The following is a 114218-nucleotide window of genomic DNA, read 5'->3' as shown; positions in this document are numbered from 1 at the left end:
AGAGCGAGAGACAAAATTTTCGTTAAAATCTTTCAATTTATGGTAATATAAAGACTGTATAATGTAGAATAATCGTAAAGATCTTTTGCATTAACTATAAAATTGCAAAATTAGAATAGGCACATACCGGGTGATCGTAATCTGATTAAAGTACCTCTATTCAATGCTGTCTGACTCTAAAAAACATGGCGAACCTGTGACTTGCCAGATAACTTAAATTAACCCACAAAAAAAAAACGCAACTAATACGTAGAAAAACTTTAAATTAGCTGAAAGAGAAAAATTTATATCTTCAAAACTACAAATTGTTTCAAATACTGTATATTTAAGATTCGTTTGATGGAAGAACACGGGCGATCTTCAACGTAGGTGTTTGATGGGAGTAATTTTTAATGTAACTAGCCCCAATTTAGGTGTTAAACATGTTTATTTTTTTATTAATTAATTAACAGTTTATTATTAATAATATAAATATTTCTTAAATATTTATATTTAACTTAAGTATTGATATAATTATGTAAATTATAGTATTGAAGGAGCCACTAAACTAGCGCCATCTCTGGAATATTTTTTAAAGTAACGAGAAAACTTAAAAAACATTAAATCAAAGTTTAAAAAATTCATTTATATTGTTTTATTTATATAAAATTTACTGGAATTTTTAAGCTATTATAAATGTAGCATTTTTAATAATTTATTTATTACGCATTTTGTATAGAAATTCTTTTTATTTATAACCAACAGATGGCAATAAGTGTGTACTTTAATCAGAGTCGATAGATTAAGATGTAATGCTACGAAAGTGGCGTAATAGATGGGTACGTTCGTTAAGTCAAACGAGTTAAACGAGAATGACGTCATCGTTATTCTTGTTTCGTTAGACTTTTCGAACGATTCGTTATAACTAAATGGCTGTTTCTAAAATCGAAGATATGAATGTTGCTAGTGCAGCCTTATCCAAAATATTTTTCTTAGGTTGCTTCGGATGGACAGTTATTTCAATCATTTCACCTTTTAATTCACAATTTAAACACTCGAGTAGATCTAGAAACATCGATATCGTCGGGTGCCATTTTCTTAACGAAGTAAACTAACTCTTTCCTCCGTGAGCTTCGTTAGAGTTTCGTTCGATACGTCATCACCGCGGAGCTTGCGCACTGAGCGAGACTACTACTTTTCGAACGATTCGTTACTAACGCGTTTAACTCGTTCGACTTAACGAACGTACCCGATATTTCTGCCACTCCGAGCGCTGCAATCGTTTCTCGGCGAAAGTTTGGCTCAAGGATTCTAAAACGAAAGGATTCCTTAATCCTTTGGCTTTACCATGGTGAGTTTGGCCAGGCCTATAGTGGGCCTGGCCAAACTCACCATGGTAAAGCCAAAGGTTTGATAAAGCAATTCTCCTCTGGCGGAGTGCTATTGTGTTTCTTTACGGAATCCTATCAAACCAATGGATGGCAAAATCCGTGGGCAAACCCATGATGTCCGAACCATGATGGGTATGTGTTAGAACACAGTTCATAAATAAATACAACAGCTTGATCACATAAACCTTTATGTGGCACACAAAATACTGTATAAGGAAAAAAGAAGGTGAACAACAAAACGAAGCTAACTTGAAAATCCGCAAAAGACCTGTGCAAGAACAGCAGATCATTTATAGATGTTTGATTAATTCTGTATACGACTTCTTAACAGCATGAAAAGAACTTATGATGCTGGACATATCACATTTGCAAAACCCGTGATAATTGAGGATCAAGTTAAATTGTTCGAACTAATTTATACGAAAATTTCCAAGCTCACCGGTCAGATTGGTAATTTTATCGCTTCGGTCATCTGCCAAAAATTATAAATGTAGCAAAGGTTCCTTGGCTGTTAATTCAATTTCTAACCCTCGTCTCAATCATTTACAATAATACTAAAATGATATAGATTAGTAGATCCAGATGCGGGGCCTCATTAATGGTCGTATCCGGTTATTCCTTTTTAGGGATACCATTTGACTGCCCATTTTTGTTCTATAACTGTAACTACATAATATCAATGAAGAAATTGGGCCGGGTCTATTAAATTAAGCTGAGTTAAAGGAGGGGCCCCGAAGAGGAGACTCGTGCAGCGCAAAATATCAAGTAAATCACCTGTAAAGTAGTTTTTACTTTTTGTACAAAATGCGTGATGTCAAAATACTTAAGTATCGTTGACACGTGCTGAATGCCTGTTGCGTGACATTTCAATGCCTGTAGGCATAACGTCTAACTCAATATAAACTATGTCATTCTGATTTATGCTTTCCAGTTTAAGAAAATGATAGTAATATACAATTTAATTTATGCATTTATTCTTATAATAATAGTATATAAACCTCGATATAACGTATCTTTCTTAAAACATAGTTTATATTGAGTTATGATAGTTTTCGATAGAATAATTAAAGTTATTTTTTAAGTTATTCTGTACGGAAAATTAATTTTAATTAATTTTTTAAAATTAGAATTTAAGCCATTAACCCTCTTCGGGTTTTTATGTGTTAAATTTTGGAGGAAAATTAAATTAAAATTCTGTTAACCTTTGTTTAAACTTGTGGGCTATAACAATCAAGGCCTCTGGAACATCGAGAGAGGCCTGGATATCTCAAATGCCTTGATTTACTTTTGTAAAAAGTAAAGGTACCCCTTTTGCACACAACAAATCCAAATAAACCTGTGAACAACGGACAGAAACGTAAAAAATGGCCGTTGTTTAAAGGTGGCCGTCATTAGAGGTTCGACTGTATTTTTGACGCTTCCCCTGTACGCGCCAAATAACCCCCTTAGTCCTTCCATGAAAAAACCTGATAACAATCGAATAAATTTCATGGTGTGTCCTTTCAAAATATCTCGAATCTTAAACGAAACTAAAAAGAAGGATGCAAAAACGAAACCAATTCGTCATCCTCTTACACGTCATCACATTTTTTTTGTAATTTTTGGATCGTGGCCATATCCGTAAAGGTAAATTCCTATAAATCTTACAATATAAAATGTCGGCGATTACGTAATAATGTGAGAATTTAGTTTTTAAGTGTTGTTTATAGTTCTTTGATCCGTAGTTAATAAGAGGATTTTATCGATCACTTTCGAGATGAATGAACTTGACGCGCCATTTTAGGTGCTCGAACTCTCAGTTTTATTTACCGAGTTTGCTTTCTAAGGATGAAATTATATAAATTCGAAAAATTTCTGGTAAATTTAATTGAATTTTTGGTTGATAAAATTTATTTTGGCACTACTTTACATGAAAAACGATACAATTCAGCAAGTAATTGCTTTTCCCCTTTTACTAAATACAGCCTTTTTTCAAATTCTTTCCGCCCTGTGGGCACTAAGAGGACCTTTTCAACAAGCCCATTATGGATTCGGTGAGGCCTACAATGGAAGGCCGGATGTTAAGAGACGGGGACCGACGTATCCGGAGCGAATACCTCCCTCCGAAAATTTCCTGGAAATTTCCACCCGTCCGGATTCGAACTTGGTCCCCAGAGCGATAGACCTTTGGCCCACTAAACAGAGTTTTTGTTGTAGAAAATGTGACTAAATTTCTGTTAAATATCCGCCTCTGCTGATAAAATTTGTAGTACTTTTGCTTCATTAACGCGGGACATCATGCTTTAGGTTCTATATTATAATTATGCCCGTTACAGAAGGATCTGTGTTGCAATGTGTCGACCAGAAAGGATGAAAGATGGAGGACACTCTACACTGATCAACTTCATATTGATCCTTTTCTTTATCATTTAAATAGAAGTTATGGGTAGCACCCCTTCATTCGCTCATACCCATATTGATCTAAACGTAGTTTGAATCCATAATACCCACGGAAACCTCGTACCCGCAGGATAGAATAGTCTAAAATTTAAATAGCTAAATAAAAATGCATAGCTTTCTGGAATTTCTAGATTATATATTTATAGAAATGTACATGTATACGAAGTTAAACTTTCATGAAATCATTGAATGATTTCTTGGCATCTATAAGCGCTGGCCTTGAATTTTGTCCATTGCGGGTGAGTTTAGCCTCAATAAATCTGTCAGGATAGGTAAAGAAGGAGGAACAATTGTCGTGGGCAAGCTGGTCACGTGGAATTTTTCGGGTTCTCTTCACGTTTTTAACGCCTAAATAGGGGCCAGTTTCCCATAGAAAGACCTCCCCCTCGACAGATGGCCCACGTGTGGCGTTGCCATAAGTAAATAAATCTTTATAATGTACAGTACTGTACCTTTATATGAAAAATTTTGTGATATTATATAACTTTAAAAAATAATAATAATATCAATTAAAATAATTCTTCTATAATCAGTTGAAAGTGACTCATCAACATACTTTGGATTTTTCCTCTTGATGTTACCTCACAGGTAAAATTTCCTGAAAGAACAACGGCTTTTGTTTTTAAATTTGAACTTTTTCCGTCTTTCGAGACCTAGAAGGGCCTTTTACTATGCCAATGATGGTCGGCGAAGCTCACAATAAGTGAGGCCGAGCGGTGGAAGAAAGGCCTTATGTGCACGAATCGATATCAACAAAAACTTACGATTTACACAAGAGAAATATCATCGGGATTATTTTAATCCTTCTCCACCTTTTCCCTCCGCCAAATAATGGCACATGTAAAAATGTGAGGCCCTAAGCTACAGCTTTTTTTTTAGCTTATGTGGAAATACGTTGAAAGTCCTCACGTTTTAATCACCTCGGCCCTAATAAGCAATCACAATTAAGTATATTTAAGTATAGGACGTTTGGTGGGCCTCCAAAGTTTATATTGTCGAGAAGCCTCCGAGATTTGTCAAACATCATGCTTAGTTTACATCGAATGCCCTTTTTTTTATCCTCTCTGATGTTCAGATATAAAATTCATTTTGAATATTTTCTAAATCACAAAAATCCTAATTAAAATTTATTATAATAACACAGATTAAACTGTTTCTATTCACACAAGGCTCATCAATAGGTGGGTGGATAAACACTGGTAGTTGGTCGCGACTTCATCCCTCACCAACGTGGAGTTTACTCAGTATTCTTTACGTGTCTAACACCTAAATAGAGGCCTGTTCCCATAGATCTATATGTGTCTAACACTTAAATAGGGCCCAGTTCTCATATATCCTCACGTGCGTAAAAAAAGTTCATTATAGACTTGCATAGGCCCACATAAGCAGCCAGAAGAGGTAGAGAACCTGACATACAGTGTAGTTTTAAGCACTTTTAAGGCCCTGGACTAATTTTTTACAGGCATTATAAGGTACAGAACGAAAATACTAATACTAAACAGTAGGATAAGGCCTCTAAGAAAGCGAGGCCCCTTACTATAACCAGGTATGCTCGAGCGTTAATGAGGCAAACCATTCGTGAAAATTTCTGAATTTATCAAAATTCGAATCCAAATCCTCCGGAGGGGCATGCCGATGAATTTAGTGCCTCGGCAATATAATTTGCTCGATTTGAATGGGATTTTTCATACGAGCGAGGCCCTAATAATGCACGGATTAGCTTTTAACACCTGTAATTTCAACGACTTTGATGAATTTTTATAAAATTTAAATATTTTTTTTTGTTTTTTTTATGTAGAATTCAACTGTTCGAATTATTTTTTTTTAAATTTGTATTAAGATTTATAATTGGTGTTATAAAATAATAATAAATCATATTTTTATTAACTGCCAGCAGATGGCAGTAGATGTAATCATTTATAATAATTACTCTTAATCTCTTTAAAAAGAATTTCCTGTAAATTTAAATGTTTATTTTTATTCATTAATTAAATTTCTTAAGGTCCGATAATTAAGTTATGAATAATAATTACAATATACGAGACAATAAACTTCATTTTTAATCATCTTTATATAAATGGGAAAATTTAATTATTGCTGCCATCTGAACGAAATTTGAACTTTGTCTTATTGAATTTTATTACTTTTTGTAATTAAAAGTTATAGTTTACACTTTTGCATTTTATTCAATAAAAAAAAATATTAGGAATATTTTTCTAAAATAAAATCTGCTGTATGCTTTCCTTTTATTTTTATTAAATGAGAAAGTTTTGATGTTTATGATTCAGTGCCGAGGGTATAAAAATAAAATATCGAGTGAGAATTGTGATGCTCTAATAAATATCTTACGGCATGTTAATTAATCTTTTTTCGAGATACAACATATTAGTTTTAATAATATTTTAACTATAATTCTATAAAAATTATTTTTAAATTGCGACAGTCGCCATTTTAGTTTAGAGCTAGTAGCGCTTTTCTCTCTGGGGAATCCGGGTTCGAGTTTGGGTCTACTCGGGAATTTGTACCAACGTGTTGATTGGATTATATCGGGCCTCGTGTCTCACTATATGGGTGACTTAGTAGACAGGATTACCATAACTGAGTGGCGCGTTATAGCTTCATGGGGCTCATGTAGTGTTTTGAGAAAATTTTCATACGAAAGATTGGTTTGGGGCAGTCTATTGGTGGAAACTTCAGGCAATTGCCCTGTTTGCCGTAGGATAACACGCCACTACCATAACTAAATCATAAAAGAGAGCGAACACAAAAATATATGAATTTCCAAACTTGTTTTTTGTTTTATCTTTTTTTGAAAATTCGCAAGAACAAAAATTTTACACTAAAAAAAGACGACATAACCGAGGATAAAGGACGTCCTACACGAAATGCCATAAGATTGTTTGTTTATTTAGTTATGGCAACAGCAACACTTGGACGATGCTTTCCGGGAGGTCTTTTAATGGAAACTTGCCCCTATTTAGACGTTACAGACGTGAATTAAACCCGAAAAACTCCACGTGGCCAGCCCGTCCGAACGAGGCGTGAACCCACGACCGAACGCCCAGTGTTCAGGGTACGAAGACCGCTTGTCCACTGGTGAGCCTGAGGCCATAAGCATTCCTTCCTCGAGAAAAGGGTGCTAGTAAGCAAAAAAAATTAAAGTTAAAAAATAAATAAATAAAACTAAACGATTTTTAGCGCACGATGATATGCGGACGAAATTTTATTATTAAAATTTATTCAAAATTCTTAATTTAAACACAAGAAACTAGGTCACTCATTAGTCATTTCTGAGTGAAAACAGTAGAATAAATTCACGTAGTGTTTATAATTTTGAATTAATTACGTACTAAATATTTTAAAATTTCATTAATTATAAGCGAATTTATAAAGAAAGAAATTCAGAAATAATTTTTTTTTTCAAACTTTTTTTAATGAATGAATGAGTGATCGGTCTTTCGTGATGAACCATTAAAGCTTATTAATTTCAAGCCTTAGTTGTTCGTTACACCGAATTTATACTCCAATAATATTTAGTAATGTACCATACATTCTATGCCAATAATAATAATAACGTTTAGTATGCGGAGTAATTTGCACGAAAGGATTTTGCGATAACGAACTTATTTATTTCTAGAACGTAATTGCAATTCAATGAGTAACGTTAACCGAACTTCCGCCATGTTGTATTCGGACGCGACGACAGCGATTTTGTATAGAACTTATCTCAACAGCATTCTACCAATATATTTTCCGATTCCGTCAACAATTTTACAATTTCGTCAACAAGGTTACAATTTTATTATATTTTAAACTATAATATGACAGTATTACAATCTGAAAACATGATAAATTCCTACTTTTGCTATGCGATTGTGCGCGTCGCGTCGTGTCGCTCGAGCAGATCAATAGATTTTAAGCGTAAACTTGTATTTTATTGCGCAATTACACATTCGCCAGATTAATTTCGTCATTGAAATAATACAGAAATTCTATAAACGGTTAATTATTTCCTAATAAAAATAAAAAACAGCCTCGAGATGATCGTGTGCCAAATACATTATACTCAGATGATGAGTGCACGACCCGATATTCTAATGACGTCAAAATTGCTATCGCCGCCATCTTGTTTGCTTGGCAATAGATTATGAAATTCACTTTTCCTGCCTGTTTCGTCTTAGAAGTTGAATAAATAAATACTATAATCAAACATTCTATCTTAACGAGATGTTTATCAAGATTTTAATCATATATTTTCGTGCTAAACTGTGACTACGAACGCTTTTATATCAGCGATCCGATTTATACTTCAATATTCGAAATAAATCATTTTTAAAACGTAAATTTCGCTTTTTTAATAAGCGAATTACTCATTCGTTTATTAATAACAACTATTATTCCAGTTAAACTTATTTATTTTTAGCCATTCAATCTTTTCTTTGCTATGGCGATGCGACCAACCGGGACAACCAAAAATGGCAGAAAAAAAAACAGCGTTAAAGCTTAACGCTTTCAATGAAGTTATTTAAATAGTTTCTAAATTTTTCATTTCTTTTCTTTGTATTATTTTCGTGTGAAAATAAAAATTGTTGTAATCGGATAGCATGCATAATCGCGCGTGGTTTTCTTTAATCGACCATATAGTGTAACGGTATTATTTAACTCATAATATTTGCTCAAGAACTCTTATTTATATAATTATTTTGATATTATATGAGTTATTATTTATATATATATATAAATTTTTAGATTATATAATGAATAAATTGCCCGGATCTAAAAACATTCTTTTTACAAAGGCGTCCAAATTAAAGCCCGCGTTATCATAATTTTTTTTAATTAATAATTTTATTCTTGTTCGAATAGAAATTAATTATTTTAAAAATATTTCTTGTGGTTTTTGTATATGAATTTTTCATTATTCCTTACATGCAGAAATATAATAAAAATCCTCTTCCTCCTAATTAATAAAACATTCTGCTGGCAACGTTCACAAAAAAAAAAAAAAAAAAAATTGACAATGACGTCAAACGCTGTTTGTAGTGACGTCGGAACGTGATTTATTTTTATGACTTTTACAAACGGCCGTTTCTACTTATTCTATTTCGAAATTATTTTTACCAAAATATAAATTAAATTTTTGAAATAAATCTTCAGTGCATATAATAATAATAAAACAATTTTTTTTATACAACAGTTAAAAAAAATTCTATTCGCGGAATAACCACAGCATACAATGGCGCATCCATGCGATAATATATATAAAATTAATTAATATATCATAAAATTTACGTTGTTTAGAGTATTCATATAACAATAACAATACTCTAAACCCTAATCACGTTGATCTTATTTTTTAACGAACCAAAAGGCGGAATTAGCCTGCACTTCCGGATGATTCGGATTCGAGTCCGGTTCCACTCTGTAATTTTTAGGGATATGTTGTGTGTAACCTATTCCTCCACTTGTCTATTTTATTTGTGGGCCTGGATGACCCCGTGAAGGGCACGGGAAAAGGCCTCTTTGGTGTTGGCGAGTTGAAGAGTTAAAATTGAAAAAACTGGCTTTTCTAGTGAGAACTTTGATAATTGCTTGCAGGCGAATAAAAATTCTCTATAATTCCAAGAAATTTAGGTTTTTAAAGATTGAATTCGCTACCACGATTAAAGAATTAATCTTTTTCAAGGTTAAAGCTTTATTATAGAATTTAAGCTATTTTCCTGCAGTAATATCGGTGCCTTGCGTTGCCATATTGTGTAATGTCCTCCATTTATTAATCCATGAATAAAATTGTGTTTCGGTTTAAATGTAATCTTTTGAAAGGAATTTTAAAGAGAATTGATTTTATTTGCTTTTATAATTCATAAATGGAATTTCAATTTGAAAAGTCATTGTCATGTTTCAACATAACAATGACTTTTCTTCGAATTTATCATTATTGAAAAATAAGAATTCAATTATTATCTTGTAATATAAAGTTATTTTATGCAGGTTACATTATTATCATCTGTTTAGCAATACCATTTAGGTATAAGCAACGTAGACTAAGATATCGTGCTTTAAGGAGATAAGCACAAATATCCACTTGTGAAAGGTTGGCCGAATTCCTTCGTTTTAACTCCTAAATAGGGGCGAGTTTCCCATAGTCAAGCCGAGAGGCACACTATTGGTAGATTGCCTTATTCAATCAATCCAAATCCCGAAAAATTTTTCACGGGCGGTCTGACTCAAATACACCTAGCTCCTTCCCTCACCGCCCTATGGGTCTAACCTAAGGTGACCAGACGTCCCGAATTGTGCGGGACTGTCCCGGATTTGGGTTGTTAGTCCCGCATTGAACACTGTCCCGGAAAGTGTCCCGCATTTGGTCATGTACACAACATGACCAAATGCGGGACACTTTCAACATGTTCGCAAGTTGTCAAAAGCACAAAGTTGTTTTCTTTTACTACTAGTAGCCCGGGACGTCCCCTAGTGGGCGTTCTAGCAGCAACGGTGTCATTCCGTTGTATAAATAATAAATTCATATCAATAATTCAATAATAAATTCCTATTGCAATAATAATATACTGAATTTATTATTAATTTAAATAATATCTAGGGGCGCCCCTAGTGGCCGTTCTAGGCATAACATGGCAGATATACAAACAGCGCCATAAATTGTGAAAAAAAAACAATTTTTTTTTTCCTATAAAGAGTTATTTTTAAGTTTATTTATGCATTTATGTATTTATACATTTTTCTACTAAATTATTTATTAATGAATTAGTTATTACTATTATATATATGTATGTTGGAGGTCCACCTCATTGTTAGCTCCCACAACACAGAAGCGTCCCGCATTTCAACCTAACATATTTGGTCACTTTAGTCTAACCAAACCCATAGTTAACATTTTAAAAAGTTCTGTTAGAGTCAACAGGGCGGAGAGCAGGAAAAAATTCAGTAATAACTACGATTTTAGATTTTGTAAGACATTAAATATGCACTTTAAATTCTATAAACTTATATAAAAGGACATTGCGCGACTTAAAACCGCCATTATAAGGAAAAGAACGTTGTTGCATTCCATTATAAAGCAAGCGAACGATATAATCATCTTTAACCATAATTTCAAATTTTTCGGAAACTTTAAGGAAGATAAAAGTTCGGAATAAATTTGTACTGATTTTATAGTGCACAATTCATATAGAACTATGGAAAAATCGCTGGGTCTTTATCTACGTTCGTTAACACATTGCAAATTAATTTACGTACGGTTTTGTTCTTTTGTCTTAATTAGTTCCTAGAAAATCATCGTAACCCGAACTGTCGTAAATCGAATTCTAATTTCCTTTCATAAATTTTGAATTATACAATACCGCGTAGAAATAGCCAATAAAATGACGCGATATAATTATATAGTGCCATTACGAATATTCTTCTTTCGTGCAAACTTTTGTCACGTGTCACGTGCCTCTTCTGAGCACAATGACATAAAGTTCAGTGGAATGTTTAAAGCAGTTTGCTTTTAACAATAAACGTCGCCATTGTATTATACTACTGAAATTAATAGAATTTAAATGACTAAGAATGTAGCTATTAGTGATAGTATCCATAGTGAGATGTCACCTCCAACTTATCAGAAAACATTTTATACACAAAGACCTTAATAAATAAGATAAATATTCGAGTGCCAATTCTAGAAAAAAGAAAATGGTTATCGTTGTCAATTTTAAGCAGGAGAAAATACTGTTCTATTTTTTATAGTATCTGATTATCTATAATGTTACAATAGGTACTGTACAAGCTGATAAATAAATGAATTCGTTTCATCCGAAACGGTGTGTCATTGGCTTGTGTACTTATCTAGACGCACTCTAGAAGGCCGGATGGCCGAGCGGTCAAGGTGGCAGCCTACCGCTCTGGGGGACCCGGGTTCGAATCCCGACGGGTCAAAAAATCCCCAGGAATTTTTCGGGGGATGGTCCGTCTGGTTATGTCGGGCCCCATCCCTCACCACCCGGTCGCCCCATTGTGGGCCTGGCCAAACCCATAATGGCTTGCAAAAGAGGCCCTCTTAGTGCCCACAGGGCGGAAAGAGTTAAAAAATAATAATAATAAAATAAGACGCACTCTAGATGATCAGGGTAATCGAAATCCCGAGAATATAGCGGGTATTTTTATCTTTGTTAGTAAAAATAACACTAATTTACACGGGACAGCATGTGTTCTCCGTGCCAGGGGAAAAATTCCCGGCTCCTCCCCTCTCAGCGGCTGTATATATGATTATAAAAATCCTACTACAGAAGACGACAATCATATCGTATTTCTCGGGTAATCAGATTCTAGAACAGTGTTTTCTCCCGATTGATTAGTTATCTATTTACAAAATTTGATGAATCTCTACAATAAGTTTGTGCTGTAAGTGTTCCACTCTTGTATTATAAATTCACAATAATCTTTAGAGATGGGCGCTAGTTAATTATTCTAAATATAGTTTAAACACGTAGTTAACTAGTTGTTTCAACTACCCTAACCAGTTTTCCTTCTATTTCATTGTTGCCTTGCAATAATTTATTGTATTAAGCAGAACGAACATGTCTCGAATTTTATGAAGATCCATTCGACTTTTATCAGTCAACAATTTTTGACTCGTTTTTGAGGCAATTGTAGTTTGAAAATTTTACATTGTCGATAAATCAAACTAGCCACTCGATAAATCAAATTCAAACTAGCCAATTAAGTTTCGCCACGTACACGTGAAAAAAATAAAAATACGTGTACTGTACTAACATAGCCTAACAAGTTTGTTTTGCCCGGTGCGTTCGTAAAGTCGCCCCGTAGTGGGCTGGGAAACGGAAGCAACTTTCAGAAACAAAGTAATGATGTCACAGGTAGACCGTGTGTCCAAGCAATTAGCGTTATTACGTCACCACTCGTCCAGGCCATACCGACGTGTTGATTTTACCATCGCACTGTACTGTACTTGCATCGAGTTATTACTTATTCTAATTGTAAGCTGATGGAGATTGGAACTTAAAATCCCATTTCTCGGGCACCAGTGTAAGCTTGCCGACTTTTAGGTGATCACTTAATCCCGCATCGGGACGAACCGAAGGGATGTTCGCATGTGGGCGTGGCGGAAGAGACTAATGATGACAAGTGTCTTACAAAGTTAAAAGTCGTTTATTTTGTAGCAATTATGCCGATTGATATCGCCTTTGTTCCCGAGTGAAAACCGAGGCGTAATCGGGTCACGAGAAAGGTCCGATTCGAGGTGTCTATTCAAAACCTTTTAGTCGACTATGCCCGGAGATTGTTGATCGAAACGAGATTTGCGCTTAAAATTTAGCCCGTTGTTTGTGATTTCTGTCATTTTGGAACTTTAACGATCATACGCGAAGTTTTTCTATCCATCAAATCTTTCCCCTTTTCCGAAATTGTTTTTCCTAGATCGACTGTTTATGAGTGCTCGAGTCAGATTTCTACCTTTCGGTTTCACATTAACAAATCATTAACTCGTGTTGGACTCGTTGTTTGTCTAAACAACGCGGCACAAAATGTAAAGGGTTTTTCCTCTTTATCTTATATAATCTATCGTTATAATTTAAAAACAAAAATTCTGCGATTTCGGACCTCACGATTTCTTTAAATGGTTGACAGCAATAATGTTATTTTGAGAGCGTTACATGACTACCAGAGTGTAAGGAATAATTTTTACAACACACTGTGACTTGCTGCCAACTTTCTTGTACAAAAGAGGAGGACTGCACAGACACCGTTTATGTCCTCCATTATACATAGTAGTTATATTTAACCAACTGTAAATTGTTTTAAAAAATCTCTCCTATGTTAAAAATTAGGCAAAAATTTGAAAAGTTCATCTGATTTCTAATGTGTGACCTGGAGCCTATCCTAAAATTTCTAATGTTAAGTCTACAGTATACTTCAATGTATAGCTTTGGCCTTGAAGTGTTTACAGATGATAACTGACTCTATTATCTATTTTATTTAAACATTAAGAATGTTATATTGTAATAAAATGGAACATTTCAAGTATATTTAGGAGGAACTTCTTACTGAAATTCTCATTGCCACTTGTTGATTATATATAAACTAAGTTAAATTAAAATTATAAAATATTTTTTGTGTGGTTGAAATTTATCCTCTACTGAATATAGAAAAATCTTTAATATGAAATCACAATAAAAAAAAAATTCTTTTTAATAAGCACATAAAACATTTTACAATATACATAATACTGTACACAGAATATGAATCACCTAATTCAGATATTTTCTTTTTATTTTTTGTTAAAAAAAAATTTACAAAAGTTCCACTGATTATGACAATTTTTTTCTCCTTTAAAACAGATTTTGTTGGCATAGATGGCAAAAGTAATTCTTCCAAGATTTAACTGGGATTAAAATGGTTTTTTTTAAAGAATAACAAGATTGAAGAATAGAAATTTTACTGTTATTTTTCATTATAAATCTTAATAATAACCATATATATACATCACAACATCTATTGCTTTTAAACACCAATTTTATATATATATATATATTTTTCTCATTGAGTTATGGCACGTATAGTAAAATGGAATTTTATTAAAATCTACTTTTTAAAAATATTTCTTTTTTGATATTTTTGTTTCTGCAGAAACTATGCCATATTTTCTTTTATAAACACAACTTATAAATGCCTTAACTTACTTTGCATATTGTATTTAAATAGAAGTTTAACATACATTTATTTAATTTCTTTTTTCTGGATTAAATCTATACCTTGTTAATTTTTATTTTTGTTATCAAACAGATCTTGTTTAAAATTACGTACATGAAGAGTTTTTATAAAATATCACATGGGAATATGTATTGGATGCGGCGGCGACAACATCCGCGGGTATATCTTTGTTTCGGATTTCCCGCTCCGGAAAAGGTAACGAAACTCGTGGTGAAATACTGCTTATTCATTTATATAGTTAAGGCAAACTTGTTTTTACGCCTGGCTCTTTCAGAATAATAAAATAATTGAAATTCCGTCACTTCCTATAAAATAAAACCCCGACACAATAGTGTTTAAATGTGGGAAGTTGCCGTCAGCCTGGCAACTAAATCCTTCATTTTATCCACAAAATGACATGAATATGTTTAATTGTAAAATATACATCAATAAAATTTTAATACAAATTCAAAATAACTTTTGGTTATCGGATCATCTTGAAGTCTGAAGATGTTAAGAGGATCCAATTTTCTTTCTATGACCTTTTATTTAACTTATATTATACTTTGTACCACATAATATGAAAAAATAGTTCATGTTTAATATGCAGAGTGCTTTTTTGAAAATTACATATAATTTTTATTGTTGTTGAGCTTTAAAAATTCTTAAATTTATGTATTCTTCAATTATAAAATGTTTCAAACACCACAAACTTGACGTCTGCTGCAGATGTTATGTTCAATTTTTATGGAAAGATTAAATGAATATATTGTACGTGGTACACATTTTCATTTTAATTTAAAACTGAATTATGCGCTAATTACTAAATAACAAGGCATCTATCTGTACAAATAATCTTAAATTTGGATACTTAAAAATATTTACAAATTAATAGAAGTAAAAGATTTAAGAGGAAGATGTATAAATTGTAATTAAATAAAAACATCACAGGAATATGGAACAATTTCTTTTTTTTTTCCGACTGTAATTTGGTTTATGTATTTTTTTTTTTTTTTTGACTACTTGTTAATGAGAATGATTAATTCTTACTTTTAAAATACTTTATGACATCGTATTACATTTGTTGGTTCAAAAATAATGTCGTGCCCGAAGGCTGCTGCACAGGCTGATCGTGATACTTTTGGGATTTTATCCAAGATGCGTCGTCTTGGACGGGAAAGAGCTCCGTGTCTGTGTCTTCGTTCCAGTGAAGGGAAGAGATGGGTGAATTGCTAGAGACCGCAGTCGAAGAACATGCTGGATTGATCAGTATGTTATCTACTATAGCTACAGAATGATTGATAGAAAAAGGTGAATTGTTTGCGGCATTTCTGCCCTGAGCCGACGGAGACGAAGACGACGACGAAGTCGAATGATAAATTGGCACTCTGATGAGATCTCTCTCCCCTATTGCTCTGGATTGGCTTCGTGGTTCCAGAATATCTAAGTTATAAACACTCTCTCTGCTACCAGAAAACTTTAAAGAAACAAACAAAAATATAATTATTATAAATTTAGGAAATTAAATTATACATTAAATTTTATGTTATCTACATTCTAATCTTTCTTAAATATCTGTTTAATTAGATCATTAAAATGCAATAAAGCAAAGTTAAAGACCACTTATCTCTATTAATACATTTAAAGGTTAACGAACTGTTAATGTACTATACAGTCTTCTAAATTATATTTAAAATAAACAGTTACAGTTAACCAAAATGAGCCTAATAAAACCAAATGAAGTTTGTTTGGCTTTGTGCTTAAAAATCTTAATAAAGTATCCAATGAACACTATGTAAAAGAATAGTTATTTTATATATATTTTTTGTTCAATATAAAAATACTGATCTGAAGTTTAAAGAAAATTAACTTATATTTCTATAGAAATAATGTGTAAAAATTTACTTACCAGTAAGCCAAAATATTTTAAAATGTCCATTTTACACATCGGACAAGAACGTTGCTCCAGGAGCCATGGATCAATACACAATTTATGAAAAGTATGGCTGAAAAATAAGACGCATACATAAATTATATTTTGATTGTAATATAATAATGAAAAATTTAACAACAACATTAAAATTATTAAAATTTTTGATTTCATTTGGAACCTCTGCCAGATTGATGACAACATTTTATTTAAACACAAGGAAATTTGCTCGGATACCTTGACCCAGGCCTAAGAAAGACACTTTACCATTACAAATGTGACCCTTTCCTTAATTGCAAAATGACATCAAGGCCACAGGAAGAGTTATTGACTTATCAACAAACACTAGAAAGTAAGGAAATTTAAAACCAGATAATGTTTGTATGTATGTAAATTAATAAGCTTCTTTATCATTCTTCTTTTTCAACAAATAATAAATCACAATTTTGTTGCAAAATGTAAGGAGATTCAGAATTTGTTTCTATTTATACTATTATAAAATAATTTTTGTTTCAAGAATAGAAATTCCGATAATGTTAAATCGCAAGCTTCTTTTCTACAGTTTGATACATGTTTTTAAATAAGAATAACAACCATGGCCAGATTAACCATTAGGCAAAATAAGCATCAAGGAAAGGGGACACCACAATTTTTCATTGTCTTATTTACCATTGACTGTATGGTGCAAAACTGCAAATGGTACAGCTGAACCAGCATCCACCATACATGAAAAAATTAAAGTATTTGATGGCATATAAGACTCACTTTTTTATTTTTAAATGTATCAAAAATGTATTTTATGTTTTATTAATTGTTTACATTTTGAATTACATACACACTTTATGGGCACACCACTTCTAAGTATTTAGAGCCTATAAAAGTCTTAATCTGGCCCTGATGGTAACAATTTTATAAATGACAAAATTTATAAGTTAAATAATTTTAATTTAATCTTTACTCAAACTAATACTGATCAAGAGATATTTTAATTAGATATGCAAATAATTTAGTTAGAAACTGTTTATCGTGGATTAAATATAGATTCGGTTGTTATAAATATTACTGTAGATAATGTTTTGATATTTAATGCAATAATATAGTTTTTAAGAAATTCTATTTATAAACACAACAAAGAAAACCCCACACTTAATGTTAATAAAATTAAAGATTTACACATGTTTATTGTTGATTATTGTTGTTACAAAATTTAGTAGAAATTAGTCTATTTCAACTAATTTGAAATGTTCTTGAAATTGTTAATCAGCTATAATTCTGACCTCTTTGAATAAGTTCATGTTTTAAATATTTATTTCATTTTTTATGTATATAGGTAGAAGTACAATAAGTAATTATTACAATAAATGTGTTTCAATATTATTTAGTACATAATATACTTCTATAAAAACAACATTTTAAAACTTTACTTTGCTAAAAGATAAGTATATTTTATTACCTTCAGAGTATGTCAATATTTGGTTTAATTCTTTTTAAAATATTAAAGATAAAATTATATTGAAAACATAATTTTTTTAAATAAAATCTTTGCTACACATAATAATTGAAGATAATTCTTACTGAATATTTAAAACAGTTTAATGAGAACAATTTTAACTTAAAAACTTATTGACATAATTCATATATATGATGCTTACTATTAGAGGGAACTAATTATTAGAATAACTGTGCTGTCTATTAAAAGAAGGTAAAGCTTATTGTAAACTGAAAAACTATGTATTCTATTCAGCATTATCACAGCTACTGAATTTTCGGTATATCTATCAAATTGTATTTGGCACAAGACTAGAGTAAACCTAATCCCCACACTTGTAAATGATGATAATGATAGAAGTTAACAGATTTATTTCATTAAACACTGCCCTTAAATAATAGTCGCACCTAATTCCCAATGATTAGAAGTAATAGCTACCTCAAATACTAGTTGCAGAAAATGTGAACATATATGCACTTGAACACAGGCTAGAATGTTTAAAGAGAAACAAGATTACAGTACCTTGCCAAATTATTAAACCCAGTGACTACAATCATATATTTTGTACTATTTTCGTCTCAATTTTTCATAATATTGTTTACGGAATAAGTATTTTTTCATATTATTCTTATTCTGTATTTTATCTGAAACAATTTTAATAAGTTTTTTTGTATGTTTTTTTATTTTTTTCAACAATTGCATTTTTATTGAATCAAAAACTAACAAATCTTCAATTTTTTGCAGGGGTCTAATAATTGGTGAGGTATGGTAAATTTTTAGAATATAATGTGTTATGCTAATTGGCATTCAAAGTTTGGTTGACATTTACCCAGTAAACTAAATGTACTTTTCACGCTGCAGAAAAATGCACCTATTTTAATAATAATTGCAACTATCATTCAAACAAATCTAGTATAAACAGTAGAGCTACAAGATGAAGACAGTTATAGACAGCACAGTGTTTATTAAAATAAATATAGTATTTATTTACAGTTGTTCCATTACAAATAATATAAAATTTCTGGCAAAAATACTAATTACATACATTAATTTTATTCACATCTTTTTCTGGAAGATAAAATAATTTATCTTAAGCTTTGTTTTGTCTCTATTTTGTAATTAACACGAAAATTAGAAAGACTTACGTGCAAGGAAGAGTTCTGACGACTTCTCCCACTTTAAATGATTCTATACAGACGGCGCAGCAGTTTTCAAATTCTCCAGAATCCTAATGTTAATTTTATTTCATTTAATAACTGTTTTTATTCTAATTATGCTTATCATTTTACTTTACTGATTTTTAATTTGATAGCAGCTTAAAGTGTATTTTATTAGAAGTGGGAAAAAAAGTGATAACCTTAAAAATATTTTTAGAAAGTTATTTCTAGCAAAAATCTTAAGATTAGTAGAAAAACACATTGAGTAATACACTGATATCACATTTAACAAACAAATTTACCTTATCATCTTGTCTTAATGTTTTTGTTGGAATTTTATCCAATGCTCTTCTAGCTGCATTGCATAATCTTCTCTAAAAAATTTATAAAAACCCACATTAAAAGAGAAATTAAATTTTTCTTATTTAGAATAATTCTAAATACAAATAAACACTTTTTGATTAAATGCGAAATTTTTTTTTAATTGAAATTATTTCGCCGATGCCGAATTTTATTAGAATTTAAGAAAAATTTAATATGTAAATAAAGAGGTTCCATTTAATTTTAATGAAATGGGAGTTATTTTAATCATTTAGAAAATAATTTTATTAAATTTTTTACTTTTATCTCTCTGACTTCAAAATAACAAGACGTTTGTTTTTATTCGCGATGTCGGTGTAACGCATGTTTCGGTTTTTAATTTGTTTCACATGATTTGACTGACCTACTCCTATTTAACACATTGCATTTAGATATATTGTTAAGATTTTGTATAAGTCTATTGTTTTTGCTCTATTGATTTTTTCGATTGTTTGAAATTACATTTTTAAATAAATAAGTAAATGTATTTTTTAATTAATATTATTATTATTATTATTACTACTACATTGTTATATTGTATGTCGTGAATTATATCTATGTTTTTTAATGAATTGTTTTTGTAATATTTTAAAAATTTACTCACAGCTAATAAATCTTTGGTATGGATATATCGAAATCGCTGAATGTAGTAAAATATCAGCCATGCGAGCGAAATGAGCATTAAAATGATAAAAGAGACTGAAACGAAGAGAACGGATGTTCTGTTGATGTTGGCGTATCGAAAGGTGTTATGAGTTCCGACTGATATGTACATCATCACTCGAGTCCCATTGTCTACTAAGTTAGCTATTTTCTCTCCTTTTTCTTTAGTTGTGAATATAGACACCAAATTAAATACTGGAATAAAAAATAATAAATCAAAATAATTATTTATTTATATCATCAATATGTTTGTTAATAAATTAAACTTTAGTAAATATTAGAATCTAGAATTTCCATAAAAAGGCATACAAGTTTAAAATTCAGTAGTACAATATTAAGACAAAATATAAAGAATATCGAATCATTTAAAAAATAATAGTAAAATTAAATTAAAATGGCAACTTTTGGAACAAACAAGGTAAAGTGACGACAAATGGCAAGGTCAAGAAATAAATTATATACACACAAATATAAACACCAAGCCACGAATATTTATAATCAAAAAGTGAAATCCTAATCTGAAGAAATCCGACTTTTAATTATTTGGTAATAAATAAATGATATTACATTCAATATTGATTATAAGAAGAAATCTAAATTATCTTAAATCTTGAAAGGTGAACAATTTTCAACTCTAAAATATAGTAAAAATTTTCAAAAGCCCGTGAAAAATATTTTAATTAATTGGAGAGATCTTATTTTAGAAATTTCAAAGACATTTGTGTACCTCATCCTCAGATATTCAAATAAAATTATGAAAGTCATTTGATTTTGTTTGAATTTTGTGATTTCATTAAAAGTTTAAAGATTTTCACAATTTTCAAACACACTGATTCCCCCCCAATTACTGTACTTAACAATTAAACATTTTCAATCTAAATAAAGTATTTGCTTCTATTTGGTTTTTGACATTTCCAAATAATCATAATCTGTAGATATTCATATTAAATTTATTTTTCATTTTGGTTTAATTGCTGTCATATATAAGAGTTAAATTCTATCAATTTATGTGGATTTTCAATTAAAGCAAAATCTAGTCACAGCTCATAATAAGCACAGCAGAATTGCATCACCCCCACAGAAAAATCATAAAATAATATCCTAATTTTTAATATGTAGTAATTAAATAAATTATTCTACATGATTAATCTTAATTTTTTTTTTAATCAAAACACGAACTGATCTAAATGGTGTATGAAGTAAAAACGACTCTGTTAGACTGGTTGTGCGCCATAGATCTTGCAACAGCACTGTTAAAAAGTGCAGTACCATCACCCACTCAGAGAACAGTCTTGCTGCAGCTTCTCATGATACAATGAAATGCTTGGGATGACAACACACTGTTTAGCAGTACTGCTGAGAACTGTATAGCCACATGGCAAGAATTGGTTACTGGGTCAGAGCAGAGGTGCAGAGTACACTGTAACCTGTAAATGTTAATATGAAAAAAAATTTTTTAATTTTGAATTAATTTATTTTATCCTTATTACACAAAGAAGTGCACTCAATAGACACCACGCTTTGCTTTACATCAGTCTTTATTCTGCTGTTTAGGTGTGAAAAGCGTATCAGCAAGATGTAAAGTATAGCCTGGTGTCTATTGAGTGCGCTTAATTGTGTAATAAGAATAAATATAGATAAAAGACAAATTATCTTCCAATTTAAAACCGTATTTTAATTAAATCAAAAAATATATTATATGAAGACAGTGTATATTGTTTGTTACATAAATTAGTAGTTGTAATACAGTACGCTCCATATTATACAGCCATGAGCTACCACTGGCAATATCATAAATCATCTTTCCACTTTCAAACATTAACAGTTATTTAAACAGTTATAATTAATATTTAATAGTTAATTATATAAATGCATTAATAACATATGATATCTTATAAATTTGAATACAATTTTCTGAATGAAGGCACAATTAGTTTATTATATTTCAAAATTCATATTACAAGTAATACTACTACTGTTTATTACTACACAAATGTAAGTTCTAGTTTTGCAAATTAGGTCAGTGTAACCAACTTGTCATAAGCAACTTAAATATGAAGCAAGTTAAAGGAAAAAAAAAACCCAAATCATTAGTATTGAAAAAATATTTCTTATTTCAGGAATTCTAAGCATCTTGATCTAATCGTGAAACATCAAGTAATGGTGATCAGACTCTTAAAAGTACCATGAAAATTTCAAGTTGTCATCTCAAATCATTTAAGTATAGATTACTGGTTTCCTAACCTTACTTGCTGCTGCTTCCCTAAATTCACTCCCAGTGCTCTCTACTCTATCCTAAACAATTTTCTTTTAGACTATAAATGTTTAGAACTCACCATGAAGAAAAGTAGAGTAATCACATTCAAAGCAATAACAATTAATTAGATATTAACTACATCTAAATAAAGCTGATAAATTTAATGATTCCAGTAATTCCTGCTTGTAAAGGCTCAATAATTTAGCAAGACTTTTAACAAGTTTAATAATTCACTAATTGTGAAGCAGATATTAATGTGAGGGATAAACTTGTTACATTTCTCAATGTCTAGTCTAAAGTCATTAGATAAACCAAAGTCTAAAAACCTGATGTACTGTACAGTACATATGTAATATGCCAACAACTACCGGATTATATCGCGTTATTATATCGCGATTATTTCAAATTAATTACTAAATAATTTGTCACTAGAGGGAGGCATATTATTAAGTCATTAGATTATTGGACATAGTGAGATAAAACTTGTTAATGTCTAGAGTATTTTTTTGTATGAAGAAATGTTAGATGATTGCACTAAAAATATGATATAGAAATCACAAGAAGGAACTTTTTAGTATCTAGATTAATATTAAAATTCACTAGTCAATCAATGTTCAGTCAATGGAAGAGCAATATATTCTGGATTAGCTAATTGTATTGTCAATAATTGATAAATAAGTAAAAAACAAACTGGGAGTGGCCACTTCCAATGCCCTTCTACCAATCGCTTGCTTCTTGGCATCCACTCATACAATCCCACCATCTACCAATAAGCAGTATCATCCATTTTGGAAATAATGATATAGATGATAAATAAATATAGTATCCTTATGTATCAAATATAAATAAAGAGAAATTATATATTGAGAATACACAACTTTAGGTTAAAAAGAAAATATAAAAAAACTTATCACTGAAAAACTTAATTATAATATAATATTCCAGCAACAAGAACTTTGATTCTTGCTTATAGAATTTCATTAAAAGCTATCAATATCACATTAACAGATGTTGAAATTGTTAATATAATTACGAATTTTTTTTAATGTCTATGAATAATTTATCACTAATCAAGAATTAACAGCAGCTTTTTAATTGATTTATTATCTGCAGATTATTTTTTAAATAGTTGTTTACTTGTTTAAATACACAATAACTAACCAAACTGCATTTAAAAATAATTCACGAGTGCAACATTTGTTGCATTTGACTCCTGTTACATGTAATGAAAATGATCTTAAGCATGCCTAAAATGTAACAAAAACTTAAAATATGAATTATCATTTGCATGGAAAAAATGTGCGTGCGCATATACACGCACACGTGAGTCTCTTGTCAATGTTTAACATTCTTTTTAACTTAATTATGTAGAAATTCAATCATACAGTAAATATATATTAATAATTGCACAAAAATTAAACAAGTTTAAAAAAACCTGTCTGAAGAAATCCTATAATTTTGATTCACTCCCACTTTACAGAAAAGTGTGCCAAAAATATAAAATAGAAGTGGTATAATAAATTCTACATCGATAAAATATTCCAAATTATTGTGTATTTACAAAATACGATAAAATTTTATCATGTAAATATACTTTATAAACAAGCAAAGTATATTTAGGATTCAATAGCTTATAAATTTTTTTTATTAATATATTAATAATGCATATTATTTATTTATTATATTACAATAGGAAATGTTCAAGGACAAATGATTTCCATTCTCCAAACCAACATAATATCCCAAACACGAACAATAATAAATAAAAATTTAAAAACAGGATTTCAGAATTATAAAGCATAACTTTTACAAAACTTTTTACTGTATATTGCAAATGATCAAGGCAAGGATATGTTCTATATTTATCAAACTGACATAAACAATAAAAGAACAATCTATGGGATATGTTAATATATATATATATATATTAACATTTTAAATATCACTGAAATATACTTACATGATTAATTTAATATTTTAAAATAATATTAAAATATTGATATTTTATATATTTTGAGTAGTTTTGTATTGAACTTTTATGATTGAGTGAAAGTAAGAGAAAAACCACTCCCTTATACAAGTTTATTAGTATCCAATTGCAAAATTTAATACTAATTTAAAATTAAATACATCAACTTGAAAGAATTAAAAAGGTTACTCCCTGCATTTATAGAACAATGAAATAATGTAATTCAATCATATTTCCACAATTCCTGTCAAACAGCACAATGCTAGGTGGGGATTACATTACTATCATCTTGATTATGGCCCAAATAAGTCAGAGTCACCTTATACTTCAAGTTCAAAGAATCAAGACAGTTGTCAAATTTGGTTCTCTCTCAGCTTGTTTTAGTATTAAAATAATGTACTGTAGTCTAAAAATTATAATACTATTTATATAGATGCCATGGATTTTTCCCTCTGGGGCTATCTCAAGGATAGGATAGGACTTACTGGAACTCTATTGCCAACCTCGAACAGCTTGAATTTGTTATCAAAGCCAAGATTCGAGCCATTCCTAATGAAGTTCTGGCGAATGTGGTTGCTGGTTTTGAGTATCAACTATGTCCTGTATCGCTCGTGAAGGAGAGCACTTCGAAAAACTCATCTACTAATTACATTTGGTTTCAATAGTATTCTCACCAAGTTTCATGTTGATGCAACAAATCCCCAATTTTTTTATCCTCAATCAAAGTTGTTAGTGACTAATTTGACACCATGTATATAGCTACAAAGGTTATTTTATGCAAAGGTTTATCACACCAAATAACCAACCTAATACAATTTTAAATTTCTTTGTTCCTTTACTGTACACAGTTTAAAAAAACTTTAAATGTGTTAGATTGGTCACTTGGTGCAATAAACCTTTAGTGTAAGATACCCTTTGCAGTTATATAAATCAAATACTGCAATATAATATAATAGAAGGATTATAAGTATGAAATAATCTCATAATCTTAATATTTGTCATCATTTTTTGCCCAGGCAACTTATCTGCTAGTAAATAAATAAATTCCTATTTAATAAATAAAAGTTTAATTGAAAAAACTCCTGTCAAATACACAATACAAAAATCTCAACAATAATTCAGTAAAAAACTGCAACTCATTATCACAAAGCAATAAATTCATAAACTAATTGAATAACTAAACTTCAATTTAAATTTATTGTTATATAATATTATTATTAAAGAAGAAATTACTTTTAATTAGCAAAAGTAAGTAAATATAAACAATAGTTCTATTGTATTCACTTTATTTAAAATATACAAATGAAATAATAAGTAGCAATTACAGTTAATAGTTAATAGACTAAACTTAATTAAAAGAATAAAATTTGCAATAGAAGTATTTTTTAAACAATAATGAAATTTTATATATGACTGGATTAATTCTAAAATGTGCTAGATCCACATTACTTGAATTTTCAGAAGAAAAATATTTTTAAAAAGGTTAATTTTAAGTAAATTGAAATAGCTTTCCTACACAAAATGCTTCCAATGGAACATAAGCATATAACAATAGTTTTCAACCAGGATGCCATAAAATATAGTGTTGAGCAGCATCTTTATATATAAGCACGTAAGGCACAATAACTCTACATTGATAAAGAAATAGGAGTGCCACAAGAAAAAAATTACCAAGTGGGAGTGCCATTATTAGAAAAAGGTTGAAAAACACTAGCCTATAGTATTGAAAGATGCCATGCAAATCAGAGCAACATAAAATTTAAAATACAATAATACTTTAACATTAGATTTACCACAATTTGGAAATAAATCCCTCATATGTATATAAAGTTTAGAAATAACATTTAATTAAAATAAAAATTTAATAAAATTCTGAAATTATTACAAATATTAAGGCTAATTCTGATCATCAAAATAATTATAATAATTATATTTAAATATCTAATATTCACATTAATTATAGACATTAAAATCTTTTTAATTTCCATAAAAACTTATTCAAATTATTGTCTATAAATACTAGAGTCATTTATTAAAGTTTGTCACTATTATTGTAATTATAACATCTAAATTATTATGTAATTAATATAATAGTAGTGTATAGCATTAATGAACAACAGGCTGATTTTCCTGCTAAGAATAAATAGAAGTTGGCATCACTAAGGCATTTGCATTGAAGAAAAAACAAAAACATTTTCAAGTTTTTTATTATTAAAATTGATTTAATTAAATCAATTCTGAGGCAAATAATGTTATTTCCTTTCACATTAAACAGCAAAAACTCAAGCAATAAAGTCAGCAATGTGACCATAGTACTTCTACTATGAGTCAGAATGCTTAAAGATTACCTTGATAAAGCTTTCAATAGATTTTTTAATAACTAATATTAAAATTTTTTAAAAAAATATTGCAATAATTTTCTATATTATCATCATCACTAATTATTACTTTATAGTGCATATTTATTATTTCTATTTTGATAACCTTGATAATAATGATCCATAACTGTTGTTTTCTGTTGATTATTATATTTTTATTAATACTATAATTATATACAAAATATAATACTTTATTATATTCGTACCAGCTGCTGTTCGAGACAACTTACAAATATTTTTATTTCAAACTGAAATAACTGAGCTTTGAATCATAAAACAAAAAATTTATTAGGATATTGTGTATCACATATTCTAAATTTATACTTGACGAAATGCGTTAAAGTAAAGACCGACTTTAAAGTACGAGGGAGAAATTTATGTTTTTAAAATGACTTAAACACACAAAAATTTCTTCATATTTTGATGGTCATTATTCTTGGACGGAGTTCCTCAATCCAAAAATAACATATTTTATTAATAGCAATACTAGGTGTGAGAGTATATTTAACAGTTGAATATTTATAACTAAACTCCAGACAGAGAAATTATTTGAAATAAGTTAATAACAATAATATATTTAGTTTTAGTATTAAATAATTATTTTGTATCGTATTAAATTTACTAAAGCTTTTGTTTTCAAATAAATTTTTAAATATACTAATGTAGACATTCAAATCTAATGACTAAACTTTGAATTTTATTAAAATAACTGATTTAAAATGTATAATAATATATGAAGATTAACGGACCGGATATTTTCTTAAAAAATCGTATAATACCAAGATGTAATTTACAACATTAAAAATTATATGAAACAAAAGCATTTTGTTTTGCTGATTTCAATTAAATTCAAAACATTTTAAAAAACTAAAAGTTTTAAACAATTAAAACTGATAAGGATCTAGTGATATGATGGGTTACTGGAATATATATCTAAACAAGTTAGCAAAAATGGAAAAAGTCCATCCACCCTTCTATTTTTGCTAACTTGTTTATATGTGCACTCTAAATGGTTCAAAATTATTCTCTATACTGCATGTTACTGTATTTTTTTTCTTCATTCATTTCTGCATGTCTTTTCAGTCAATCTTACTATAGTATATAAATATAAACAAACAAATATATTATTGTACAAATGAATCTATTCTTTATTCTGTGTACATATTCCTTACACTATGCATAATTCAAATTTGTTACAAAATCAAGTAATTTTATCTAGCTTTTTTTGTTTTGATAGGCCACACCCAAGGTTACTATATGATATAAACATTCATATAACTGCAAAACCTCAATCTCCACCCAAAACCTGGAGCCATCCAGAAAACTGATGGCAATATTTGTCACGCATCAAGTGAATAATTAAAAATCAAGGTCTATCACTTTTTCTTACAAGTTTATTTATATTAATAAAAAAATTGCCATCATCATGTAAGTAAATTAGTAAATTATCTAAAACTTATGATTTATCATCACATTTATAATTAGTTTAAAATTTAAAATGTTTCAATAAATTTATATATATATATATATATATATACACGAAGGGTATTTTTTAAATAAGGTCCATTTTTTGATAAGAAGAAAAATACTGTAAATATCATTAAAATATATTTTTCCCATATTCTACATACTTTTATCTACTTTTCTACATAATTTCCATTTCTGTTCAAACATTTATCATATCGCTCAAAAATTTTTTAAGTTCCGACTTCAAAGAAATCTGCCACCTGCTGCCAGAAGACATTAGGCCACGCCGCTTGTCTTGTACGGCATGGCAGAGTTTTCTCAAGGTCCACAATAAGCATCAGAATTGATTGTTGTGCCTCTTGGCATAAAATCCACTAACAAAGTCCCTTTCCTGTCCCAAAAGACAGTTACCATGATCTTTCGTGCTGAAATCAAATAACAGATCGTATCTTACAGTTGGCGGGCGACTCGATTTTCTTAAACATTATAAACTTTTACAGCTCGGCACACAGACAGACGATGTGGCTGAAAATGGCATCTAAACACACACAAAGCACGCCAAAAGCAGATGCTCATGCACACAGCTGCAATTGAGCGTCATTCTCATTCACAAATGGACCTTATTTAAAAAATAGCCCTTGTATATATGTACAAATATATTAAAAGTTAAATACTGGATGATTATAAATAAAATACCCTCATTCAACACTCTAGAGATAGATTTAGCAGTCTAAATGCAACCACATCTTGTATGGTTAGGGTTGCCAGATACTTGGGGACAAAATGAGTTGTTCTTAAAAGATACTGAGATGCTTCAATTCTAGGCCATGCAATAGATATGTATTTTATTCTGCCAGAAATAGAAATACATTTAAAAATGTGGAAAAAGGAAAAGATATTTAATTGTAGGAACAGTTTTTAGAATAAGTCATCCTGTTGCTAGATGGCAGTCGGAAAAATTTCAGGACAATCCCGGAACACCGGGACATTTGACAACCCTATGTATGGTGACATTTCAGAACATTCTCATAAAAAAATTAAATACCAAAACACACCACTATGGCATTTTGGCATTGCAAGCAACAAACATTTTATTAGTAAAAGATACTCATGTTGTACACAGACTAGCAATGCAGGGAATACTGTCAATGTGGTTCTCATTCTGAAGATGTAAAACCAAAGAGATGAACAATGGCCAACTATTAACTGATTATCTGTAATGTTTTTGTGATACTCTCTTAAAACTGCCAAATGCAACAGATCTTCTAAAAACCACACTTTTCAAGTGTCCCTAAAACCTAGTCATATAGATTAAGATCCAGAGAATGAAGTTGCCAGGCATCAAGAAACACTTGACTAATCATTATATTAGCAATGAATTATTATCATCACAATTCTTTGAATCAAAGTTTGGAGTATGACAAAACCTGAGCATCTCTCAGTATCGCTAGACCAATAGAGAGCACGTCACAGGCCCACTGAGTCTAACTTCTTTGAAAAAAAATGCTCCAAGGATAAATGTGGCTAACAACTAACTTGAAATGAGTGTAATGGAATCTGAGAGAAGAAACAATAATTTTCCATGAATATCCATGTATGTGAAGCTGTGACACAATGAACACTGCAGCAATCACAAACACACTGAGCTTTATGTTGCCATGACATGCACCATTCAACTGATATCTGCAATTGACACAACATGCAGGGGATGATGAACAGCAATTTGACTAATACAACATGATGTTTGCAAAAGAACTCATTGGCTGAAGCTAACTCTATAAAGTTTAACATGTTTCCAATAAATCTATTCATGTTTGCTTTCCTCAAATAGCAACTTTAAGAAAACATAGGTAATGAACATGAAACCAATGTTTGTTTATTGCAGTTTTTAATATTTCAAATTTTGTTACTGTCAACAGTTATTTTTTAATGCTATCTGTTAGTAGACCGCATCAACAAATAAAAATTTTACATAATTGACCGAGTGCAATTAAAATTTGAATTTTTTAATGATCATAAGTAAAAATGTTGAAATTTACACTAAAATATTTACTTTTCTTCATTTAAGATACAGAAAGAATAATAACATATTTTACATTTTACAAAAAAAAAAAAAAATATATGAAACTTTGTATTCTTATTAGATGGATATATATGAACAACTTTTGTCTCTAACTTATAAAAATTATTGAATATTTACAAAAGTTTTGTATGAAATTTCTTTATAAATAAGAATTAATAAGAAATGAGAATAAGTCTTTTCTATATCAGAATTTCGACAATATACTGTAGTACAGTCAAAGCATGAATTACAAAATAAGTAGGAATTAACTAATAAAATCTCTCAGATTTAATGTCAATTAATCCTTATTCATCTCATATTGTGCTTTTTGATTATACATAATACTCAAAATAGTCTAATTATATTATACAGAAAATTATGAAATTATAAAACAATCAAATTGTTTTATTGCGTGATATATGACAACCTAAATATATACAAATTCCTTTATCTCAAAAAACATTTTCAAATTATAATTGAAAGCCTTACTTCACATATGCTAAGTAACTTTCAAAGAAACCTGCTTTTCTATTTAAAAACATGTTTTCAAAATGTAAAAAACATTTCAAATGACCAATTATTCTGTACATAAAAAGTAAGTGAATTGGTAAAACTCATAGCCACTAATAACATTAATTTCAATTATACCTAATGAAAAATTAAGAATGCTTTTAAAACAAGTTATATAAAAGAAATAATTAGTTAAAAATACAATCGAAGTCTATCTGTTTTATTAATTCATAATTAAATAATTTATATACAATAGTTCTTTATTATTATTATTATTTCTTTTGATTAAACTATATTATCATTTAAATATATTTTTTTCAATTATAATCATATAGAACTTGTTATTGTCCTTAACCGTATAATTCTCATTTCGGAAATATTATTAAAAAACATTGATAGTTACATAAAATACAACAAAGTAACTTTATATCGTATCATTAATATTAAACTGTTTTTATTAAAATAATTAAAAATCATCTTTGTTTAAAATGAACAACAAAATTTTTATTCTAACGAGCAGTAATCTGCATTTTGCTATAATTTCTATTTGGAAAGAAGAAAATTTGAAATGAAATTCGTAGGAAACATTATATTCAATTACAGATTATAGAAATTTTAAGGTTGTAACAGTTAAACAAGAATTTAATTAATGAGAAAAATTTGATGATTCGCGACTGCAACGATAAGTTTTTTACTTTTGTAAAATAATTATACTTTTTGTGGAGTTAACAGTTATAACGTTAAACTGAAGCAGCGCAAACAACACAAGAAAAGACATTTATTAGCCAGAAATCTTTTCAGTTAAATATACTTCTATCGCAGAGAAAATTACAACTTAATTGTTGTTTTATATCTATTCTAAGTTATTAAAATGATAAACATATTATATTTTAATTAAATTAAACTGTTCAGAGTTAATGTTCGAACCATTAAATCCAAATATTTATTTGAACATTAATGTCATAACTAAGAGCATCTATACTGAAGTCCTTAAGTAAATTTTCTGAAAGCAAGCAATATGCAATAATGTTTATTATTTTCAAAATTTAATAATAATAAATGTTCTGCCTATAAATATTACATTTAAAATTATATAGCTTTCATATACGATAATAAATGAGTTTAAATGAAGCGGATATATAAACTGTTCTACCAGAACAAATAACAAATAAAATTAAAATTTATTCTAATCCAAGTTGTTGTTGTTGTTATTTACTTTACCAATGAAATAATAATTTATACATAAAGGATTTGAAATGTTATAGCTTGAATAGTTTTCTTTTTTTTTATTTGTAGTTGGTTAAATTTTAATTATAAAACATACTATTGTAAGAGCTAAAAAACTAACTGTGCTGAAATTTACAAATGATCTATTTATTTTGTTCCATTTGTTGCTTACTTCACATTGCATTGAAAACAAGTTTTACTAGTTGCGAGACACGTACAAGGAGGCATTTATTTCAGTATAAAATAAGCAAGCAAAATCAATCTACTATACATTATAGCATACAGTAATCCTTAGGACCTAGTTGTTATTAAAATAAAGCATATTGATTTGGAATGTTCCTATAAAATTCTGATGTATAATGCTTAAAACAATTTTTTTATACTTGAAAATTTTAAAATATTCCTTTTTATTTACAAACCAGCAAATATGTATATTTGTATGTGTGTAAATATAGATAAAAACAGTGCTGCTTTTTTAAAAAATATTACAGTCTGTATTCATATATGGTAATTAAAACTAAAGTTCAGTTTTAAGAAAAATTAAACAATAACTTAAACAGTGACACTACTATTTATTTAATTTTTATTATATATGTACACATTTTTTAATACTGTATTTTCTACATTTTGTATATATATCTGCCTACAATTTCCTATTTCTTGTTTTGGATTTAGCGTCAGTTGCTAAATGATACTCTTTTAGTAATCAGACTTTTACTTTTTTCTTTCAAAATGTTACCATTAGTATTTCTCCATACCTCAATTCTTATCAAGAACGTAATTGAGACAGACAATTACCAACCAAGTATTACCCACTCATTAAAAAGATGGCCTCTAATGAAAGGGGTCTCCACCCTATTTGCTTTTTATGTTAGCTCCAATTTGCCAATGGCATTTGTTGTAGCCAACAGAGTGGCAGTAGGGTGGTCAGTTTGTTTGGTTCAAAGAATTTTTCTTACTGAGCAATTATGAATCAACTTCTACATCTTTTCTAATAATTAAAAAGATAGCTTATCCTTTACATACAATATAAATCAAATATAAAAAAGCATTTAACTTCTTATTCCTTTGTTATATTAATTTATTTTTTAAATCTGTTCTCAACTTAAGTTTTCTATTAAATGCACTAATGGTACTGTACAGTATATTTAATATGAAAAACAGATTAATACACTCAACAACCTTTTAAGCAGCAAAACAGTATTTAATAAATCCTGTTTGCTGCTTAAAAGGTTGTTGAGTGTATTAGTTGCTTTCTACGCAGTTATATTTTTATTATGCATAACAGACATATACTAGAAAGAAAAAACAGAAATCCATTTTAAACGAGCAATTATTTATTATGACATCGTCACACTGCCGGGCTGCAATTTTTATTCATATTTTTAATTTATTGAATTTAAAATATATCCTCTCCACCTCAAATTAGTACCTTGCCCCTGTACATCATACTTTTCCTTTAATAATACAGTCGTGCAGGTCATCTATTAACTGCTTTCAGGGGAAAAGTTTTGAATTGAAATAAAGTGACGTCTGATTTGCATTGGATGTTCTTGTAGAGTTAATTGGGGCCTCCAGCCCATAAGGTTTCCGCATATGGTCTCGGATTTATCTATCTAACTCTGTTCTCAAGGTTAAGGAAAGACAGACGGATGACAGTGGGAATATATAGATCTATAAATTTTAAAACTGCAGCCCAATAACAATTATAAGACTTTAAATGCAAAATTACTTTTAGAATTTTTGTAAATAATGATATTAGCTGTATTCTGTTTCATAGTATTTTTCAAAATTACCTGAGAACAGATTTATCTAAAAAAACTTCTCTTGATTATTATGGAAGATGTCTACATTAAATGGAATTCTTTTCAATTTACTACTAAATTCTAGCCTAGAAAATGTGGTGGAAACTGAGAAGTTATCTAAAGGAATAAATGAAGAGTTAGTAGGATACAGGGAGTTTATGATGAAGCAAATCAAGAAGTTGAGAATGAGAGTAGAAAGGAAATTAGTACACTAATATACTACAGTGTAGTAGATAATGTTTTTATCCCAGAGCAGTTTGCAGAGATTCTCAATGTTAATCCAATAATGACAGTAGAAGAATTTCCCAATAAAAAGGCAATGGTTAGATAGAAAAAAGTGTGTTGAGGAGATTCAAGAGTAAAATCAAGTTTATAGCAAGGTATGTGAATGATTTGTTGGTAATAAGGAACAACAAGTGAGATTGGAGAGTTTATGAATGCAATCTGTAACCAAAATTTAGGTCAAACTTCTCAAAGAACATGAATCAAACAGTGAAGTGCATAGTTGCCAACCATCAGTCTTTCAGTATGAGAATCTACCTTTGGAAACAATTGTCAGTCTGTCAGCCTAAGCTAGAAATTTCTGCCTTTTAGCAATAACATAACACCTTTATTACACTGTCTTCACAAACATAGATTTAAGACAAATACTAAATATATGAAGTTTGCTTGTATGGCAATATTTTTAGAAATTATTCACTCTCCAATTGTAAAATCAACTTGTAAAACTTTCATTGAAATTTGACATTTCTAATTATGAAAAATTAATTTTTTTTCTAAAAAATTACTGCATATGAAACTTTGTCTCAAAACATACTAGATATATGAGACAATCTTCTGCTTTTTGATATGGGAAATCAAATTTGAAAGTTCTTATAAATCTAGGTCACATGCCAAAATTTCTCTCTCTCTAGGCTATAGGGAATTATTAGTTTCTATAATTTTTTTTCTATAGATAATTTTTTATACAACACTTATATATGGTACAATGTACAGTACTATTACTTTATTCTACATTTTTACTACTAATTTGTTAAGTAATAATAATTTGTTAAGTAAGAAAAAACTAATATGATAAACCTATTATTGTGATAAAGCATATAAAGATTGCATAAATGGTTAGAAGTGCCACAAGTTTTGTTGATAATCTTTCTACAGATGGTATTTTTATTTCTCATCCTTTGCATTCTTAAATCAGTATTTCCTAGCTATCAAGTCAGCTCATCTATAACTTAAGTTTGGCAAGTATGAAAGTGCATTTCTTGGACTTTTCAATAGAAAAGGAGGATATATTTAGAATTTCAATTTACAGGAAGAACACTTACAAGCTGATTTACATACCAAAAGACTCAAAAAAAAAACCCATTAATGTATCAGTGTGCAGCATTTAGGTCATTAATTGAAGTGCTTTTAATGTATCTAGTGACTGGGAGCCACTGCATTAAGGAATCAAATAACTTGGATAAGACATCCTGCAATCATGGCCTAACTAGGAGGATGTTTAGTGAATTGATGACAAAAGTTGTAAGGTAGGAAAACAAGGATAAGGCACACAAAAGAAGAGGGAGAGAAAATAGCCTGCATGCATTATGTAGAGAGTTGGATAAGAACTTTCTATAGAAAACTAGAAAAACAGAGAAAAAAATTGCATTTAAAAAAAACTGAACTTTATTTGAAGTGGTCAGAAATGACAAAGAAAAGAGAAAGCAAAGTAGGTATATGTGTTGTTCTGCTAAGTGATGAAAGATTTAAACTCCAGTAAAATAATAATTTAAAGCAATTTTGTACTTAATTCAAATTCCTAATAAAAGAACAAGAAGCTACTAAAACATCCAGTAAAGCAGTTTGTTGTATTATAGGGTAGTTAGTTAATTTATATAGTTATTTTATTTACCTAATTTATGTTTGTTTAATATGTTCAATAATTACAAATTACAGAATGCAAACTAAAATATAGAGTAACACTTCAGTTTGTTTTTTATTTTTTCTTTATTCTTTATATTAGAGAAAATATCAAACTAAAACATAAGCTTTTTTTAAGAACACATCATAATAAAAATGAATTTTTATATAAAATTCATCTAAAGCAGCGGTTTCCCGAAGTCTGTGCCACAAAGCCCTAGGGCACCATGAAATGTTATAAAATTTTTATGTTAGAATTTAATGTACTTGTTGGAATTTGACATAGGGCACATTGGGAAAATCTGCATTTAGCAAGGGTGCCCTAGAATCAAAAAAGTGTGGGAACCACTGGTCTAAAGTATTTAAGTTAATATTTGATCATTTTCCCAGCAAAAACAAAAAGAATACTGTTAAAATCTAACATAATATATAATATATATATATATATTTTTAATTAAAAGTGGCTCTAGAAATGAGACAAGTAGACATTAGCAAGGTTGAGGCCGAAGTTTTAAATGCGAAAATGTGTATGTCAGATGTTCAGCACCACTTTCCTATAAGCCTAGAAGTTTGACAATGGTATTTGGAACATCGAGCATGATTCCACTGACTTTACAAACATCATTGTCAAACTTCTAGACTTACAGGAAAGCGGCACTGAACGTCCGACGTACACATGTTTTCGCATTTAAAACTTCGGCCTCAACCTCGCTTTTAGTTAGTACATCAAACCTTTGAAAATGCTTAAAAGAATTACAATTAAAACTAATGTTACGACAATTGCTAACAATTTTATCATCTTCAAATTAAAAAGTAAATTATAATAAAATTTTATAACTATTTTTTATGTATAAATAGCAACAGCTAAATTGACACTGGGCATCTCAATCTCTTGAGATTGATATGCCCAGTGCATTAATTCTTATAGGCTATAGTGAAGAAGGTGAGTCATGTAGAATTTTATAAGATTAACTATGAAGATAAAATAATATTTACTGGATTATATAATATATAAATCAATTTAATCTATATAACCTATATATTTGATTAAAAATATAAGGTAAAACCCAAAGTGCATTAATAAGTAAATTCAGGAATAATTATACTAAAAAAAATGAAAAGTCCATTGTACTGCAATTTAATCAAAACAAATTTAATTTGTAAGTGGGTTAGTGTACTTTGAATAGAAGAGAGTAATTTTAAACACTTGTATGTCAGAAAATTTATACTACTGATAAAAATGCAATTGAATATTTTTCTTTTCAAAAGTAAATTGATATTCTTGGCTTTGGCCTAGTTATATTCCTTTATATAATTATTACAAAAGCAATGATATACAATAGATAAGATAAACATTCCATAATCCAATGACTAAGTCAGATGATGATGATTAATGAGAACTATTAGAAAAATCTAAATTATATATATATATATATATATACAAAATTTGTAGAAAATACTTTAAATACATAACTCATATTTACAGTAAAAAACCTTTTTCAAACAATAGAAATTAAAATTTATTTTCACATTTCTATTGTTTTTATTGTCATAACATATATATTAAAACACTACACTCATGACACCTTATAAATTTGCAGCCGTGTTTATTCGGTACAAACGAACGTTTTCGGTCGTGTTTAACGACCTTCTTCAGGAAATATCCAAAAAAATTCGAACACAACGAAAATCTGCAAAAACGAACAAACTTCGGAACGTTTTTAAAAATATTCTAAAGAGAATTGCGTGCGCCATCTCTACATCGATGCGTATTAAATAACACATTACATGAGAATAAAATAAAAATAAATAACAGACAATAAAAAGTAATATGCTCCTTGGAGACATTAAAAATAAAATACAAACATAAACTATGGTGCAAGCCGAACGGCGCACAGAACATAGGGAAGGAGAGGAGCTGTGCAGAGACAAAAAACTACGGTTTCTGTCCTTGTGTAGGCTTCCGCATATCCGCTTTTCTGAGGTTTACATGTCGCCTGAGCGCCAGGCTGCAGATATTTTACTAGCCTCTCTGAAGTTGATAGATTGTCCTTTCTGGCTTGCTTTGCAGATATGCCAAGCTTCTGTATAACGGAGGTGCTTTACGTTGCGAACTGTTTGTACTAATCTTGCTTGGGCCCATTCAGCTTGGACTTCTTGGGGATCTGCCAGGACGTAAGTCGCCAACACTGTGCATGGTTGTTCGCTTCTTATATTTCTCTGATGTTCCGCCAGCCTTTCCTTGAGTGATCTTCTGGTGGCTCCGATGTAAAAACGGACACACGGAGGCAAAATAAGCTATTTTACATCGGAGCCACCAGAAGATCACTCAAGGAAAGGCTGGCAGAACATCAGAGAAATATAAGAAGCGAACAACCATGCACAGCGTTGGCGACTTACGTCCTGGCAGATCCCCAAGAAGTCCAAGCTGAATGGGCCCAAGCAAGATTAGTACAAACAGTTCGCAACGTAAAGCACCTCCGTTATACAGAAGCTTGGCATATCTGCAAAGCAAGCCAGAAAGGACAATCTATCAACTTCAGAGAGGCTAGTAAAATATCTGCAGCCTGGCGCTCAGGCGACATGTAAACCTCAGAAAAGCGGATATGCGGAAGCCTACACAAGGACAGAAACCGTAGTTTTTTGTCTCTGCACAGCTCCTCTCCTTCCCTATGTTCTGTGCGCCGTTCGGCTTGCACCATAGTTTATGTTTGTATTTTATTTTTAATGTCTCCAAGGAGCATATTACTTTTTTTGTCTGTTATTTATTTTTATTTTATTCTCATGTGAATGTGTTATTTAATACGCATCGATGTAGAGATGGCGCACGCAATTCTCTTTAGAATATTTTTAAAAACGTTCCGAAGTTTGTTCGTTTTTGCAGATTTTCGTTGTGTTCGAATTTTTTTGGATATTTCCTGAAGAAGGTCGTTAAACACGACTGAAAACGTTCGTTTGTACCGAATAAACACGGCTGCAAATTTATAAGGTGTCATGAGTGTAGTGTTTTAATAAGATATGCAGTCTACGATGAGTTTAACACATATATGAAATGAATCATAACAAGTCTTACATGTTTGAAAGAGTTAAATTCTAGAATTTATCCAAATACATAAGAACATATCTGTTGTGTACTGACTTTATCATTCTCAATAAAATATCATCTTGAGCAGTGGTGTCCAACCTTTTCAATCAGCACGCCAATTTATGCATAAGTTGTGCAGGCAACAAATATTTTGTATATTCTACATGTACTAAAAATATGCCTATTTCTATCATTTATGTGTGTCAAATATGTTCACAGATTGGGTTAATGTGTGTCAGGCTGGATTTGGCCTGGGTGCCATAGTTTGGGCATCACTGATCTTAAGCATTGACTATGTCACATTGAATCAAATTTGATTGATGTATCAATGCAATAAACATTTATCTTACTATATTCCTATTATTCCTGTTTAACTATGTCTGGTTTATCAACTATATTTTTATTATATTTTTAAATTAAGGAGTATACTAGGTAAAAACAAAACTTTCTCAATTTCTCTCCAGGAATTTGACAGACAAGTATGCCTCTGTCAATTTCGTGGAGATTATCTAAATCAGTGTTTCTCAACTGATCTGTGTGTTCACAGACCAGTTTTTTTTTCCATTTAAACCCCCCTTTCAGACTAGTATTTTTGTAAATTTAAAAAAAAAATTTAAAATGGAGAAAATTAAAATGAAATTTAACTGCACTTTTTTTTAATTTTTAGACTGAATTAATAAGAAAAATAAACACTAGCATTTGGTTAATTATTTTGAAAAAATAGGTTTATGGACTATTTTAGAGTAATTTGCAAGGCCGTAAATTTTGAACTAACCGGAGAGATACATCACTAAAAACTCATTTCTGGATTTTAAAGGTGTAAGTTTTTTTTGTGATTTGCAAGGTCAATTTTTATCATCAGTCCACCCTTGGCACTAAGTTTTAAATAATAATATAAAGAAAAATGAAGTTTATATGTTTTGTAAGACTTTTTAAATTGTTTTATTAATGTAAAATATAAAATTATGAAATTTTAAGTGAAATCTTGTTAATGACCAGCATTGATCAATAGACCAGAGTTTCAGCAGCACTAATCTAAATCATAATGGGGATGTCCATGGTAGCATCTATAGATTGTCAAATGCATATTGCAGTTGCTAGCAGCTCTACAATTACTTGTCAATGAATATGTTATCAACCTAACATATGCCTGACTATACCAATTCTTCTACAATGAGTACAGTCTTCTTGCAACCATTGCTGCTAATAGCATCTCACTGTTCACACATCAAAGTCAACCAAGATGCAATACAGCACATCGATCACACAGCTTCATATAGACCCACAATCCTGCCTCTCTCAAATATATTCAGCTGCTGATAACGTCATTGAAAAACTCAGTGAAGCACCTTCAGTCCCCTAAAAAGCCATACCAATCTTACATACACAAATGTATCTTTCCAAATATCAGTAGTTCTTGAAACAATATTAATTTAGTAACTTCACTTTCTTTCTAATTCTCACACACATCACAATTGTCTACATGTTTGTAGAAGTTGGATAACCTATGGATAGTGCACACACATGTGCATACTAATTTGCATGCTGATATTTGTTAAACCTTTCTTTTAACAAAATTTTTCCTTACGTTAAAAATCATGCAAGCAAATTATACATCATTTTAAAGATAAACAACTGCTAAAATTCTGGTTACCAAACAGATTATTTAATCAGAAACATTTTTGATCGTGTCTTTGGTTGTTTTCAGCTTACAGAACAGAATTGTTTTAAATTTAAAAATACATCATTTTTAAGTTATTATTATATTATTGTAATCAACAAATCTAAAGTGATCTTTTATAAAAAAAAAAACCTTGTTAACATGGTCCAAACAACTCCTCCTACAACTGTTATATAAACAAGATCAGATTTAAACTTTTAGAAGTCATTAAAGAAAAAAAAAGTTTCACTAATGAAAGTTTTAATACATATTCAAAAATAATTTAGTATAAATTGTAAATTACTTAAAATAATATGACAAATGATTTAGCAAATTTGTTATTTATTATTTATCTTTATTAATGCCATTGAATATAATCTTATCATATAAATATTGCTGATGATAATTCTATTAAATAGATTGCATTAAATAATGAAATAAATTTGTTTCAAAATTTCTTTGGAGAAAATACTTTAAGTCATCTTTCCTTCTTTTCACAACTATCAGTTTTGAAATTTGTTACACCCACTGAAACTATTTGTTTTCTAATATCATAATTAGTTATTTCTTCAAACTCATTATACTCACTACTCCATTATAAAAGAGTCAAATTATATATCAAAAATAGTAGAAAATAAATTAGTAATTATTCTTTGATATAACTAAAAAAAAAAAAAAAAAATCACTAACTATTAGAGCCTGTGCACATTACAGACTAAATTATCATACGATAGTTTAGTTGAATTCCCGCATCCCCGCACACTGCTACAACTGTTAGCCACATTCCATTTGCAAACTATTGAGTTTGAAGGGGCCCATTAAACTTTATTATTGGCAAATTTCAAATTGTTTGAGTGTGTGCACTTACATATGTCTTCATGTAATTTAAAGACCGATCAAACTATAGCCAATTGATAAGTCAGTAATGTGCATGGGCTCTTATAATTAACATATACAAGCATAACACTTTATATTTAAAAACTGTAATAATTATTTTCATAAGTTTCTATTTCTAAATACATTTTGTACAATGTTACTCATAAAAGCTGATACGAAACTGTATGCATTTCTCATAATATATGCTTAATTTTATTGTATGTTGTCATATATAGATTTAAAAAAAAATAGTACTATAAAAATATCTTAAAACTGATATTAAAAATAAATTTTAAATCATAATTTTAACTCTAAATGAATTACTACCAGCAGAAATTGCATAAGTTTTCAATAATAATATAAAATATACATTATTTATATGATGCTACACAGATGGGTGCACAAAATATTTAAGACAATATTCCTTCTTCTGAGAGTAATTTTATTTGTTTCTTAATTCATCCAATTCAAAACAGCAAACAAAGAAGATATATACAAACATTGTTATAAATTTATAGTTTTATAAAAGTTATTGTAACATACAGTTGAGTTTTCAATCTTCATAATATACAGGATTTTTCAAAATTATTGTTGGTTTTGATGAATTTGTTACAGCTATTACGTACTGTAATTTGCTATCATTTCTACTCCAATATATTCAGTTTCTATTGTATGATGCATTATGATGCGTACTTTATGTTTAAATTTGCTTTTGGCAGCAGTAAATAAACTATACATTGTAATGCATCATACAATATAAACTAATGTAGGTAATATGTGTCCTCAGCTAAGTGAGGATAGTGCTATCTACATTATGAAGTTGGATGGGACCATGCCCCATTTTCAAATAAAGATGCAATCATTTTTAAACAAAAACAAGCCACAGTAGTTGATCACACACAAACAATGTTGACCAGAATTTCTTATCGTACAAAAATTATTTTCCTAACTTGTAAGTGCAAGTAACAGTGATATTTATTTACTCTGACAATCATTTTGAAACACTTACAAAACTTGGATATACAGTGGACCCTCGATATAACGTGCATGTTGGGCAGGAAACAACACCCACATTATAAGGTGAACCACGTTATACCGAGCAGTGCGGTGGCGACAGAATAAATTTACTCAGAACAATTTGAGCTATATACTGAAACGTCCCATCAACTACATACATATTATATGTTTTTAAAAAAAAACCGATTTATTTATTCAGTGTTTTATTAAAATTTACATAACATAGTTATACATCTTAATAAGTACAGTACATACTGTATATGTATTATTTTATTTACGTACATAAGGTATGCTTGAAAATACAGTACCGTATGTAAAAACAAACACTATCTATAACTTGACTAAAATTGATGTATTTGACATCATTTCAATTAGGAAATATCACTTTAAAAAGTGAGTAATTTTTGTTTGTTAGCTTTTTGATAACTTCCTGTATCATTTTTGTTAGCTTTTTGATAACTTCTGTATCATTGCCAATGCCACAACCAACCGTCAGAAGCCTTAAAATCTCCTTCTGCTTTTAAACTTACATGAAAATTTTCAGCCTGAAACTTTAAAGCAGTTTCAGATACGGGAAGACCTTCACTTCTTTTTTGCACAAACCATACATAGAGACAATTGTCAGCATTTTGATTTTTTCAGTCTTGTCTTTTTTCAAGTAAGCCTAGCATCTTGGTCACACTTATCAACAAATGATTTCAGTTTTGTCTCCTCTGCCATCCAACCCCTTACAGTTCCTTCAGGTATGCCATATTATCTTCTTATGTTTGCTTTCGAAACTCCGCTCTTTACTTTAGCAATAATGTCAAGCTTTTCTTTTACTCATCATGCATACAATAATTAAACACTATTCAAAATACGTGCAGGAACTCAATACGCAGTAACAATAAAATGCACTACTCACTAATGCCGCACGGACCTGTATAAACATGTTTGAGCTTATCGCGTCGCAAACATCGCCTGCGCTATAACCGAATGCGCGGTATAGCGAGCAACACTATAACGAAGGTCCACTATACTTGCAAATAAATGAAATTACTATTAATTTTAGGAAGCCAACTTTCATTAATGACAGGAAATGTTTTCAGTTAAAACTTGACCATACTCAGCTTGCAATCTTAACACCTAAAGTTTAGAATAGAATATACAAAATGGAACACTTTCAAAATTAATATCCTGAACAGTTAAGTTTTAAATTTGAAATCAATATTGGCTTAAAATTCAAATTGTTTCAAATCAAATCGGGCTATGTGATTAGTTTGCTTATACAGCTGTATTAAAGCTACTTTACCAGGAAACGTGCTTACTATCTTTGGACAAATGAGCCATTTTATGCTTTCTTTTCAAGCTAGCCGCCTCAACATGTAGCTGATAATGTGAAATTATTATAAGTTATTGCTATCATTCTTAACCAGTGCTTTAAATTAATTATTTTAATCATTATTTGCTGTTAGCAAACACACATATACACATCACAATACAGTAGTTAAAATAGCTGGAATTTTGCTAGCTATTGAAACTGCAGTCCTCTGAATTTTGAAACTTTGTATTTAAATAAATATCTAGATACAAAACTTTTTCTTATCAGAAAAAAAAATACATTTCTTACATAATTCAATTACATGACGTAGCAAATATATAGAGATATTAATATCAGTTTAGCATTTAATTTATTTTTAAGACAACTGCAATGGTGTAACTACAGCCCGATTGAGAAATTGTTTAAGACAATGCATGCCAAGCTCTGGGAATTTGCTGATTTGGAGATGATAAAACATGCTTCAAAATTTCAACAAACAGTTTTAAAAAAATAACTTTTATTTTGTTCATTGAAAATGTTTTAAAAATTATAAACAAATGTCTGTATTGCTCATGAAGTCAAGTACGGTGAAAGAACCTGAGAATTAGCAATAACTTCTGTGATAAATTGTTAAATACTCTTTTTTCATTGTTATTTGATAATCCTTTCTTCTTTCACTAGTATTATTATTATTATTATTATTATTATTACTTATTTTTTAAATAAATGAAAGTATTTTATTTTTGCATGTCTGTTAAACATTTCTTTTTATTGAGGATATATAATTCTCAAGGGTTGTCATATATTAATTCATTTTATAAATATGAAAAGAAATGTATCTTGCACAAATAAAGGTTATTGCATTTAAAGCATTTTCTCCTACATTTTAAAATACAGTATATAGTATTTTAAATTTGTTATCTGTTATTCAATTCACAAACTTAAAAATCTACTTTATTAGAGCTATTTTAATATAAATTAATGAGCTCCAATAAAGCAATTTTCAAGTTTGTTTATTTAAGAATCTGGAGTTTTATTCTTTACTTAAATGTTATTCAACTCTGAATACCGACCTCAAACTAGTAAATGAATACTTTACGTAACTCAATTATACTAATTAGATGATAAAATGATGATCACCTAACCAATTAAAGGTGAATCGTTTTAGTAAACGTTATATATATAATGTTTAAAACAATTTTATTCATTCAAATTTACATTTTAAAAATATTTTAGATACAATCTTACACTCAGTTTTAACTCTCTAAATTTATAAGGAAATATACTAGAAAACAAAGCTTTTAACACTGAGATAATATCAAAGAATCAACTTTACAGTTGAAATTGCTGCAAATACCTTTTATCTAAAGTTAATTATATTAAAGGAAATTGGATTTACCAGGAAAAATATTCTTACAAAATAAAAATATAAAGTATGAACTAGTCTCATGTAAATGTATTTAGTTTATCTTCTAAAACTCTATTTTCAAATCTCTAAAGTTATTTCTTATCATTAAATAAGGCTGACAAATAAGTTATCATCTTCATTATCATCTGAATGTAAAAAATTTTATATATATTTATAAAATTATTTATATAAGATTCTAACCATTCAAAATAAGCAATATTACTAAGTGGAAAATACTGAATTAAGTAACTGTCAATCAAAACACAGTTTTATCCTTATTTTTGAGATCAAAACCAATGAAAGATATTTCCAATCAACACCATCTTCAATTACATAAAGAATATAAAACATATAATCTAGTATCAAGAGTTGATTCGAACTAATATACGATCATAAATGTTTTCAATAAACTTTCTAACTTCATCAATTACTTCAAAATATTTAAAATATTTGATGAAGATAAGGAATTATTTTGATCTTATTACAAAACTTTGATATCACGATTAGGCGAAATACCGTATTTAGACAAATCTGCAATCTTCTGATATTGTACATATGTTGTCAAGTAAACATGGAAAAGTTTGATATGTGTTAAATATGGATTATATAGAGAGCATTAGTTCTTTATATAGTCTACATCTAAAATAGCCATCCAAATTTTTAAAGATTATGTTAATGTAACAAATATGTATTTTTATACATGTATACAGTACACTCTGCTTACTATAATCACAGATAATGTTATCAATCAAAATTATTTGGTCCCAAAACATAAGTTACAATACATTATAAAAATGCTTCTTACAGTCAGAATTCAGTTATCATCATTATTATCAATGTTGTTTGGTAAAGTGGCTTTAATACATCTGGATAAGCAAACCAATGACATGCCCAATACACATACACTTGCCAGATAAAATCAAAACATTCACTAGTTTGGAATAACGACTTCTTGTTCAGTTTTCCAAACTAGTCATTGAAGTTAATTTAATGAAATAAACCATACACCTTTAACAGTGCATAAGATTTGAAAAGTGCTAACATTTTTAACATGATTAACAGGATACTTTCAGATTCAATATCATTAAACCAGATGCTCATTGAACATAAGGATGACATCAAGAGGCAAACAATTTTATCTTCATTTGTTACATTTCTTGGACTTGAGTTAGATTGGCAGGCAGCCAAAATTATCAGAACTGTCTCCCATCCTTTTCATATCAAGAAAGTAAAAAATGCAAGTCTTTAACATCATTGCCATGTGTTTTAATATCAAGGTCAAGGACTCTCACCCCCTGCCCGGGAATTTCTTTGTATGTCTTTTATACCATCTGTTGGCATCGTAGTCCACCTCACCTTATTTATGCTATCCCATCTTTTACACTTGAAGACAGCCTGTCAGTTGGGTCGAAAACATTGAAGAGATTTCAATGTTTTCGACCCAACTAACTGTTAAAAATGTGTTTACTTCATTAACAGAATATATTGTAAGAAAATGATAAGAATGATATAAGATATTTATACTAGTAACAATTTCAATAAATTCAGAATTTACATACTATTATCTTGATTATGGTAATTAAGCCAAAACAATAAAAAACATATTGAAAACAGTTATTTAGCAATACTATTAATATAATGTTTATTTTTTAATAATAATAATCATAAAGAAGCAAACTTCTCTAAATGATTTGAATCATTAAGTCTCAATTAATGAATATCACCTGTGTATATACTTGAAATTTATTTTTTTTATAAACATTAAGATTTTATACAAAACATTAAAAATCATAAATTTATTCATTTTAATTTTACACATAAAAAAAAATCTATCAGTTGCTACAATTATCGTAGTTATCTTCCTAACAAATAAAACAAAATTAAAGAAAAAGTAATGAGAACTTAAATTTAATCATTTAAAATAATGAAAATCTAGCTAAAAGACTTTAAAAGCTAGATTTTTATTAAATTCTCTGGGGAGAAAACATCTTACTATTAATTCAGAGGTGCGGAAACTTTTTTAATCAGTAATGAGAAACATTTGCTTAAAATTAGTCTGAATGAACAATAAATATTTACCAGATCATATCAGATAATTATTAAATCTAATTTTAAACAGCTAATACACAAAGTATTTTTCCAAAATATTCAAATAAAATTATGTGAAATAAAAACTGAGGATCTGTATTTTTTATATTGCTTATTGTATATGGATTTTGCAAATATATTGAATTATTAGTGGCCATATGATGATAACCAACTTATTTTAAATCAATGTCATTTTTTTCTAAAATTCACTTCTATGTCTTTCTTCATAATTACTTTTATCACAAATGTTTAATAAACAAATTAAACAGATATTAAACTATGCTTTTCAACCTTTACAACATGATGGGATCACTTTTCCACCAAGTGGAAGATGCATTCCCTTTCTCAATTTCATCAAGTCTGTAAACTGTTAAAACATTATTTTTTGTTTTTTAATTAAAAACTAAATGCATCAACTCAAAATTGTTTTATTTCATTAACTTTTTTTGAAAAAATTGGAGTTAAAGTGCAAAGTGGATTAAAAACTAAAAAAATCAGATTCATAGAAACAGCAAAACATTGCATGGGGCAAGAATATCTAAAATTGTCTCTTATTTAATATTGTGATTCATAATCAAAGTATTATTAATGTTTTTGTTAATATTTGTTTTCTTTATGTTGTAAAATATTCATATTTTAGTATAATACTTATGGTATCTGTTTTTCATTATTTCTATTTCATATTATTTGATTATTTAGAAGTAATAAAAATTTAGAATCTCGGTATCATCATCGAGTTGATAAACAACAGATAAATGTCAGTTGATTTAAAATGATAACATTAAGGTAGACGTGATATAATATGAGTCAATGCAATTATCACTAATTACTAAAAAACTATGTATTTGATTTAATAATTCCTTGGTATTTTTGGAATTATATTATAATTTTGAAAAATTATCAAAAATAAAAAAATAGCAATCAAAGCCAAACATTATCGGGCTTTAAATGTATCGGGTGTAGTAAGGATGTTTGATTAAATAAAAGAAATTTAGTAACAAACGTACTACACCTTTTAAGTATCCAGTAGGAAGTTTTATTAGAATAAAAACGTTTTCGGCTGCATTAATCAGCCTTCGTCAGTTAACGAATATCAAAAACGAACAAAATTCGAAATTACAAAATAACGGCGTTCGAAATGCGGCCGAAAACGTTTTTATTCTAATAAAACTTCCTACTGGATACTTAAAAGGTGTAGTACGTTTGTTTTACAGTCCAGTAAACGTTTCCCTTTAAGAAATTTAGTGTAATTATTTTGCTAGTAGTAGCCAAAAAAAGTTTTTCTATATTCGTAGATTAAAATACTATGAATAAATATATATATAACATTTATTCTCTTTGATAATACACAAATAATAATTGCTATTAAAACTAACAGATTAACAACAGAAAAGGCAGTAGTAATGAACATATTTACTTAATTCAAAAGTGGAAGTTATCTGTCTCATTAAATTACATATTATGTGTTTCATTATAATGTTTTGCTTGTTATTAACTTCCTTTACTAATAATTGTTTTAATAACAGGAAAAAATTCATTATTAATTGCCTTTTAATAATTTCATTTTCTACAACTATGCAAAATTTCTTTTGTATAGTCATTTTAATCTAATTTTTCACTTGTTCTTATTTCGAGTGATTTTATAAAATATTTGGCAAACATGTTCATAAAAATGCTGGAAAGGGATCAAACCGTCACAAAAAGTTCAAGGAACTAACTTATTCTTATGATATCTAATTGGCTAAGCAGCTAGAATGTTTCAGAAAGCAACAAAAATTACCATGTTGAACAATCATCAGCAGAGCTTAAAAAACTTCTCATTAACTAGAGTTACGAATATATAGAAGCTAAAGAAATATATGGTTTATTTTACTGCAAATGTCAGCTTTAATTATTTGATATTGGTCTTCTTTTGTTGTTAATAGGGTTTTCAAATAACACAAGGAAACATGGCTCAATTTAATCTAGCTCAAATAAGTATATTCTTTCTTTTATAATAAATCCTCTTATTCTTAATTAATTAATGTTTGAGATTCATCAGAACTTCTTCAATCAATCATTACTTTTTCTTTATCTTGTATCTGTAAAAACGTCAATAAGTTGCATAACTTTCCCGACAGGAATTAAAAATTATGTGCAGTGATATCTGTTATGAGATTATTTTAAAAGTTTTTATATTATTATACAATTGCAAGAAGCTTAATTTTGAGGTAGAGACGAGTTTCATAAAAAACCAAATGCTAATGAGTAAAATCTTCATCAAGTCCAACCCCTCTTGAGATATGACACATGATCCCCCTCTCTATCTTCCCATCTCCTTGATGTTTAGCTACAAAAATTTAATAGCAGCAATCCCCCTAATACACAAACCCCACTGCAAAATTTCAGAAATTTTCGACAGAAGACATAGGAGTTATTAAGCTTCAAAGTAGGTGAACAAAATCACGCTCCACACCCAAAGAAAACACCCCCAATTTTTTTGCATTTCTCAAAGTTTCAAGGTCCCTAGTCCAAAAATACCAAAATCTCGGAGGTCATTTTTTGAGTGATCAACATTCTATCCAAGTTGTCATATGGAACAGTAAAAAGTAATAATAGAATGAAACATATTATCTAAAAATCTAAAATAAAAATCAATCATCTAAAACTTTATAAATGGGAACAATTATCTACTTAATCCTAATGGAAAAGTCAACAATCAAGTTCTAAAAAGCAGTCTTTCACAATTAAAAACACTTTTGAGTGAAATTTACAAAAAATATATAAATTATTCAGTGTCCATCATTTATAACATAAGAAAGGACGGTTAATGTTACCTTAGGTTCCGAGATGGCGGCGTGGAAATTTTTCCCTACGTTGAAGACTGCGGCGGGGAAAAATTTTTTCCCTAGAGTCATGACGTCGACGCCGTTGAGAATTTTTCATAGTTAGATTAGATATTCAGTTATTCATATGACAAAAGAAAGTTTTCATATGCATTTAATAGTAGCAGTAATAATTTTCTTTGTTTTCCTTCTGTCAGATTGATTAGTAAAATGATCAATACCTGCATTAATAACATAAATACTTATAAACTTAAACTTCCTATTCACAGATTATAATATCAGTCACTTTTATACTATCATAATTTCTGTCTATCTGAAGGAGCAAGATGTAGGTCATGTAATTTTTTTTTCAAGTTTATATCATCATTTATTACTTCGTTGGTGCATTAGCAATGAAATAAGGAAACTTGTATGTGTACTTAATAATTAAAAAGAATATTCTCAAATCTAGGAAAAAATTAAGTAGTTTATTTTAAAAGTGGTACAGTGAAAGTAAAATCCAGAATTATAAAATGCAGTTAGTCCCTGATTTAAGATAATTTATATTTACAAATGCTGAAACTAACAATTTGAACATACGTAAAAAATCATTTTTGAGTCCAAACAAGTGGGTATACAGTACTTGGTAACAACCAGGACTCCATGTCAAAAGCAAATTTGTTTCTGAAAGAGTCAGAGTGAGTAAAAAGACCAACTCCTATTCCTTTTTTTATTATGTACAGGTACTTAATATTAAGCTCCTAGGAGTAGAAACCTCCTAATCTTACATTTTAGGAGGATCTTGTAATGCAAAATCTTATTTTATGGTGATTCTTCCCTACTTCATGAACTTACAGTAATAGCAACAATGAACAGTTAATTTACTATTCTGAGTATAGCTTTGTTTGCTTTAACTGCCCTTTTTTAATTCATATAATCAGCAAAATCCATCAACTCCCTTTTATAACTGACCTGTAAAACCATGATAATTGCACACGGTATACATTCAACTGTTCTCCAACAGGTAGGACTGTGAGACAGGGCTATCACTAATTTGGCTACGGTTTTTATAAATTAGATATTAAAATTTTTACACTATAATTTGTATGAAATTCATCTTTCACTTACAATTTGTGATGAACAGTGCCATAACTAAGCAAGTACAACAGATGCAGAATGTGGCTTGAAATGGAATCAAAAAAATAAAAATAAATTGAAATATACTGAAATACTATTTTCATTTATAAACACATGTGAATGATCTTGTATATTTCTTATTTATAGATAATTTTTGTGTAGACAAGTGTTTTATCATATTTGTTTATTATTACTACTACTACTCCCAAAAAATATTAACAGATTCAAAAATAAAATATTTAATATGGTAGATGAAAAGCTAGTTACAACACTGGTGATGAATATTGGCCATTTCTGAATATAATTATAAAACAATTCAAAATCAGAACATTTTTCAGACTGTTTTGAAATGTGACAGCATATTAAAAAGCAGGACTATCCACCTAATTCAAGAGTCTAGTCACTTACTGTAACCACAGAGAAGAACATTTTGTATCTCAGCATGTTTAATGATAATAGTAATGATAATGGAAAAAGAAAAAAGTACTTCATTTTCAATAGGAATGTCCAATGATTCACTTAAAAAACTGCTTAAAAAGTAGCTTGATGATTCACTTGATGATGAAATGCCATTCTGGGTTAATATAATCAAAGTATATTTTAAATTATTATTTAGAAACAGAAGTTGGAGTAGGGAGCTAGGTCTACCAACTCCACAGTTCTGCCAGCAATACAATAAAGTTTAATATTAAATTTAATACTGTAATGAACAGTAAATGCACATTATATAACAATAACACAACTTGATTCATGTTTAACTACAACTCAGGTTTGTGCCATTATCACCCAAAAATAAAGGCAATTTTCAAGACAACTGCTCTGTTCAGGTGCAATTATAACAACATTAATGTGAATTAATAATAAAATAAATAAAAAATCAACAAAAATAAAATGACAAAGATTGCAATAGGCTTTCAGACTGTTATTTTTGAATTTAGTTGTGATCCAACATGTTTTTGTAAATATTTGCATTAATTATCATAATTAAATCATCCCGTCTATAAGAACGTTCTGAAGTCTTCACTAAAACACTTTCAAATTTTCTGTATTAACAGTAAAGAGGACAAGTTTTGTCATGTTATATGAAGAAGACTGATAATTGTCTTGACATTATAACTCAGACATCAAGCTAAGAGAATTAATTAATAATGATCATCTAAGATAAAATATCTTATCTTTTGTTTAAAAATGTTTTAAGCTAAGCTTATGTTTAGCAATATTTACATGTCCATTGGTGCTCCAATTAATAGTACTATCTTCAATTCACAAGAAGTGAGTCTGTCATCACCTTAGTCTTTTGTATTCATCCAACACAAACAAGACTACTCATCATGTTTCATTGTCAAAAAAATTTTTTGGTGTGACGAAAAATAGAATAATTTAAAATTTTTTTTTTATATTGTGAAAAATGGTCACAGATAGGGCCATTAAGAGGTGGGAGCTTAATAAAAACTAAAATCTTTAAGACTGCTTTTTTATTAATAAAGAAACATTCTACATAAGGATATCTCATTTGTTAAAAGATAAATGGCAAAAGGCTATACAAGCTCATGATGGCTCTCATCACATATCTATAATCAACAAGTTAAATGACGTTTTAAATTAACCTATTATTATAAACAGGAAAATTATGTAAATTTATTTTTCCAAAGTAAAAGAATTGTTAGTTTCTACTAATAAAGTTAAAAAAAAATTGTTTAAAATGAGATACTACACGTTCAACGAACTTTTAATGTAGTACTGCACGCTTTCACAGCAATGAATTATTGTCATTAAATATTCTCAGTTAACCAACTTCACTTTTATTTACAACTTGTAAATATACTCTCAACATATCTATTTAATAAAATCAGCCACTTGATTAATATGTAACATTAATAACTTTATTTTGCTTATACCACTATTATGTGCACAGTTATTCACTGTTTGTTAAGTAAGCACAAATAAATATTTTAGTATTATAAACAAATTCTTTCTGTACCTTTAATTTTCTTATTTACCATAAACTCTTTAATTTACGTAATTTCTGTTTTGTTTAATTTGAAATATTGTTGTTACAGTGTATCAATTGTCTGAATGCTGAATACTTAAATGACTAATCATCTAGACTTGTTTCTGCAACGTATTGATAATTTTTAAACTTTGAACTTAATTTCATATTTGTCTATCTTCGGTAGACATGCATACATTTATAAAATGATTAAAATGATTTGCATCTTATAAAATATCTAACATAAATACAATAAAAAGTAGTTATTTATTTTTATATATTTAAACAACAACAACAAAAAAAAGTTTAATTCCACAATACAAATTCTATCATACAATTTTCTAACATAATTGTTCATCTAGAACAGTGGATATTGACTAGGGATCCATGAGGTTGGAAGGGTAAAAATCAACTTCTTATCTTAGTTTTGTGTTATCGCGTGAAATTGTTAATTATCGTATTAAGAAGACAGCGGATATATTATCAGCTGTATCATACATTTCATTTTTTATTTTAATAAATGTATTTCTATATAAATGGTTTCTTTTGTAATTTTATTTTATGCATTTAAAAACATTATTCCAAGATGGGGGTCCATGACCTTCACCTGACTGGTAAAGGGTGTCTATGGAACTATAAAAGTTAAAAATCTGATTTAAAAGAATTATATCCTGAAATGTTTAATGTCCTACAATAAGCCTGTTTTTTTATTATATGTCAATATTTTATGTAATTTTATCAGAATATTTGCTATATAAGATAATAAATTGGCATTAGAATTATAATTAATCAAAAAGATCTAAATGACAAAAACATTGACTTGTAATATTTTTCCTTTGATTTAACTAGAACAGTGCATACACAATAATTTTATCAATTTTATCTTCTTATAATTTTATTTACACTTTATTAATGTACATATACATACATGTGCATTTCAACTGAATTATCATAGTAGGTAATCAAAAATGCATATATATATTTCAATTTTGTTTACAATATTTTATCATTGTATATCTAAATCCACTGAAGAACAAGGAAATGTTTTCTCTCTTCATGTATATGGATAATGATAAGAAAATAAATATATTCAGAATATTTACCAAGATCCAATACATGTTTAGAAAGAAAACCCTAAATCAAATGCCTATAAAACAATTTTCTATGATCTTTGAAACAATTTTTGCTAATTAGAACTATTTTATAGAATATGTAGAATTTAACAGCCAGTAAAAAGCTAGCATGCTTTAATAATTAGTTTATAAATAGAACAAGTTAAGAAACAAAATATCAAACTCTACTTGTATATAAAAGAAGCCAATTAGTAAACTTTAAAATTACTTCTTTTAACTCTTAACTGCTATGGTGCTTATCATTTAATAAGAAATACAGTGTGTGTGTATTTATATTTTCTACATCACTTAATATCAAACAAAGATGCTTCATACCACTCAAAGATATATACCTTACAATCTGAATCCCCTATCAAACTATTTATTGTATTCAGCAAAATTTAATTTTGCTGAATATAATAAATAGAACTATATCTTTGCCGTGTCAAAATTAATATTATGGATAACAATATTTGATTTTACTAGAGTATATTTTATTGTGTGGAAATAAATATGAAATGCATGAAAAAAAGATAGAAAATGTAAAAAGAAACAGAGTTTGCATTATAATTATAAACATATCACTTATATTGAAAGTTATAAAATTATATAATCTTAATTATTTTAAGCTGTTGTAAATGGCTTATTAAAAGTAAATAAATTGCCATTATAAAGATAAAATAATATTGTAGCTTGTAATTAATAATTTATGGTAATTTATTCAGAAAATAAACTAAAACATGTTGCTTTTTTTAATATCACCTTTAAAGTCCAAGGGCAGAATGTTCTAAATTTTTTTTTTTTTTCAATTAATTGCATTTGTATTTTGATGAAGGTTGGATTATGAACCTTCATAAAAATGCAAATGCATTTAGTTTGAACCTTAACACAGAGCTTATTGTTACTTTCATTTAATAACAAAACAATTGAATTTAAAAATTTCTAATAAACTATTTCTAAGTAAAGTACAGATTTGTAGTTATCATTTAATTTGTTAAATCATTCAGATATAAAATTCTGTAAATAATTCTTGATAAATACAAACTGAAAAAAAAAAAATACTTTGTAAAATTTATTACTGGAAAGTGATAGCATTCTGTTTTGGTTTGATTTATTATTCTAAGGTTAAAGATCATGGCAATTAAATGCAGACAGCAGAAAGATTGCATATTGTTTTTGTATTAGTCACTTTAACTTTTCAACCACTATAAAAAAAATAAAATGCTATTTACATTTTTTTACAATCGTCATATTCGCGAATGGGATACGAGTAATTCTGATATAAATTATAATTTCTGGAATTTAATTTTGTCAAATAATTGACATTTATTTTCTTTTTCTAAATTTTTCTTTTCTATTGTTTATTCATTTGTCATTCTTCAGGAAACCTTTTCGCATTCGGTTTCTCCTCTTTAAATTAAAATGTCATCATTTGACAAAGCAATACTGTTGCAGTTTAATCCATAATATTCCAACTTTTAAAAGATTTATAATTAGAAAACATTTGTGTAAACGTTTTGGAAAAATATATTTTCGTAAAAGTTTATTCACCTTAAAAATATCTTTAAAGTAATAATAAAATGTTAATGTCCTTTAAAGAACAGAGTTTGCTTTAATCTGAAATAACAAACTATTAAATATCTTACAAATTAAAACTAAGTGCTCTTTTTAACAGACATTAACTTTTATTTTATTGATTTTTTACAAACCGGTACGAAGATAATTTGAGTTCTTGTAATATGGTTTCTGAGGATTCGCATAACGAGACTGCGTTAAAAAGATATCCGACATAAGTTGTCTTTCAAGGAAGCAATTTAAATAAATATTCCGAATCCAAAAGTCACCTATATTTTATCATTTTTAAAGCTCAAAAGATTCAAATCTTATTAATCTTCACTTAAAGTAAGTTAATATTCAATGATAAGAATTATAATACAACACGCACAGAGAAATAATTTACTTTTAAAGATGAAAAAAAAATAACTCAAGGTAAAATATTCAGTAAATGTCAAATTTAAGTAAGAGAAGTCATGCACACTAATACAATAATTAACAGTATCATAAGAATAATATATATATTAAAATAAAAAAAACTTGGTTCTTCAAGTACACATTTAATAGAAAATTCTTGTTTCTAAGTATTAATATCATACTGAATTTTATATAATTATTATATAGTACATATTTATTCCATTAATTGCTTCACTTAAGGCAGCAGTCGCAATAAAAAAAAGTAACGATACTGAAAAGATCATTCAAGGCCAATATCAAAGGTTTATGTATACAAAAACCTTTCATCCAATAGAATCTTGTTAAATTTATAAGCCTTTAAGCCATTTATTTAGAACAGTTTAAGAGAATAACAAGAATTACATTATTAAAAATTGATTTTTCAGGCAAAAGGGTGAAGTATAAGCAAATTTCAAATTTGTTACATTTAACAAATCCACTGACATTAATATCCCAAGATGGAAATCTGGCCAGAATTCAGTGGCAGGTCAGTGGAAACTAGGCCACAAAGGTCGAACGAGTCTGTTGTAAATAGAAGTTTTTCTTAGTGGGTCACTAGCAAGGTATTAGCATCGCATTATTCTAAATTTTTCTCTTACTAAATAGTTTTGCTTAATAAACGAGGATAATACTTTCTAATCATTAAAAAAAAAAATATATATATATATATACACACAAGTTTCTATAGTCGTTCAGTTTTTTTCTTACAACTTTATTTGCGTGTCACTAAAGAACATACAGGAAAATTTACTCAATAAGTATAATATTCCACATTTCATAATAATAATTTACTCTTGTATGAGGAAACTGCTGTAAAAACCCATTTAATATTTGCTAATGTCTCGCTTTTCAGAATAATAATGAATGATTTTGCGACGAGAAAACGTAAAAACATTTTCTATGGCAGTTTACACGTTAAAATAATCGTTTTCTAATCAAGAACTAGTTTATTACTCTCATCTGTAACCGAAACGATGTCACACTCCTCAACCCAAAAACGGCTGCAAGTCGATAATTGACCGCATTAACACGTGCGTGTGTTCTTACTCCGACCTTAGCTGTGGGGTAAATTCGACGTAAATAAATAAACAAAAAAAAACTCTAGATTCGGAGTTAAATCGAATATTTAAACTCGTCTACGACTTTCTAAACGTAGAGAACAAGACGTAGTTGATTTGTTGACCTCAAGACTTCGCAGTTGTTTGGGATCTTGCCAATCGATCCTACGACCTTGAAATCGTATCCAAATGCAGATACAAAAGCTACTTAAATTAAAATTCTGCGACATTTGTAAGCACGTGGCTTTCGATTAAACTTCTTTTTTCGCAAGAATACATCATAAATAACTTAAAAATATATATTTTTTTTTCCCGATATTTTCTGTCTGGCGATCGAGAAGAGGTATTTTCCCACGAGCCTGGAGAAAACTTAGGGGTCCTTAGCGATTCCTACCCCTATAAAATCAAAGTTTATTGTTAATAAAACAAAATAAGATCTTTAAGGCTGTGTTTTATTAATAAAGAAACATTCTAAGTATTCTTCGTTTGTTCAAAACACCAGGCTGAAGAGGCCCCATACAATCTCCGGCATCCTTGCATTCAGAGGACGAAATTATAATTTTATTTTATTCTAAGAACTACAAAATATACTTTTACAATAAATTAATATATAAAATATTTTTTTTAAGGCAGAATTTAAATAAATTTCAACATTATGCCATACTTTTAGTTGCATGTTTGAAAGTTACCTATTTAAAAGAAAAATTACTATTATGAAATGTACTTGAAATGGATAAGATCTTTAAATACTTTTCCTTATCTACAAGACAATATATTGTTTGAATATTTTTTCCTTCCTTTTTAAAAGATTTTTCTGGCATAACATTTTGGATGAGTATACCAACAGAGTGAGGGAAAAAATCTGCATGAAATGCTACTAATTATAACCCTGGATGTGTGTGAATTAAATCCTAAGTTATCTAAACTGTTATATAAATAAAATGGATCTGAGGAGAGTAAATATAAAATATTAGTCGGGGGGAAAAGTACCCCCGAGGTTAAAAATTCACTGAAAAAATACCGAGCCAGGAAAAAACTTAAGTAACAGAAATAAATATCTACATTTTCTTTTTTTTTTGTTGGCCACACTTAGTGAAAATGTTAAATAAAGCTCAATGAAAATAGCTTTTGTTTACTCTTTTAAGTAATAAAATGTATGATTAAAGTGTATTTATGAGTTATTGGATGACATTTCATTTGTATTTAATTGAAAAATTCATTTAGTTACACGAATTTCTACAAATTTATTTGATTACAACTGCCGCACTGTTCCAATTTGTAGAAAGTAAATAAATTGCAGGCCAAAATGTGAATGTATCTGAAAATATTATTATTATAATTGGAAAAAAAAAATTAATTTTAACTTCAAAAAAGAAACTAGTTTACAACTTAAGTCAAACTGCAATTTTAGATGAATGTTTTTTGAGGTTGTATGGTTCTCAAAATCAAGGCAAATGTTTTTAATGTTCAAAAGCCTTGCTTTGAACAATAAAAACATCAGTTTTATATATAAACAAATATAAAAGTATTGGGTTTGAATGTTTATATTAAAGCAAACCAACGGCCAAATTATATCTGGCTATATTACTACTACTACTATTATTATTAATTATATGCTAAGTAATTTGGCACTAGAGATAGGTGTTAGGTGCCATCTCTTGCTAAATTTAATAATTATAATTAAATTAATATTTTAATAATTAATTTTGAAGCTTCTGGAAGAAAAGAATCAATCTGAAGCAGGACACAATCCCGCAACTCCTGCTTACCGTGCGATCGCATTGCCAGTTACACTACCCAATTCTTGCTTCTGGAACTTATTTAGATATAACAATACTTAGTTACTAACAGTAATAATAATATAGCCCGATATAATTCAGTAATTGCTTGGATTTAAAAACATCAGTTAAAGTTAAATCCTCATTTTTAATATGCAAAAACAAACTATAAAAAAAAAAATGCCTTCTCTTATGGTATTTCTATAATAGAAACAATTAGTTATTTCCATTTATAAAAAAATTACATACGTATAACATGTACAGTACAGTATGTAGTTTAATTACGATAGATAGTTTGTGTATGTGTGTATATATACATATATACACATACATACATATATGAAGCAATAGTAAATTAAAACATTCAGAAAAAATAAGAATAAGTAATATATTTACTTTGCAAATTAAAATCCCTCCTGCAATGTCTCTCCTCTTGCTCAATTTTTACTGTAGGAGGTCTCTTTCAATTCGACAATAATAGAAAAATTAAAAAAGGTTTAGATATTGAAATTCTGTTACCTAATCGAGGAAAATGTTGCTTTATTATAAGAAACAGTTTGATTTATCTTTACAAGAAATATTTGAAAAATATAGTTGGATTTAATTACTAATTTTTCCTTTAAAATTAAAAATATCATCTATGTAATTCACGATTTAAAAAACTTTGTCATATATATTAAATTATAAATTATATAAGTAAGTTTATTATATTGATTTTATTCAAAGATTAGTCAAGAATTACATGTCATAGAAAATTTTAATCAGATTTTATGTAATTTTAAATGACGATAATTAGTAATCTTTACATTAGTAAGGATTTCTCTTATTTAATTATATCTTGTTTACAGAATTTCGGTATCAAATCTAGCATAATCAAGAATCGGTAAGTCAAGGAAAATTAGTGTTTAGCCACAATAAAATTAATGTTAAATTATAATGAAGAAAGATTGTTACAAACAGAAATTTATATAACATTTGTCCATATATATGTTTCTTTATTAATTTTAAAGAAATAAATTTTAATGAATGACATGCATAAATGAATGAATTCAATAGTGGAAAAGTATATAAAAATAAACCATATAACAAATATTTCTTAAATGTTTTCATAAGATAGTAATTGTTTTAAGATGGTAAATAAGTAGAAAAAATTAATACAATAGGTTATAATTAATCTTATCTATGTTTCTTTTTTTAATAATTTATACATTTTTTAAGGCATAACTCATTAAAATAATTAATTAGATGCAGGGGTTTAATTACACGTCCTTGCAGGAAGACTCATCCAACAACCTCAGCCAACTCAGATTTAGAAAATTCCACCATCTTTAAAAAATACAAACTTTTTTTTCATTGTTATTGCATGTGAAGAGAAATAAGTTTCCATAAGTAATAATAGACAAGTGAAATGATAAACATCGAAATTGCGACATACTTTCATTTACCAATATCCAATTTATCCTACTAATTCCAGACTTATCTGTTTTCAGTAAAGAAACTAAACACTATTAAATGTGTACAGTTGTAAGTAATTGTATAGTATTGACACAATTCTGTACAGAAATTATTAATATAAACACACTCTTACGTAAAAATTAAATATTGTCTTTAAAATCACATTTTCTGCTATTATTAGACAAGAGGAGTAAGTAATAATCTCCACATTATTTAGGTTATTGAAAAAATTTATGAATAAAAGTTTCATTCAACAGTTCAACTAAATCAGTTTAAATCATTTTTCTGAAATATCTGCAATTAGATATATCTATAAATAAATACTGTACATTCTACGGAGCATATCGCACTGACTCATAGTTATAGCAGCGTTTGCAATTTAATGATGCAAGAGCTCTCAAGGCTACATTGTGCCAGGCACACGAAAAATGCAACTTAAGTAATTAATACTATCATTTTGGGTTGAATGAGTTTGTCAGCTTTGTTTTTTCTGCATACATTTATTCTCTCATCACAGGGTTATCACATCATTGCAGTTAATGGCTAAACAGACTGAATTTATAGAAATAATAATAAGAATAGGCTATAATTAAATACAGTTATAAAAAAAACAAACTGTTTATTCCACTTGCATAGTAATTTATAAAGTAATTGAGTTGTAAAGACAACTTTAAAAACAATTACTACTTGAATATTTTTTATATACTGCTGAATAAATTTATAAAGTAATATTGGGAAAAGAACTAATACTTGACAATAATAAAAATAAATATGAAATTATGACAAAAATCCTTGTTTTTGTATCATTGCCGAACTGTTTAACTGTCATACTGACCTTAGAATGAAATAAAACTGACAAAACAACTGTCTAATAAAATAATCTGTACTTGTCTTTAATGATTATACATACAAATATACAGCATAAATTTTCTTAATGACTTAAATGCATAATCATTTTAATGTATATTTAATACTTAAAAATAAGTAGATATATGTTTTATATAATATTTAACTTACTACAATGTTATGAGTAGTTTAGAATCTATGAAAAAACACATTAGAATCTATGAAAAAATAAAACAAATAAAGGAAATAAGCAACAATTAAAAATAATTTCTTCTATTATCTATTCATACAATTCTCTAGCAAATACAACATGCCATAAACAGGTGGTATTTGCAATATCTATATATATATATATATATAAATATATTGCAATGTCATAATGCAATGTGGTTTATCATAATGTCTAACAAAACTTAACAACCCAATTAGTATGCCGATTTTCTACAAAGAATGATTAATTCTCTCTCTAAATATTTTATATCTCATTATGAAAATCTATATTAACAACTTTCATGAGACCTAGTTTCAGCATCAGGATGCACTGACATACAAGTAACCGTGTTATGAGAGTAGTTAAGTAGCTTCGACAAGATCTCACGAACTAGTAAAGCACAATTTTTTGAACATGACTTCACGTGTCCAAGAGAATTTCAAATTACATAATCATTCTGTGATATATCACTGTCATTTCTGCAATATAAGCTTAAATATGCATCATAGACTATATTTGCCGTTTCTTTAAAGTATATTAGATATACTTTTGCCATATCCTAACATGATATGATCTATGCCACATATATCACATCGTTTGAAATTATAATATGAGTAAGTAGGCTACATCTAATACATTTTTAAAACAATGGTATTAAATGTACTTTCTTATGTATCTGCCATTGTAATTAAAATTATATGCAATATAATATGCTAAATTTTAAAATTCTTACTTAATTTAAATCATTTTTTGGGTGTTTTTTCAAAATTATAAACACGTAAAATATGATCAATACATAACTGGATAAGCTTCTGTACATTAATGACACCACCATCAAAAATCAAGCAAGAATGTAAACTTAATGGAAAGACTAAAGTTATCAACAATCATCTTCAATTAAATTTATGTTCAACTGCTGAATTTTTGTTGTTGTTGTCATTAATTTATGTAAAATATATATTTTTGCTCAATTTTCTATGATATTTGTTTTTGTATTTTATTAGTAGAAATCGTTAATATGTTTTTCTCTAGTAGTAATTTTATTTTATTCAATTTTCTTTGTAATTAATTAATGAAATCCAAATTAAGTACCTGACCAATCACCTAGTTAGAAAAATTATTTCACCATTTCTACTTAAGGAAGTGGAAATTCCCAATGAAAAAAATTTTTTTTGAATTTTCTCATGAAAATCAATAAAACGTTAAACCAATTTTCATAGTAATCTTTTACTGATGATGAAAAAAGTGTCATTCAACATATTAATAAATCGTTACTTAACTAATATATTCATATAAATATATTATCATCCATTATAATTTAAACATTTTCTAAATATAGAATATAATAGGCATTAATGAAAAAAAATCAGGTTTAATTCTAAGAAACTCATTTAATTTATGAGTCATCAATTACTACTAAAAAAACAAATATCCTAAAATCTTTATTATATATATTTAAAAATAATAATTGTAAAGACATATCCCATTCATAAACATCTGGCATGGTAATCAACCATACCTTGAAATCAATGCCGTCCATAAACTAGAGAGACATTGTACAACCTTGACCCGTAAAAACTTTTCAAAACACTGCATACAGAAAGGTAACTGATATATTATATTATAGATAAAAATTCCAACAGCTTTAAAAATGAAACACAGAAATCCAATGTCTAAATATATAAATCTGAAATGAACGGACCAAATTCGGATTATTTGATAGCTCAAGGATACTTTAAAATGTCAACTTTCTTTGGCCAGCCTTGGATTTTAAATAACTTCACAATTCAGTTTAATAAAAACCAACAGCATTTTCTCTTTTTAGATCTTACATATTACACAAACAACATTAGCATAAACAGAAACTGAAAATCTTGTTTGGACATTTTAAGGATTTAAATATTTTTTTATCTAAAAATTCTTCAAATTTTATATTTCATAATGTTATTCGTATGTATTATTCATCACGTTAAACAGTTTAAAAAATAAAATGTATTATTAATATTTAACTTTCACAAAAATCACTTAAGACGTGATTCAACGTTTTCTTCTTATGACTAGAAAAATTCTAGGAGTTATGATGAATTTCTGTCGGCACTTTAATTTTAAGAAACCACACAGAGTAAAATTTCAAAATGATATTGAATTTGCTTCTTTAATTTAAGATATTAGTAAATTATTTGATTATTAACCTATAAATTGGATAATTTAATTACTTTTTTTCATAAAAAGGCAACAAAGTTATGTTTAAATGACTTTAAAATTTAACATTTTAAATGCATAATACTTAATGACTACATAATCAGAACATTACTAATCTCTTAATCCATTATCAAATCAATTTTATGCCGACATAACTTTTTTCGTTCGTATTTTGAATAAATTTACTGTAAATATTTTAAGGAATATTAACTATAAATTTGGATATGTAATTCAGATAAGATATTGAAAAAATTATATTGAATCACGTTCCTGCGATTATAGGCAGAAATTCACCCGATATTTGAAATGTATGCAAACTTTTATATTTTACAACTAGTCACTTTTCATGCTTCATTAAGGTGCAAAAAATGAGGTTAAAATGTAACATGTTCTTAAAAATTACATAAGATTTTCCAAACAGGAAAATAAATAGAATTTACACTCTAAGTGCAATACAAAATTGTTCATTGTGATAGTTTATCTAAATCTATAATAGTAAATATTTCAACCATTCTTATTTTATAACAAAAAGTTTAATTAGTCTTTAGAAAATTTGTTATTATAATAACAACATAATTTATAAGAGAAAAATAATCATTCCACCCAAACATGAATAGAAAAACATTAAATAAAACTGGGACAGTGAGATAAAAAATATATATTTTACTTATTTCTGAAGGTGAAAGCAAAGATATCACAGAGTCCTAATTCCAAACAAAACATTTTAACATCTTAAATGAAAAAAAAAAAAATTCATTTATTATAAACAAATCAATTGTTATTATTATTGTTGTTGTTACAATCATTTTTGAATTTAAAAATATGTCACTATAGAAAAATGACACATTTAAATTCAAATTTTATAAAATTGTGTAATGAAAAATAGTAACAAAAAGCTCATTTTTCTTTAGAAAAATAAATCTTTTGTCATTACTTTCTTTTGCTGATAAGATTTTTATAAAAAAACAACATAAAATTAAAAAATTAAAACAACATAAAATTACTTTTTCCATATAGTTTTATAATAATAATAATAATTTGTACATTAATTATAAGGAAACACAAATATTTTGAGAAAGACTTATTTCAACCGTAGATAATTTAACAATTAGATGACAGGTCTTGAAAAGAATACATACATTCTTTTAATACGTGTGATTTATATTAAATAGTGAAAACTCATATTGTAAAGAATAGAAAAAATAAAATATGTATTTCACTATTAAATGAAACTTTCCAATCAGAATGAAAAGCAAATTCTATTTATATTAAAGACTTTGAATAGAAAACAATTTGATAAATTACCCATTGTTATCCATCACCTCTTGTTAGATATAAGATACTTTCCAGACCTCAAGTTTCTGTGAAATAAAACCTCAGCACATTGAAAAAAAAAAAACACGTCTTGATCTACTTAAAAACAATAAAATTGGTTTTCGTTTAACTAAGTAAACAAACACACTATATTTTAAAATATAGAAATAGAATAAAAATACAAAGATCCTGAAAACATTTAATGATGAAAAAACACATTTCAAGATTTATACGAAAACAATAAAAAAGGGCTCTTATTATTAATTTAAAACAGTTTCAAAAACTCTTAAGATTATGCATAATATTAAAGGAATAAACTAATGATTTGAATAGAAATCATTGAAAAAAGGAGCTCTCCTAAGATGTCAATAATAAGTAATAGTAGAGTTTCATTTAATGAAAAGCTAATCAGAAGGAACTGTATTGAAATAGCCAATCAGCCATAACATTTTCATACTAAGAGAAAAATATTAGAAGACCTAAAGGCATGTTGGAAATAGCTAGAAAATAGATATAGGAAGACCCCTGGAAGTAGAAAAATTATTAATACCAAATGCTTGAAAAAAAGAGAAGATGCAGTTGGTATTGACAGATCTACAGCAATCGGTCTTCACCCAACTTACAATCGAAAAGGATATCGCTCAATTATAAAACACATGAATAAAATTATTTCGGTTATATTTTTAGATGGAGTAATAAGAAATGAAACAACACCTTTTAAAACTATTATTAATTTTAATAATGATGATAAAAATCAATAAATCATTTTTATAATAATCTCTTTTCTTTTCCTATTATCATGATAAATTTTTAATGGAGCCTGGAATATTGATTTGCGTCTGAGTCAACTTTTCAACAATACAATATGCTCTCAAATACAGGTTTATTCTTAACAATATTGTTCTGTTTTTTAAATATCACGAAATTTCAAAACGCTGGTGTAATAATAATATGAATATTTCACACAATTAAAGAAATAATAGAGCTCATACTTCTTTGCTCCATAACTATTATTGTCACTTAACACGATCACCACAAAACAATTCTTGTTCGTAAACGAAATTTTGTACTGGCTAATATAACGCAATAAACAAATTAACAAAATCTTATATTTCAATCATGATTGATTATATTGAAATGATAAATTTTTCTTCTTTGTTAGTGCTTTATAAGGAAAAACTTACCTTTAGGATACATCTTTATCAACTTAGAATCAGTTTTATCACTATAAACAACAGCTGCAGATGCATTTGTCAATGCCACATGGCGAATCTTTGTGCTGTCTTGACACTGTCCATGCTTCAGGAGAGCAATCCACGGTTCGTGAGGGATATTGTCTGTGTCTAAAGGATAACAACCGTCGTGTGTAGTGTGATTATTACTAGAAACATGTACAACAATTCCACTAACGGAATCCACTTTTCCAACACTGTACTTTCCTATTTCTTCTTCCTCGCTGAATGTTCTCCCAGTTCTACTATCGGTGTATGTTATATTAATAAAAGCTAGGGTATAGTCATCGGTTTCGTAACCATAAGTGAATTCGGAAGCCACACATACGAAGAATTTCTCTAGAATCGTACTAAGCAAGAGAGCGTACAGCAAAGACGATACATCCTTTATCTTCATGGCTACTTGGCGATTCCTATCTATCGTAGAGCCGACGAAATCGATATTCGCGCACAGGTTACGCTCTGGCGTTTCACCATCGTCTAATATTATCGAATGAGGCATAATACGCTTGTCTTTATCTAAATTCTTACTTCCTCCATCCATCCACGTGTGAACCGAATTTCCATCTAAACTTCAATCAGCTGATCACTGTGTTTTTCTTTGCCGGCGATGCTGGCGCCATCAGCCGTTTATATATTGTACTAACACTATGTGAGGATTATATAAATGATTTTTAAATCGCTCGTGTTTCTTTCGATTAATTAATAACGCTCGATTTATAACAGAAATAATTTAATTAATTAAATATATTTAACTTTACACTTCGTTTAGATTAATTAATTATAAAGTTCGTCTTCGCGATAATCCGGCTTAACCGTCTTCATCGGCGTCGTTTCCGGAAAATTTGTTAAAATGCCAATAATGATTGATTATTACAAGGTAAAAACTAATTTTAATGCTTTTAAATCGTAAATTTTGAATGCCAAATTCCATACATAATTTGTAATCGATATTCATTTAAAAATAAATTTACTTCCCAAAAACTTTCCAAACTAAATTACGTAATAAAATTATTATGTTTTACGAAACATAATATATATATATATAATTTACTATTACATATGACCTAATAACCTTCCATTTTAATTCATTTAACAATAAAAGTCATGTCGATGTTTAAAATTTTGGCCACTTTCTATTGGTTAAATGAGCAGCGTGACAACATAATACGTAATAAACGAACATCCAATGGAGAACCGGATTAATTCAAATATTTAAATATGTATTACTACGACCTCTGGTTGGTAAATTCGAAAGTTATTTTGTATAATATAAAATCAAAAAGAAAAGTAAATTGCGTAAATATTAAACATTTTTCAATTAATTTGTGACATCATTCGGGTACATTTATTGTGTTATTTCATTAATTATTAATAATTTAAAGCAAAAAATTTATACGAGAGGTTAAACGGTCAGATAAAATGGGTCACGGTTTAGAAAACTGAAGCAAAAAACATTTCAAAGAAATAAATTTAAATTGAAAGTAAAATCAGGATAAGGAAAATAACTTTTCCTTTAGATTTTTACGTGGAAACGAACGTTCGGAAGCAAGATGAGTAAATTCTACTTCCGAATCTTTTCCGGTAGATAATGTCTGAATACAGAATTAATTTGAATGCATTTTCTCCAAACTTACTTTAAATTTTACATGAATTTTTTAAAATTAATTAATTATATAATTTTCAATATTATCGCCTTCATATTAAGCAGATTATCGCACTTAGATATAGAAACATTCAAAATTAGAAAGCCAATCAATAAATCTCTTACATAAAATTTTTCTTCATATTCTTAAGTATTAATTTTGTTAATAAGTATTGATTTTTAACTAAACTATTATTACTTTTGTTTAGCTAGCAATTAATGTGTGTTCTATTTTTCGACCAATCAGATTTAAGAAAATAAAACAATCGGTTTTGTATCTCACTTCTTAAGCTGGAACCCAATATATATTTGGATGGAATTAAGCAGCAACAATAGTTAGACAATCTGCTCCGTAGTGTTTTTAAAGAATGTGGATGGTAAACTAGTCCCTATTATACCAGTAATCACTAAGACACAAGAAGAAAAACCCGAAACAACCCAGCGTTCACCAATATATTGAGGCGCGAACCCACGACCTAGTATTTACAAAGTGATTTTAGCCACGGCCACTAGTGGGCACACACAAATTGATGGGTTTTGTTTTATGTTCCATTTCTCTTCTTTCGAAGGTGTATATCCTTTTAACCAAAAATTGAAAATAACTTATTTAGTTAAAACAAAACTACTTTTTCTTTAAAAAGGAGACATTTTTCTAATGTCTCCTTAACGATGATATCTGGACACACTAAAGGGTTCCTTTAGGCACAAAGAAGATAATTTTTAAAATGATTTAAAAGTTATGTACTTAAATTATAACAAAATTATGTATAGGAAAAATTTATTAAATTATTTGCACGAATTCTCATTTGTAATCTGTTACCGGAGTAATTTACTATGCAAGGATAATTATCATTTAATGGGATGAGATAAACTCACTATCGAGAATTGTAGTTTCCCGGATATTTAAAATAATACGAAACAGTGATTATAGATATCATTGCATACTTTTAATTCATTTTACTTTCCCTCTGTTATATAACAGAGGGAAAGTATGGACCGGTCAAAAAAATGACCCCCCTCAAAGTTTTTACATTTATGGATTCAGGGGCCTTTGAAACGTTGAGAAATGCAAAGAAAGTGGGGGTTCTTTCTGTATATATGGATGAATGTTAGTGTGAGTGGGGAACACGATTTTGTTCATCCACTTTAAAGCATAACAACTCCCATGTCTTTTGTCAAAATTTTCTGAAATTTTGCAGGGAGGGTTTTTGTATTGGGGGAAATGTTTCTAGAAATTTTCAGAAAAATCAGACCATTGGTTCGGGAGATATTAAGGGGATAGGGCCATATCTCCCGAAATAATCTGAAGACTTATAAAGATAATGGAAGCAATTATTAGGGATGACAACAAAGAATGCCGGGAAAGTACAGTAACAATGTTACCAGTTTTTTTTCCACTAGATATAAACCTTTTTAGTGTCATCAAAATTAAATTTTTCTTCCATTTTCTCCACTTCGAAATAATTGAAAAAAAAAAACAGGTAAAATATTCATTATTTTTCCACTTGATACTTACATTCATCTTGTTGTTGTTTATATTGAAACAGAAAAAAAAAGTTACTAGATTCTCTAACCTTTATATTAATTTGTACAGTCTGGACGTTGCCTTTGTATGGTAATTGAGGAAGGAAAAAAAAAATCGATTTTTACTACCAGATGCTCCCGTGTTGCAAATGTTAAAAAATACGTTATCCTTTCTGAAACAAGAAATTTTAATCTTTAATAAAAAATTTTTTTTTAAAATGGAAAAAAAACTATTAAGGTTGAACGCTTCCCTTTCATATTATTACATATTTACAGAAAAATTAAGTAATATTAACAATAAGGAAAAAAATCTTTATTTAATTTTATTTTTTTAATTAATAAGACAAATTAAAACAAAAAAAAAGCCAAACGAAACTAATTCGCTAAATCAACAATTTTTCTGATTCGTTAATTTCATTTCAAATCAGCCAATTAAACGAACGAAAATTATTACAATATTTTAGCTCTCAACTTTTCTTTAATTCCACGACCAAACATGTTTAAAAAATCATTTCATTGTATTTTCTACTTTTTAAATCGCTTTTTCCGATTATTTGATTGGTTTATCGTATAAACACATTTTTATTTCTTTAATTTTTGACTCTTTCCTCCCTGTGGGCACTGAGGGCCTTTTTTCCACACCCATCCAGGGTAAGCTAACACTTTAACCGACCGTCATTAAGTAATTAATTAAGAAACCGCACTCATTTACTGTTAAATTACACAATTTTTAAATCATTACACAAAATAATCGTAACGTAAAGAGAACTTAAAATTGTTTACTGATAAAGCAAAATTACTTTCGTGAACAACACTGTTGTGTAATTTATATACAAAACAATAATAAATAACAATACAGCATACTATACATTCATAAACTTGTCACATTTAGAGGGTATTATTATTATCAATATCATCATTTAGTTTTCGAGGAGGAAAACAAACATTAATTCAGGTTCTGTAACGAAAAACTTTCTACCTTTGGGCTTCTATTGTCTAACATTGTCCTTGACCAACTTTTCCCAAAAAAACAATATTTAACACATCCCAATTGTTGGGGGACTAACTTATATCGACAACTTACAAACCGCTACAAAGTTTAAGAATTTAGCAAGGTGAAGAACCAACGATAAGTTTTTTTTCTTTTCTTTTTTTTTAAGATATAAAGCAGAGATTAATGTTCTTTAACCTCTTTGGAGGTTTATGACGTAAAATGTACGTCAAACCGGTTCTTTTTTTTCAATAGAATGTTCTGATTGAATCAAGTTCGAAACCCTTTTTAATGAATGATCAATAAACATGACACGTGTATCCTATTATTATTTGTCGTTGACGTTGCAACACAAATATTCTGGATACTTTCGCTTCGTTTAAAAAACGACATTTTGGCACTGTATAAATTGAAAATTTTTTGAATAATTGCGGATATTTTAAGTGGATAAATTAATTTTCCGATGGAAAATCTTCTCTTCTTAATACCGACGACACTTTTTGTTAAAATATTTTAAAAATCAAAGCATAAATCAATTTTTAAAAAAAGCAAATGAATAAAATCATACTTTAAAAATTTTTAATTTTTTAAACGCCAAGAGATGGCATTCTACAGCAATTTTTCCTGCTGCCATCTATCGCAATTTTTAGTAAATTTTAATCAAAAAATTTACAAAATTATTCTAAAGGGTTCTAAACGATATATATATATAAACACAAAATAATATAAACAGCCTACTAATAGAAATATATTTTTAGAACATAAAATACATAACCGACTCAACTATCTACGTCATCGATGATATTTCATTCTGCAAAGACGTCATCCGTTTAGAAAACTCGTTTTAAATATTAAATCATCTTTCAAAAGATGAAAAGAAAAGAAAAAAATCTTAAATAATTTATCATTTTTAAATAACTAAATACAATAAAAGACTTTTTATAACAAAATAAAATCAATCAAGTTCAAAATTCGTCACGGAGTGACGTAAGAAGATTCTACCAATCATTGTTACGAATAGAAAAATTAATTTTTCTTCTTTCGTACGTCACGACACTTTTTTTCCCCATTCGAGTCAAAGAATTAACGCTTTAAAATACTTGAAAACATCTGGAAATGATAAATTCGACATTAGAAATTAAATTTTCAAGGACGTATAGGCGGAAAGATATTTAAGTTTCGTCTCAGACACAGGAAACGCATAAAAAAGGGTGTGAGAAGAATTTATTAATAGATTAAAATCTCCATTGGCGCATTTGTAACTTCTTAAAAGACTTCTAAACGTAACAAAAGATTAAAATATTTTCAACGTTCGTCCATGGCGCCATCTGTCATCGGAAACGGTAACGACACGTTTTACTTTCTTTTTTTTTCCATTAAGACAGGAATGTTTGGAAAAAATGCAAATTTTTCTCTTACTTTTCTTTCGTGCGATCTTTTTGACCTTCTTAACTTCGATATATCGCGAAGAATCACAAAGGTCGCTAGACAAGAGAGACACCTAAGTGGAGTTTTTAATACAAGGTCGCAATGTAAATCAAAGTGAGCAACCTTGAACAGTATAATAATTTTTTTTTAATTTATTTTTCCATTTCTCTTACCATTAAATTTAAACTGTTTCGTGTGCTTTATTATTATTATTATTATTATTATTATTTCGGTATTGAAAGGGTAAATTCGTCTTGAAAATTTGAATTAATTCGAAAGAATAATCCGCCAAGTGGCGGGTTATTGCTTGCCGGTCACGTGACCGCACCCTCCATTTCATCTCCGACCTTGGTTGTTCGCCCTTTGACGAACGGAATGTCGCCCGACCGGTCCCCCCGACGGCCCCCGCTGCATTTTGGCTATGTGCCCGATTGGGTTTGGATCCCGCGCTACCGTATCGTCCGTACCAAAACCATAAAAGGCCTCCGAGTCCATTCCCCATCTCACCTTATTTAGAACGCAACTCATCTGCGGTGACACGTGATCACCAAGATTTTCGCTGCCAGATGGCGCCGTGGACGAGTTCGTCTGCTTTATTTTTCGTCCACCTTAAAAAAAACAACCCCAAAAATTTTAATTTTTTTTAAAATTCGAATTATATTTTTAAATCTTTATTAATAATAAGAAAGAAAATATGATTTATACTAAAATATTTCGAAAATGATTAACCGACGACGGTAATTGAAAATAATAGTTAAATTCAAAAAAAAAATAAAAATCTGACGTCATGGTGACGTAGAGGACTTTTCGAATTTGAATTTTTCTTCCAGGGAGAAGCGTATTCGCCGTCTTTTACGCCGCTTTTCTTCGTTATTACACAATATTTTACTAAGTTAACTTGTAAAACTTCCCACTTTCCCACGAAAGTCAGACGTTTTAAATTCCGCGTGGCGGAGATTTTTCAGCGATTTTTGGCCAAATTTCAACCATCTTTGCATAAATTTGAGCGCGCATGAAACCATAAATCATTACTCCATGCAACGTTTAACGATTCAACTCTTCGTATAAAAAAAAAAAAAATTAAATTAGCAATCGTACAAAATCGTATGCAGGCACTCTTTCCTAATCTTCTCAAAGGAAAGTTGACGAAATTATAATTTGATAATTTCCTTTTCGCTATAAAAAATAAAAAAAAACATTCTTGAATAAAATTCAGACTAAATTATTTTGAAATCAGACTAAACATATTCTGGTTTATGCAAAAGAAAATTATATATATTCTGTTTACATAAATATATCGAATTATTTAAAGAATAAAAGTTATATATATAAATTGAATATTAAAAAGTACCGCCGAGTGGTAATGGTAGCGAAGAGGTTAAAACGTCACAGTATTGACAAAAGGTCAAAGGTACAAAGTTTAAACATGTGAATGTCTCCAAAGACGCGCGTAAAGATCTATGGCCTCTTGACATTAGCCTCTCGCATGGACACGTGGCTTGTGTTTGCGAGAGGAAAATAATTTTCCTCTTTTTAAGGTGATAATTTCTGTGCCAATTCGGTTGGAGTTTTATTTAATCCTCCTCCTCGTCTTCTTCTTGTTTTTTTTTTCTCCTCTCGAAGCAGATGAGCCGTTTTCTTTTGTGTCCATTTTTCGAAGATAGAGCCCGAGGGCCCCCGCTCCACTTTCACGTCACGACCTAGACGTTTGTTTAATCAAGCGATTTTTACCAGACAAAACTAGCTCCAGTTTTCCTCGTAGTCACGTGCCAGACGAAATGGTCGAAAGGAGGACGTGTTTCGTGTGCATAGAGATTAAAGGTCAAAGAAGAAAACAAAACACAAAAAAGAGAAACAAAAAAATATATATATATATATGAAGTCGAAAGAGGTCGTGAAAGAGTTGAATGCTTCCGCTTGAAACTCTTCATTAGTGAAGTGTGAGTAGATAAAGTGAGATCTTTTTAGATCATCAGAAAATTTTGCTGAATGATGGTCATTTTTATGCAAGTAACAATTGATAACGATGATTATCATCCGTGTCGTGTACGTCTAGAAAAGAGGAGGACCCAACTTGAAGAACCGATACAAAATTAAAAATTCGAATTAAATTTCAGATACTTCACCCCTTAATATTGTAAACTACGAAGAAATTTCTTTTACAAGATGATTTTTATGTAAAGCCAGTAATTTAATAACCCTAAAATTGCCCCAATTATCATAAATAAGAAAGACTTTCCTGTCCTGTACCTAATCACTTTCAAAATATAATAAAATTGCTAAACTAACAAATTATATTTACGAGTATAAAATATATGATAAATAAGCTACTTCTTATACGCATATATACGGAAATAGACAGACAGACAAATCATTATTCTCTAAATAATACTTGTCAATGAATCAAGTGTTTATATAGAAATTTTTCTATGAAAGAATATTGGAATTTCAGCCTATTTCTTGATAGATAAAAGGCATTCACTATATGCACGAATCACTAAATATATATTACGAAATTACTCATATTATTAAACGTTCTACACAATTGCAATATCCCATTCAAATTTCTTTATTAATGTTTTGATCCGTGAAATGAGATTTTCCACATGAAAGATGACAAATAATATATTAATTTCCATATACTTTCCCTAATACCGTGAATTATTAAGACATAAACCATTATTTTGCAAAAAAATTCTCCACTTAAACTGTGGATTTCGCAGCAAAAAAAAACGCCCAACGTCACGAAATAAGAGGGATTTTCCTGTATATAATTACTCAAAACTCGCTTATTTCTAATTAATCTATGCGATTATTTAGGTTATCAGAATGCCAAGAAAGCGCTGAATGATTATGAAATAATCTACATTCAAAATAAACAAATTGATTCCAGTCTAGACATATTTTATACTGAAGAAAGAGGGGGAGTAAATTTATATTGAAAGACAAATCCTTTAAAAACTCCTTGCCGAGTAATAAAACAAGACATAAAAGTTTAAAATATTTTAAAAAATTACCCCAGAAGGCTCTTGTGTGTATGTGTATGTTGCATTGTGACTGAAAACTTAAAGAATATAAAATATTTTTATTGAGGTTCACCTTACATTAATAGAGAACGGAAATAATGTAACCTAGAATCATCAATGAGTACCAGTTACACAATTGATATATTTTTGCTAGTTTTCGGGATAATAATAGTTTTGTATATATTGCGTATCAAATCTGAATTGATCTTGTCCCACTTGACGAAAACTTCCTGAATTAAAGTATGTTGACCGTTCATTGAATTTTTAGCTATGAAATCTTAAAACTGGTTTGCAAAAAGATGAACTAAATCTTCCACTTCTAAAATCGGTTCAATGATCACATTTAGATGGCTAAATTCGAAAATAACCGAAGAGAATCGTGGAGTTTGCAATGAGGGGGTGCCACGTATTCCTCCATTGCATGGCGTTCAGAGATTAAAGTTTGATGCCAAATGATTGTTTCGAGCTTAAAAAGTTGTCATTAATTTCTATTTTTTGACGTGGATAACGTTTAAAAATAACTGGATCGATGTGCTTCGTTTGTCTTCAGAGCTTATGATCTTGATATTTTTGGGATTCGGTCGCGAGTTCAAAATTCGCAATGTCCAACCGATACGGAAGGAAACGAATTCTTAAAACACGATTTTAATAAAACTTTAGGTCACTATCTGAACGAAGTCGTGACTAAATATGGTCGAAGATCGTCCTACATTTAAATCATCTCACGAATTTCATCTTTGATAGACTTGGGCCACATTCTTTAATCAAGATGGACCCTCGTCCGAGCTATCAACTTGACTCGTTTTCTTTCTTTTATTTTATTGTTATTAACTGGATTTTTCTAAACTTTTATTCAAACTAATTGTAAAATAAGGATAATAAGTCCTTTCCAAAACGGGTTCCATAACATTTACATAATATGGGGCATGAGAAAAATTCGAAATTAAGGAATTACGAATTGAAGGTTAAGTTCGAGATAATTTTCTTCTTTTTATTTCCTTTAATTTATACATTTTTCTTTGCTTAGCAAATCAGAATATTAAATGTGTGATTTAATTTAATTGTAATTAACTTCGTAAGAAATGAATTACAGGAGGGAGAGAGAGGGGGAGATGAAAAAAAATTGACTTTCATTCGCCAAAATGGCTTTTTTTTATTTAATGGAATCCTTTAAAAAATCTTAATTTTTATAACATTTTTAATTAACTTTCTAGGAAATTACGGATATTAGTCTTTGACCCATGATTTTCTACGAATCAGATCACTTTTCCTTCCTCCGTTTTAATCACGTGACGCCGCAGGCTAGCGCGTATGGCGCCATATTGGCGACTGTCTCTTTTCCAAAGCGATTGGATAATTTATTGTAAGGTTTAAAGAACAGGAAATTGGACAAATTTGTATCTAGATTACCTTTAAGTTTATTTTATAAATAGGCTCGTTCCTTCTACTACTACTTTTTTTTCCTTTTCTTTTGCTTCCCTCCCTCTTGCATTCACTTTCAGCCCGAGCACATAGGCGATTGTTTTAATTAACAAAACGGTAATGTTGCGAAAGGACAAATGAGCCATTCCACACCCTGTCGTCCTTCGAACACGAATTAAATGACAATTTTAAATTCGAAAACTTGATATTTAATTTATTTAACTGATGGAAAATTTAGATAACATATTAAAAGGGGAAATAAAAATAAAAAAAAAAGGAACATAAACTTTTTGTAAAGAGAACGCTTGCGAGTTTGGATTCTCATCACTAGACTAGAAACTATTTTTCATCCCCCTTTGCATTTTTTTTCCTTCCATTTTTCTTTTTAAAGTACTTCCCATCCACAGACAAAATATAGTTTTCTCATGCCAAACTAAATTTAGAATATTCTACAAATCCCATAAATGCTTAACCTACAAAGGGGGGGGGGAACTAACAACAAATAAAGAAAACAAATCTTTACAATCCTAAACAAACGTAACAATCAATATACGTGTTGTAAAATGATGTTAAAAAAAAATATATATATATATATATATATATATATATATATATATAGATTTTCACGAATATTTTCAATTTTCACCATAAATTTGTTTATATTCTTTATTAATAAAGTTTGTATACATAATAGTGTTTAAATATTTGATGAAATAAGACGAGAAAAATGGACAGATGCGAAATTTTTATATAGTGGGGAGGGGTAAGGTGGAAAAAAGTCGGACGTGGACTAAAATGGAGGAGAATTGTGGTAAAACGCGCGATTTTTCTAAAACAAAAACTTAACTAGTGTCGTATTTACAAACACAGATCTTGTTCATTCAATAAAAACACGAGAAAATATTCCTCGTGTCTCATTACTGCGCATCCCGTTATCGATTATTCTCCCCTTCTGCATTTCAAACACACACACACACACACACACACAAATCCGCGCGGTACACACACATACAAAACAGAAGTAACACTTCTATTATATATATAAAAATATATTGTATAATGCAAAACACTTTTTAAAAAATAGTAGTAGATTAATATAAAATACTATTTAAAAAATCACACCTAAAATTTATAGTCTTTATTAAAATGAATCCCGAAATAAAGGGCATTAGAAGTGTTACTGCATGTGTTTGGTGTGTACGTGTGTGTACTATGGGGAGACGGGTCTTTAGTGCATCCTATCACAGAATGCAACATTTTTTGGCGACTTGCCAAGCTCGTGCTGACCTCCCTACCTGTCTCGACTGGAGGATCATCTAGTATTGGGGCAGGCTATTGGTTAGCGGGTAGAACCCACTAATATCGCGTCACTTTATTGGTCGGGTGGATGATGTACGTGTATACACCGACACACGCCGTAAGCCGTGACGTCATAACCGGCTCCATTGTGTTTAGCCGAGATGTAGGCAGTCTGCTTTCGCGCCACGTTGATATCAGTGACGAATGCTGGCGGGCAAGCATTAGTACGACCCTTGTTTACAAACAAGAGCACCTGTCATTATTACAATTTCAATATGAAAAAGGTAAGTTCTTTCGTCTTTTCCTTCTATCCGTTTCCTACCTCTTATAACACCACCGAATTTTAAGTCTCGTGGGCGTCTGTACCGGCGTTAAATCGAAACACGGTAACACAATTAATATATTCGATCGAAAAACATAGAAAATATATATATATAAATATATACACATAAGAAGAATCGTATCGTGATAGTGAAGGGTACTGGACTGTCTTAAACATGTATGTACAGATTTTTTTATTCTTAAATTTGGACAATAGGCGGGAGGAGACCGCACCCTGTTAGAGGCGGGAATTTTACCGTTTGTTAAGTGACTCTAGAATTTTTGAGGGACAGAAACATATTTAATGTCTACCTCCACCCCGTTTGTATAAAATAGGTTAAGCATCTTATCCACATCTTAACTAATTAGATTATTTAAAACGCTCCTTAACTCTTTTCTCCATATCTCGTCGTCTTTCCCCCATCTATTATTTTCATCACACAACGTCGTCTTCCCCCCTCCCTAGTTTCGTTATGGGTACGCGTTCCTCATTCAGAAATTGTTTAATTAATTAGTTTATTATTATTATTATTTTCTTCATTTTCTTTCTTTCTGTGGATACATACTAAAACACAACAAAGCCTGGAGCTATATATGAAATGGTTTCAGAAGATATTTTTCGATTTTTTTCTTTTACTTTTTACCGAACAGGTTGACGTACCAAATCAGGTTCCATGACCACATTCCACACGACCCAAAATAAACAAACATATGGCAACACGAGGTGTAGTATTTACTAAATGGACAGACCGACATAACTACGGGAGGAACGAAGTGTAGACAGGGGATGGCGCCTCTCACGCCTACTGTTTTTTCTCCCTCTCGATACCATTTCCCCCCTTTTACGCGTACGTAATCAAATTTACGTCACCGAACTCATTTGCATAATCTAAAAAAAATAAAGGAGCAGAGTAAAGGGTGAACGTTTCCGCCATGTTTACTGTTGTTGTTGTTATATATATATTTTTTTGTTGTTGTTATTATCTTTAAACTTTGTTTACTTTCATCCAGTCGTAAAACCGGGTTTTAATTGAGTGTTAAAATGTAAACTTTCATCTTTACTCCTGTCATTTATTTAAACAAGACATTTAACAGGGACATTGACTCCCTGTTTAATATTGGGGTCGCCCAATAGCGAGGACCGGATTCAGTGGCCTGGATTTAACAAAACATTCCTAAATCATAACAGTGTATAAAATTTAAAAATAAATAAATATAATATAATATATATATACGGAAAAAAATTCTGATAATTACTAATAAAATTGTATGGGTTGTTGAGAAAAATAAATGGAACTTTTCTAGTATAAAGCTGTTTGTTATATGAATCACACGACGCGCTAAATAGTGATTGACGCAACACTTAATTGTTATTGTCTGTCGTCATTAATTTCGATAAACATATTTATAGAAAAATACAGTATATGAATAGGTATTGTTTAAAAATTTAAAAAAAAAACAGCTTGCAGCTTATTGTTAACCGGGGTATTAAAATTCAAATATCCAAACACCAATGATTTTCTTGGGAGGGAGAAAGAGTGAGAAATTAGGTCGATCGGAAAAGTGGTTTCCGAATCGAGTCACATGACTTAATAATAACTTTTCCCCCCTTCAATATAATAATAACGAAGCAATAAAACAGGAGAAGTGTGCGTACACGAACAATACAGTTAATTAGGGAAATTCGAAATTGTGCGCGCCATTTGTAAATTTTAAGTAACGGATTAAAGCGCTAGACAGAAGCCAAAGTAAGTAATTCGATTGGAGGATGAGTGTTTTAACCGCCTCGATCGTATCCCGTAGCGTATTTCATTGAGTAAACGTAAGCGGAGTACGTAAAATGTAAGCAATTCTCGTGTTTGTAAACACTACGGGAGCTTTGTTATACTATAAATGCTACTTCATAGCAATCATTTGATGTAGTGCGGTAAAACAGTCACACTGTTACCTATTTTAATGGTCACGTTATTCGTGCAAAGGTAGTCGAGTGTGTCATATGTTTCATCATTTAACAACTGCAGAAAATCCGAGTTCTAGTGGTACTTTACATGCGCATTCCGTTTTCAAGGGCACTAATTACACATGTATTATAATCGTCTATTGTAAAATTTTTGAAGCCGTTAAGAAAAGTAAATAAATGAAAATATGACAACGGTAACTCGGGACGTACTTAAGCTAGAGATTAACAAGGTCAAGGAGAAATTTTATAGAATACTTATCCGAAAAAAAGGGGGAGGTCCGACACGTCTTGACGGGTCGTAAAACTAAAATGGATTTTTCGAAATTTTACTCCATTAGCCAAAAAGTAATGCCAAAAAGTGGATGAAAAGTGTGTAAAAGACGGCTCGATTCTTTTTTTATGAACCTTTTACATACCTCGAACGGCTTACAGACTCGCTACTAAATGATCTAAACTTAGCGAGGTTAGGCTATAATTAACAGAACGAGTCGGGGCGCATGCTCCTTTATGGAAGAACACCTCGCCACTGAGAAATAAAATCGATATTGATGACGGAAGTGAACCTTTACCGGCGAACTCTGACCCCCGACCGATTGATAAAATTCGCCACGCATGCGTCATCCTGCTTTTCGTCCCCCTTCTCCCTTCTTTCTTACTTAGTTCAACCCGGCTCTCACTTCGTCGAATCGACATTAGATGGAGTTCAGAATGGCGCAAGTCGAGTGGATATCATTGAAATTTATCACTTTCCATCTTTAGAATATCGATTTGGGCTCATTTGTATCCTCCTCCCCGAATTGTTGTGACGTATTCGTAACGATTTCTTTAAAAAAATAATAATAATAAATAAAGTCATTTACCTCGTGAGAATTCTTCACAACAAATTCGAGGCCAATTCCTGCTCATTTTCTTTACTTCCAACTGTTTAAGTAAAGGGAATGTTTCGCCATTTTCTTAATTTCTGGCTTCAATAAAATAAAATAATAATAATAAAACTTTAAATACTGAGAAATCTAAATCGAATCAATCAAGATATTTCATTTTTCGCCGAAATTATGTAAATAATACACAGGGAAGTGCGAAAATAGAAGTAAGCTGTGAATCTGAGAAGTACAGATGTTCGGTATTCCTTATTTATGATTTGATTTATTCGTAAAAATAAATATTAACAACTGTATACCCACTTTATGTATAAAGAATACAATGAAAAAAGTAACTGGAAAGGTTCTGAAAGCTAAAAGATAAATTTAAAATTATATAAATCTATACACTTTGTCTATTATTTATATTACACGTAATAAAATAAGTTACAATTCGGTATAACCTGTGATTTTAAACCGTTTTATCAAAATTTACACGTTATTGTTGTTATTAACACCAGTTTTCTAAATTACTAGAAGCAGCTGGAGAGAGAGAGTAGCACGAAAATAACAAGATTATATAATTTATTTATGTTTTATATATATATATATATATATATATATTCCTTCTGTTTGGTTGGTTAATTCTTAAAATAAAGTCTTCGAATTTCGAGTGGGAAATTTGTGGCGCGTGCAAAATTCTCCCAATCAATCGATTAGCGGAATGTAAAATTCCAATTAGAAAATTAACGCAATGTAAACGTCTCGATATTTCTACACGTGACAATTTTAGTTTACATTTCGGGTATGTCTAAATATTCCGTTGCGAAATTCGTCACGTGTGGATCAGGAGTGCAAGCTAGTGACGTCTTTTTTTGTATATTTAAAAGGGAAAAAAGTAATAACATTCGATGTGATGATGTGTGACTCATTAATAACAGTTACACTAACGAGCACAATTATAAGTGAATTTGTTATAAAAATCGGCTTAAAAAAGCATTATATATATACAATTATTAAAGATTTTCTGTTATTTTATTTATTATATGAATTATTTGTGTGTATATAATATAATACATAAATAGAATGGATGTAGTATACCTACATTATATATATATATGTGTGTGTGTGTGTATGTATGTATATTATGTGAGTATATGTGTATGTTGTAAAACATAAAATACATGTGTATTATATGTATTTTATTTTATGTATCACAATTATTAATGTTATTCTTGATGACAATACTTGTACAGTACTATACTTATTAACTTAATAGTAAATATCCTCTCTTTATATAAAACAGTAAATTTATTTACTATACTCGAAGTATATAAATATTTATTCCTGTTATAGTAGTGTTACAAGATGTGGAAAATCGATTTATAAAACTCGACTTGTCTTACATAATTTAAAGTTTCACACTTTAATACCCACAGGTGAAACATCCCAGAGCATGTTTTAAACATAACGATTACACATATATCAACGATACATTCTACCTCTAAGCATATAAAATGTACAGTTAAAGGTACATTAAAGCCGGTGTGTAAGCAAGATCGTAACTGTATCGAATGTTTGGAAAGAGATCGAGATATTAATTACTTTTAAATTAATTGGCGGCTGTAATTTCATTTTTATTATTATTAATTCTTTTTCTTTTTTCTTCCTCCTATTACTCGAATGCTTTTCTAAGTTGTAATTATTACTTAAAGAGATTAAAAAATGATGAAATATTTTAATGCCATTAAGTAATATAACAGACTTGTCCTGATTATTTTCTTTGCAATGGGATTCTGCAATCACGCGTTAAGGATGGAGGAAAAAATATATATATAATAAAGAAATAATAAATAAATCTGTGTTTACATATTAAGATTTTTGATTGGTTTATAGATTTTGTAATAGTTTGACTAACTTGGGTCATAGGTGACGATTAGACAAACAAGGTCAAAAATATGTAGTCTCAACAGAAAGATGGCCAATGCTGATATGGCGTCTGGTTTATTTTTCATTTCTGTTGTTAGTTTTTTTTTAAAATTATAATTAAATTACGTTTCTTCCCCCTACGGAAACGCTAAGTGTGCACGAGAGTAGAAAACCCGAGAGTTCACGAGACACTTCGAATCCTGGGTGGTCCCACGAGACGCCTACACCATTGTTAACAACTGTACGCCCCCCTGCGATGACGTCACGCGTGAGGGAAGAGGACAGAGAGAAATTAATCCTCCCCCTCTCTCTCTCTCGACTAATCCGTGAATAAAATTCTGGCATAATTAAATATATTGAATGACTACAAGGAGCGTTAATGGCACAATTGCATTTTTAATTATCGGGTTTTGTATGTAAATTTTTAAAACTTGTGGCTAAAGGGCATTACATAAGAAATATTTCGACATATTTTTATATTAGGAAATGTCTTAATATGTTTTAATTTATCGAGGGAATTTTTTAGTACCTCCCCCCTCTCCTTTCCGATATACGAGCCGACTTTTCTTCCATCGTCGCTCAAGTGTTTGCAGCATCACCTCTTCAAATCTGGCGATTTTCACGATTCAATTATGGCCGTTTTCACGCGAACTTTACTCAAATATTTGGCTGAGAATTACAGAAATTCGCGCCAGAATTGTACAATAAACGAACGATGGTAAGGCAGAGCGAGTGATTCGATAGTTCGACCACTCCCGTTCCTGGCTCGTTGCCAATCAATTGGGTGAGTATTTTGGAAACTAGATTGGCGCTCACTTCCTTACAAAAGTTTCGATTTGATAATCATTGAGACGTTTCTCTGTGACGTCACTTTCAAGCCCAATACCATTGGCTAGCCGGAGATATCCCTGTTATAAATAACAAATAAGGCATTAAAATAGAACAAACGGGAGGAAGGAGTTGGGTGCTTTATATACATGAAGCTCATTAATGTAATAAAAGCCATGGATGTTAAACAAGTGAAAATATTTCGATTTATGAGGGTAAGTTTTTAATTAATATTCGAATTTTCTGGGATTTTTTTAAAATATTCTTTTAAAGCTTCCCCTGAATTCTGTTTAATTACTTATCTTAACTGTTTCTAGAATTTTCATAGTATATGTTTTTTTTTTTTTTTTTTTGTTTTCCTTCCTTCCTTTTTTTTATTCTTAACGGTTATTTTGGTTTAAATATATTCCGGTGCCTGTACAGTTTGAGAACTCAGACGGATCTCAAGGACACATTTTTGAAGCTCGTCAGCACTTTTATACGAGTTTATAGAAGTTTTCGAGTATATTTCGTACAAATTCTATTTATTTTCCTTCGTCACTTTTAAGAATTTTCACCCTCTCCCCATCAAAACGGTGCCATTCTTCACAAGAAAATTTGGTATCTGGCATCGAGCGATGATGGATTTTTACATTGAAAACAGAGTAATAGAGTTCGGTTACATCACACGGGAATTTGTGTACATGCGAGTTCAAAAACACTCTTCTATCTAGCGTGTGGTGTGACATCACAACGTCGTCATGAAATCAAAATCTAAAGTACTCCCCGGGTGCCGAGGGACAAGATTTTCCAGATAATGTTAGCGCTTATGGCGGGAAATTGGGTTGAATGAAGTCAATACCTTGACCTACTCTGACGTCATTCCATTCGTTTCATGTCTATGCTCACAGGCTTATCCATAATCTGGTTTATCGTATTGTAGGATACGGCATACGTGACTTTTAAGGGTTTTTAATAATCATTCGAGTTTCGGCAATTTAACCAGCGTCTTTATGAAGCAATTTTAGAAATTCTTTTCTTATGTAATATCATATCTCTCGTTCTCCATTCATAAATTTCATTAATGGAAGACAGACAGACGGGCTCAAGGTTGCACACAGTTTAAGGAATGACCGTCCTTGTCCGCACTTATTATGTAAAATGATGGTAAACCCGTCTCCTGTCTAATATAATTTAGGACAAGGTGAGCGCATTAGGCTCGATTAGAATAAGTAATCTTTCTCTGGTTTTCGTGTCGAATGTTGTGTGTGTGTGTTGTTTTTTTCTTTATTTATTTATTTCTATTGAAATTATCCTCCCTCGTTCTATTTATTTGTCATTTTGGAAAGACAACAAAATCTTGTCATCGATTGTTTTTCCTTCAAGGTTGGCTCGGATATGGTAAGCAAGATCTCTAACAAAAGATTCCTAACTTCTAATTGGATATGTAAACGTTACAGACCATGTTCTTCAATTTACCTGGCGCCAAACAGTGTACAGAACTGCTGACGAGCCGTTGAGCTATTTTGGAAACTGCCATGTTTGTAAATCTTTAAACGTTAAAATAAAATGTTTTGCTGTTCAGATATTATGACATAGAACAGAGGGGAAGAGAGAGGGGGGAGAAGAAAAAGGCGGGGAAATACTAAAGAATACAGAATCTTTATTCTCAGAAACGACTTATTTATTCGATCCCTGGGCTTTTTTTTCTAAGAACCGACAGCCACTCCTTGAGACAGTAGGAAAAAACACGATAAGAGAGAGAAAGAGAGAGGATTTGGGGTAGGTTTTCTTTCCTCTGTCAACGTGTACACGATATTGTAATGGCACATGGCGCCAAAACACATTAAATTTCCTTTTTGGTAAGCTTATCCGTATCGGTTGCTATATTTTACATTGACATATAAATTACGCATAGATTATGCAATTGAAATTCTTGCAAATTTTACAATTACGAATTGCAGTCTGCTCTGGTTTTGTCAAAATTTGGAACGAGGATTTGACTGGCTGAGCTAATAAAAACTGATTATCGACAAGGTTAAAACTTTTCTCGAATTGACCTAGAAAATCTTGCTCGCATGGAGTCACTCTACAGAATATGGGAGGAGCTTTGTGACTTTGTTTTTGTTTTTTAGTGAACAGGAACAAGAATAACTCTTTGCTGAGGTATTTATAGAATTCTATAGGATCTTGTTAATTATTTTTTTCGGCGAAATAAAAAAAACCCGAATTAGAAAAAAAAATTAAAGGAAATCTACGGGTTTTTATCGGAGATAAGGTAAAACCGGAGCGGATTGTAATCGTGGATTATATACAGAAAATAGCTAATTATGAAGCAAAAACAAAAAGAATTCTGGTTTGTCCGGTAAAGTTGATTTCTCGTTCACCTCTCGACTTGTTCTTGTGTTGGAACAAAGTTTTGGCATCGGATCTGACCTAATTGCATTGCCAACTGAGAGATCCCGTGATCGAAATGGATTTCTTCCAAAAACATGTGGACAGGAACACGGGCGCCCTCTGATGCCGATACACCAAGTTGTTTCGTCTGTGACGTCACAGTCGCGATTGTAAAAATGCGGGCGGGAATTTTTCATTCAACATGTGATTTTTACGATCAATGAAATGAAATGCGTCCAGATAAGCGGAGTTTACAGTTGTTGCCAATGGTGAAAGACGGAAAGAGAGATTTTTTTTTCTTTGTGGTGAGTATTTAAATTTTTTAAAATAAATTTAAATTATTCTATATCCAAAGATTCAATTTGTTTTTGTATTTTTGTTTAGTAAAAAATTTAAAAATTAAGTTTTTTATGTAATTATATACAAATATATATATATAGAACATTTACTACTGATGTTTATAATGTATTTTCCTGTTTAAATGGTGTTAAAAGCAAAGTTTTACAGTATAAAACGCTTAAATATTACTTACCAATGGAGATTTTCATTATCTTCATTGTAATTCATTTATTCACACATACCTGCATTGACATAATACAAAATTAATTTTTTTTTTCCTCCCCTTAAAAAGACCTAAAAATAAATAAAAATAAAATAATACAGCAATGCAGAAATTTAATATAAGAGGATATTGAGATAGAAATTTCAATTGCTATATGAAAAAGATTTATTATTTTAAAGTAATGTGACATAAGCTATTAATGCATACTGAAAAATAAATTTAGTTTTTAAATTATTATTATTATTATTATTAATTGTACAATATTTTAAGGCAGAAGAAATTAAAATTTCTAATTTATTAACCTTTTTTTTTCCTTCCTTTTATTGCAGATAGCAAAAAAGATGTCTGGTAGCATTGGAATTTTGATAGCTGAAACAAGAAAAGAATGTGACATTGAACTAAAACTGGAAAAAAAAAAAAAAAGTCAAAAGACATAACATAAATTATTAAACAAATTTAAATATATTCGATTAGTGAATATTATATTACAAATTATTTAAAACGTCTTAATATTTTATGTGATTTTAATGCCATAATCAGCTTTAACTCATTGGATTATATACCACAAATATTTCAAGAAAGTATTTGCGGTTATGATATAAGCTAGATATGACCTACTTCGCTTAACGTTACAATTAAATATTAGTGTATTTACCAACAATTTAACATTGAAAAAAGAAAAGAGTAAATTATCTAAAGGTGGTATTTATTTTGCAAAACTTTTAAAAATGGGAAAATTACAATAAAAACAACAAGCAATTTATTTATAAAATATTTGTAAGTGTTATTGATTACAATTACTTAAAAAAGTATTTTAATTACTTCAATATCAATAATTTTAAATATTAAACTGTCACGGATCTAACGTCCTTATGTAAACAAAACAGTAAATTCATTTGAAATTTTGCCAAATACTTTTGAACTATTTATTTTAAAACAAGTTTACAAACTTTAGCAAATGACAATGTAAGATATTTCATATTTTTCAATTTTTTTTCCCTCATTCTTTCCTCTCTTTAGAATTTAACAAGTAATAAAGTTTATTTTTTTTTCCTCTCTCTCTCTTTTTATGTTTAAGAAATTTTTAAATTTGTATGAATTCATTCTTCATTCCACCAGTTCTTTGACTTATTACGTCAATTTTTCTACCTATTTCTTTGATATTGATTGAAGTTGTCTTTATTATTTTTTTCAAAAATAGATTCTATTTGCATTTATCATAACTGTACTTATATTTTTAAAGTAGATTTAATATTTTATTATTGCAATAAACATATCTTTTATTGCATTAATAATATAAAATTCAATCTTATTTTTTACCTTACGAAATACTTTAATAAATACATATATATATATATTATTTATTTTATTTTGTAGAAACTAATGTAAAATACTGTTTATATATCTACAAAATATTTATAGTTTTGAATCACCCGTTACATATTTAAAGAATGAAATATAATTATTATAACAAATATTTTTTATACAGATATGAAAATTTAAAGTTATATTTATATATCACTTGACTGTTTATCATTGATATTAATTCTATAGAATGATACTGGCAATTCATGATTTTTAATTAATAAATTCTGATCCATTTTCAAGGTGAACGAGTTATTTTTTTTTATATACACTGATTTCAAACCATACATTTTTAGATAACAATTTAGATAGAAAAACTGGCATCTGTCTATTGATATTATTTTAACCTAAAAATTTCTACAAACAAGAATATTCATTCATGTTTTCGGCTATTAAAACTGAATAAAACAAATGCAAAGATAAGGAACAACAATTACATTACAGGTGTATTAAAATTATTATTGTTACTTTAGTTTATTTAATCAACTAAATTTTCCATTGCTTGAATTTCTGTTAATCTTTTCTTCTGGAATACTTTCAAGAATTCTAATATTAAACAATTTCAACTCAATTAATTATTTTCTTTGGTTGTTTTTTCTTTCTTTTTAACTAAGAAATGTTTAAAATTTAATTAAATAAAGATCGTGTGAAAGGATTTTATTTTGTAAAACTGTTTTACATTGAAAATAAAATAAATCTTCTGTTTATATTCTTTGATTAATAAATACATTTATTAATATATCTGTGAATTAAAAATATATGTCAGCTTGCATAATATTTATCCATTATTTAATAACGACACAAAAAAGATTAAAATTGTTAATAATATAAAACAAATTATAATTATTTCAGAATTAATAAACTTTTCGGATCAGATAAAATATATGATAAATGCAAATTTTCCAATTAATATTTAAAATGTAGATATTAAGAACATTTTAAATTAAAACCGAATATTTCAAAGTTAGAATTTTATGAATGTAAATAAAATTCAAATTTAATATAACATTCAAGTGTTGATTTAACTTTTCGAAAATTTTCATTACTGTATCACACGTTTATATGTTATTTAAATTGATACTTTTTTTTTATTTTAAATGATACATTGTTGACAGTTACAAAATGGAAGCGAGTACTATTGTTTTACTTCTGATGGAATTTACGAACTTAATATATTGTTGATTTAGTAATTGTATTATTTTGAAGGAAAATTGAATCCTATCATTATTTACTAAGATTTTACTTTTTTTTATTTTGTTTTCTCTGTAATTAAAACTAACAGAAATAAAATATTAGAAAAATTTGTGTGTGTATCATTGATTTTTCTTAATTATCTTCATTTGTTTTCATGTAAATATCTTATAAGCAATTAAGTCTTTTAAAATTTTACATTTAACTTTGGGAAATTCAGATAATATATTTAATTGACTAATCAGAATTATTCAAGAAGTAAATAAATGTAGGTTATATTTTAAGATAAAGCAAAATTAAGAAATCAAAACTTTTACATTTGTTTTTCTTCCTTCTCTTTAAAGGAAAACAGATCTGTAGCTATGCCACCTCCTCAACTGGACGTACCAGAACTGATTATCACCAAATCAGCAGATGTAGACGAAAATAAAGAAAGAGGAAACTGGTCGAGCGGCGTGGAATTTCTGCTGTCGTGTCTGAGCTATGCTGTTGGATTGGGCAACATTTGGCGGTTCCCCTACCTCTGCTACAGGAACGGAGGGGGTGAGGGGTTTTTCATTGGGCCACAGCTCATTTCTCAGGTGCAGGACTTGGTTACATTAAATGAATGGACATGTAGAATCTGTCCTTTAATTTAATAATGAGCTTTTATAAACTTAATGTTAGTCAGCTGTGGTCTATTTTTCTTATTAATAGATTTAGTTGTAATTAATTTAGATAAATAACCTAAATTTATCATAAATAAAAGTACTGCGTTAAGCAGTTTATTTAAATTTATAAATTAAATTTGACACTTTTACAGATAAAGGTATGATATAATTAACTAATTTTTCTAGCCTAGAATATTGTTCAAAGGAAATGTATCTAATCGATCAATTTTATATTTCCCATTACAGGTGCATTTCTCATACCATACACCATTATGCTGATCTTTGTTGGTTTGCCTCTTTTCTTTCTCGAGCTATCATTCGGACAGTTTGCTAGCGAGGGCCCAGTGACGATATGGAAAATATCACCACTTTTTCAAGGTAAAAAAAAAAAAAAATGACATTCTTACAGAACCAAAATCAATTTCAATTGGAAATTAGGTATTATTCTTTTAGAAGTAATTTAAATTTTGAATGAATGTAAATTAAATATTTCGTAATTTTCCATTTATTTGTAGGATTAGGTTATGCTATGTTTCTGATGTCAACATTAGTTGGTGTATATTACAACATGATTTTAGCTTGGGCTCTTTTTTATCTTTGCTCTTCGTTTACAAGTCATGTTCCTTGGAGTTCATGTGATAATTGGTGGAATACCAATGGTTGGTGATCTTTGTAATAAAAAATATAATTTAAAAAATGAGACTTAACAATATTTCAACATAGTTAAACTAGTTTTTTCTATTACAAAACATTAATTTTTTTAAAATAATTAATAATTTAGCAAACAGAATTTATCAATTATAAAACTAATTTTGATATACTTAACTATTCATCAAACCCATTGATTTGTAAATAAACATAATTATCGTAACTTAATACTAATGAACTTTATACAGAAACATTTTGAGTATAACTTGTCTACTTGGACTTTCTTTTTTAACTAGGACTTGACAGGTTAAGGTTACAATAAAGGTTTTCTAATACAAATTAGTGTGGGTTTATTCCCTTTGATAAAACTAGTTAACCACTCAGCAGTGAGGGGCATATATATACGTCGAGGGCGATCGTGTGGAAGTGGTGAGGGACGTACATATCTGCTAAATTCTTTTGGGGAGATCGCCAAAAACTATCCAAAAACTACTGTGAAAAAAAAAATCACATAAAAAATGAATTATGTAACAATAAGAGAAGACTTTTCTTTACTAAACATAACTGTTAACAAAATCTTTTTCCGAAACAGTAATGAGAAAAATCGCACGAAAAAATACTTTAAAAATTTCCCAGGTATATTCTCCACTACTAAGGGATAGCACCATACCTGACTATGCCATTGCTGAAAGGTTAAAAAGAAAGTCCCAGTAGACAAATTATATTCAATATATAAAATAAAGGACAAGAAGCATGCATCTTAATTGTAATCATTTATTATTGCTTTATTTAAGATAATTTTCTTATTAATAACAATATCAATGTAAATCACTATAAATATTCTCCAGTTTGGCTTTGTACCTTTACATTGTATTTAGGAAGTAAAAAATATAAAGAACAAATTTCATTGTATACCAATGTTAAATATAAAAATTTCATTAATATTTAATGTAAAATTTTAAGTTAAAAAAAAAATTATGTTTATTTCCAGCTTGTAGAAAATTCGATACTAAAAACTGCACTGCTCACGACGGTATTGTTGTTGCTAATGGTTCGTGCATACTAAGGAGTCAAGTCAGTAACGAAACCTGGGCAGCAATTTCGAATTCAACAGATAACACAAAAATGGCTAGTGACGAGTATTTCCAGTAAGTATTTTAAAATTTTTAAATACATATCTATTATTTTCATTAATTTATTTGATATATCGTTTCATATAAAAATGTCAAAATAACAAAATTTATGAATGATTTAAACTTTTTCAGTAATTTCGTGCTCGACCTTACCGATGGGCTACACGATCTTGGTGGCTTACGATGGCAATTGGCTATGTGTCTTCTGGGCTGTTGGGTTATTGTATTCTTCTGCCTTCTTCGTGGTGTTAAAAGTATGGGCAAAGTAAGTAGATTTTTTTCTTTTTTTGTTTAAAGTTGATATACAATTGATTAGTTTTCATTTGGAAAGGAGAAAAAAAATTTAGGAAATCAATATTCAAATTTTTTGGTAATTACCACATTAGAATAACTAAAGCAGCAGAGCACTCACATTATTATTCAAATATCATTGACTTGATCTTCACCTTTGACATTATCTTTTTAACAGCTTTAGTTTTTTTCAAACTTTTCTTTTTATTAAAACAATCAATTTAAATAGTAAATTTTCCTAGAAATTCTTAGCTAAGTTCGGAGAAAATACATACACTAACATATTATATGTCAGCCATTTAAAGTATTTATTTTGAAGCCTTCTGGCAATATTTTTGTTTTCAGTTATTACCTTACATTTGTATTAATTCCGAGAATAATAAGTATTTTTGAAAGAAAAAACATTACAAGTCAAATTCCATAGTTTAAACAAAGTTTTATTTATTTCGTTAATAATAAATAATGATAAATTATATTACAAAAATACATTATTTTATACTTTAAAAAAATAATAAAAAACGAAGAAAAACAATTACTTTCACTAAATATATCTTTATCGCAAATAATTCTTATAAACTAATTTAAAATTTAAAAGTAAAAAAATAAATAAATAAATTTTTTTCATTTTTACGCTGTTTTTTTAACTTTTAGAAATTTATACAGCTTTGGAATTTTGTAGACTATATACTTTAATGTTTTAACTAAAACAATTCTAAATTTTAATTATTGTTAGCATTGTTAAATATAAATAGCAATAATAAAATATATCTTAATATTATGATTAAATATTTAAATAGTTCATATTATTTTGCTCTTATTTAATTGAATTTGTGTTAAATATTTTGCAAAATTATTATTACTTAAAGAAAATATTAAATTCTTTCTAATGAAATATTAAAAAAAAAAAAATTGTCAGCTAAACAGAGGATATTTTGAAAGTGTCAATCATCCATGTAGTACAATGTTCTCATTATAAGAACAATAATTGTTCAGGAAAACTATTTTTAAAAAAGTTTCATATAAATTTCTTATTATTGGACTGTTTAAAAACATTAATTTTTCAAATCTTTTTAATTTACAAGAAAGTAAATTTTTAAAAATATTCTTTAGAATTTGCATTGTGATTTTTGATGCATTATTTCATATTTATTTATTTATTTTCTTGATAACACTTATAGTAGTACTGAAAATAATGCAGCAAACATTTGAGTTTTTTTTCAATTATACATTTAAAATTAGATAAAAGAATATTAAATCCATAATATAAGATAATTTATTTTAAATTATAAGAAACAATAGAATAATTTTAATAGATAATTTTACACAAATAGTATAATTTTAGTCTATCAAATTCTCAAGTATTCTAATGTTATAAGGCAATAATCAATACAATATTTATTTATCATCATCTTTTAATGTTTTACTAAAATTATAAATTTATAAAAATTTACTTAATTTAATGATATCAATATTAAATTGTTCATAAATTTGATATTTGATATGTATTTTTATGAAGTTCATTCAGAATTTTATTAAGTCAGATGCAGACAATACTTCCTGTAATGCATTTTGTGCTCTATTTCAGTGATTCTCAACCTTTTTTTCGTCACGGTACACTTTTAATAATTTAAGAATTTGGCGGCACACGCGGTTACTTCGGTAAGTACCGCAAAACAACCGGTGACGTCACAATAGTGATTTTTTAAACGCAGTTGGTTATTTAGGTACATTTTCTAAACGCCTTGGTAACTACCGGTAGTTACCGATAACACCGGTTACAAGGTAGAACCGAATGAACTACTTGTCTGACGTCACTTATGTATGGGTATTCGGAGTGGCGGCACACTTCAAAAATCTCACGGCACACTAAAGTGCCACGTCACAGTTGTTGAGAATCACTGCTCTATTTAACTACGATAAAATGAACTGGCGGTATATTTTGTTAGGTGAACTCGACCATTTATTTAGCTTCTGTATCTAAATGCAGAAAACTAACACTTGTTTTAATTGGCAAGTCACAGGTCTTGTTATTTTGGGCCATAACACCGATGATTTACAATTATCTGAAGTGTGAATAGTAAGAAGATATTTTTAAAGAATGGACTGGTATCCTGATTAAAAAATAAACAAACTCCAGAGATGAAAATTCTTGTAATTTTGGACAGTCTCCAATTGAAATATTCATCTGATTTTTCATTTAAAAGAGCCCAATTTGAAATTTATTTTAGTAAATTTGTATATGACGTTTAAAATAGCTATATATTTTTATCCATACTTTTTTAGTTATTATAATACTGACAGGTTTTAATTAGTTCAAAGTTAAACCCGTAAATAATGAATATTTTTAATCAACGATTTTTATTTATTTAAAATGAGTAGTGATGAAAATAATTACTAATATATTACTAAATTATAAAACTAAAAAGCTCGTTTATAAAATTATAATTAACAAAACTAAACAGTAAGATTTACTTTTGAATCTATCTAACATTTATAGCAGTTTCATCATTATTCTTTTGCTTTACCTGTTTAAATGTTTATTTTTACTTTTATAATCCTTATTTAAGTGAATGAAAACAATAACAAATTAAAATAATATATATATAATATCTTGTTTTTCCGTTTTTTAAGTAAAAATTGCTATCAAAAATTGTGTTCCTATATTTAAAAAATTGCTTTAAAGAGCTGTTTATATGTATTAAATAAATATGTTTACATGGTTGTTATATAAAATTTTTATTAATAATTAAGAAGGAGGAGGAGGAGGAAATGTTCTGAAAACAAAACTTGTTGTATCTGACAAGCCATTTATCATATTATCCATTTATTTCCTCAACAGACAGGAAGCAAATTCTCTCTCCAAACTAATGCTTCTTAAATTTCAGTCTGGAGATATTGTAGACCTATGAATAATTTTTATTTCTGTCAGCATTATGGTATTTTTTTGGCATTTATATTCAGATTATGGTATTATTTAATGATGTTCATAAAGATTCACATCTTATAAAAACTAAGTTCAACTGCAAGATCTGTGTAAACATTCATTATACTGTATATTATACATTATGGAAAACTGTAAATTATATATTATTATACTTTTTTATAATAATATTTTTTTTTTTTGAATGTTTCTGAAAAGATGTAATTTAAAATTTTAAAAAGATATATTCAACTTCAATGCATAAATCAATAATTTTTCACGCTTTTGGATTGTTGAAACTAAATTTTACTTTGGGAATTCAGATGAAGTCAGATGTACAGTTTTCAAAATATATTAGATTTATATATTTAAAACTTGTTCAGATATTCGTAACTTTTTAAGAATAAATAAGCAAGCCTGACTTTGAAATTTAGATGATAAATATTTAAGTGTGTTAATAAAAGAAAGTGTGTAATACTTACAATTTATTAAAGCTTGCCGATTCATATTTTGTTTATTGAAAGGTTATAATTAACGCACACAGGAAAACTTAATGAGAGATTTAATAAAATTACTTAAAATCTAGAATCATTTTTTTTAAAGTCAAATATATTTTCATTAAAGAAATTTTTATTATTAATTAAATCAATTCAAATATTAATTTCAAGAATTTGTGACGTTACATTAATTGATTATAAGCTTTTGTTAGTTTTATCTATTTTCTTTTAATTTTAAATGTACTATTTAGATATTTAAATAGCAAATAATTTAACTTATTAAATTTGAACAAGTTAATAAATTCTTCATTCATTTAACGTACACAAACTTTCTCTGCCGATTCTTTGTTTATATTCTAGTTCTTGACTAAAACTAAAAACATTTTTTAATTTTATATATTCATAAATAGATAAATAATACATTCAGTTTTCCTGATGACGTTATAGAATAGATGACAAATACTTATAAATTAAGGAACTGTACAAATATGAAACTATACTTAAAAAATTTTCCATTCATGAATTGAATATTTATGAATAAATTTTCATTCTGGATACGTGTACAATATTTTTGTGTCAGACATGCTGAATGCTGATGGTCAGATTTATTCATATTTATTTTTTACGAGTGTTATACTTGTCAGTGGCGTAGCGAACATAATTGGCACCCGGGGCACGACACTTTATTGGAGCTCCCCTCCTCCCTCCAGAAACACACAGTTTGTCTTGGAGACCATTTGGGCGCCCCTCTGTGAGTGGCACCCGGTGCATGATACACCCCCTTGCACCCCCTCGCTACGCCACTGATACTTGTATTAACATTACATGTAAAAACATTATATAAATCTCGTAAAATAACAGTTATTGAAACAAATATTACACAAAAGAAGATACTGTAAATCCTGTAATTATACTGTACTTTCATTATGTAAAATAATACTATAATTATATATAGAACTGCTTATTCATTAAATGATACAGAAATACTTATGCAATTGTAAAATATCATTTAACTGTTTTGGCATAAATATAAGCATTTTTCTAAATAAAAATATTTTCTAGTTAAAATGACAAATACAATAGCATCAAGTTTAACAGGAAGATATGAATGGAAATGTTAATTGTAATAATGATATGTGATAAAGTTATCAGGAAACATGTAAATTGATAAAATCACAGGATTCAACTTAAATGAAATGCTAACTATATCAGTAGATAAAATGCTCATAAAACTAGACATATTAAATTTGTTTTATTATAATTTGATTAAATTCATTTGATAATTTTATTGTGAATGAATATTATAATTTAAAAAAAATATTCTTACCTAAAAGAGAGTTCTGAGAAAATATATTATCATTCCAGTTCTTAAGTATTCCAAACTTTTTAATTTTATAATATTCAACAAAAAATAGTTGTGAATACATTAGCCGTGGAAATAGATTTGTTAGGATAAATAATATTTTATTAGTAATTTATTATTTGTTCACTTTTAAAACTATAATTTAATTACTTTTCTTCTTGAATGGATGATTTAAAGTTTAAAAGTTTTAAATAATCCAAGTGACTTTCAAAAAAGACAGAGGCTATCCAAAAAACAACTTCCTGTAAATTAGATATAAAATTTAGTAAGGATTAACACACAATTAGAGGTAGCGTGTGTGTATACTAATACTAATTTAGGTAAATCTTTTGAATATTTTGATACTAAATTATTTTTCATAATAAACTTGTATACAGATGTTTCATTTATATTTCTTTTAGTCATAAAAATCTTTATGAGATTTTCTTGAATACAACATTTAACACGTAATTTAAAAAGCATCTTCCATTATTAAGGAGTCATTAGGATATATTTATAACCTAATAATTCTTAAACGTTGAAAGTTTTTAAAAAAAGGTATCTTCCAATCATATTTTTTCTATGTCTGCATGCAAATATCCTTTTTAAGAAGAAAATATGCAATTTAATTTTCTGTAGTCAACAGAAAATTAAATTGCATATTTTAAAAGTCATACATATCTTTTAAAATATTCTAATATTTTGAAACAGTTATTGAGTTAGTTCATTGACTGACATATCTATATAGTCCTAATTTCTATTTTCCTTCCGTCGAAGGGCTTGATTTTATCAGCCGTGAAGAAACGAGAATTTATTGAAGTGCTATAAAGAGGTCAACCAAAACTAAACATTGATAACTGAGATTATTCATTCAAAATACAAAACATAAATAATTATCGTTTTAATTGTAAGGCAAGTCTTTATTGAGAAGAAGGAAAGTTTTAATTAAATTTACAAATATAATTTTTGAATCTAATGGATTAAGAAGTTTTAATCCTTAAAATTCTTTGAATGAATTTTGAAATTTAGAAAATATTTATAATTGTTTACAAATAAATAACTGCTTGAATTGAAGTTTTTTTTTATTACTACTTCAATATTTAAAAATTGTTTATAGTCTAAAAATTTGATTTAAATTATTCTTTACGTAAAAAATTTCATAGGATCGTTTTATGAGGAAATATTATATTAATAAGAAACCAGTATACCTATATATATTATTATATAAGCATACAGTACAATTTACATTGGCTCAAATCTGAAATAATTGGCTGCATATGTTGCACAATACATGATGATCATTTCATGATAAAATATTCATTATCTATTAAGGAATAATTTTTTTTATTGTAAAATACTTCTCAATGAATTTTCTTGAAGAGAAATTCTCTATCTATCTGAATTTGCTTATTCAAAACAGACAACTATAGGAACCAAAATATATTTGTCAAGAACACTTTTCAGACCTTCTGATTCAATATCAGTTGTTCCTTATAACTGTCTGCGTAATTAAAAAATTTAATTAAGCAGACACTTATAAGGAACAACTGCTCAAATCAAATTTTCAGAACTATATTCTACATTTAACAATGAAATCTAGATTAGATTCAGTTTAATCTAGTTTCTCTATTGTAACTGTGTATAGTTTTAAAAAAAACTTGTTTGATATGAATATGTAGATCTATTATGCTTTCAGACTGTAGTGCAGAATAGTATTGTATAATAATATGTTTTAATCAGTGGCGTAGCATGGGTGTCAGCCGCCCGGGGCAGAAGAAAATTTCACCGCACCTTTATTTAGGTATCGCAATTTAAAAGACTAAAATATACAATAATTCTAAAGAACTTTTCAGAAGAACAATCATCATTATGTGTATTGTACAGGTTTAAATTTTTACAAGATATTATTATTATTTTATTGTGAAATTTTGCCGCCCCCTAAAAGTGCTGCCTGGGGTGGGCCGCCCCTGCCGCCCCACTACGCTACGCCGCTGGTTTTAATTACATCATTCTACAATATTCTATTTTATTTTAACAGGTTGTATACTTTACTGCTTTGTTTCCGTATGTCGTATTGATGATATTGTTGATACGAGGAGCTACATTAGAAGGATCTTATGATGGTATCATGTTTTATTTAACTCCTCAGTGGAAAAGGCTAAAAGAAGCAAGAGTATGTTAAAATAATTTTACATATTTTTATAATTTGTAGTAGTTTGGTATATAGAATATTAATAATGTTTATATTACTTTATAAAAGGTATGGGGTGATGCTGCTATGCAGATATTTTTCTCACTTTCTCCTTGTTGGGGTGGTTTAATAACTTTGGCAAGTTATAATCGTTTTCATAACAACTGTTATAGGTCAGTACATTATTTACTGTAATTTTATTGACATTTCTAGTATAAGAAAAAATTTTTTATGATTGGCATTTATGAAGAAAGGCTAATTACTTTTCAAATAAATTCATATTACGATTTTATTATTAACAGAGATGCTCTTTTTATCACATTTGGTAACAGTGGAACCAGCTTCTTTGCTGGCTTTGTAATTTTCAGCATTGTTGGTTTCATGGCTCATGAATTAGGAGTTCCTGTATCTGAAGTTGCTGCTCAAGGTAATTTGTCTGAAATTCCTAAATGATATAAATAACTTCAGCAAATGATATTTTATCTGTATATACTTTTACATTATTGTTACCTCACAGTTTAAGCCATACATTAATTTTTCCAGGTGCTGGTTTAGCTTTTGTTGCCTATCCAGAAGCTGTAGCTAGATTACCAGTCTCGCCATTGTGGGCGTTTTTGTTTTTCTTTATGCTCCTTACACTTGGACTGGGAACTCAGGTAGAATGATTAAAAAAATAACAATCATTATATTATAGTTTTGAGAACGTTGTGTAATTCTAATAAATATTTTCTATATTATAAAATTCTTCTAATTAATTTTTAATCAATAGTTTACTCTTATTGAAACTGTTGTTACCACAATTGTGGATACTTGGCCCGAACGTTTACGTTCTCGCAAGTCATTCGTCTTGGCTGGTTGCTGTTCAGTAATGTTCTTTCTTGGTCTAGTTATATGTACAGAGGTATGTTAGTTAAATAATTAATTTAAACATTTTTATATAAATTTAAGTTATTTCTAACAATCTTAATATTTTGATTTTAGGGAGGAATGTACATATTGCAACTGATGGATAATTACTGTGCTAGTTTTTCTGCTCTTCTTATTGGTCTAATTGAAGTATCAGTCATAGCATGGATATATGGTACACAAATATTAATTTAAATGTGATTTTTCTTGTTTGGCAATACATATACTACAATAATTATTTTACGCATGTTTAGGTATTGAAAAATTTCTTGATGATATTAAAGTAATGTTAGGACATTATCCCTTCCATTATCAATACTGGAAAATCATATGGAAATACCTCGTTCCCTTCTTGATTTTGGTAAGCTGAAATAAAGTTTTAAATGATTTAATTTAATAAAAACAAATTAAATTTTCATTGTATAACTGAATTATTAAATTGTAAAACTGAGTATGAAATTTGTTTTTACTAAAATTTACTATAAAAAGAACTACTACTTTTATAGCCCAGCAAGTGTTTTATTAAGGTCAAAGGTTTTGAGTTTCTTTATATGCTACCTCAAGATTACATAGATTTACTAACATAAAAAAAAATATCATATGAGATTATATTATTTGAAAATCTATAACTAATATATAGGTTTTAAAAAATTATTAAAGTACTTTTTAGATTAAAAAAAATTATTTCTTAAATAAAATATAGTTTTATATTTAGAATTAAAAGGGAAATTAAATCTCAGTTTGTTTAATAACAGCATCATTCTATAAGTTTTGCATTTGGTTAAAGTACAGACCAATGTTTAGTATAATGACACTAATACATGTCAACATTTAACTATATTTCAAGAATTATTTATATCAAAAATTCATTTGCAATACATGTAAAGGTAGTTATTTGTTTAAATATATTTTCTTTTTATTATCCATACTTTCTAATAGTATAAAAATTAGAAATTTTTACGCTGTTTGAAGTTTGATAAACTTGACATAGAAAAAGGATAAAAATAAAACAGTAAACACGATTGAAAGAAGAATTAATTTATAGAATAGAGAGAAATTTAGCTTTAACAAAGCAAACAATCCTCCTTTGCCAAAAACAATCACTAATTCATTTATGATATAACTGTAACTAATATCTTCTATATTACATTTATTCTAATATGTCAGTACATATTATAATTACTTAAAATAAGAAAGTTTGAGTTATATAATGTTTTACCAGTACTCAAAAATAATTTTAAAGAGGAAAAAAACTGTTTTAAAACAAATTTTGTTAAGATACTTTTCTTAACAAGACATGAAAAGTTCATTTTTTAATGTTCAATTTATTATTTTTTTTAGTTTATTTTAATATTTACTTGGGTCGATATGAAACCAACTGAATATGGCAACTATATTTATCCTGACTGGGCTACTGGTGTAGGTTGGTGCATTTCTCTCATATCTGTGAGTGCAATTCCAATTGTTGCAATTGTCAAAGTATTAAAGGCTAAAGGACCTCTTCTACAGGTAAAATTTATATATTAATTATTTAGTTTTATTACTATTGTTAAAAACTTGAATTTCAGAATCATCAGGTCAAAAAATGATAGCTTAATCTTTAGATTAGTTGGTATTTTTCCTAAATATTTTCATGATGAAACATTTCTTTGGTTTATCAAAGTAAATCAGTTGTTTGTTTCTTCATATTTACTTATGTACATTTATCTATTTCCATATTAATGTGAGTATTTCACAACTGTAGTCTAAACTTTTCTATGCATAAAAATAATATTCGGGGATACTATAGATTACCACCTATGGAATTTCAGGACTTTGAGTATATATCTGAACTGAGGGGACCGAGATGAGTTCAACGATACCCTACTTTTGGACCGGAGACGAAAAATAAGAAAGTTATCATAGTTTTTAACTTATCATACTTTTTTAATTCTTTCATGCAGACGGCACTGTAGTTGCTAGTGCTGCCATTTCGCAGTAAAGTCTGCAAACAAATTAAAAAAAAAGCACTCTGAAAGGCAAGAAATTGCACGAACAGTCGAATGCCACTTCCTTTTTTTTCTTTTGTTCAAGAACTACTGTGAATCAATAACTAGTGACGTTAAACAATCGGCAGCCTACTGGCGGCTCACCTCCTGGGGGAGTCTGCCAGGAGCACGAATAGTTGAACGCCAGTTCCTTTTTTTCCTTTTGTTCAAGCATCGCGATTGGGAGTTGCAATACTTGAACAAAAGGAGCGATAGTGAGACTGAGGAGCCGTAGCCCCAAGGTTGATGAGCGTGAGGGTGTGCAAAAAGGACTTAACTCAAACTGTAGACGATCGGTGTGCTTGTGGATCAACATCTGCCTTTGTTGAAGGTATATATGGCCGATTTGCTGAACTGCTTGTTAAGCACACGATAGGCTTAGCGGAGAGAGCGATGCGACTCCCGATCATCGCGCGATCGCCGAAAAAAGTATGATAACTTTCTTATTTTTTGCCTCTGGCCCAAAAGTAGGGTACTGTTGAGCTCGTTTCAGTCCTCTGAGTTCAAATATATACTCAAAGTCCTGAAATTCCATAGGTGGTAATCCATAGTACACCTTAATCTTCTTTTAAGGAAGCATAAAATGTAAATAAACTGTAATAATGTTTACTTGTAAATAATCTTGTATCTTCACATTACATCATATATTCAAACATTTTAGGAGTGAAAACCATTTTTTTTATTAAACATAAAATTTGATATAGTTGAAGGTTCTGTGGTTACTATAAAAATATTTTGATTTCTAAAAAACGTTCGAATTTTTCACACCAAGTCAATAATAATGTTGATAGTGTAAATTGCAGTGATATCAATATCATCATTTGAAATATAAAATAATATATAGGAATAAACACACAAGTCTTATGTAGTCTACATATTTCAAATGCAAATTTAATATTTGATCTCAGAGTATTTAATAAGAAATAAATTGAAATTAAATGTCATTTATACAATTAATAAAAAAAATATTTAAATGAAAAAGAAGGAAAATTGTTGTGAATTAATTAAATTCATAGTACTTTCCTTATTTTCTAATTTTCCTTGTTTACCTGAAAATATTTATTTATATATACACAAACTTAAATATTTATAATTTAGCAAAATATTTCTTAAAATCATTTATAGGAAAAATATTTTAAAACTTTTATTTCAAAAAGTTTCATATAAATATTCTAAGTATTGTATTCAGATTATTTTAATAATAAAATTTATCATCATCATCTTTCTGTTATCTGCTTTCAATCAACCAGAATCAATTTACTAAGAAGAATATTTGATTCTGCTAATTGCAATTATACTCCATGAAAATTAATATATTTTGTACGATGCAAATAGTCTGTATATTTTAATATAAAAAGTTTTAATTTATGTAAATACATATATACGAGAAAAGTAAATTCTGCTTTTAATTACCATTATTATTATTAAAAATATTTCCTCATACACTAGATGATTATAATTACAATACCACTATTCAACACTGTCTAGACATATTTAGCAGTTCAAATGCAATCAAATCTGGTAGTGACATTTCAAGATATGCAGAAAACATTTTTGTAAAAGAAATTAGTATCAAAACTCACCAATATGACACTTTTGGAATTTTGGTTCTTAATCTGTATGATTTTCAGTTGCGGAGAAACTTAAAAAGTTGTATAACATATATCTCAAAGCCCGATGAGTATATATAGGAACATCCAACAATTGCCTAAATGATCAGGCTACAATTGCGCTAATTTTAAATAATTAATACAAAGTAATTTGCCACTAGTAATGGTGCCTAACATCTACCTCTAGTGGCAAATTACTTTGTATTTTATTTAAAATTAGTACAATTGTAGCCCAATCATTTAGGCGATCATTGGATGTTCCCATGTATACTTAAAAAGTTGGTTTATTTCAAATCTAGCATCTTTGAAAGACAGTATCTCGCTGCAAATGAGAAGTATTAGACAGGATCAGTTATGGTCGGACTACCTTCAGGTTTTACATCTTAAGAATGAGTATCATACTAAGCAATATTCCTTGTATCACTAAAATCTGTGTATAACACAAGCATCTTGTACAAATAAAATGTTTGTTGCTTGCAGTGTTAACAGTGCCAAGTTTTTGTACTAATTCTCTTTATTTTATAAAAATGTCATTTGCATGTCATGAAATGTTACCATAACAGATTGCTGTATTCGGAATGCTAAGATTTCTCCAAATAGCATTAAATAGGAGTATTTTAATTATCTATTATATAAAAGAATTAATTTAAAGAACATTTATTATTATTATGTTGGTGTTGGTAGAGTATATCTTACTTGGTTTATACACCGATGCTTAATGTATGCTGGACCAATTATTATTATTACAACACTCTACTTTTAATAAATATTTTTACATAAATTTATGTAGCAAATAGAATATAATAAATATTTTAAAGGTTATAATATTTTATGAAAAAATGTTAAAAATATTCTATCAAACAATATAAACTATGCTTTTTCTTTAAAAAAACTTCAATTAAAGTTTTTTTAAAGAAAAAGCATAGTTTATATTGTTTGATAGAATATTTTTAACATTTTTTCATAAAATAAGCATTAAACTACTTAGTGTGTTTAATTGTTACTCTGTATGAAATATATTTTAAAATTTCAAAACTTTTTCAGCGCATCATCATTTTATCTAAACCAACTGCTGAATGGGGCCCAAAACTGCAAATGCACCGTATGGAAACTCATAGTCCCAAGCATACTGATTCTCAAGTACCACTTGCTTTACCCAACTATGATCCAGATGGTGATCAAGATTTTTCAGATGATACAAATTCAGATAAACCAAGAAATAGTCTAGACAGTAATTCTGACTTTGAAGGTTTAAGACTAAATATACCTAATAGTGTGACAGAGACTGGAGTGTGATAGCAAAGTGAGTTTGCTAAACATGTCCTCTGTGGATGGACATAGTGGTTCTGCACTACTAATCCATGCCAAAGGAAGGTATACTGACATCACATTTCTGCAGTTGAAATGGAACGTTCTACATACAAATAATGCTGACAATGTCAGCAGCGCCTGATTATGCAAGGCATCAAGATAACTATTGTAAAAATATATTGCTGCTTATTGCAGCTAAAAAAGCACTAGAAAGGTAGTACTTTGTATAAATATCATACTGTAGAATAGTTTCAGAATGAAATTTAAAGTTTCATTCACAGCAATATAAAATAGAGAAAACATTTTTTTTTTTATTTTAAAAATTTTATAATTAAATGTTAATGTAAAGACTATTATATAAAAACAATAGATTAATAGAAATCAACATTTCTTAAATTTTAATTTGATAAAATAATTTCAAAAAATTAATGGAAATGATTAAAACATAAAGAAACAGAAATAATTAGGAAAAGTATTTGATGACAAAATTCAATAACGTTAATTATCCGATAAGAAAAAGGTATAAAGAACTGTGCAGAATCATTAGCTGTTTCCAAAATACTGTGGTACTATGATTGCACTTAAAGCTTCACAACTTATACTTCATGTACGGGCTAGTTGTCATTTTTGTTCAGAAATCACATATGAATGTATATTTCATCCATTATTTCGTATTTGTCTTTGGTGGGTATGGTTAATGGTGTTTTTATTTTTTTAATTACATATCATGGCATAATTTAATTCCTTTTTAATTCTTGTCATCCAGAGAATTATAAAAGCATTTAAGTTAAAATGACATCTCTGTTACTGTACATTCAACAAAAGCAAGATTTTGGTTCCTTTTCTCTTTCGTATTTAAAGAATCACTGTGTTATTATTTCTTATATTTAAAACAAAATTAAAACTTTTTGTTTTTAGTTTAATGGTAATAAATTTACCATAAAAACTGTTTTCTTAAGTATTTATGTTGCTAACTTTCTAAATAACAAATAGTAGTAAGAAGAGAGAAACTTTCTGTAACACAAGTTAGTCACCTTAGTTTTAAAAAATACATTGTGACACTATGTGAAATTATTATCTGTTTAACTATGCATTTTATAAAACTTGTTGTTTATCAAATCAAATCATTTAAAAAAGTTTATTGATTTGGCTGTACATTGATACTTTAAAATCCTGAATGCTGAAAACATATAAGAGGTGGAGAACCTTTTTAAATTGGAAGACCATTTTTAAAACTGTTTTCGTGTTCATTTCATTCATTTGATCTAATGTTTTGTTTAATATGATTTACAAGATTCCTTGCTACAAATCTAAATCTTTCTGATTGCATCAGAAGCCAACTCAAAATCATATTATTAATCAAATAGTCAAGACACACTTATTATCAGGCTATTATTTTATGATTCAAAACGTGACTAGCTTATAAATAAGCCATTATATTTAATGTTTATTTTTTAATTGAAAATAATATAAAAAAATGATAATGTACATAACTGTTTTCTTGACTAATTATCATCTCCAATTCACGTATTTCTTAATTAGAAAGTTAGCAACATTTAACCTTATTTTTTAATGTATCATTGATTGAATCATTATTGAGTTTGTAATAGCATCTATTAATTTCTAGAAAAAAAGTAAAACATTTAGCCCCCTACTAGTCTATTCCAAATTACTTCTACAATTGGCAAAATCCATTAAAATATGTGATATATGCATGTTTCTGAAGTGTTAATGTCAGCTAACAGTTAAAAATATTTATAAACTTCCATTTTAAACATATTGATATAGTTTAAAAGTTTTTATCAGCATATTAAAATATTTCTTTGGTATTATAATTTAAAAATTGTTTCATAGTTATATTGATTTTATATAAAATATAAATATATACAATTAAATATTCTATTTTTATGCCACCCTTTGATAATCAAATTTAACTTGGTGCCATTAGATTGAAAAAAATGTATATAATATATATATATATATATATAAATATATATAATTCCATAAAGTATAAAAGAAAAATATTTTATTTTTTTGAAGTTTCTTTTTATGATGCAGAATGTTAAAAGATTTTTTTCGTTAAGATTAAAATTACGTAAAAATATTTACCAACGTATGAACATAATACATAATAAACTTATAGAATTTAAATAAATTTATCATATTGCTGAATTCAATAAATTTAATACAACTTGTTGAGTTTCTTTAAGTAAAACTTAAAAAAAAAAAAAAATTATTGATATAAAATTCAGCTTTTCACATTAATATAAATTTATAAAGTTTCCATTAATTCCAATTTATCTGTTTTATGAAACAGTAGAACTTATATATTAAAGCTGACAATATAGAAATATTAATGTTTTCATTAATTCAAAAATTACTCACAACTTACGTTATTAACAGAACAAAAAAAAAGTATCTGTTTGTATCGACTCTAAATCATATGTAATCATACAATTTCTGCTAGAATTCCTATGAATTAATGACAACAACACCAAAAATCTAGCATGTAATAAATAAATTTAATGATAAAATAAACAGAGCTGTTCTTTTGTATCAATAGAACAGTTTTTACCTGGGGATGACGATTAAAAATGACAGAAAACGTTTGCTTTATTATTAAATTTACTTATTACATACTGGATTTTTGGTGTTCTTGTCATTGATTCATGTACGAATATCTAGTTTCTCTTCTACTGACTTTGATATTATTCCCTCATTCTTTAAGTAAATTATTTTTTTCTGCTGTTGAATTTTAACAATAGATGATGCTAAAAATGCTTGCATATTGACATACTGATATGAGATTATGAATATTAGGTTGACCTACATATTAATTTACAGTTTCTTCATTTTCACAATTTCAGCATAACATTAGCAATCTTTGATGTAAGACAACAAAGCTATGACCAATATGTTTGACAGAAAAACATGATCATCATGAAAGTGTATAAAAAAATATATGCATTCATGTTAACAATTTACATAAACTGTTTATGTTGCTATTGTTATGTAATACTTAATTTCAAAGAAAATTTAAATAGATTATTGTAGCAAATTAAAATAATACTTAACATATTAGTCTAGAATAAATTAACTTACATTATTTTTTTTAATTTAATTAAAATTTCCAGAATGCATTAAATTTCATTTCTTAAGAAATTAAATTAAATTTTAATTGATTTCTCTGAAAATTTATGCAATTAATTATTTTAAAATTCCAAGTAATAAGATTAATAAGTAGACCGAAATTCTGTTAATTCATATATAATGTTTAACACAATTTTAGAATAAGTATAGTAAGCCAAAACTTTATTTATGATCTCTAAATATTTAAAATACATAATCAAAAATGATTAGCTTTCATTGAATTATGTGCAATCATTTATATGTATTTACTATTTATTTTGTTATATATATATAATTTATTGAGAAAAGCTGAATTTTATATCACTGAACTTTTTTCTTCCAAATATTTAAATTAGGTTTAAAACTATTCAAAATATTTTGCATATATCCATTAAAAAAAACCAGTATAATACTGTTTTAACTTAATTATAAAGCATGATTTTGTCTGAAAATTGTTACATGTTTAAAATATATTTTTATTTTTGTAATTTAAAAAAAAGAAAATTATGTACTTACATATTATTCACGATATTTTTTAATGTTAATGTTGAATTTAACTGCTTGTAAATATTACAAGTTTTACTCAATTTCAAAAATTATCAATTCTAGTCCTAGTTAGACAATTCTTAATGAAACCCTCCCCTCTTTCCTTTTATAAAATATTCTAAATCTCAATAAATGGTGCATATAAAATAAATGCGTGATGTGAAAAAAAGGTGCTTAATTCACATTGGCACAATATAGAAAAATTTTTATATTCATTGTTACATTGGCACAATTAGTAGTACTTACTTTTTGAAAAGCTCAGAATCAAGTTAACGGTAAAACAAAATGTAAAAAAGTGCCGAACTTCTTATTATATATCCAACACGAGATTTCATAGGTGCTGGCAGAGTTTATCTTATTTAAGAAATATCTGAAAAAATGACCAAAAAAGTTTACAACACAAAAAAATAGAAGAAAAAAAATGCATTAAATGGTGCCATTATCTAATTAGTTCCTGATATCATAATTGTGTTTGTATTTCATCCGGAGTATGATATGTTCATCTTCATATGTACAGTAATAATATTTATATAAATGGTGAATTATTAGATTAGTAAGACAGATGTGCAGCATATTAGCATTTTTGTAGAAGTAATGATACAGTGATTTATTAATTAAGCATTGAATGGAATTATATATCCGTTCACCACTGCCTAATTGACTATTTAAACTTAAGTGCAGTAAACTGAGTGAATTTGTATGTTGATAGGTAAAGCGTTTTCATAATTGAACGATTTTCTTAATAAACTTTGGATAAATTCATACTAATTTGGTATATCATCATTACTAATTTATATAAATTATTTGCTCTGATTAAAATTAAACATAAATTTTATCTGCCTTTATCGACACTCAACATAAAAATTCACTTTACATATAAAAATGACCAAATTGCAGTTGTAAATATTTTGACAGTCGTCATTTTTACATTGTAATATAATTATAAAATATGGACAGTTTTCTATTTAGCCAATTTGTTGTGTTATATCATTGATTCAAATATTTTATAATAATTATATAAAAAAATTTTTTAAACATTTACAAATGATCCTTAATTTATAGCACGGTTTGTATTCAATAAGCCCTTCAGGATGCTCGAATATTTTGTATGCAGTTTTGAAAGATTTTTCCATTTGATACCTCTTAAACAGAAGAGATATATGTAAATTATATATTTTTAAAAAATAATTGTACACGATAATATTGGTATATCATTAAAAAGCTACATAGGTAATTCTAGATTTTTGCTTCTTGAGTTTGGAATAATTACGAATATCCTTTTAAATCTTGCAATTTATAACTTTGTCATGATAGAAATTAGTTGAAAATTAATACTTGCTGATTTTTTCATGCTAACAAAATGATTTATAAATGTAATGAATTACCTAAAATCTGATCATTGACCTTTCATTTATAATCTTACTACTGAATTGAACATATTAATTAAAAAAATAAATATTAAAAACAAAACTTTAAATTGTATTCATAATTTATATATTCAATATGTAATTACATGTTAAATATTTATATAATTTCTTCAAGTAGTCCTTCACATTGACATTTTAAGTCAAAGAATAGCTAAATTAAACATTAAAAATATCTGATAATAATTAGAATTTTTACATTTTATATTCTCAATCAAAAATGTTCCAGTGGTGCTGTGATGTCAATGGCACCACCCCTGCACATGCCTTTGTCATCAATAATTATTAATAGTCTGAAGTGGTCAGATTTCAGGAATTTCATTTAAATTTATTACCGTATTAATGAGGATTCAAAGAGCATCAAGTAGAAAGTGCATTTTACAATAAGTTATATTTATATTGTTTATTTCTAATTTTAATTCACACACAAAGAATTTCAAATTGCAAAAATAAATAAATATACACATATTACTTTACTATACTTTTTCTAAAAATTATTAATGACTGTCAAGTTTTTGTACTACTACCATCATATCAATTCATCAAAACTTTCTGATGTAAACATTTGTCAAATGTTTGACCATTTACATTCATAGAATGATTGTTACATACTCATTTGAATAAACATATTAAATTTGTGCTTCCAAATTTAATTTGAGGTTGTAGAAATAAATACTGAAAATGTATTGTTTGAGTCTTCCTTGTTTATTTTCTTAAATTAATGAAAATCCTTCAATTAGGAAAATTTTCTATTTTTAATTACAAAACAAAAATTGACTTTTTAATGTAAACAACATTCATAAAGTTGTAAAGCTGTCACTGATGTATATAACAGCAAAAATATTAGAATTTTGTGTAAAAATTAATTAGGATTAAATATAACCACAACAGAAGCTAAATACAATATCTGCCATCATTTATGTAAACATTGAAATATGTCTTTTATGCGGAAGTAATTATCATTTTGTTAAAGATAAGCTAGATTATTTTGTAAGAATTGACGCAGAAGTAAACAAACTGTAAATGAAACTTTGTAATCATTTGTAAATAAGGTGTATTACATTTATGTGTTTTCATGTGGGTTTTATTGTTACTGTACACAATGACAACGGACTGGCTGCTCTCTCTGCATCACTAACATTGATTCTTTGCTACATGTTGTCAATATCAAACTTGGAGCCAGAAGCATTGAGAACAAGTCCTAAAACATTTGTTTTTTGTTTATAATGTGTACCAAACACAATATAAGCATAAGAAAATTGCTGTACTTACTTTGCTAGTTATACTGTAATTAACAACAGTATAGCTATTATAATTCTGTACTTTCAGTGCCTATAATGTTTTGGACTGTATACGATCATAAATTTTTCTGATGCTGTGTATAATAAATTGAATATGTTTTCTTGTCTGTATTTAAAGATTGCATTATTTATTCAAAATTTAATGTAGTAATGATTTACTGAAAATAGTTTAAAAAGAAAAAAATAATAATTATGTTTAGAAGCTGGCTAAATCATCATCAATAAATTAACTTTTTGCAAAGGGTATTATAGTATTTATAAATTTAAAAAGTTAAAATTTTTTAATTTTTGAATAGAAATCTATTTTCTTAAATACAATAATAAAATTTTTTACATTAATAATTTCATAAAGCATAACTTAAAAATATATAAAATAAGAAATAATACTTTCAATTTGTAGCTAGATAAGTTATTATTAAGAAATTTTGCATTAAAATCATTATTATTATTATTATTATTATTATTATTATTATTATTAAAATGAAAAGACGAGTATAGTTATATCTAAATTTTTTAATTATGTACATAAAATAAACAGTACTACTTTAAAATATTCAAATTATACCTGAATTTAATTCAACTGTCAGGGTCATCAAGAGGGGTAACTGGGGTTTTTTCTTGGGCCCATAGAAAACTCAGCAGTCCATAGTGGTTATTTTTACTAACAAAAAATAAAATCTTTGAGACTAAATTTAATTAATAAAGAAACATTCTATGCATTTTATTCATTCAAAAAAATATAACAAAAAGAGCCCACTCTACCCTAAGCCCCATATAAGTTCTTAACTTTCTTGTGTCAGAATAGTATTCAACTTATTGTTTTCTCAAGACAAATCATAAACAATAAAACGTTTCCTGATAACTGAATGAAATTTATTACTATAATATAAGAAAAAAAAACTATAAAATCAAATTTCTGGTTTAACATGCAACCACAGAAAGTGCAAATGATTTAAAATCAATAACATTAAGAAATATTACTGGATGAGGATTTACTTATCTTGCCCGTTAGCAATTGCGTTTTGAACAAGTTAAATATCTCAATCACTGTATTAAATGTATTATTTGTTATATTTATTAAATTATAATTTAATGATTATTTATAAAAAAAAGTTGAGTTTTGACTTATATTTTATAAGTCAAAACTCAACTTTTTTGGATTTACACCATGGCCTTCAGGCAGGGCCGGATCATGGCATAGACAAATGAGACAAATGTCTAGGGCCCGGTTTTTTGAAGGGCCTGGTCAAACTGTCTATTTTGAAAAGATTTGTAAATAAGATAGTTTACTTTTCTGAATTTTTAAATAAAATTTATTCATATTTATATACTTACTTTTTTAAACTATCTTGGCTTTTATTTAAATTATCTTTTTCATTATTCAATTTACCTTTCATGGGTAAAATATTATATTATTTAAATATTAACCAAAAAGGTTAAATTAAATAATTAATATTTTAAAGTAATATTGTTATTGTGTAATAACTTTTGTTGGACATTTAATAAAATAAATTTCAATTTTTTTTAAATTTATAAACAAACTGTTCAAACTTTTCTAGAAAAACTAAAATTTATTGTTGTATACTAAATATTTTTTATTAAAAAAAATTTAAGATTTTTTTTAGTTTTTCACATTATTTAGTTTTGTTTTATTTATTGTTTTATATTTTTTGTGTGCTCTATTTCTTGTGGGAGAGGGAGGGGGCCCAGTAAGAAGAAAATGTCTAGGGCTCCAAAGTGGGTTAATCCGGCCCTGCCTTCAGGAATTTAACTGTAAAACGGAATTGAAGGAAGTCAAAATTAAAAAAAAAAAATTAAGAAAAGATTCTCTTTCTTGTGTTGGAATGGGGAAAAATAAATGAAAAATCTTAGCAGTCTCCTATTCTCCTATAAAACTTACTGGTATGAGAAAATTAACATGCATTACCTGTATTATATGATTGAGAAGCCTTCAAGACAAGATAGATAATTATATATTTCAAAAGTTTTTACTGGTATTTAAATTTAAAATTTGCTATGTAATCAGAATATGATTACTATATATATATAGTTTGGAGTTCTTTGACATTGGATTTTTAGTATTTTTACTCAATATAAAGTATTTTCTTATATATATTTTTGACAATATATATCTGAACAGAGTCTTTATTTTAATATGTATTTAGATTCTGTCTTTTCATTATTTAGCAAGGATCAAGTATCTATCACAAGATAAAAGATCAGTTAAATATAATTAATAACTTAAAGCATTAAAGCTTTTTTTTAACTAACACAGAATAATAAAATAGAAGCAATCTTCAACTTATTTAAAAAAATAAACTTCAATATACAATGAGATATTACATTAATATATTGAAGTTCATATACTGTACTGTATATAGGCTACCTATTACACTAATTTGTGCTTAAACAAACAACTAAACAATTAAAACAATTGAATATATTGGAATCTCTCTGCTGACTATGAAAGTTCAAAAACATTAAAGTATTTGGCGCCCTTCTATTTTGTTATCAATGTGCGACGCGACACTTCGCGACCGTCGCGCGAGCCACGCGACGCGAAAACGAATGGCGCGCGCAGTGCCTGCTTCAGTGGTTCTCGATTACGGAAGCAATGGTATTGTTGTTTGCTACAGTATGAACTCCCGGGAAAAAAGGGGTTACCTTTTGTTTGTGTTTTGAAAAGAAAAAAAAAAACTGTAAATTTGAAAGAAAAATTACCAAAATGGATAACAGGTTTATTAGCCTGTTTTGGTATCCAATACATCAGTAACAAAATAAAACAACAGAACAGACTTATTAATTTATTCACACGCTAAACAAACTGGATAATATAGTTAATTTTTCTTACAGTGAATTTACACGCTTGACCTTACGGGAAAATTATCAACACGGATAATAAAAATAAATGTCAGTGAGTCTGCTTTGTTATCCCATCTGTTTACACACTAGACATAAAGGAAAATTTACCAAAATGAATAAGAAAATAGACATTAATATATCTGTTTTGTTATTTACGTATTGTACCATAATATTTACAACTTACGTTTTTAAAATACAGGAGACCGACTGCGCATAGCACTTTCCGAACAAACCATCCATTTGGCTAAACAATCGACTCCATTTCGGATTAGTGTTAATCTGACAACTAAGACTTTAATGCCTTACAGATTATATAAACAAACTACACAACAATAACTACAACGTTAAATTTTAAGTTAAAGGCAAATGTCTTTGGTTTAAAAGTAAGAAACCAATTTACAACTTACAAAGCCAAAGTTACGGCAAAT

At 28.4% G+C, this 114218-nt stretch overlaps 2 protein-coding genes and 1 long non-coding RNA gene across 6 annotated transcripts; 1 reads left to right on the top strand and 2 right to left on the bottom strand.

Annotated features, from left to right (window-relative positions):
• Positions 1–13991: 13991 nt before the first annotated feature.
• On the bottom strand, positions 13992–66899 carry LOC136981945 (RING finger protein 150-like). Of its 2 annotated transcripts, XM_067278359.1 has the most exons (7): positions 66228–66899; positions 20057–20310; positions 19395–19466; positions 19081–19163; positions 16426–16522; positions 15567–15993; positions 13992–14208 (listed from the first exon to the last, which is right to left on the bottom strand). In XM_067278359.1, exons 1-6 carry the CDS (start codon positions 66817–66819, stop codon positions 15592–15594), a joined length of 1500 nt encoding a protein of 499 aa, XP_067134460.1. In that variant the 5' UTR covers positions 66820–66899; the 3' UTR covers positions 13992–14208; positions 15567–15591. The 2 variants fall into 2 exon arrangements, with proteins under 2 accessions (XP_067134460.1, XP_067134459.1); XM_067278358.1 differs by having other exon boundaries at positions 13992–15993; positions 66228–66898.
• Positions 66900–77689: 10790 nt separating this feature from the next.
• LOC136981940 (sodium- and chloride-dependent glycine transporter 1-like) lies at positions 77690–111039 on the top strand. Of its 3 annotated transcripts, none has more exons than XM_067278350.1 (15): positions 77690–77894; positions 89347–89545; positions 89899–90030; positions 90168–90311; positions 91292–91448; positions 91566–91698; positions 98522–98656; positions 98744–98847; positions 98977–99101; positions 99218–99330; positions 99444–99575; positions 99656–99755; positions 99835–99941; positions 100922–101089; positions 104262–111039. In XM_067278350.1, exons 1-15 carry the CDS (start codon positions 77886–77888, stop codon positions 104511–104513), a joined length of 2010 nt encoding a protein of 669 aa, XP_067134451.1. In that variant the 5' UTR covers positions 77690–77885; the 3' UTR covers positions 104514–111039. The 3 variants fall into 3 exon arrangements, with proteins under 3 accessions (XP_067134451.1, XP_067134450.1, XP_067134452.1); XM_067278349.1 differs by lacking the exon at positions 77690–77894 and adding an exon at positions 83521–83723; XM_067278351.1 differs by lacking the exon at positions 77690–77894 and having other exon boundaries at positions 89403–89583.
• LOC136981957 (uncharacterized) lies at positions 86751–113875 on the bottom strand. The gene is made up of 3 exons (XR_010881815.1): positions 113780–113875; positions 111494–111589; positions 86751–86815 (listed from the first exon to the last, which is right to left on the bottom strand). It is a non-coding gene; the product is annotated as an uncharacterized lncRNA (long non-coding RNA).
• Between the last annotated feature and the right edge of the window lie 343 nt (positions 113876–114218).

Source organism: Centruroides vittatus, unplaced genomic scaffold, assembly GCF_030686945.1.
Source record: "Centruroides vittatus isolate TY-2023 unplaced genomic scaffold, ASM3068694v2 contig_799, whole genome shotgun sequence".
NCBI lineage: Eukaryota > Metazoa > Arthropoda > Arachnida > Scorpiones > Buthidae > Centruroides > Centruroides vittatus.
This window is presented reverse-complemented; position numbering and strand designations above follow the sequence as displayed.

Bases quoted from the DNA above. Each gene is read 5' to 3' on its own strand.
- LOC136981945 (XM_067278359.1), bottom strand. From the start codon at position 66,819: ATGGATGGAGGAAGTAAGAATTTAGATAAAGACAAGCGTATTATGCCT. The intron at 20,311-66,227 runs GTAAGTTTTTCC...TTTTTATTCCAG, and splicing joins GATAAAGATGTATCCTAAAG to TATTTAATTTGGTGTCTATA. The intron at 19,467-20,056 runs GTGAGTAAATTT...TAAATTTTTTAG, and splicing joins ATACCAAAGATTTATTAGCT to AGAAGATTATGCAATGCAGC.
- LOC136981940 (XM_067278349.1), top strand. From the start codon at position 83,658: ATGAAGCTCATTAATGTAATAAAAGCCATGGATGTTAAACAAGTGAAA. The intron at 83,724-89,346 runs GTAAGTTTTTAA...TTCTCTTTAAAG, and splicing joins AAATATTTCGATTTATGAGG to GAAAACAGATCTGTAGCTAT. The intron at 101,090-104,261 runs GTAAAATTTATA...AAACTTTTTCAG, and splicing joins CTAAAGGACCTCTTCTACAG to CGCATCATCATTTTATCTAA.